We start from the raw sequence: 144,179 nt of genomic DNA, 5'->3' as shown, positions 1-144,179 counted from the left end.
TCAAGTCGTGGGTGGCCTGCGACGCCAAGTCCAGCTACGCTTGGAAGATGCAAGTGTACACCGGCAAGGCGGCCGGCGGAGGCCCCGAGAAGAACCAGGGCGCGCGCGTCGTCCTCGATCTGACCGAGGGACTGCCGGGCGGTCACAACGTCACGTGTGACAATTTCTTCACCTCCTACGAACTCGGGCAGCGGCTCCTCGAGAGGAACCTCACCATGGTGGGCACGGTGCGAAAGAACAAGCCCGAGCTCCCTCCCGCGCTGCTCCAGTCCAAGGACAGACAGGTCTCGTCCTCCAGGTTCGCCTTCACGCCCACCGCCACTCTAGTGTCCTACCTGGCAAAGAGAAATAAGAACGTGCTGCTTCTGAGCACGCGGCACGCGGAGCCCGACGTTAGCGATCGCCGAGACCGGAAGCCGGCCCTCATCCTAGACTACAACTGCAACAAGGGCGGCGTGGACAACCTAGACAAGGTGGTCGGCACCTACAGCTGCAGACGGATGACCGCCCGCTGGCCCCTGGTCATCTTCCACAACATCCTCGACGTGTCCTCCTACAACGCCTTTGTCATATGGCGAGAGATCAACCCCGACTGGATGCCCGGGAAGCGGAACAAGAGGAGGGTGTTCCTGGAGCAGCTCGGAAAGGCGCTCGTGAAGCCCTTGATCCAAAGAAGGCAGCGTCTCCCCCGCACCGAAGCCGCCTCAGCACTTGTCAAAGTCATACGGGGCCAGCGTGTATCCGCCGAGGCTCGTCCGCAAGCCCTTGAGCGAGCCGTCGGCCCGGCCGCCGCCTCCGACCCAGCCCCGGCCGCCCGGCTGGAGGCGAGTAAGAGGAAGAGGTGTCAGCTCTGCCCACCCAAGAAGGACGCCAAGACACACACCGCGTGCTGCAGGTGTAAGAAATACATCTGCAAAGGCTGTTCACACCCATACTGTCACACTTGTGCCCACTGGGCCTTTAGCCAAGACGGGACAGGGTGACCCGGGGGGGACACTGTGTGCTAGGCATAATAGGAGGACAACGGGAGGGTTAAGAAGGAAGGAACTAAACACAGAGAGAGAGCAGAGGCTGAGCTAAAGATAGGAATGTGGGCAATTGAGGAAACACGACGAGCACACCCATATAAAAAACCAGACATGATGTAGAACTATAAACCATAGATACCCGACATTGAATAACACAATGACTACATCCACTGTGCCCAAGCTTAAGTGTAATGAATTTTTAGACAAAAAATCATGGGTTGAGGCAGTACCAACGGCAGGGGAAGATGCTAAGTCGGTCATTAAGTGGCTACAAACAGAACTCATACCTAGGTATGGTGTCCCACGACAAATCCGATCTCAAGGTCTCGTGTAACGCGCCAATCAAACTTTGAAGGCTAAGATAGCCAAGGTATGTGCAGGTTCGAAGTTGACATGGGTTGAAGCCCTGCCTCTGGCGTTGATGGCCATGAGAGCCTCTCCAGGGGCAGGCACCCATCTCTCTCCTCATGAGATAATGACTGGAAGAGTCATACCTGGTCCACCAAGAGAGGGAGGTCATATGCCCGCTCTTGATGTAAATATGTGAAAAAACTGACGGAACTTTCTGCAGCTCTCTCCAAACAGATTCACAAGGTCCGAGAGGGGGAGCTGACGGGAGATCCGGCACCGCTGAATGTAAAATGGTGACTGGGTGAGGGTTAAAGTCCACAAGAGAAAGTGGCTGGAACCCAGGTGGACTGAACTGTACGAAGTGAAGGAGGTTACTTCACACTCAGTTCAGGTCAAAGGTAAAATCAGGCGCACCTTGGCACCACCTCACACATTGCACTCCAGCTCCAATTCCTTCCAGAACACTGACAGAAGTCAGAGCTGATTTGAGCGGCCTAAATTCGATTCCAAATGAAGATACTCCTGACTCAGGTGATGCGGCATCAAACTCCGACTCCCCTGAAAAAGGAACCTCGCCCAGTTAGAGGGACATTTCTCCCTCCCTGGGCAAGGCTAGGGATATCTGGCCCATTATTTGTGATATTCCTCCACACACTCATAACTCTTAGAATAGTCTGGGGGTGGAGAGCTGTACAGAGAATGGACAGAAGATGGCAGTATTGCAGCACTCAACGGTCTCCCAGCAAACGGGGAGCCTGTTTGAATGCTGGTGACAGAGAAAAAACTTAGAACCAATTCGGAGTAGAGAGAATACATTTAATAACTTATTTAGGTTAAATTTACAGACTAATGATATTATTGTTATGGATTGGCTGACATGCGATATAAATTTAGCGAAGTATATGGTAAGTTTACACTTTGGAATGGAGAAAGTTGAGAAGTTGATTTTACTTATACGATAGTTTTGCTGCTAAACTCAGTTGGAGTAACTAGATGTTTTGCCTAGAGGCATGAATAAGACAGTCATTTTTGGTATTATATTGGCTAGTTGCTGCGTTCTGAACACAGGTTGAGCGCTAGTAAATGCATATCTGTATTTGAACTATACTAATCTATTTGATAAAAGTACTAAACCTGTATATTTAACATTTGATAATGATTGGCAAATCCATATATTTAACCACAACTTTGAATTTAGCATTGGGTATTATAGGAGGAACGGGATACAATTTGTACTTTCCCCACCGGGTGTGGCCGTATTAAATTATGCTAGAGAAAATTGGTTGTGTCATTTAGAGGGAAAATGTGTACATTATAGCTTTGAGATACTTTTCAAAAGTTGCTGAAAGTTATTGGTTTTTGTTTAGGTAACACCAGAGAATTCGAACAATAAGTAAACGTATTCTAAACGTGATCTGTTTTCATTATGGGGAACAATGAACGACTCGCAACCTGGTATGGCTGGCAGGGAGTTTTTAAAGGGACAGTACACGTTTATCACAGTTGTGTTACATGAAACATCGGGGAAATTTAAAACGAATGATTTAAGGGTATTATCATAATTATTAGGTTTTGTTTTTGTGGTAAACGTTTGGGTTAAGGGGTTTTCCGTGTTCCCAGAGACAAGATATCTTAAAAGAATACACTCATATTGGAATAGGAGTTTTACTTTCTGAGTTTTATTTAGGCAAGGGACTTTGTTAAGATAAAGGGTTCTTTTGGTATGTCTAGATATGGTATGGAACACGAATGTAGGTGTAACCTTTTGACCTATTTTCATTGCATTTTCCTGTGACTTGATCACTCACGGGGGGATGTAGTGAGAATAATGAATTTGTGTCATTTGGGATGCTAGTTTTGAGGTAAATTGATTATAATAGAGTTTATGACTCTTGACCATAAGGTTAGCATTTGTTTTGGCCATTAGAAGATAGAGATAGGTTTATTAAGGTTATGTAAGGACTTTAGAGATTGACACTATAAGACATGTTGTTATTTTTAAATCCATGATTTCAGATAAAGTCAAAACAGTGAGACACTTAGTTAATATTGCAAAGGAACACATAGTTGTTATTGACTATTATTAGAAAAAGGCAGACAGATGGGTCTACCCCGCACTATTGAGACCTTGAAGGTTTGAGAGTAGAGTGGGGAGGGTGGACCAGGAAATGAGCAAGGTAGGCTGTGAAATAAGATAGGAGAGAAAGGGTTTAACATATATAAGCAGCACAGATACATTTTAAAGTAGATAAGTTACTTGACAGAGAATTGGAAAAGAATAGATATGAATGTACGCCCAAGGGAGAATTGGATATGCGGCGAATGAAAGGGACGTTCCTATATTATAATGTACTAAGTCATTATTTAGAGTAGGTAAGGTTGATACCTGGCCAGGGCCAGGTATCAAACGGGGGAGGGGTACATTGTGGTCTAGGATAGGATGGGGCCTATTGAATAATAAACTAATTTAAAATTAAAAAATTCTAGCTAAAAAATAGGCATAGAAGTTAAATATATAATCAGATAGAACAAATGAGAAACTGTTTGTTAACCAAACCTGTATGTCCAAGATTTTATGCATTACAGGTGAATTAAAGGAGAAGGTGATTCACCCGACCTGGGGGCATATCGCACTTGGAGGGTGAGACACACTGACACTGCCGAATGATCACAGAGTTAAGGAGAAGAACCGTTGCTAATAGAGTTCGGGGGTCAACTCCTTAATGAAAATTCCCTGCCCCCGACCTTTCCTCACTGTGTACGTTCATAGAAGTGAAAGTGTTGCTTGATCTCTGGCTGATGATGTGCTCTCTGGGAGAGGGTGGGGCTTTACAGGACTGCTTGTAGTCCTGAGCTGTCTGTTTGGGATACGATGGAGATGTTACCATCACAGTACTGCCAGAACCACCACCAGTTCCAACGGACCAGGGTTCAGCCGGCCTCCTCCACCACTTCAAGACCAAGTCCCACGCCATCACCTAAGCTCTACAATCTGGTATAGGTAATAAATGTAAAAGACATCTCAGATAGTGACCAATTGGGGACTGAAACTGGTTATGAGGGAAGGGAGAATATGTGGTTGGCCTACAAAACACTTAATAGAAAGGACTGTGTCGTATGTGGACATGCCAGACCTATTCTGGCTGCTCACCCATTTGCCCTAAGCAATGGGAAAGGTTGGATGTGCATATTGGAAAGTTTCTATTATAATAAGCCAAATTCAACCCTGTGTAAAACTCTGAGTCTTGTGTTCCCAGAAGTCCCTCCCCAGAAGACACCATGGGGGGTTAAGGCATATGGGGAAATTACAGCTGTATCACTGGTACAGGTAGAGGTATAGACTATGGGAGGCTCCCTACTACTGCCTGCATCACTAATGTCACTATGAACTAGAGGTGTTGCTGATGTATGGTGGATGTGTGGACCTGCCAGGCGGTTGACCCCCATTTTGAAAGGAGATTATCAGGGCACATGTGCTTTGGCCAGTCTGATAACACCATTGCCTATTATTGAGGTTACAGCTAACCACCTCCTGGGAGCTGCACATGACACAGAGGCTCGGGACCAACCCAGGAGACGGCAGAAACGTGACGCTCCTTGGTCCAAGGGTACAGATAACATCCACACCAACCTGTTGGGGTCCCAATAGGGGTTCCCCACGAATTCCAGACATTAAACAGGAATGATGGCCTGTGGCATTTATTGCCCATTATTGGCCCAGCTATTGTTGATGCTAAGCAGAATGCCTGGATCAATTATATCTACTATAATCAACAACGATTTGTTAACTACACCCACACTGCACTTACAGAGATGGCTGAACAATTGGATGCCATCTCTCGAACCGCTAGACAAAATAGACTAGCACTAGACATGATTCTGGCCAACCAGGGGGGTGTTTGTACAATGTTTGGAGAACAATGTTGCACGTTTGTCCCTAACAATACCAGTCTGGATGGGAGCATTTCAAAAGATCTGAGCGGGTTGGAAAAGTTATCTGTGGAGATGAAGGGTCTTGCAGGTGTGGAGGAGAGTGGACTGTTCTCCTGGCTGGGTGGTTGGTTTGGTGAGTACACTGTATTGATGGTTACTGGATTTCTGACCGTAATAATTGTATTTCTTATATTAATGTGCTGTGCTGCATGTATTATCCCGTGTTTGAGGAAATCTTTTACAGATGTTGCGCACGCTGCAGTTATGTTGCCACTGCTTGCTCACGGGGGGATGCTGAGACTGTCTTGACAGAGGATGATCCATGGTTTGCTATAAAAGAATAAAAATAAAAATGTGCTTATTTTTGGTTTTAATTCATTATTTTTTGCTTCACAATATATCTTTGTAATCTTTTACCCTGTATATTGTCCTACCTTATGTCAAGGTTTAAATTTCCTGGGTGGGAGGTAGCCAACCTGGTACCTGTTAGGGTTGGCAGGGTGGACTAGATGGTTTTTATTTTCTATACAATAAAGGTGTGTTTCTTTTAATCTTTGTATTCTGAGATCAAAAGGAGGAGTCGAAATGCAACTTAGCGTATATCATTTGTTGATTTTTTCTTTGTTGATAAAAAAAAGAAAAAGATTTTTAATTAATTAATAATAAACTTTTTATTATTTTCATGAAATGCTATTAACATATTACTATAATGAGTGACACCCTTGTGGGTGTCAAAAGGGGGAATCAAAATTTCTATGTAAAGAGATCTATGAATAACACTGTTCTCCCTAAGAAGGTTATAAGTTCCTGGGTGGTAACGAGCCCACCTAGAATATGGAAAAGGGATGAAATGTTTATTGTATGTGACACCTTTCAAACCACGCCCAGTCTCTACTCTGACAGGCCGGCTCGGAAGTGGGAACTAATCTCTGTCACGAGTATAATATACTATCTTTGTCAGAAACAAATCAGTTCTCTGTCTTATCCTGCGTGATGAAACATTGAACCCGTATATACGGAAATTGTATTTGCCATTTATTAACTTTTGAATTAAACAATTATTTTAACCAAGTTCAGGTGTACTATTGTTCCTATCTCAGTTGAACTTTCGCAACCCTAACACTACCCCAGAAAACACCTACCATGAGACACCCACTTTCTCATCAGGACATCCTCTTGGAGAAAATAGTCATGGGCGACATCTCCCAACTGTTCCACAGCCACAATTTGGTCACGCAACTCTTCTAATGTGGGGTCAGTCAGTTACGCATTGATTAGATCGGAGCGGGATACAAATAATGGGATAACAGGGAAAGCAGTGACAGACTTCTTGGTATTCTCGTTAGTCCGCGTAGTGACCAGTTCGCCACGGCTCATAGAATGCATCACTGCACACGCAGAGAACACCTCTGGGAAACTCTGCGCACTCTCATCAGGAATCCCTGCAAATGACGGCTTAGTGGAAACCCGACAGGCCACACATGCTCACCAGCCAAGTTATTCCCAAGGATAACGTCGATACCCTGATTCCCTGAATCAGTCTCCAACACAAACGATTCAGAGGCACCTGTGTCTCTCAGGATCTTCACTGGCACTAGGTCCTTACTTCCTAAAATAGACACAAAACCCTCCGTAATGAAAGGTAAATAGTCTGGGTCAATATGGACATGCCCCTGGGCCTGAGACAATGTGTCAGGAGTGAACTGATGTGGAACAGGTGCAGCTAACGCCGTAGGCTTAGATTTAACGTAAGCACACGTACTGAATTTACCCCTAGCCCTGAGAACCGGACATTCGTTTTTCCAATGACCTGAACCTTGACAGTAGTGACACTCTTGACCAAAGTCAGCTTTACCACGGGAGTCAGGCTCCAACCCTAGTTGAATGAAACTTTGTCCGTGAACCAAAGTATCTCGGTGAGCGAGGCCCAAATCTCTCCTAACGCCCCCACTCACTCCGAATACGGGGCTCTGCAAAGACACTTTTGTGAGTCAAAACATACTCGTCCGCCAAAACCGCAGCTTCAGCCACAGTCTTTACTTTTCGTTAGTTAATGTACGTGACTGTATGATCAGGGATTGTGTCCTTAAATTGCTCTAGCATAATCAGATCACACAGCCCTTGGAAAGTCATAACTGCAGAGGCGGAACACCAGCGATTAAACTGAAGATAACTCTCGCTCAAACTCAACACGAGTCAGTTTATTATCCCTTTTTAAAGTTCTAAATCGTTGGCGGTAAGCCTCAGGAACCAATTCATAAATCTGTAACAAAGCCATTTTAACCTTATCATAACTGACACTGTCGGCTACACTAAGAGCTGAATATGCTTCCTGCGCTTTACCAGTCAAAACACACTGCAACATTAACATTCGGTCAGAATCAGGCCAACTGCTAGCGTCAGCAAGACGCTCAAACAGCGCAAACAGCGCAAAGAAGAATGTATCAGGGTCTTTTTCATTAAATTGAGGCAACAACGTAAGTTCCCAACAATATCAAATGTGTCCGGGGCACGACCAAAAGAGGTAAATCTGGGTCACCTTCCCAGAGCAAACACGTCCCTGAAAGCTCTCCTTCCCTAACCAGCTCTAGGCGCTCTTGTTGCAGCTTGATTTTAGCAAGCTCCATATCCTGTGTAAATGCCAATTCTTTTTCATATTTTACACAATCATGCACTCGCTTCTCACGATCATGCTCTAGCTGTTTTTTAAAAATGTATTTCACCTTTATTTAACCAGGTAGGCTATTTGATAACAAGTTCTCATTTGCAACTGCGACCTGGCCAAGAAAAAAAGCATAGCAATTCGACACATAAAACAACAGAGTTACACATGGAATAAACAAAACATACAGTCAATAATACAGTAGAAAAAGAAAACAAAAAGTCTATATACAGTGAGTGCAAATGAGGTAAGATAAGGGAGATAAGGCAATAAATAGGCCATGGTGGCGAAGTAATTACAATATAGCAATTAAACACTGGAATGGTAGAAGTGCAGAAGATGAATGTGCAAGTAGAGATACTGGGGTGCAAAGGAGCAAGATAAATAAAGTAAATACAGTAAGAGGATGAGGTGGATAGATGGGCTGTTTACAGATGGGCTATATACAGGTGCAGTGATCTGAGCTGCTCTGACAGCTGGTGCTTAAAGCTAGTGAGGGAGATATGAGTCGCCAGCTTCAGTGATTTTTGCAGTTCGTTCCAGTCATTGGCAGCAGAGTACTGGAAGGATAGGCGACCAAGGTGGAATTGGCTTTGGGGGTGACCAGTGAGATATATCTGCTGGAACGCGTGCTACGAGTGGGTGCTGCTATGGTGACCAGTGAGCTGAGATAAGGCGGAGCTATACCTAGCAGAGACTTGTAGATAACCTGCAGCCAGTGGGTTTGGCGACGAGTATTGAGCGAGGGCCAACCAACGAGAGCGTACAGGTTGCAGTGGTGGGTAGTGTATGGGGCTTTGGTGACAAAACGGATGGCACTGTGATAGACTGCATCCAATTTGTTGAGTAGAGTGTTGGAGGCTATTTTACAGATGACTTCGAAGTCGAGGATCGGTAGGATGGTCAGTTTTACGAGGGTATGTTTGGCAGCATGAGTGAAGGATGCTTTGTTGCAATATCGGAAGCCGATTCTAGATTTAATTTTGGATTGGAGATGCTTAATGTGAGTCAGGAAAGAGAGTTTACAGTCTAACCAGACACCTAGGTATTTGTAGTTGTCCACGTATTCCAACTCAGAGCGGGCAGGTGCGGGCAGTGATCGATTGAATATCATGCATTTAGTTTTATTTACATTTAAGAGCAGTTGGAGGCCACGGAAGGAGAGTTGTATGGCATTGAAGCTCGTCTGGAGGTTAGTTAACAGTGTCCAAAAAGGGGCCAGAAGTATACAGAATGGTGTCGTCTGCTTAGAGGTGGATCAGAGAATCACCAGCAGCAAGAGCGACATCATTGATGTATACAGAGAAGAGAGTCGGCCCAAGAATTGAACCCTGTGGCACCCCCATAGAGACTGCCAGAGGTCCGGACAACAGGCCCTCCGATTTGACACACTGAACTCTGTCTGAGAAGTACTTGGTAAACCAGGCGAGGCAATTATTTGAGAAACCAAGGCTGTCGAGTCTGCCAATAAGAATGTGGTGATTGACAGTCGAAAGCCTTGGCCAGGTCGATGAATACGGCTGCACAGTAATGTCTCTTATCGATGGCGGTTATGATGTCGTTTAGGACCTTGAGCGTAGCTGAGGTGCACCCATGACCAGCTCTGAAACCAGATTGCATAGCGGAGAAGGTACGGTGAGATTCGAAATGGTCGGTGATCTGTTTGTTAACTTGGCTTTCGAAGACCTTAGAAAGACTGGATAGGATAGATATAGGTCTGTAGCAGTTTGGGTCTAGAGTATCTCCCCCTTTGAAGAGGGGGATGACCGCGGCAGCTTTCCAATCTTTGGGAATCTCAGACAATACGAAAGAGATATTGAACAGGCTAGTAATAGGGGTTGCAACAATTTCTGCAGATCATTTTCGACAGAGAGGGTCCAGATTGTCTAGCCCGGCTGATTTGTAGGGGTCCAGATTTTGCAGCTCTTTCAGAACATCAGCTATCTGGATTTGGGTGAAAGAGAAATGGTGGGGGCTTTGGCGGGTTGCTGTGGAGGGTGCCGGGGAAGGGGTAGCCAGGTGGAAAGCATGGCCAGCCGTAGAGAAATGCTTGTTGAAATTCTCGATTATCGTAGATTTATCGGTGGTAACAGTGTTTCCTAGCCTCAGAGCAGTGGGCAGCTGGGAGGAGCTCTTATTCTCCATGGACTTTACAGTGTCCCAGAACTTTGAGTTTGTACTACAGGATGCACATTTGTTTGAAAAAGCTTTCCTAACTGCCTGTGTATATTTGTTCCGAACTTCCCTGAAAAGTTGCATATCACGGGGGCTATTCGAATCTAATGCCCCACAGGATGTTTTTGTGCTAGTCAAGGTCTGGAGTGAACCAAGGACTATATCTATTCCTAGATCATTTTTTGTTGAATGGGGCATGCTTATTTAAGATGGTGAGTTAGGCACTTTTAAAGAATAACCAGGCATCCTCTATTGACGGGATGAGGTCAATGTCATTCCAGGATACCCCGGCCAGGTCGATTAGAAAGGTCTGCTCGCAGAAGTGTTTTAGGGCGCGTTTGACAGTGATGAGGGGTGGTCCTTTGGTCGCAGACCCATTACGGATGCAGGCAATGATCACTGAGGTCTTGATTGAAAACAGCAGAGGTGTATTTGGTGAGTTAGTTAGGATGATATCTATGAGGGTGCCCATGTTTATGGATTTGGGGTTGTACCTGGTAGGTTCATTGATAATTTGTGTGAGATTGAGGGCATCAAGCTTAGATTGTAGGATGGCCGGGGTGTTAACATGCGTGAAACCAAGGCTTTTACGGTTACAGAAGTCAACAAATGAGAGCACCTGGGGAGTGGGAGTAGAGCTAGGCACTGCAGGACCTGGATTAACCTCTACATCACCAGAGGAACAGAGGAGAAGTAGGATAAGGGTACGGCTAAAGGCTATACGAACTGGCCGTCTAGCACGTTCGGAACAGAGAGTAAAAGGAGCAGGTTTCTGGACACGATAGCATAGATTCAAGGCATAGTGTACAGACAAAGGTAAGGTAGGAAGTGAGTACATTGGAGGTAAACCTAGGCATTGAGTATTGATGAGAGCGATAGTCTCTAGAGACGTTTAAACCAGGTGATGTCATCGCATATGTAGGAGGTGGAACAACATGGTTGGTTAAGGCATATTGAGCAGGGCTAGAGGCTCTACAGTGAAATAAGACAGTAATCACTAACCAGGACAGTAATGGACGAGGCATATTGATATTAGAGAGAGGCATGTGTAGCCAAGTGAACATATGGGTCCAGTGAGTGGTTGGGCTGGCTGGGGACACGGCAAAAATCCCCTCTGCTGAGCACACCAAGACCGCAACCAGAGAAATGACAATCACACTGGGCACCACAGAAGAGAGATGATATATATGGAGCTTCCCCAAAACCTACAGTAACTCAACCCTAGTCTTCCCCTAAACCTACAGTAACTCAACCCTAGTCTTCCCCTAAACCTACAGTAACTCAACCCTAGTCTTCCCCTAAACCTACAGTAACTCAACCCTAGTCTTCCCCTAAACCTACAGTAACTCAACCCTAGTCTTCCCCTAAACCTGCAGTAACTCAACCCTAGTCTTCCCCTAAACCTGCAGTAACTCAACCCTAGTCTTCCCCTAAACCTACAGTAACTCAACCCTAGTCTTCCCCTAAACCTACAGTAACTCAACCCTAGTCTTCCCCTAAACCTACAGTAACTCAACCCTAGTCTCCGTGCGGATTTGCGGTGTGTAATTACGCACTGTATCCCGCTGGCAAGTAAATAAACCCCCCAGCAAGCTGGCAGATTCCCCCAAGCCATGGATGCGCCCCCGAGACAACTGCTCAGTCCACAGACACCACACAAAATAACAAAATAGCCATGCCCAACGTATTCCAAAGTGAAACACGTCGCTAAGCCTAACAGAGGGGGAAAAAACTATAGCTTCGGGTAGCTAGTGTCACTAACCTACCCAAATCTCCCAGTGAGGTACACAGCCGATTGTACTCACCTCCTCGGACCGATGTCCCAACAAATCAAATTACATTTATATAGCCCTTCTTACATCAGCTGATATCTCAAAGTGCTGTACAGAAACCCAGCCTAAAACCCCAAACAGCAAGCAATGCAGGTGTAGAAGCACAGTGGCTAGGAAAAACTCACTAGAAAGGCCAAATCCTAGGAAGAAACCTAGAGAGGAACCAGGCTATGAGGGGTGGCCAGTCCTCTTCTGGCTGTGCCGGGTGGAGATTATAACAGAACATGGCCAAGATGTTCAAATGTTCATAAATGACCAGCATGGTCAAATAATAATAATAACAGTACTTGTCGAGGGTGCAACAAGTCAGCACCTCAGGAGAAAACGTCAGTTGGCTTTTCATAGCCGATCATTAAGAGTATCTCTACCGCTCCTGCTGTCTCTAGAGAGTTGAAAACAGCAGGTCTGGGACAGGTAGCATGTCCGGTGAACAGGTCAGGGTTCCATAGCCGCAGGTAGAACAGTTGAAACTGGAGCAGCAGCACGGCCAGGTGGACTGGGGACAGCAAGGAGTCATCATGCCAGGTAGTCCTGAGGCATGGTCCTAGGGCTCATGTCCTCCAAGAGAGAGAAAGAAAGAATTAGAGAGAGCATACTTAAATTCACACAGGACAAGACAGGAGAAGTACTCCAAATATAACAGACTGACCCTAGCCCCCCAACACAAACTACTGCAGCATAAATACTGGAGGCTGAGAAAGGAGGGGTCAGGAGACACTGTGGCCCCATCCGATGATACCCCCGGACAGGGCCAAACAGGCAGGATATAACCCCACCCACTTTGCCAAAGCACAGCCCCCACACCACTAGAGGGATATCTTCAACCACCAACTTACCATCCTGAGACAAGGCCCGAGTATAGCCCACAAAGATCTCCGCCACGGCACAACCAGAGGGGGGCACCAACCCGGACAGGAAGATGACGTCAGTGACTCAACCCACTCAAGTGACGCACCCCTCCTAGGGACGGCATGGAAGAGCACCAGTAAGCCAGTGACTTAGCCCCTGTAATAGGGTTAGAGGCAGAGAATCCCAGTGGAGAGATAAGCGAGTAGAGCAAGAGTCTCCAGCCTGGGCAGGGGCCTGGAAACTAACCAATGTACTTTCTCCAACACAGCACACAACGAACTATCCACCGCAGTGGCAAGTTTACCAAAAACAAACAAAGGCAACCAATACTGGGCACCAAACTCAAGAACTGTACCAAAAGATGTAAACAAAGCACCTACAGAGTTTAACATTAACTCCACGTTTTCTCCCAAACAACACACATACTAGTAAGCCAAACGACACTAGTATTAGTCCTTCATAATGCAACAAAATGCTATACGCCAAAATGTCTAGGAACCAAACAGACAAGCCCCCACTTATCACCAATCGGCTCAAAGTTCGTAACAAAAGGGAGACAAGGAATAACAAAATATATTTATTTAAAAAAGTAAACTAAATACAATTAACAATGGTGTGTGTAATCAGTAGTGTAAGTGAGTGTTTTGCATGCATAAATGTGATAATGCAGGGTGTTGAAAGGTGCCAAAGCAAACAAACCACAAGGCCACAAAAATACCACAACCAAAATCTGTCTGTGTCTGCATGGAGAGAGTCTCCTCAATGAATGGGGAAGAGGTGCATTTATCCTGGGACACAGGTGTGTCCCATTTCTCTGACGACCCTCCCGGCTCCGCCCACCGACATCCTATTAAGGAAAACAAGAGCAAAGAGAAAGAATTCGTCAGGCAGAGTGGGAGGGTCGTCACAAGTAGTCCTACATACCACCTGTGGGTCATCATACCACCTGGGTGTGGGGGGGTGGGATCTTTATAAACAGCTAGATGGCACAGTAAGGACCATCAGCAGTTGGGTGATTAGAGAAGACAGATGGCAATCTCAAGAATATCCAGGTAAGACAAGAGCTTATTCTTCCACCTCTCTGTCACACTCTCTGAGGGCATCCATCTTACCTTTAATCTCTGTAGACTGTGGCTGGGATTCAGTTGATTGCAGACAGTGATTGGCTTTCCAAAAAGCGCTTTTAGACTTACACATATAGAAAATTAAGTGTCAGTTTGGTTGAGTACACTAGATGACTTCTCAGCCAGGTTTGCTGTCAGAACTGAATGTGTAACACCATGGGACTGACAGTTTCTATATCAAGTGTCATCTCCCTCCATCCAGGATACGCTGGTGGGTAAATCAAACACACTTCTGGAAAGCCACTATCTGCAATTGAATAAGAGCCTTTATTTATGCTGATTCAGGATTGTTCGTGTCTCTCTCTTCCACTGACTAATCTCTTAACACTGATAATATATCCTGATCTTTAACTGTATTTTTGACGACTCTCTGAATACAGTTTGAGGTGTTACTGTCAAGTTCTTATGGGCATGTTTATCTTCCCCTCCTGTCACCTCTCAGACAGTGTACCATGGCCTCTCTCTCTCTGTCCCTGGGACTGCTGGTGCTATGCACCCTGGTTCTTGTACACTGTGACCTGCATGACGGCCCCATCAGGGTGTGGGCTATTCGTGCCTCCAACCTGAAAGGACGCTTTTTCTCAAAACCAAACCCCTACGTCAAGGTGAATTAATTTATTTAACCAGAACAGTCAGTTAACAAATCATTGTTATATAAAATGAGGGACGGGCAGGTGGTGATAAAACAGAAGTACAGTAATGTCAGACAGGACAGACATCATAACACAAAAGGACAGAGCAATAATCAAACAGTAGGTAGTCTATTGTTTGGATATCAAGTCGCCTACAGTGACATGAACATGTCAGTGATTGGCTTGTTACTTGTTTGGTGAAGTAATAGTTTTTTTTAAATGAACAATCAAATTAATGAATTATAAAATATACTGGTTCCTCATTCAAGTGAATCAATTGTACATACGCAATTTAGTATTTAATGCACAATTATAATTTTAAAAAGTTGAATAAAGTCTACTGACAACATTATCTTCCTCAGGTGTGGTGCGGTTCATCCTTTCATGGCAAGAGCAACACTCTGGAGAAACAGGAAAACCCCATCTGGCCCGACGAGTTCAACTTTGCCAACATCATTAACAAGTCTGTCCTGACGGTGGAGGTGAGTTTCCCACCTTACTATGCAAAGTGTTTTGAGCACTGGAAAAGCACTATGTAAATCCCATATATTATGATGAAGATGAGAGATTATTGTTATTAGGTGTGGGATGATGTCATCGGCCTAGATCGCCACATGGGAACCTGCACCACAACCATCCTCCCAGGAACACACAGTGAGACCTGCCACCTGAAGAGAGGCACCGTCTACTACTCCTACAGCTATGGCTACAGTTGCTAGATGGAACAGTATGATGATTAGATTGTGACCTTGAGTCTGATTCTTTCACTCGTGTATTCACTTCCTTATAGTATTAAAAAACGTGCTTTGCAGCAAGATGTCTCAGTCTGTCTTCATCATGTTTCTGAATTGTTTAATGATTTCTCAGAAGATGCCTTAGATGGTACACAGCATATTAAAAGATCATCAATATTTCTACTAGATTTGAGATTGTCGACATTTACCTTTCACAGTGTCACGATGTGGCCCTTTTGAGTGTATATCATGCTCACTCTCTCTCCCACCCCACGTTTTACAACGGTTATAAAATCCTGGTAGAAACTCTTTCTCTTTGCTGCAATGGAGTATGGAGGGAGAGAGCCTGTGGAGCAAAGACAATATTCAGATTACAAAGTTCTAAGTTTGATAACTTTCAGCTATTTTAATATCTGATCAATTAGTCTTCCAATTAATGAATTCTTTACCTCACGTTAGTCTCAATCCAAACAAATTCCTAGCTGCAGACTAATTAGTATCAAAGATTTTTTTCTTATTCTGTCGGTTCAATAGTCAGTTTAACCACGTATGGTTACGAATTCAGCAATGGGCTTAAACTTTAGCCCTCTTGTCATTGAGAGAAGCTTGGTCTCTACTAGAACCTTAGCCCTCTCGTAATTGAGAGAAGCATGGTCTGAAGATAAATTCCCAAGATGGTGGTTATATTCGGAAGAGCAGAATGGGGCTGTCCCATGACACCAGATCAATGTCTGTGCTCATGGGGCGGGCCTATGATTTAGTTCAACTCCGAAGGGAATTAGTTTCCTTCAACAGTTTAAAAATCATATTACATTATTTTACAAATGGTTTCATCTTTACTCATTCATTTTATACAGCAATTAGATGCAAGCCTCACAACTGAGACTCTTGTATAAACAGGTTTATGGTAATCCCTCGTTGAAAAGGCTGGAACTCAGTAGTACTTTTTCTCTGTTGAAAGTTTCAATGTGCCAATGAGAGCCACGGTAAGCCAGACATATTGAATGGTTAAGAAGACCAGAAAAATGAAGCTGTTGCTACATGTTGAAATGGTTGGCAATTCAAAAACTAGAGTCAGAGAACGCCGGGACAGAGTCCCCACGTTGAGATGGCTACAACTCTATAAACTAAAGAACAATTATTCAGACTGCAGCTGTTTAAATACTTTAGTCTGGTAAACGCAGCCGATCTAAGAACAGTTCTGAATGGTACTCTGAAGTACCCATTATAACAACTACGACAGACTGTGACTCCTGGGGAACGCAACCAGAGACTTTTCTGTCGACTCTCCAGCAGATGGACCGGTGACCACAGAGAGAGACAAGACATATGCTAGTAAAAATGTAAATTGCAATTTATTTTCGAATGAGCAGTTGTTCATATTCAAAGTATTAACAATTTCTATGAGTGTAGTTATCAGCTATGAGTTTCCTGCTCTTGATCGGTCCCCATCCCCTTTCCTTTGTCTAGCCATCATATCGGTTTCGTCCGCTAGGGACTTTTCCTTTGTATCACGTAGTAACCTGTGTGAACTAATTGGGTGTGTGTTTATGTAATTCTGTGATTTGATTAGTTCGTTAGTAAATAAATAATTAAACCAGTTTGTATATCGCTGATTTGTGATCTATGCTAGGGTTGGTGCAGACATTCAAGGGTTTGCGACATTCAGAATATGACTGATGAGGTAATAATACATTAATAAGTGACTGTAATTGATAAGATATGAAAATATCTGAAGAGTTCATTCGGGAAATAGAACACTTCAAATATTTTCCCGTAATGCCCCGACTTCCTAGTTAATTAAAGTTACTTGATAAGTTTAATCGTGTAATAAAATTACACATAGAGAATTGATTTGATAATATACAGTCTTCACATTTAATGATAGTCAACGACACAACAGTATACAATTTTTGTGCTTAAACCTGAGTGTAATATACCTTTTTGTTATTCTAAGGTTTGGCCTTCTTTCATAATCAGCATTTCAGATAAATACAACATTTCCCCATGGTGATAATTAAGTCCTTATGTTATGTTATGTTGATCCAGCCTGGGATGACATGGTGGGAAGCTAAGCTGCAGCATCACCATGAACATGGGAACCCCCAATGTCAGGGAACCATCTGTTATACTTACAGTTACATATGAACCCCCCCCCCCCCCCCCCATGTGGAAATGAACTGAATGATAATTCATAATGGTATATTATCAACAACAACAAAAATATGACTTCATCACACCAGATGGGGGCGGTGTTGTATAGAGAACTGCTGGCTAGGATTCCTAAAGCTTCTCAGAGTAGGACTGCTAAGATATGTCGCCAGTGATGCCTTTCAGACGGTTGTGTAAAATACTATTCATATTTTTGAATTCACTTCACTACATTCCTAAAGAAAATAATGCATTTATTACGCCATACATTTTCCCTGACATCCCGAAGTACTGATTAAATGTTGAATGCTTAGCAGCACAGGGAAAAGGTCAAATTCACACACTTATCAAGAGAACATATCCCCACTGCCTCTGCTCTGGCGAACTCACTAAAGACAAATGCTTTATTTGTAAATGATGTCTGAGTTTTGGAGTGTGCCCCTGGCTATCCCAAAAATAAAAGTAAATATAAATTGTGAAGTCTGGTTGACTTGATATAAGGAATAAGAAATGATTTAAACTTTTGATACATAAGTATATTTTAAACCAAATACCTTTAGACTTTTACTCAAGTAGTATTTTACTGGGTGACTTTTACTGCAGTCATTTTATATTAAGGTATCTTTACTGTTGTTCAAGTATGACAATTGAGTACTTTTTCCACCACTGCTTTCAGATCAGCGGAGACCTGTCCCTTATAACGTGTCTCAGATTAGGAGTGCTGATCTAGGATCAGGTTTTCCCATTCCAGAACAATCTCCTTCAATATGATCTAATTAGCCAAACTGTTATGAACACGCTTCATGAATACAGACCTAGATCAGGAACCGTGTCCACAAAGCACCTCAGAGTAGAGACTGCTTTCCAACAACAGGTGGTTTCTGTTGACTATCTAATGGAGGTTCTTGAACAGGAAAACATCTGAGAGCAGAGCATTACATTTACAGTTTAGTCATTCAGCAGACGTTCTTATTCAGAACGACTTACAGAGCAGGACAGAGGAGTCGAGGAAATGACAGACTTTTGGCAAAATGAGAATCTCCCAGTGAATAAAATAGATCTCAGTGACGGGGAAACTAATGAGTGGTCGAGAGGTTGAGTAGAGTGTTAATTCATTAGTAGGTAAAGGAGGAGTCTGGTCTCCTCCACGGTTACCTACTTCAGCAGAGGATTCACAAGAGTATCCTTTCAGGTTCTAGGACGGAAGTGTTTTAAAATCCACCTCACCCCCTTTGAATCAGCTGTTGTTTTCTGGAAGGAGAAAAGCATGCTACTTCTACTTTTATCTATAAAATGTCTTCCTCCACGACTAGCTACATTTATTTGTGTGTTTGTGTGTGTGTGTGTTTGTCAATGGAGTGATAACCAGGTTGGGTCTCCCTTGCATATCCCTAACCCTCTCCAACCCCTGCTTGGACCACGACACCACAGAGACAGAATTTGACTTCATTCAAGCAAGGTAGTTATTGATGACCCATAGAGAATTGGTAAAAATTGGTGGCAAATTACTACAGTATCTCAAACTGACTAGGTGATGGAGCCTGGCCAATGGAGAGAAGATGATGTTTGACGACATTGAAAGCAGTAACAACAACACAACCCATTGGATAATCACAGTACTGTCATTAACAACATGAACGCCCATTGGATAATCACAGTACTGGTTGTTAATAACGTGACAGCCCATTGGATAATCACAATGTGGTCATTAATAATGTGACAACCCATTGGGTAATCACAATGTGGTCATGAATAACGTGACAGCCCATTGGATAATCACAATGTGGTCATTAATAACGTGACAGCCCATTGGATAATCACAATGTGGTCATTAATAATGTGACAACCCATTGGGTAATCACAATGTGGTCATGAATAACGTGACAGCCCATTGGATAATCACAATGTGGTCATTAATAACATGACAGCCCATTGGACAATCAGTGTGGTCATTAAAAACGTAATAATTCCTCATTGACTATAATACAAATAAATTGTTTCCATGTGTAGTCTCATATTCACAACATCAGAATAAACTGTCATCCATTTTAGTATTGAAATACATCAAATTAACCTGAAAAATTACTCAACGTCACACCCTTGTGGTTAAGAAATATAATACACCAAGAATGTACCACATATTTTCCTAAACTAACAAAACAAAACCATAAAACCCACATGGCAAACTGAGATTCGGCAATTAACATATAATCAGTGGCTTCTGCAGCGATACGCCATCCTATCTGGTTTGCGCTTAGTGGGACTATCATTTATTTTTCAACAGGACAATGACCCAAAACACATCTCCAGGCTGTGTAAGAGCTATTTGACCAAGAAGGAGAGTGATTGTGTGCTGCATCAGATGACCTGGCCTCCAGTGGTTCACCACCAGACCCTGTGAGTTGAGGTGTTGCTGGTTTGAGAACTGCACTGCCAAACCTATTCCTGAACCTGTTTGCTGGTATTATGTTCACCTGGGCACCTGTATCTAGTTTAAATCTAACTTTGTGTCTTTCTAGTCCAAGCAAATGATTGCTCACTGTTTGTTGCAACGTGCTCTCTTGTGTCAGAGTCTCTGTACAGTTGGATGAGCGTGCAATGTCAATGGCTTTTTCCAAAGTCAAATCTGATGAGCCATGACTCAATAGCTTTTCATGCACTTCATGTGAGTTTGTAGCAAAAACAATTCAATCTTTAACCATCTCGTCACTGTTTGGAAAGTTACAGTCTTTAACTATCAACTTTAGCTCGGTAACAAAATACTCGAAGGATTCGCTAACTCCTTATAGTTTTTCTTGAAACTTGTATGACATATTCCTCAAACTTGTCATAAAATGTTTTCACTATCTTTGCCTCTGTGTTTGTAAGTGTCCACGTATTAAATACATCTCGTCCTTTCTCCCCAATCCACAATAGGAGATAGCTGCACTTCTCGTTCTCATTCTTAGCACGTAGCAGTCCAGAGAACATTAGCTCGACATGCTGTCGAAACTTTCTCCACGAGTCAGGTAAATTTGATGAATCCCAATCCATCCTCGGTGTTGGAAAGCCCGATCATTCCCATTTTATTATGAGTTTGTTTCTTTCTATCTGACACCATGTTAAAATTTCCCCTTAACTGTCACTCTTAGTGTCTAATTAAAGGAAAGGGATTGACAACGAATATGGAATAAAACTTTTTTTATTTCGCACCATCTCAATCCAAAAGTCATGTACGTGCACTTGACATAAACTTACGAGACCTTTATGTCAATGATGCAGCATGTGATATTCTAGACGTAATCACACTGAACATAATATATCCTAGCAGGATATTACAGGGCTCTCTAAAGTGTTTTGTCTCCAAGTTGCAGGGATGTCACATGTCCGTCCTACTTATATCAGTACACTGGTAATAACCCAAGCATTAGAAACTTCTATTTGAACAAATAAGCCACACATAGCAAATAAGCTATTAAACTATTTGTTAACCAAATTCGACACTCTCTTATTGACCTCCATACAAAAACTCCTCGCTTGGTGAGTGAAAAAAACAAAAAGCCACCTGCTGGAGAACGCAGACTTTGGGCTCAGTTATCCCTCTCGTTTCGTTTCTTCCACTCTGGCTGCAGCTACCCATAGATACTCTATCAGCTCGATCAGTTAAGCAAACTGACTCCAACTAGCAGCCTAGAGCAAGCTTATTTGAATGGCCATTACAGTAGCTAGTTTGCCAGCTTGTTGATGAAGTTGTACAGCACCAAAGTTAATGGACAGTTCTCAGAAATCAGCTTGTATCTGACAGCTGGCACTGTGCCTCGCTCCTTTAGCTAGCTACGTTTGGCCAACGTGATAACGTCACAGCTAGAGCTGTCAGCGTGCTGCGGAACTAATCACAGCAGAACAGAAAGTGTCTTATCATGAAACTCTTTTTGCTATTAGCAAAACGTTCATTACACTAGGGTAGTATTCAGCATTGAATACTTTGGGGTGGCAGGTAGCCTAGTGGTTAGAGCAAGATAAAATCCCCGAGCTGACAAGGTAAAAGTCTGTTATGCCCCTGAACAAGGCAGTTAACCCACTGTTCCTAGGCTGTCATTGAAAATAACAATTTGTTCTTAACTGACTTGCCTAGTTAAATAAAGGTTTTTAAAAAATGAATGTGTGAGCTGGCTTTTTTAGCATCCATTTCGTTTCAAATTGATTGATTTTAGACGGATTGATTTTAGACGGATTCAGCCAGCAGGCAGACAAGCTAGCTAGATTGCTAATTTTCGTGCACATTTCGAATTTGATAAATACTGATTCTACAACCAGAAGATATCTGAATTAGATAGTAGAATTTGGTTGTGAAGACTTGGTCGATATTAGCTACAGATTTATAGTTTTTGTTAAGATGAACTCTTAACTCTTTTAAGGATGAATGGGGATTCAGCGGACGACGTTGCCTTGGGTAACGTTAGGCGAGGATAACTTATTGTAGCAAATCTTATTGTTAGCTATCCCATGAGAGTTTGCACAGATCAGTGTAGACAGCCGTCTGACCTGAGGAAATGCACATCATTTACTTCAATGGGGACGCCCGTTCTATTCATGATATTTCTATGGTCGTGACTTTGTGGTGAGTTGGAAAGGAAACCTGTTGTTGCTGACCTGCTGTCGTTGTTCTCTAGCCTGTATCATAGGATGTGTGCTCTGGTCTCTGATTGTAATACCTTCATCATCCCGATCTGAACCGTGCTATCTCAGATATTTTCTTTTCACATTGTCCTTTCTAACGCGGCTCCAGAAACGTTGATGGATGTGTAACCAGGTCAACCCTGTGCAGCTTGCTTTGGCTCAGTTCAGCTCAGTATGTGGGAAATTAACGTTGACAACATTGTTGGCCCTTGTTGTCACCCACCTGCTGGAGGAAAGCCTTTTCTCACAGGCGTACCCTAACTGTCATTATGTAATGAGACCATCTCTGTTAACCCGGTCTTCATCCCAAATTCCACGATATTCCCTATATAGTGCTCTACTTTCGACCAGGGCCCATACTGCTGTATAGGGAATAGGGTGCCTTTTGGGACGCAAAATAGGATTTCAGTTCAAACCCCTGTTTGCCACGTAGTATAGGGTGTTGCCGTCTTATAGCCAGCATCGTGGACGCTCATTGGCTGAGACGATGCTTGAGAACTGACCATATGTATGTTGCTATCACCTTTAGAGTGGAGGGGGCTGAGGGGAGTGTACAGTATGTTATGTTTACAGGGGAAGAATGTACAACATTCAGACGCTACAAGGCTGAGGTAAAGGACCGCCAATCCATCTTTCGATCTCTCACTCTCTCTGTAGTCTTTTCATTGTCTCTATTTGGTTTGTTTCTCTCAGAAATATCTTAGCTTTTCTCTCTCTCTTCCTCTCTGAATGTGACTTGTGCATTTTCTCCTTCTCTCTCCTAGCTGTAATTCCTAAATTGATTGAGACCTTGAAATGGATATACATTGTTGTGTGTATCTTTACTGTTTGCCCGACGATTTATGCTCTGTGACGAGCTCTTACGTTCTCTAAGGGACTGACAGTTTGTAAATCAAGTGTGATCTCCCTCCATCCAGGATACGCTGGCATGGAAATCAATCACATTTCTGCTGATTCAGGATTGTTTCTCTCTCTTTACTCCTGTCAGAATACAGTTTTTAGTGTTAGTTTCAAACTCTTATGGGCATGTTTATGTCTTCCCCTCCCGTCACCTCCTCTCCTCTGTCTCAGACAGTGTACCATGGCCTCTCTCTCTCTGTCCCTGGGACTGCTGGTGCTATGCACCCTGGCTCTTGTACACTGTGACCTGTATGACAGCCATGTCAGGGTGTGGGGCCTTAGTGCCTCCAACCTGAAAGGAGACTTCCTCTCCCAGCCAGACCCCTACGTCAAGGTGAATTGATTAATTTATTTTACCTTTAATTAACCAGAACAGTCAGTTAACGAAACATTCTTATTTACAATGAGGGAAAGGCAGGTGGGGTGATAAAACAGAAGAAGTACAGTAATGTTACAGACAGGACAGACATCATAACACAAAAGGACAGAGACACAGCACTAATTAAACAGTAAACAGTCAACAGTCATTTGTTTGGATATCAAGTAGGCTACAGTGACGTGTAACATTGAAAATTTCAGTGATTGGCTTGTTACTTGTTAGGTGAACTAATAAATAAACAAACAAACAAATGAAAAACAAACATATATTAATGCATTTTAAAATACATGTAGAGGTTCCTCATTCAAGTGAGGAACTGTACACACATTAAAAATCATTGATTATTAAAAACACATTGAGTAATTAAAAACGTTTAATTACATCTACAAACAACATTATCTTCCTTAGGTGTGGTGCGGCCCAGCCTTCGGTGGTATGAGCAGCATTCTGAAGAACCAGGCCAACCCCACCTGGCCCGGTGAATTCAACTTTGTAGACATCATTCACAACTCTGTCCTAAAGCTGGAGGTAAGTTTCCCCCTTTACTATGCAAAGTGCGTTGAGCACTGGAAAAGCAATCAATTATGATGATGAAGATGATAATGAGGAGGAGGAGGAAGATTATTACTATTATTATTATTATTAGGTGTGGGATGATAACGTCGGAGCAGATCACCGCCTGGGAACCTGCACCACCACCATCCGCCGAGGAACACACATCGAGACCTGCCACCTGAAGAAAGGCACCGTCTACTACACATACAGCTACGACTACAGTCACTAGAAGGAACAGAATGATGGTTAGATTGTAACCTATGACCTTGTGTCTGATTGGTTCTCTCACCCTGTCACTCATGTATTTACTTCCTTATAAAATCAATTAAAAAAGTGCTTCATGGCAAGATGGTCTCACTCTAGCTTTATCATGTTTCTGTATTCTTTTATGATTTCTCAGAAGATGTCTTAGAATGGTCCATAGCATATTAAAAGTGATAAATCAATATTTCGACTAGATTTGAGATTTTATGTGAAGGCTTTTTTACAGTATACCATTATTGTGCTTAAATCTACACTTTATTTAACTTTTTGTTATTCTAAGGTTTGGCCTTTTTTCATAATCAGCATATAAGATAAATACAATATTTCCCCATGGTGATAATTAAGCACTTATGATCTGTTATCTTAAGGATCCAACCTGGGATGACATGGTGGGAAGCTAAGCTGCAGCATCACCCTCAACATGGGTACCCACAACATATTATCAACAACAACAATATGACTTCATCACACCAGATGGGGGCGCTGTTGTATAGAGAACTGCTGGCTATGATTCCTAAAGCTTCTCAGAGTAGGACTGCTAAGATATGTCGCCAGTGATGCCTCTCAGACGGTGGTGTAAAATACTTTAGTAGAAAATACTTTAAAGTACTACATAAGTTGTTTTTTTGAGCATCTGTACTGTACTTTACTATTCATATTTTTTGACAACTTTCACTTCACTACAGTGAAATGGTCCACCCACACAGACAGCGTGGTGAAGAAGGCGCAACAGCGCCTCTTCAAAATCAGGAGGCTGAAGAAATTTGGCTTGTCACCAAAAACACTCACAAACTTTTACAGATGCACAATCGAGAGCATCCTGTCGGACTGTATCACCGCCTGGTACGGCAACTGCTCCTCCCACAACCGTAAGGCTCTCCAGAGGTTAGTGAGGTCTGCACAACACATCACCGGGGGCAAACTACCTGCCCTCCAGAACACCTACACCACCCGATGTCACAGGAAGGCCAAAAAGATCATCAAGGACAACAACCACCCGAGCCACTGCCTGTTCACCCCGCTATCATCCAGAAGGCAAGGTCAGTACAGGTCCATCAAAGCTGGGACCGAGAGACTGAAAAACAGCTTCTATCTCAAGGCCATCAGACTGTTAATAAGTCATCACTAACATTGAGTGGCTGCTGCCAACATACAGACTCAAATCTCTAGGCACTTTAATAATGAATAATTGGATGTAATAAATGTATCACTAGTCACTTAAACAATGCCAATTTATATGTTTACATACCATACATTACTCATCTCATATGTATATACTGTACTCTATACCATCTACTGCATCTTGCCTATGCCGTTCAGCCATCGCTCATTCATATATTTTTATGTACATATTCGTATTCATTCCTTTACACTTGTGTGTGTATAAGGTAGCTGTTGTGAAATTGTTAGGTTAGATTACTTGTTAGATATTACTGCACGGTCGGAACTAGAAGCACAAGCATTTTGCTACACTCGCATTAACATCTGCTAACCATGTGTATGTGACCAATAAAATTTGATTTGATTCCTAAAGAAAATGTTTTAAAATCCACCTCACCCCCTTTGAAACAGCTGTTGTTTTCTGGAAGGAGAAAAGCATTTTACTTCTACTTTTATCTATAAAATGTCTTCCTCCACTACTAGATACATTTATTTGTATCACTACACATTTATTTAGGGATTACAATGAGCCAATGAGGATGGTATGATGGTATGTCTCCACATGCCTGACTGAGCAGTGAGGTCATTCCTCAGGATCTTACTTAAAAAATGGTGTTTGATCAAATACAAAGTTATTTTACAAAGAAAAAAAATTAACAACAGACTTTCAGCATACTTGTAGAGATGGGCACTCAACAATCTCAGCACTGACACAAATGACTGATGATTGTGTCACACCCTGACCTGAGATATCTCTGTTTTCTTTATTATTTTGGTTAGGTCAGGGTGTGACTAGGGTGGGTACGTTAGTTTTTGTATTGTCTAGGGTTTTTTGTATGACTAGGTCTTTTGTAGGTCTAGGTGATTTGTATGTCTATGGTGTCTCTGATTGGGGATCATATTTAGGTAGCCATTTTCCCTTTGGTGTTTGTGGGTTCTTGTTCTATGTTTAGTTGCCTGTCTGCACTACCACACTGCACCTTGGTCTCCTCCTTACAACGGCCGTGACAGATTGGCTGAAAGAAATTGGCAGTAAGAAGATTGTGGGAGCTGTTTGTTAGACTTCAGTGCAGCTTTTGATGTCATTGATCATAATCTATTGCTGAAAAAACGTAGGTGTAATGGATTTGCATCCTCTCTCTTATTATGGATTGAGAGGTACCTATCTAATAGAACACAGAGGGTTTTCGTTAATGGAAGCTTCTCTCATGCAAATTCAGTTGAGTGTGGTGTACAGCAGGCTAGGGCCATTATTGTTTTCTGTTTTTACAAATGCCCTTCCAACGACCTTGAAAAAAGCCTGTGTGTCTATGTACGCTGATGACTCAACCGTATACACGTCTGCTGTCATCAAGGCAGAGGGTGGCTACTTTGAAGAATCTAAGAATCTAAAATCTATTTGTTTAACACTTTTTTGGTTACTACATGATTCCATATGTGTTATTTCATCGTGTTGATGTCTTCACTATTATTATACAATGTAGAAAATAGTAAAAATAAAGAAAAACCCTTGAATGAGTAGGTGTGAATGGCACTGTACATGGAGTGATAGTGTCAGTAACATTCATGTCAGCCTTTGACTGCATCACTATTGGTCTTTGTGCGAGTTATTGATGTGTTGAAGGTACTGAACTGTCTGTTCAAGCAGTTGACACACAGTTTGGACACTCATCGGTACCACACTGAGGGGCGCCTCTGGCAGCTCCGGACTGAGGGACGGCTCTGGCAGCTCCGGACTGACGGGCGGCTCTGGCAGCTCCGGACTGACGGGCGGCTCTGTCAGCTCAGGACAGACGGGCGGCTCTGTCAGCTCAGGACAGACGGGCGGCTCTGGCAGCTCAGGACAGACGGGCGGCTCTGGCAGCTCCTGACTGAAGGGAAAACCTGGAGGGAGGAGACGGAGAGACAGCCTGGTATGTGGGGCTGCCACAGGACCCACCAGGCTGGGGAGACCTACAGGAGGCCCGGTGTGTGGAGGAGGCACCGGATGGACCGGGCTGTGGGGGAACACTGGAGCGCAGCCTTGGCACCACTCCTCCAGGCTGGATGACCACTTTAGCCGGGACCCTCCAGAGTGCAGGCACAGATTGAACCGGGCTGTGGGGGAGCACTGGAGATCTGGTGCATACTACTCGCACCTCTCCCTTAGGCTCAATGCCCACATTCGCCCGGCAGGGGCAGAGCGCAGGCATAGGACGCACTGCACCCTCCCAGCGCCCCGGAGAGACAGCACGCAGAGCCGGCGCAGGATACCCTGGGCCAAAACGGCGTACTGGAGACCAGACACGCTGAGCCGGCACAACATGCCCTGGCTGGATGCCCACTCTCGCATGGCACTTGGGGGGGGCTGGCCTATAGCGCTCCGGGCAATGAGCGCGTACTGGCGACACCGTGAGCTTGACCGCATAACACGGTGCCTGACCAGTACTGCGCTTCTTCCGGTAAGCACAGGGAGTTGGCTCAGGTCTATCGCCTGACTCCGCCAATCTCCCCGTGTGCCCACACCTATAGCACCCGATGTCACAGGAAGGCCAAAAAGATCATCAAGGACATCAACCACCCGAGCCACTGCCTGTTCACGCCACTACCATCCAGAAGGCGAAGTCAGTACAGGTGCATCAAAGCTGGGACCGAGAGACTGAAAAACAGCTTCTATCTCAACGCCATCAGACTGCTAAACAGGAATCACTAACTCAGAGAGGCTGCTGCCTACATTGAGACACAATCACTGGCCACTTTAACTTCTAGTTCCTCCCAAACCCGGATCCGGGAGCACCCCCATCAGTAAAAAAGCTGACTAGCATAGCCTAGCATAGCGTCACAAGTAAATACTAGCATCTAAATATCATTAAATCACAAGTCCAAGACACCAGATGAAAGATACACATCTTGTGAATCCAGCCATCATTTCTGATTTTTAAAATGTTTTACAGGGAAGACACAATATGTAAATCTATTAGCTAACCACGTTAGCAAAAGACACCACTTTTTTTACTCCACCATTTTTTTCCTGCATAGGTAGCTATCACAAATTCGACCAAATAAAGATATAAATAGCCACTAACCAAGAAACAACTTCATCAGATGACAGTCTGATAACATATTTATTGTATAGCATATGTTTTGTTAGAAAAATGTGCATATTTCAGGTATAAATCATAGTTTACCATTGCAGCCACCATCACAACTCTCACCAAAGCGACTAGAATAACTACAGAGAGCAACGTGAATTACCTAAATACTCATCATAAAACATTTATGAAAAATACACAGCGTACAGCAAATGAAAGACAAAGATCTTGTGAATCCAGCCAATATTTCAGATTTTTTAAGTGTTTTACAGCGAAAACACAATATAGCATTATATTAGCTTACTACAATAGGCAACCACACAGCAGCATTGATTCATGCACGTTAGCGATAGCGAATAAACCAGCAAAAGATATTACATTTTTGACTAACCTTCTCAAAACTTCATCAGATGACAGTCCTATAACATCATATTACACAATACATATAGAGTTTGTTCGAAAATGTGCATATTTAGCGGCACAAATCGTGGTTATACAATGAGAAAAGTAGCCAAGCTGCCAACAATATGTCGGGAGAAATCTTGGGAGAGGCACCTAATCTAATCGATAACTAATCATAAACTTGACTAAAAAATACAGGTTGGACAGCAAATGAAAGATACATTAGTTCTTAATGCAATCGCTGTGTTAGATTTTTAAAATTAACGTTACTACGGCATACAGCGTGCGTTAAAGCGAGACCGCACCGAAATTAATGGCGGAATATGCATTTTACTTTTTTCAACAGAACAACGAATTAACATCTTAAATAGTTCTTACCTTTTGATGAGCTTCCATCAGAATCTTGGGCAAGGTGTCCTTAGTCCAAAAGAATCGTTGCTTGGTTGTAGATTGTCCTCTTCAACGTTCGATTTAGCAGTAAACATTAGCCATGTGGCAAAGACGTGTCCGACTCACTAAAACGCAGGACGATTAAATATCCGAAAATCGCAATATACCGATATAAACTGATATAACTCGGTTTAATATAACAACATTATGATGTCTTTAACACCTATAACGAATAAAAACATGACCGGATATATCTAAGGCCTATAACCGGAGCGTTCTAGAGCCACAGCCAGATGTCCTTCCTGCGTCAGAGCGAAGTGAACAAAGACCGGACCCTACGTTCCCAGGCTATTTATAACCTCTCAGTTCTGCCTAGCAACCCCATTTCAACTCTCACTATTCGCTGACACCCAGGGGAAGACGTATGCAGTGCATCTCAACCAATAGAAGACAGGCAAATTAATAAACTGACCTGGGAACAGCTTGCAGAATTCAGCATTCTCACATCCTCATAGGAAAAATCCTCCAACTCCAGTTCTGTTTCACTCACAGATATAATTCAAACGGTTTTAGAAACTAGAGAGTGTTTTCTATCAAATAGTAATAATAATATGCATATTGTACGAGCAAGAATTGAGTACGAGGCAGTTTAATTTGGGAACGAAATTATTACAAAGTCCAAACAGCACCCCCTATTGAAGAATTAAGAATTAATAAATGGATCACTAGTCACTTTATACAATGCACTCTAAATAATGTCGCTTTAATAATGTTAACACATCTTACATTACTCATTTCACATGTATATACTGTATTTTACACCATCTATTGCACCTTGCCTATGCCGCTTGTCCATTGCTCATCCATATACTTACATGTACAAATTCTCATTCACCCCTTTAGATTTGTGTGTATTAGGTAGTTGTTGGGGAATTGTTAGATTACTTGTTAGATCTTACTGCACTGTCGGAACTAGAAGCACAAGGATTTTGCGACACTCACATTAACATCTGCCAACCATGTGTACGTGACAAATAACATTTGATTTGATTTGATTACCAAGATAAATATGGAAGCCTATAATGTGTAAAAACAAATTCTGATGCTATCTGAAATGCTGATTGAACAAATTGTATTCCAGATAATGTCAAAAGGCCAGCCCAGTGAATAAACAGTTAATTGAGGGAGAGGGCATGACTAAGGGTGGACATGGTAAATAGTACTGCATAGAATCTGTGTTTCATCAGTAATACCATGAATCATTATATACAGTGCATTCAGACCCCTTGACTTTTTCTACATTTTGTTACTTTACGGCCTTATTCTTAAATGGATTAAAACTTTTTTTCTTCTCATTTTCTCATCAGTCTACACACATTACCCAATAATGACAAAGTGAAAAGAGATTTATAGACATTTTTGCAAATGTATTAAAAATATAAAACAGAAATACCTTATTTACATAAGTATTCAGACCCTTTGTTATGAGACTTGAAATTGAGCTCAAATTCATCTTGTTTCCATTGATCATCCTTGAGATGTTTCAACAACTTGATTAGAGTCCACCTGTGGTATATTCAATTGATTGGACATGATTTGGAAAGACACACCCCTGTCTATATGAAGTCCCACAGTTGACAGTGCATGTCAGAGCAAAAACCAAGCCAAAGGTTGAAGAAATTGTCAGTAGAGCTCTCAGACAAGATTGTGTTGAGGCACAGATCTGGGGAAGGGTACCCAAAAAATTATGCCGCATTGAAGATCCACAAGAACACAGTGGTCTCCATCATTCTTAAATGGAAGAAGTTTGGAACCACCAAGGCTCCTCCTAGAGCTGGCCGCCCAGCCAAACTGAGCAATCGGGGGAGAAGGGCCATGGTCAGGGAGCTAGCTGTACAGCGACGCTCACCATTAAACCTGACAGAGCTTGAGAGGATCTGCAGAAAATAATGGGAGAAACGCCCCAAATACAGGTGTGCCAAGCTTGTAGCTTTATGACCGATAAGACTCGAGGCTGTAATCGCTGCCAAAGGTACCTCAACAAAGTTGACCCCCCTGTTCGATTTGGGCTTGTGTAGCAAAATTAAAAATTGTGTTTTTTACATTGGATAAAAGTAAAGACTCATGGTATATCATACACTACAGTTGAGGAACAATGGGAAAGTAATTTTGCTTTGAAGGATGATAAACTTGCAACCTCTCTTTTTTTTAAATGGCCCTTGAGTGGTTTGGTACCTACTGGAGAGCTCTTCTTTGTCTACACCCATTCAGCATCATTCACACCCTCTTAAGCTTTAGCTCCACCCATCACTTTAACAATTCTCATGTTATTTTATTTATTTATTTAATTTAACCTTTTCTCAATAGGGGGTGCTGTTTTCACTTTGTAAAAATTCGTTCCCAAATTAAACTGCCTCGTACTCAATTCTTGCTCGTACAATATGCATATTATTATTACTATTGGATAGAAAACACTCTCTAGTTTCTAAAACCGTTTGAATTATATCTGTGAGTAAAACAGAACTCATTTTGCAGCAAACTTCCGGACAGGAAGTGGAAAATCTGAAATCGATGCTCTGTTCTAGGGCCTGCCTATAAATGTGCTTGATATGTATTAGTATACATGCACTTCATACGCCTTCCACTAGATGTCAACAGGCAGTGAGAGAAGAAATGGAGTGTATAACTTGATCTGAGGCCGAATAAGAGCTCTTGGCATGACGTGACACCAATTTCCTGTTTTCTGGAAGGCGCGAGAAGTACCCGGGGATTGCCTTCTGAAAAGCTGTCGTTATAGACGGCTAATATCTCCGGCTTTGATTTTATTTGATAAATGTGACAATATCATCGTAAAGTATGTTTTTTCAATATAGTTTAATCAGATTATTGAAATTTTTTCGGGAGTTTTGGCGTGTTCCGTTCTCTGAGTTTGTTGACGATGGAGAGCTTCGCGCCGCTTGGCTAGTGTGCTTGCTAATTCAAGAGGGAAAAATGCCATTCTAAAACCAAACAACGATTGTTCCCGACAAAGGACCCCTTGTACAACATTCTGATGGAAGATCATCAAAAGTAGGACCCATTTTATGATGTTATATCATATATCTGTCGAACATGTGTACTATTAGATTTTGGGCACTCTCTCGCCATAACGTAAGCTGGATGTCGTAATGAAGTTATTTTTAGAATTCTAACACGGCGATTGCATTAAGAACTAGTGTATCTATCATTTCCTATACAACATGTATTTTTTAGTAACGTTTATGAATAGTTATTTGGTCAGAATAGGTGAGTGTCATAAAAATATCCGCACATTCTGGGAAAAAGATGCTACGTTAGCACAATGTATAACCACTGATTTCAGCTCTAAATATGCACATTTTCGAACAAAACATAAGTGTATGTATAACCTGATGTTATAGGACTGTCATCTGATGAAGCTTATCAAGGTTAGTCAAAAATGATATATCTTTTGCTGGTTTGTTACGATCGCTAACTTTTGCTGCTGGTAAATGGCTTGTTTTTCTGGCTATTGTGGTAAGCTAATATAATGCTATATTGTGTTTTCGTAAAACACTTAAGAAATCGGAAATATTGGCTGGATTCACAAGATGCTTGTCTTTCATTTGCTGTACACCATGTATTTTTCAGAAATGTTTTATGATGAGTATTTAGGTATTTCACGTTGGTGTCTGTAATTACTCTGGCTGCTTCGGTGCTATTTGTGACGGTAGCTGTGATGGTAGCTGCAATGTAAAACTGATTTATACCTCAAATATGCACATTTTTCGAACAAAACATAGATTTATTGTATAACATGTTATAAGACTGTCATCTGATGAAGTTGTTTCTTGGTTAGTTTGGTTGGTTCTTGGTTAGTTAGGTTGGCTTTGTGCATGCTACCTGTGCTGTGAAAAATGTCTGTCCTTTTTTTTGCTCTGTAATTATTCTAGCTGCTTTGGTGATATTTGTGATTGTAGCTGCAATGTAAAACTATGATTTATACCTGAAATATGCACATTTTTCGAACAAAACATAGATTTATTGTATAACATGTCATCTGATGACGTTGTTTCTTGGTTAGTAATTCTATCTCTATTTGGGGGTTTTGTGCAAGCTACCTGTGCTGTGAAAGAAATGTCTGTGCTTTTTTGTATTTGGTGGTGAGCTAACATAAATATACGTGGTGTTTTCGCTGTAAAACATTTAAAAAATCAGACATGTTGGCTGGATTCACAAGATGTTTATCTTTCATTTGCTGTATTGGACTTGTTAATGTGTGAAATTTTTGAATTTTCGCCTTTTCAGTGGAATGTGGGGGTGGTTCCGCTAGCGGAACCCCGGGGCTAGACAGGTTAACAAACTATAGTTTTGGCAAGTCGGTTAGGACATCTACTTTGTGCGGGTGTAACGGCTTTCTTCCTGGGATGAAGGAGAGGACCAAAACGCAGCGCGGCATTGTGTTCAACATGTTCAGAGACAATGACAAACACCTGCCTCTGATTGAGAACCATATTAGGCCAAACAACAAACCCAACATAGAAACACAAAACATAGAATGCCCACCCAGCTCACGTCCTGACTGTTACGCACGCCTCTGAGAAGAGGGAACGCAACACCCTGCTACAACTCAACTCCCCGTGAAGCGAAAGAGGTATGGACTGTAGGTGCGAGTAAGGATGACAAAAGTCAGAATTTACCGTTTACTAGGATTTATTTCCTACACGGTAATATGGGGAAAAGGGGCTGGACGGAACCAAAGCAAAGAAAGTAAATATCAAAGCTCCCCCTCTCCTATCTAACCTGCCTACCCACTACTTACCTAACTTAGCACCACCTGGTGCCCTAACCAAAACACAGGGGGTGGTCCGCCCAGGTCTTACCTAGTGTGCCTAGACATTGAATATACTACGGGTATATGTATGCCCTCGGGCCTCTTGCCTAAGCACTCCCTAAGTGCCTTCCCCTTCCCCCCTGGGAACAAATGAAACAGAATAATTATTAACAATTTCACAAACACTTTACAACAAAACTGAGTAAACTAACTCAGGCCACTAAAGAAGCTTTGACAAAGCAACAAACACAGAACTCTTTCTAATGATTTCTCCAAAACATTCAATCTCCCTCTAATCTTTTCTCCAAAATATTCAATCTCCCTCTAATCTTTTCTCCAAAATATTCAATCTCCCTCTAACCTCCAATCATTTTCTCTCTCCTTCTGAACAGAACACTGGCTTTTATATCTTCTGGTGGCAATGGTGATTAGAGTCAGCTGCTTCTTGACGAGGGGGCGGAGTCAGCTCCAATCATCAATTAGCCTGGTGTCGACCAATCAGCTGGTTGGGGAGGCTTCCAGGAAGCCATCTCCTGAAACACACACACTCAAATACAACACAGAAACTGGGGAACGTAACACGCCACCACAAAAATTGCAAACATAGTTTGTAATAACAAAACCCAACGCTTCCCCAGTTAGTAAACCTGTGATAGAGCGTCAGCAACCACATTCGCCGAGCCCTTCACATAAGCTATCTGTACATTATATCTTTGTACAATCAGAGCTTCTGATTGTACATTTGCTTCAAGAACACTAAAGGATTATGGTCCGTGAAGACCATTACAGGCAAGGCACTGGATCCCACATATACTTCAAAGAACTGTAAGGCTAGCAATAAAGCTAGCGTCTCTTGTTCAATTGTGGAGTACCTTGACTGACACGAGTTGAACTTACGGGAGAAGAAACTGACGGGCCGATCCACTCCGTCTTCATCTTCCTGTAAGAGAACCGCACCCACCCTCACTATACTAGCGTCAACCTCCAACTTAAAAGGTTTGTCAAAGTTGGGGGCGGCAAGCACTGGGGCACTACAAAGTAGCGCTTTAGCGGACTCAAAAGCATGGTTACAGTCCTTGGACCACCTAAATGGTACCTTGGGACTAAGCAGAGATGAAAGGGGAGCTACTACCGTCGAGAAATTCTTACAGAATGTACGATAGTACCCTACCATCCCTAGGAATCTGCGCAACTGGCGTCGAGTCGTGGGAGCAGGAAAAGCAACAATTGCTTCCACTTTGCCAGTTACTGGGCGCACTTGACCTCGTCCCACTTGTTTCCCTAAGTAAGTCACCGTAGCCTTCCCAAACTCACACTTGGCCAAATTGAGGGTTAAAGAAGCATTCTCCAACCGCTGAAACACACTTTTCAAAGTGGAGAGATGATCAGACCAAGTAGACGAATGTATCACCACATCATCAAGGTATGCAGTACAATTTGGCACATCTGCAAACACAATGTTAACTAGACGCTGAAAAGTAGCAGGTGCATTACACATGCCAAAGGGCATCACAGTGTATTGTACAAAGTTATCAGGCGTAACAAAAGCCGATATGTCAGAAGCTCTAGAGGTCAGAGGCACCTGCCAATAACCTTTTAACAAATCAAACTTACTAACGTAAGCAGCAGAGCCAATTCTATCAATGCAGTCATCTAATCGAGGTAGAGGAAAAGAATCAGACTTTGTAACTGCATTTACTCGACGATAGTCCGTGCATAAGCGGGACGTACCGTCAGGCTTAGGAACAAGAATACATGGGGAACTCCAGGAGCTGTTACTGGGTTTTGCCATGTCATTCTGTAATAAATAAGCTACCTCACTTTTCATTACCTCCCTTTTCTTTGCATTAACCCGGTACGGATGCTGACGTATAGGAGCAGCGTTCCCTACATCCACGTCATGTTCCAAGATGGACGTGCGACTCGGAACGTCCTGAAACACACTGAGAAAACTGTTTATCAATAGGATAAGGTCCTTAGTTTGATCGTTATCCAAATGTTCCATTTGAGAGGGTAACTTCTTCAGCATCTCTGAATTACATAGGCGTTCACACTGCTGTAACGTATGGCGTAACTCCAACCCATCCTCCTTATCATCCTCTAGGTCCCAGCCAGGCTTCAGCACCACCGCAGCCACACTGGAGACGGCGGGCTGGACCGGCTTACTTGAGGAGCTGTCTGGAGAGTCACGTACATAATATGCTTTTAGCATGTTAACATGACACACACGGGAAGAACGCCTTCGATCTGGGGTCTTTATCACATAGTTGGTGTCACTGAGTTTCTTTTCCACCAGATATGGTCCAGAAAAACGTGCTGACAGAGATGAGCCAGGAATTGGCAACAAAACTAAAACTTGATCCCCTGGTGCAAAAGAACGGCCAACAGCCTTTTTGTCATAATGCACCTTCATGCGTTTTTGCGAAGAGGAAAGAGACTTTTGAGCTAACGCACATGCGGCGTGCAGTCTCTCCCGCATCTTACTGACATAATCCAAAACATTTTTAGGGGCGCTGCTGGGTGTAGGAGATAAGATATGCTCCTTCAAAACTTTCAGCGGACCCCGTGGGGTGTGTCCAAACACAAGGTCAGCAGGGCTGAACCCTAAGGACTCTTGTATCGTTTCCCTAATAGCAAATAGGACAAAGGGCACCCCCTCATCCCAATCGGTACTGGTATCCATACAATACTTGCGTAGCATTGCCTTCAGCGTCTGATGCCAACGTTCGAGAGCCCCTTGACTCTCTGGATGATACGGACTTGAGACCTGATGGGAAATACACAATGTCTTTAACACATTTGAAAACAGCTTTGACATGAAGTTGGATCCCTGATCAGTTTGGATTACTTTAGGGAGTCCAAACGTAGAGAAGAACTTCACTAGTGCCTTCACCACAGTCTTAGCCGTAATAGTACGGAGAGGAATAGCCTCTGGGTATCGAGTAGCACTGCACATTATTGTTAGTAAGAACTGGTTACCTGACCTGGTTTTCGGCAATGGACCTACACAATCAATTATCACTCTTTCAAACGGTTCCCCCACCACAGGAATCGGGCAGAGCGGTGCTCGAGGAACTGTTTGATTCGCTTTCCCAGTGAGTTGACATACGTGACATGTTTTACAAAATTGGACCACATCAGACTTCAAACCTGGCCAGAAAAAATGACGAAGGACCCGGTTATAAGTCTTTGTGATCCCCAAATGTCCAGACCACGCCTGGTCATGGGCGAGTGACAGCACCTGCTGTCGGAACGGTGTAGGAACAACCACTTGACACACTTCACTCCAGTCATTAACGGTGTCATGAGCTGCCCATTTACGCATCAAAACTCCTGCTTCCATAAAGTAGGCAGTCTCTCTAGTTGTAGCTTCTTCAATGGAAATTACTGAAGCAAAACACTTACGAAGACTGGTATCTCCTTTTTGACATTCAATCACCTTCTCAGGGGTGACAGACAAAAGAATGTCATGTAATTGGGGCGCGATTTCGCAGTCCCCTGCCTTAGTTTTTACTCCTGTAAAAACTGTCGGACTTGCAGAAGGAATACTCAATGCATTGTCTTCTACTTCAACATTCTCAAAAATGGAACTAGCCAAATCCACCACGTCGCCAAGCTTGCGAGATTGTGCCCTCGTTAACACACAAGCAGGAAAAACATGGGGAAATGCTTGAACCAATTTCTCATCTGCAATTCTGATTTCTGGGTTGTCTACTACCTCTAACACAGGAGTAACGTTACCACCAGCAATATCATTCCCTAGTAGCAATGTGACTCCTTTTACTGGCAGTGTAGACACTACACCAACACGGAAACGTCCTGATACCAAGTCTGACACTAAGTGGACCCAGTGTAATGGTACAGGTACTGTTTTTGTCTCTATCCCCTGTAATATGACATGCGAGCCACAATATGTTTCAGGAGACCAGGGTAAAGCATCAGTAATGATTACTGACTGCGCCGCCCCGGTGTCTCGTAAGATTTTAATGTGCTTTTGATCAGCTTGTTCTCCAGTTAAGGAAACACAACCGGTAGAGATAAACGGAGCATAAACAGGATCCGGTTTCTCAAATGCTGAATCAATACCTCGGACCAACGGACGAGCCAAAGACTTGACTAAACCCAAACTTTTTCTTTTTGGGGACGGTGACTGGGACTGTTTCGGTTTATTTTTCAAAACTGGGCAGTCCGCAATCACGTGACCCTTTTGGTGACAGTAAAAACATTCACGGATTTCATGAAAAGGCTTGTCAGAGGAAAAGCGACCTGAACGAGGCACTGATGACGTAATCAGTCTACCTTCAAAACGAGGTGCACCAAAGACAGTCTTGTGTGTCAAAGCGTACTCATCTGCCAACACTGCTGCCTGGGCCAATGTCACCACTTTCTGTTCATTTAAATGAACTACAATTCTATCAGGGAGGTTGCTTTTAAAATCCTCCAACAGCATCAACTCCCGAATATCAGAAAAGGTGTTAGCTTTGCTGGCTGAACACCATCGATTAAACAGAGACTCTTTGTCCCTAGCAAACTCAACAAAAGTACAGTGAGAGGGTTTCTTGTGGTTCCTGAAGCGCTGTCTATAAGCTTCAGGCACCAACTCATAAGCCCGCAACACGGTAGTTTTAACTGTTTCGTAATGTAAACTGTCTTCCAGCGAGAGAGCAGCTACTACTTCCTGGGCTTTCCCAGACAATTTACATTGTAACAGGAGCGGCCAAACCTCAAGTGGCCAATGCAGCGCAGCGGCCACACGCTCAAACGCAGAGAAATAGGAATCAACTTCCGACTCTCGGAATGGTGGGACTAAAGCGATATTTTTACTTACATCAAAGTGGGCTTGATGATGAGCAGCTTTTGGAGTCGTACCGGAGCCAGCATCTAGCTCCAGTTGTCGGATCCTCACCTCCTTGTCGGCTTCTATTTTCCTAATTTCAAGATCAAAATGCATCTGTCTCTCCTTATCTTGTTGCTCCATTTTTAACCGGGCCAGCCTCACCTTCAGCCTAGCGGTCCCGTCTGAACGACCTGAAGCAGAAGATAAAGGATCGAATCGAGGCAATGCAAAGGGGGTACGAGCAACCCCTTCCTTCGCCCTGTCCTCCGACTTGGCATCGGAAAGTCTACCCGTCTCCTCTCCTTGCAATGAGAGAATTCTTTCTCTCACTAATCCCTCCCTGACTAGCACCAAAAGCTCAGCCTTCAGGGCTTTCTCAGGGATAACAAATCCATAATGGTCAGCTATAGCTATAAGGTCTACTTTCCGAAACCTCACCAAACAATCAATAGAGGGCGCTTCAATGAACTTGGAGATGGCTGAGGCAGCCATCTTGTACACAACAATCTACTGAACACACAAACTAAATAAGTCATCCAAACTCACAACCTACCATTACACCTCAATCACTAACCACAGAGAGCTCAGTGCAGCAGGGTCCGGTGGGTTTAATGATATCCCGGATGAGCCCCCATTATGTTACGCACGCCTCTGAGAAGAGGGAACGCAACACCCTGCTACAACTCAACTCCCCGTGAAGCGAAAGAGGTATGGACTGTAGGTGCGAGTAAGGATGACAAAAGTCAGAATTTACCGTTTACTAGGATTTATTTCCTACACGGTAATATGGGGAAAAGGGGCTGGACGGAACCAAAGCAAAGAAAGTAAATATCAAAGCTCCCCCTCTCCTATCTAACCTGCCTACCCACTACTTACCTAACTTAGCACCACCTGGTGCCCTAACCAAAATACAGGGGGTGGTCCGCCCAGGTCTTACCTAGTGTGCCTAGACATTGAATATACTACGGGTATATGTATGCCCTCGGGCCTCTTGCCTAAGCACTCCCTAAGTGCCTTCCCCTTCCCCCCTGGGAACAAATGAAACAGAATAATTATTAACAATTTCACAAACACTTTACAACAAAACTGAGTAAACTAACTCAGGCCACTAAAGAAGCTTTGACAAAGCAACAAACACAGAACTCTTTCTAATGATTTCTCCAAAACATTCAATCTCCCTCTAATCTTTTCTCCAAAATATTCAATCTCCCTCTAATCTTTTCTCCAAAATATTCAATCTCCCTCTAACCTCCAATCATTTTCTCTCTCCTTCTGAACAGAACACTGGCTTTTATATCTTCTGGTGGCAATGGTGATTAGAGTCAGCTGCTTCTTGACGAGGGGGCGGAGTCAGCTCCAATCATCAATTAGCCTGGTGTCGACCAATCAGCTGGTTGGGGAGGCTTCCAGGAAGCCATCTCCTGAAACACACACACTCAAATACAACACAGAAACTGGGGAACGTAACACTGACCAACAAAACAAAGACTAAACAAAGGAAATAAGGTCAGGAACGTGACAGTACCCCCCACCCCCCAAGGTGCGGACTCCGGCCGCAAAACCTGAACCTATAGGGGAGGGTCTGGGAGGGCATCTGTCCACGGTGGCGGCTCTGGCGCTGGACGCGGCCCCCACTCCACCATAGTTAATCCCCGCTTCCGTGGCCTCCTCCTAATGACGACCCACCAAAATAACCCCACTGTACTGATGGGCAGCTCCGGACTGAGGGGCAGCTCCGGACTGAGGAGCAGCTCTGGACTGAGGAACAATTCCGGCGTGACAGGCAGCTCTGGCAGCTCCTGGCTGACTGATGACTCTGGCAGCTCCTGGCTGACTGACGACTCTGGCAGCTCCTGGCTGACTGACGACTCTGGCAGGTCCTGGCTGGCGGGCGGCTCTGGCTGCTCCCGTCTGGCGGGCGGCTCTGGCGGCTCCCGTCTGGCGGGCGGCTCTGGCGGCTCCCGTTTGGCGGGCGGCTCTGGCGGCTCCCGTCTGACGGATGGCTCTAGCGGCTCCCGACTGACGGACGGCTCTAGCGGCTCCTGACTGACGGACGGCTCTGAAGGCTCAGGACAGACGGGCGGCTTTGAAGGCTCAGGACAGACGGGCGGCTTTGAAGGCTCAGGACAGACGGGCGGCTCAGACGGCGCTGAGCAGACGGCGCTGGGCAGACGGGCAGTTCAGACGGCGCTGGGCAGACGGGCAGCTCAGACGGCGCTGGGCAGACGGGCAGCTCAGACGGCGCTGGACAGACGGGCAGCGCAGGCGGCGCTGGGCAGACGGGCAGCTCAGACGGCGCTGGGCAGACGGGCAGCTCAGACGGCGCTGGGCAGACGGGCAGCTCAGACGGCGCTGGGCAGACGGGCACACCTGTGGGGAGAGACAGCCTGGTGCGTGGGGCTGCCACAGGCTGGGACCTACAGGAGGCTTGGTGTTAGGAGGAGGCACCTGAAGGACCGGGCTGTGGGGGAGCACTGGAGCTCTGGTGCGCAGTCTTGGCACCACTCCCCCAGGCTGGATAGCTACTCTAGCCCGGACCCTCCAGAGTGCAGGCACAGGTTGAACCGGGCTGTGGGTGAGGACTGGAGATCTAGTGCCTACTACGCGCACCTCTCCCTTAGGCTCCACTCCCACATTTGCCCGGTACGAGCGGAGCGCAGGCATAGGACGCACTGCACCCTCCCAGAGCCCCGGAGACACAGTACGCAGAGCCGGCGCAGGATACTCTGGACCGAAACGGCGTACCGGAGACCAGACACGCTGAGCAGGCACAATACGCCCTGGCTGGATGCCCACACTCGCATGACACTTTCGGGGGGCTGCCCTATAGCGCACCGGCTATGGGCACGTACTGGCGACACCGTGCGCTTAACCGCATAACACGGTGCCTGAACAGTAACGCGCTGCTTATAATAAGCACGAGGAGTGAGCTCAGGTCTGCTACCTGGCTTAGCCACACTCCCCGTGTTCCCCCTCCCAAAAAAATGTTGGGGCTGCCTCTCGTACCTGTCGCGCTGCCGTGCTGCCTCCTCACATCGCTGGCTCCTCTCTCCGGCTGCCTCTGCTCTCCTAGCTGCCTCCACCTGTTCCCATGGGAGGCGATCCCTTCCAGCCAGGATCTCTTCCCATGTGTAGCAGCCCTTGCCTTCCAAAATGTCTTCCCATGTCCATTCCTCCTTCTTGCGCTGCACTTGCTGTCGCTGCCTGTTACCACGCTGCTTGGTCCTTTTGTGGTGGGTGATTCTGTAACGGCTTTCTTCCTGGGATGAAGGAGAGGACCAAAACGCAGCGCGGCATTGTGTTCAACATGTTTAATAAAGAATAAGAACGTGAACACTACAAGCTACAAAACAATAAATGTGAAAACCGAAAACAGTCCTATCTGGTGCAGAACACAAAGACAGAAAACAATCACCCACAAACCAACAGTGCAAACAGGCTACCTTAAAATGGTTCCCAATCAGAGACAATGACAAACACCTGCCTCTGATTGAGAACCATATTAGGCCAAACAACAAACCCAACATAGAAACACAAAACATAGAATGCATACCCAGCTCACGTCCTGACCAACTAAACAAAGACTAAACAAAGAAAATAAGGTCAGGAACGTGACAGCGGGACACAAGTCATTTTTCCAACAATTGTTTACAGACAGATTATTTCACTTAAAACTCACTGTATCACAATTCCAGTGGGTCAGAAGTTTACATACACTAAGTTGACTGTGCCTTTAAACTGCTTGGAAAATTCCAGAAAATTATGTCATGACTTTAGAAGCTTCTGATAGGCTAATTGACATCATTTGATTCAATTGAAGATGTACCTGTGGATGTATTTCAAGGCCTCCCTTCAAACTCAGTGCGTCTTTGCTTGACATCATGGGAAAATCAAAAGAAATCAGCCGAGACCTCAGAAAGAAAATGGTAGACCTCCACAATTCTGGTTCATCCTTGGGAGTCATTTCCAAATGCCTGAAGGTACCACGTTCATCTGTACAAACAACAGTACGCATGTATAAACACCATGGGACCACGCAGCCGTCATACCGCTCAGGAAGGAGACGCGTTCTGTCTCCTAGAGATGAACGTACTTTGGAGCGAAAAGTGCAAATCAATCACAGAATCACAGAAAATGAGCTTGTGAAGATGCTGGAGGAAACAGGTACAAAAGTATCTATATCCACAGTAAAACGAGTCCTATGTCAACATAACCTGAAAGGTCGCTCAGCAAGGAAGAAGCCACTGCTCCAAAACCTCCATAAAAAACCCAGACTACGGTTTGCACCTGCACATGGGGACAAAGATCGTACTTTTTGGAGGAATGTCCTCTGGTCTGATGAAACAAAAATAGAACTGTTTGGCCATAATGACCATCGTTATGTTTGGAGGAAAAAGGGGGGGGGGGCTTGCAAGCCGAATAACACCATCCCAACCGTGAAGCACGGGGGTGGCAGCATCATGTTGTTTGGGTGCTTTGCTGCAGGAGGGACTGGTGCACTTCACAAAATAGATGGCATCATGAGGAAGAAAAATTATGTGGATATATTAAAGCAGCATCTCAAGACATCAGTCAGGAAGTTAAAGCTTGTTCGTAAATGGGTCTTCCAAATGGACAAAGTTGTGGCAAAATGGCTTAAAGACAACAAAGTCAAGGTATTGGAGTGACCATTACAAAGCCCTGACTTCAATCCTATAGAACATTTGTGGGCAGAACTGAAAAAGCTTGTGTGAGCAAGGAGGCCTACAAACCTGACTCAGTTACACCAGCTCTGTCCGGAGGAATGGGTGAAAATTCACCCAACTTATTGTGGGAAGCAAGTGGAATGCTACCCGAAACGTTTGACCCAAGTTAAACAATTTAAAGGCAATGCTACCAAATACTAATTGAGTGTATGTAAACTTCTGACCCACTGGGAATGTGATGAAAGAAATGAAAGCTGAAATAAATCATTCTCTCTACTATTATTCTGACATTTCACATTCTTAAAATAAAGTGGTGATCCCAACTGACCTAAGACAGGGAATGTTTACTAGGAGTAAATGTCAGGAATTGTGAAAAACTGAGTTTAAATGTATTTGGCTAAGGTGTATGTAAACTTCCGACTTCCACTGTAAGTAGTGAGTCACAAACAAAACAGGTGTTGTGCAAATATAGAATGGCACTTTCAAATACAAATCACAGTCTGTAAATATGCCCATGTAGTTTGACAAACATCTGTCATGATCCAAAAGCCAATCATCATTAACACAAACAAATGATGATTAGCATATAAATGCAAGACAGGTTTTTTATGGTTAACATAGAACATTTTACAAACATATTTCTTACTCTGCAAACACAGTGGTCAAAAACGTTTTTGTAACTATGACAACATTTGTGACTCCACAGTTTACATTTGTGACCTGCATTTTACATATTTGCATATTTGTGACTTGCATTACATTTGTGAGTTGACTCACACTTGTGAATTGCTGCACTTATTTGTGAGTGACCTCACATATTTTTGAGTTGTGTTTTACAGATCACTTTGTACAGATTTTTTGTAGACGGAATCCGGTTCTCATAAAAATAAGATACAACTAAATATATCACAGTTACTTTTAGAAATGCATCTGTTTGGTATCCTAGCTTCCTTTCTTTCTTTCCTATCTTCATTTCCTACTTTCCTAGCTTGCGTTCCTCAATGCCTTTCCTCCCCTCCTTTCCTATGGTAGGTCTCTTTTCTCCTATACTTTTCTAACTCCCTTTCCCTTCCTTCTTTCCTAGCTTCTGTTCCTTGATCCTTTTCCTTCCTTTCCTAGATCCATTTCGTTCTTGCCTTGCTTCCTTTCCTCCTTTCCTTACCCACTTTCCTTCCCTAGATTCCTTTCCTCTCCTTTCCTAGATTAATTTCCCCGTATTCCAGCTTCTTTTCCTCCTACTACAGTAGTGACTTTGGGCCTTCTACATTACTACCACTGTTACGTTAATGTTCTGCCACCGGAGGTTACTCAGGAAAAAAAGCAAGTTTAGCTTTAAAAAACAAATAGAAAGCATATTGTGTCACAGTGGCTCTCCTCTTTCAAAAGCTCTAATTTAACTTTACTGTATATACGAATATGAATATGTATATATGAATAGTGTGTAAATATTATTTTTGTTGTCTTTTGGTGACTTTCCTTTGTATATAACAAGGATCATGGATGTACTGAACGTATTAACACTGCCCTCACTTCATGAGTGAAGACAACCCGTGCCTGGACTTTGCAGTGTCCCTGTTCAAGTCCCCCTTCAGAGACTGTTTACCTGCCTGCAAAGGACATGTGTCAGGCAGGTCACCTGTAGTACACACATACTGTCTATATTAACAGGCCAGAACTGAAAGATACAAAGTCACCCATGCCTTACTTTTGCCACTTCACTGTGTGTTTGAGTGTCCACTTAATCAACTATGTGTTTTACATGTATTTTATTGTCTGTTCAATTAAATAGCCATGTATGTATGAGGTTGTCACATTTTTCTCAGTCATCATGTGCCAATGAGTATAATGCAATATGCAATTATGTCCAAAGCATATTATAAAACACTCTAAAACACTCTAAAGCATATTAGAAAACACTCTAAAGTACTCCAAAACACTCTAAAGCATATTATACAAATATCTAAAACACTCTAAAGCATATTAGAAAACACTCTAAAACACTCCAAAACATTCTAAAACACTCTAAAGCATATTAGAAAACACTCTAAAACACTCCAAAACATTCTAAAGCATATTATAAAAATATCTAAAACACTCAAAAACATATTAGAAAACACTCCAAAACACTTTAAAAAATAATAGAAAACACTCCAAAACACTCTAAAACACTCAACAACACTCATTTACATTTACATTTAAGTCATTTAGCAGACGCTCTTATCCAGAGCGACTTACAAATTGGTGCATTCACCTTATGATATCCAGTGGAACAACCACTTTACAATAGTGCATCTAACTCTTTTAAGGGGGAGGGGGGGTTAGAAGGATTACTTTATCCTATCCTAGGTATTCCTTAAAGAGGTGGGGTTTCAGGTGTCTAACTCCACACCAACACCTATTACATCGGAATCCCACTGTGACATAAATGTTTGAATGATGCTGTTTACCAAAAGAATGTGCAGAGACATCATTCATAATGGGATTGTGATGTAATATGAGTTGTTTTGGAGAGTTTTTTAACATGCTTTAGACACGTTTTCATAATGCACTGTAGTCAATGGCAAGTGATCACTCATTAAAATGTGTCTGCCAGCTTTCTCTGTAATGATACAAATGCTTGCTGCTACTGTTATAGTGAATGTAATAGTAGCAGTACTAGTAGTGTAGAAGGCACAACGACACTACTGTAGTCGGAGGAAAGGAAGGAAAGAGAGCAAGGAAAGGAAGTTGGGAAAGGAAGCTAGGAAATTAGAAAAAGAGTAGAGGAAAGGAAGCTAGGGAAGGAGGAATGGAAGATGTGAAAGACCAAGGAATTAAGCTAGTAAAAGAGGAAAGGTAGCTAGGAAAATATAGGAAGAAAGGGAGCTAGGAAAGCAAAGGAGGGGAGGAAGGGAAGGAAAGAGAGCAAAGAAATTAAGCTAGGAAAGGAACGGAAACTAGGGAAGGAGAAGAGGAAAGGAAGTTAGGGAAAGAAAGGGAACAAGAAAATCAGTAAAGAAAGCTAGGAAATGAGGAACGGGATCCAGAAAAGAAGGAGAAAAAGCTAGGGAAGGAGGAATGGAAGATAGGAAAGACCAAGAAAAAGAAGCTAAGAAAGGAGGAATGGAAACCAGAAAGTAGACGAGTAAAGGAAATTAGGAAAGAAAGCTAGGAAATGCGGAACAAATCTAGAAACAGAGGAGAGGATTCTATAGAAGGAAAGGGAGCCAGAAAAAGAGGAGAGGAGGCTAGGAAAGGAGGAAAGGAACACTAATAAGAAAGGATAGGAGGAAAGAGAGCTAGGAAAGTAAATGAGCAGAGGAGAATAAGAAAAGTGATCCAGGAACTGAAGCTAGGAAAGAAGGAATGGAAGATAGGAAAGACCAAGGAAAGGAAGGTAGGAAAGGATAGAATGAAAGGGAGCTATGAAAGGAAGCTAAGGAAGGAGGAAAGGAAAGGGAAATAAGAAAGGAGAGGAATCCAGGGAAAGAAAGGAGAAAAGGAAGTAAAGGGTTCAAGGAAAGGAAGCTAGAAAACCAAACAGATGCATTTCTAAAAGTCATTGTGATATATTCATTTTGATCTTATTTTTTTATGAGAACTGAGGATGTTCTAATCTGAATTCAGTATCTTAAATCTGCACAAACCTATCTGTAAAAAAAACTACTTTCAAATATGTGAGGTCACTCACAAATGAAGTCAGCAGAGCAACAGGCACATTTGAATGACCTCACAAGACTAATGCAATTCAAGAAGACGGAATATACAGATTACAAATGTTGTCATATTTACAAAATCTGAAACTGTAAGTATATCGGAGGGTTCCTTGACGATGTTGTGGGTTCCCTTGCTGATGGTGTTGCTGCAGCTTCCCAGCAATGTCATCGCAGGTTGGATCCTTAACATAACATAAGGATTTAATTATCACCATGGGGAAATATTCCCCTTTATAAGGACCTTAGCCAGTCACCCTGTCATAATTATACCAACCCCTGACACCACATGGAGATTCACAGCTGGCCAGTTCTCAGTAATGTCTCTAAACCAAACTGTATAGGGTTATCAATGATGTCTCTAAACCAAACTGTATCGGGTTCTCAATGTCTCTAAACCAACTGTATAGGGTTCTCAATGATGTCTCTAAACCAACTGTATCGGGTTCTCAATGATGTCTCTAAACCAACTGTATAGGGTTATCAATGATGTCTCTAAACGAAACTGTATCGGGTTCTCAATGATGTCTCTAAACCAAACTGTATAGGGTTATCAATGATGTCTCTAAACCAACTGTATAGGGTTCTCAATGATGTCTCTAAACCAACTGTATAGGGTTCTCAATGATGTCTCTAAACCAAACTGTATCGGGTTCTCAATGATGTCTCTAAACCAAACTGTATAGGGTTATCAATGATGTCTCTAAACCAACTGTATAGGGTTCTCAATGATGTCTCTAAACCAAACTGTATCGGGTTCTCAATGATGTCTCTAAACCAAACTGTATCGGGTTCTCAATGATGTCTCTAAACCAACTGTATAAGGTTTTGTGTAACATACGGTCAAAAGTTCTGTATTTATCTGAGATGCTGATTATGAATGAAGGCCAAACCATAGAATAACAAAAAGGTATATTAAGCTCAGGTTTAAGCACGGTAATGGTCTCATGTGAAAGGTAAATGTTGAATGGTAAAAATCTTTGACATAAAATCTAAAATCTAGTAGAAATTTACATTTATCACTTTTAATATTCTATGGACCAATCTAAGACATCTTCTGAGAAATCATAAAACAATACAGAAACATGATGAAGCCAGACTGAGAACATCTTGCCGTAAAGCACCATTTTTTAAATTGATGCTATAAGGAAGTGAATACATGAGTGAAAGGGTGAGAGAACCTATTAGACACGAGGTCACAAAGGTCATAGGTTACAGTCTAATGATCATTCTGTTGCTCCTGTTCCTTCTTGTAGCTGTAGGTGTAGTAGACGGTGCCTCTCTTCAGGTGGCAGGTCTCACTGTGTGTTCCTGGATAGACAGTGGTGGTGCAGGTTCCCAGGTGGTGATCTGGTCCGGCGTCCTGATCCCACACCTAATAATAATAATACAAATAATTAAAAAAAAATATATACAGAAATATATGTATTTACTTTTGAACAATAACAATAAAAATAACAAGAATAATAACAAGAATACAAAATAAAGAATAATAATTCATAATACTCATAATCCTCCTCCTTCTCCTCCTCCTCACTATCATAATAATAATAATAATTGATTGGATTTACAAAGTGATTTTCCAGTGCTAAAAAGCGCTTTGCATAGTAAGGGGGGAAACTCACCTCCAGCTTCACGACAGACTTGTGGATGATGTCTAGGAAGTTGAATTCGCCGGGCCAGGTGGGGTTGGCCTGGTTCTTCAGAATGCTGCTCATGCCACCGAAGGCTGGGCCGCTCCACACCTAAGGAAGATAATGTTGTCAGTAGACTTTTTTTATTATTAAACATTATTTATTATTATTGTGCTCATAATTCTCAATAATTTTTATGTATTGTTGGCTCATTTGGCTGCATTTAAAAAAGTATTAATTAATTAATTAAAACATTTGTTCATTAATTTGTTTGTTTGTTCATTTGTTTTTTTGTTCGTTCACCTAACAAGTAACAAGCCAATCACTGATATTTTCATGGTCACACGTCACTGTAGGCTACTTGATATCCAAACAAATGACTGCTGACTGTCCACTGTTTACTGTTTGATTAGTGCTGTGTCTCTGTCCTTTTGTGTTATGATGTCTGTCCTGTCTGTAACATCAAATCAAATCAAGTCAAATCTGATTTGTCACATGCGCCGAGTACAACAGGTGTGTTCACCTTACAGTGAAATGCTTACTTACAAGCCCCTAACCAACAATGCAGGTTAAAAAAATACAGAGCAGAATAAGAAATAAAAGTAACAAGTAATTAAACAGCAGCAGTAAAATAACAATAGCGAGACAATATACGGTGGGGTACTGGTACAGAGTCAACGTGCGGGGGCACCGGTTAGTTGAGGTAAAATGTACACGTAGGTAGAGTTATTAAAGTGATTATACATAGATGATAACAACAGAGTAGCAGCAGTCTAAAAGAGGGGGAGACGGGGGCGTGGGCAATGCAAATAGTCTGGGTAGCCATTTGATTAGATGTTCAGGAGTCTTATGGCTTGGAGGTAGAGCTGTTCAGAAGCCTCTTGGACTTAGACTTGGAGCTCCGGTACCACTTGCCGTGCGGTAGCATATAGAACAGTCTATGACTAGGGTGGCTGGAGTCTTTGACAATTCTTAGGGCCTTCCTCGGACACCGCCTGGTACAGAGGTCCTAGATGGCAGGAAGCATGGCCCCATAGATGTACTGGGCCATTCGCACTACCCTCTGTAGTGCCTTGTGGTCGGACGCCGAGCAGTATCCATACCAGGCGGTGATGCAACCAGTCAGGATGCTCTCGATGGTGCAGCTGTAGAACCTTTTGAGGATCTGAGGACCCATGCCAAATCTTTTCAGTCTCCTTGGGGGGAAAAGGTTTTGCCGAGCCCTCCTCATGACTGTTTTGGTGTGCTTGGGCCATTTTAGCTTGTTGGTGATGTGGACACTAAGGAACTTGAAGCTCTCAACGTGCGCCACTGCAGCCCCGTCGATGAGAATGGGGGCGTGCTCGGTCCTCCTTTTCTGTAGTCTACAATCTCCTCCTTTGTCTTGATCACGTTGAGGAAGAAGTTGTTGTCCTGGCACCACATGACCAGGTATCTGACCTCCTCCCTATAGGTTGTCTTGTCGTTGTCGGTGTTCAGGCCTACCACTGTTGTGTCATCTGCAAACTTAATGATGGTGTTGGAGTCGTGCCTGACCATACAGTCAAGTCATGAGTGGACAGGGAGTACAGGAGGGGACTGAGCATGCACCCCTGAGGGGCCCCTGTGTTGAGGATAAGAGTGGCTGATGTGTTGTTACCTACCCTTACCACCTGGGGGCGGGATCCAGTTGCAGAGGAGGTGTTTAGTCCCAGGGTCCTTAGCTTAGTGATGAGCTTTGAGGGCACTATGGTGTTGAACGCTGATCTGTAGTCAATGAATAGAATTCTCACATACTGTAGGTGTTCCTTTTGTCCAGGTGGGAAAGGACAGTGTGGAGTGCAATAAAGATTGCATCATCTGTGGATCTGATGGGACGGTATGCAAATTGGAGTGGGTCTAGGGTTTCTGGGATAATGGTGTTGATGTGAGTGGCAGTTTACCTTAGTCTTCTTGGGCACAGGCACTATAGTGGTCTGCTTAAACATTTTGGTATTACAGACAGGGAAATGTTGAAAATGTCAGTGAAGAAACTTGCCAGTTGGTCAGCTGGTGCTGTCATGCATGTTTCAGTGTTATTTGCCATTCGAAGCGAACATAGAAGTAGTTTAGCTCGTCTGGTAGGCTCGTGTCACTTGGCATCTGTCGGCAGTGCTTCCCTTTGTAGTCTGTAATGGTTTGCAAGCCCTGCCACATCTGATGAGCGTCAGAGCCGTGTTGTATGATTCGTCCTGTATTGATGCTTTGCCTGTTTGATGATTCGTCAGAGTATTTAGCGGGATTTCTTATAAGCTTCCGGGGTTAGAGTCCCGCTCCTTGAATGTGGCAGCTCTAGCCTTTAGCTCAGCGCGCATGTTGCCTGTAATCCATGGCTTCTGGTTGTGGTATGTACTGTATGTACGGTCACTGTGGGGACGACGTCATCAATGCACTTATTGATGAAGCCAATAACTGATGTGGTGTAATCCTCAATGCCGTTAGAAAAGTCCCAGAACATATTAAAATGTCTGTGCTAGCAAAACAATCCTGTAGCTTTTAACTTTTTATTGAAGTAGTCACTGGTGCTTCCTGCTTAAATCTTTGCTTGTAAGCAGGAATCAGGAGGATATAATTATGGTCAGATTTGCCAAATGGGGGGCGAGTGAGAGATTTGTATGCATCTCTGTGTGTGGAGTAAAGGTGGTCCAGTGTTTTTTCCCCTCTGGTTGCACATTTAACATGCTGATTGAAATTTGGTAGAACAGATTTAAGTTTCCCTGCATTAAAGTCCCCGGCTACTAGGAGCGCCGCCTCTGGGTGAGCGTTTTCTTGTTTGTTTATGGTGGAATACAGCTCATTCAATGCTGTCATAGTGCCAGCCTCTGACTGTGGTGGTATGTAAACAGCTACGAAAAATACAGATGAAAACTCTAGGTAGATAGTGTGGTCTACAGCTTATCATAAGATAGTCTACCTCAGGTGAGCAATAGCTCGAGACTTCCTTAGAAATCGTGCACCACCTGTTATTTACAAAAATACATAGTCCACCGCCCCTTGTCTTACCAGACGCCGCTGTTCTATCCTGCTGGTATAGTGTATAATCAATCAATCAATCAAATTGTATTTGTCACATACACATGGTTAGCAGATGTTAATGTGAGTGTAGCGAAATGCTTGTGCTTCTAGTTCCAACAGTGCAGTAATATCTAACAGTAATATCTAAAGGGTAATCTAACAATTCCCCAACAACTACCTAATACACACAAATCTAAAGGGGTGAATGAGAATATGTACATGTAAGTATATGGATGAGCGATGGCGAAGGCACAATAGATGGTATAAAATACAGTATATACATGTGATATGAGTAATGTAAGATATGTAAACATTATTCGTTCTTAGGGCAACGCCCCTTTTCCCCTCAAATACCGCCTGAATGACGTGCCCAAAGTAAACTGCCTGTAGCTCAGTCCCTAAAGCCAGGGTATGCATATAAATGGTACCATTGGAAAGAAAACACGTTGAAGTTTGTAGAAATGTAAAAATAATGTAGGAGAATATAACACAATAGATATGGTAGGAGAAAATCCAAAGAAAAACCATCCTCTTAGAAATTCAAGACAAAGGTTATATTGTAAAATAGCTCCCTGGATGCAATTCCTATGGCTTCCACAGGGTGTCAGCAGTCTATGTTCAAGGTTTCAAGCTTGCAACTTCAAAAACGAATACGAAATAACAGTTTTCGTATGAGGACAGTTTTAGAAATCTTTTTTTGTGCACCATGACCAAGTTGCGCACCTGCTAAAATTCGTTTCCTATTGAACATACTTCTTTCCGAAATAAATATTATAGTTTGATTACATTTTAGGGTGTCTGAGGAGTAAATAGAAATGTATTTTGACTTGTTGAAACAGATTTTAGGGGTAGATTTTCGGATTCCTTTCTCAGCAAGTTGAACGAGTGGATTACTAAAATCAATGGCGCCAACTAAACTGACTTTTTGGGATATAAAAAATGATTTTATCGGACAAAACGGTACTACATGTTATAGCTGGGACCCTTTGGATGACAAATCAGAGGAAGATCTTCATCTTTACATGTGAATGTATTAAACCTGTGCTGGTGGAAAAATATTTTGATGTGGGGCGCCGTCCTCAAACAATTGCATGGCATGTTTTCGCTGTAATAGATACTGTAAATAGGACAGTGCAGTTAGATTAACAAGAATTAAAGCGTTCAGCCAATTTCAGACACTTACAGTTGAAGTCGGAAGTTTACATACACTTAGGTTGGAGTCATTATAACTCATTTTTCAACCACTCCACAAATTTCTTGTTAACAAACTATAATTTTGGCAAGTCGGTTAGGACATCTACTTTGTGCATGACACAAGTAATTTTTCCAACAATTGTTTACAGACAGATTATTTCACTTATAATTCACTTTATCACAATTCCTGTGGGTCAGAAGTTTACATACACTAAGTTGACTGTGCCTTGAAGCAGCTTGGAAAATTCCAGAAAATGACATCATGGCTTTAGAAGCTTCTGATAGGCTAATTGACATTATTTGAGTCAATTGGAGGTGTACCTGTGGATGGATGTCAAGGCCCACCTTCAAACTCAGTGTCTCTTTGCTTGATATCATGGGAAAATCAAAAGAAATCAGCCAAGTCCTTAGAAAAAAAAACGTCCACAAGTCTGTTTCATCCTTGGGAGCAATTTCCAAACGCCTGAAGGTACCACGTTCATTTGAACAAACAATTGTACGCAAGTGTAAACACCATGAGACCACGCAGCCGTCATACCGCTCAGGAATGAGACGCGTTCTGTCTTCTAGAGATGAACGTACTTTTGTGTGAAAAGTGCAAATCAATCCCAGAACAACAGCAAAGGACCTTGTGAAGATGCTGGAGGAAACAGGTACAAAAGAGGTACAAAAGTATCTATATCCACAGTAAAACGTGTCCTATGTCGACATAACCTGAAAGGCCGCTACATAGGTATTCCTTTAGTCCAGATGGGATAGGGCAGTGCCCAGTGTGATGGCAGTAGTGGGCTTGTTGGGGAGGTATGCAAACGAAGTGGGTCTATGGCGGCCCACTTCAGTTTGCATGTATGCTGATAGTGTCGTCGTTCAGCCAAAGACGCCGAGAAGCACAAGATATTACAGCCAGTCCGTGGCTGTCATCCACCAGCGTATCCTGGATGGAGGGAGATGACACTTGATATAGAAACTGTCAGTCCCATGGTGTTACACATTCAGTTCTGACAGCAAACCTTTCCTGAGAAGTCATCCAGTGTACTCAACCAAACTGACACTTCATTTCTGTATCTGCTATTGTACAAATCTTAAAGTGCTTTAAGGATCGCCCCTCACTGTCTACAGTCGACTGAATCCCAACCACAGTCTACAGAGATAACAGAGGTAAGAGTGATGCCGACACACAGAGATTTTGAGAGTGAAAGAGAGAGGTGGAAGAACAGAATAACAGCACCAGAACAACAGATCATGTCTTACCTGGATATTCTTGAGATGGACGTCTGTCTTCTTCTAGTTACCCAACTGCTGATGGTCCTTACTGAGCCATCTAGCTGTTTATAAAGATCTCAGCCCCCACCCCCCCACCACCCTTCAGGTGGTATGATGACCCACAGGTGGTATGATGACCCACAGGTGGTATGTAGGACTACTTATGATGACATAACAGTTGACAGTGCATGTCAGAGTAAAAATCGAAGGTTTGCATTGAAGGTCCACAAGAACACAGTGGCCTCCATTATTTTTAAATGGAAGAATTTAATAAACAGTTAGATAAGGGAGAGGGCATTGCTAAGGGTGGACATGGTAAATAGTACTGCATAGAATATGTAATTCATCAGTAATACCATTGATCACTATCTTTAGGAAGACAACAGGCGCCACACAGCCCACTGCTTCAGTAGGAGTGGTATTATAAGGACCACTCCTACAGTGACAATGTTTGAATCCCAAATGGCACCCTATTCCCTATATAGTGCACTAGTGGTCAAAAGTAGTTCACTATAAAGTGAAAAGGGTGTAATGTGGGACAAAATCTTTACACACTACAGTTGTACACTCACTCTGTGGCGCCACATACAAACACTGTCTCTGGCTTCAATAGAAGCTTCATCCAATGCTGTAGAGAGTGCTGAAACCCATCAGTAAAGCTACAAATGTATAATCACTGACAAATATTAAGGCAGTTTACTGTTCCTGCACCAGGAAGCATTCAATACTATGGGCTCCATCTGTAACTGTGGTAGAACAGTTCCCCAGGAAGTCGTCAGCTGATCTGTAACTGTGGTAGAACAGTTCCCCAGGAAGTCGTCAGCTGATCTGTAACTGTGGTAGAACAGTTCCCCAGGAAGTCGTCAGCTGATCTGTAACTGTGGTAGAACAGTTCCCCAGGAAGTCGTCAGCTGATCTGTAACTATGGTGGAACGGGTCCCCAGGAAGTCGTCAGCTGATCTGTAACTGTGGTAGAACAGGTCCCCAGGAAGTCATCAGCTGATCTGTAACTGTGGTGGAACGAGTCCCCAGGAAGACGTCAGCTGATCTGTAACTGTGGTGGAACAGGTCCCCAGGAAGTCGTCAGCTGATCTGTAACTGTGGTGGAACAGGTCCCCAGGAAGTCGTCAGCTGATCTGTAACTGTGGTGGAACAGTTCCCCAGGAAGTCGTCAGCTGATCTGTAACTATGGTGGAACGGGTCCCCAGGAAGTCGTCAGCTGATCTGTAACTGTGGTGGAACAGGTCCCCAGGAAGTCGTCAGCTGATCTGTAACTATGGTGGAACGGGTCCCCAGGAAGTCATCAGCTGATCTGTAACTATGGTGGAACGGGTCCCCAGGAAGTCGTCAGCTGATCTGTAACTGTGGTGGAACAGGTCCCCAGGAAGTCGTCAGCTGATCTGTAACTGTGGTGGAACAGGTCCCCAGGAAGTCGTCAGCTGATCTGTAACTGTGGTGGAACAGGTCCCAGGAAGTCGTCAGCTGATCTATAACTGTGGTGGAACAGGTACATAGGCAGTTATCAGCTGATCTGTAACTGTGGTGGAACAGGTCACCAGGTGGTCGTCAGCTGACACATCGTTGTCCCACTCCTCCAGCTTCAGGTTGCCATTGACCTCCACATCATTGCAGATGAACTTGTTGCTCCAGGCAGGATCAGAATAGTTGTTAATGATTTCAGAAACAAAACAGGTGTTGTGCAAATATAAAATGCAACTTCAAAATCAATATCAGTCTGTAAATATTCCCATGTAGTTTCACTAACATGTCATGATCCAAAAGCAAATGAGTCATCATTAACAGAAACAAGTCTGTTTTTTTCTGGTTAACACTGTACATGTTTTATTCTCTAGAAAGTAACGATATAATTAGCCAATGAAGATACATGGACACTGAAAGGACAATACAAAATAGGAAATATAGCATTTCAGTCAATAAATTGTCAATATCTGTTCTATGGATGTGTGTGTGGACTTGTTTAACTATACTTGTGGGGACCAGAAGTCCCCACATGAATAGTAAACCAACAACAATTTGACCAACTGGGGACATTTTGTTAGTCCCCACAAGGTCAAATGCTATTTCTAGGGGGTTTAGGGTTAAAACTTCTTATGGATAGGGGGCAGCATTTTCGCGTTTGGATGAAAAGCGTGCCCAGAGTAAACGGCCTGCTACTCAGTCCCAGGTGCTAATATATGCATATTATTAGTAGATTAGGATAGAAAACACTCTGAAGTTTCTAAAACTGTTTGAATTATGTCTATGAGTATAACAGAACTCATATGGCAGGCGAAAACCTGAGAAAAATCCAACCAGGAAGTGGGAAATCTGAGGTTTGTAGTTTTTCAAAGCTTGGCCTATCAAATACACAGTGTCTATGGGGTCATTTTGCACTTCCTAAGGCTTCCACTAGATGTCAACCGTCTTTAGAAACTTGTTTGAGGCTTCTACTGTAAAGGAGGGGCTCATAAGTGCTCTTTGAGTCAGTGGTCTGGCAGAGTGCCACAAACTCTGACGCTCGTTCATGTGATAAGTAGCTCTCGTTCCATGGCTTTTCTACAGGCAAAGGAATTCTCCGGTTGGGACATTATTGAACATTTATGATAAAAACATCCTAAAGATTGATTCCATACATTGTTTGATATGTTTCTACGACCAGTAATATAACCTTTTGGAATTTTCGTCCGACATTTCCGCTGGACTTGCCCGCGCCTCGTGAGTTTCGATTTGTTTACTAAACGCCCTAACAAAAGGAGGTGTTTGGACATATATTATGAACTTTATCGAACAAATCAAACATTTATTGTGTAACTGGGATTCCTGGGAGTGCATTCTGATGAAGATCATCAAAGATAAGTGAATATTTATAATGCTATTTCTGACTAATGTTGACTGCACAATATGGCGGATATTTCTTTGGCTGTTTTGGGCTCTGAGCGCCGTACTCAGATTATGCTTTTTCCGTAAAGTTTTTTTTAAATCTGACACAGCGGTTGCATTAAGGAGAAGTTTATCTAAAGTTCCATGTTTAATACTTGTATCTTTTATCAATGTTTATTATGAGTATTTCTGTGAATTGATGTGGCTCTGCAAAATCACTGCATGTTTTGGAACTACTGAACATAACACGCCAATGTAAATTGAGATTTTTGGATATAAATATTCATTTTATCGAACCAAACATACATGTATTGTGTAACATGAAGTCCTATGAGTGTCATCTGATGAAGAACATCAATGGTTAGTGATTAATTTAACCTATATTTCCACTTTTTGTGACAACTCTCTTTAGCTGGAAAAATTGCTGTTTTTAGTGACTTGGTGGTGACCTAACATAATCGTTTGTGGAGCTTTTGCTATAAAGCCTTTTTGAAATCAGACACTGTGGCAGGATTCACGAGAATTTTATCTTTAAAATGGTGCCTAATACTTGTATGTTTGAGAAATTTGATTTATGAGATTTCTGTTGATTGAATTTGGCGCCCTGCAATTTCATTGGCTGTTGGGGAGGGGTTCCGCTATAGCCTGTCTTTTTACTGTTGTTTTATTTCTTTACTTACCTATTGTTAACCTAACAACTTTTTTGCACTATTGGTTAGAGCCTGTAAGTAAGCATTTCACTGTAAGGTCTACACCTCTTGTATTCGGCGCACGTGAGAAATAAACTTTGATTTGATTTGATCTTGTTTCTCATGGTCTGAGAGTCTTTAGTTGCCTTTTGGCAAACTCCAAGTAGGCTGTCATGTGCATTTTACTGAGGAGTGGCTTCCGTCTGGCCACTCTACCAGAAAGGCCTGATTGGTGGAGTGCTGCAGAGATGGTTGTCCTTCTGGAAGGTTCTCCCATCTCCACAGAAGAACTCTAGAGCTCTGTCAGAGTGACCCTTGGGTTCTTGGTCACCTCCCTGACCAAGGTCCTTCTCCCCCGATTGCTACATAAAGAGAGACCTAAGACAACAGCTCTAGGAAGAGTCTTGGTGGTTCCAAACTTCTTGATGCAGTCCCCTGTGTTCTTGTAGACCGTCAATGCTGTATAATTTTTTTGGTACCCTTCCCCAGATCTGTGCCTCGACACAATCCTGTCTCAGAGCTCTATGGACAATTCCAATTTCGAGTCCCATAGCAAAGGGTTGTGGCTGCTTTGTGTGATGTATTATTGTCTCTACCTTCTTGCCCTTCGTGCTGTTGTCCGTGCCCAATAATGTTTGTACCCTGTTTTGTGCTGCTACCATGTTGTGTTGCTGCCATGTTGTCTTGCTACCATGCTTTGTTGTCATGTGTTTCTGCCATGCTATGTTGTTGTCTTAGGTCTCTCTTTATGTAGTGCTGTCTTGTCTCTCTTGCCGTGATGTGTGTTTTGTCCAATTTTTTTATTTAATTTATTTATATTTTTAATCCCAGCCCCCATCCCCGCAGGAGGCCTTTTGCCTTTTGGTAGGCCGTCATTGTAAATAAAACATTTAACGGGTATTAATACTTATGTAAATAAGGAATTTCTGTTTGCAAAAATTTCTAAAAAACAGTTTTTGTTTTTTCATTATCATTATGGGGTATTGTTTGTAGATTGCTGAGGAATTTGTTTTTTTTAGAATAAGGCTGTGACGTAACAAAATGTGGAAAAAGTCAAGGGGTCTGACTACTTTCTGAAAGGACTCTATCGTTATAAAACAGGCAGATTTATTTGCAGATATTTAACATGTAGTCTCTGCAAATAATTTGTAGGACACCTGGAGATTATTATTCCCAACTGCAAAAGACTATTCCTTTTTTTTTCTTAAAGTAAGAAAAGCTATCCAAGAATTTACTTCATTTTTTTATTCCAAAAAATGCACTCAACAAATTACTGAATAAAAAAAATCTCTATATAGAGATATCAGATCATTCTCTGGTATCGTGCTTAATTACTCCAGAAAATCCATTTATCGACAAAATGTGGAGAATGAACAGAGTGTATCTTCTATAACTGAATTTTATTAAATACTTAAACAATATATATTTTTAACCTTTACCATTGTCACGCCCTGACCGTAGAGAGCTTTTTATGTCTCTATTTTGGTTTGGTCAGGGTGTGATTTGGATGGGCATTCTATTTTAATTTTCTATGTTTTGTATTTCTTTGTGTTTGGCCGGGTGTGGTTCTCAGAGGCAGCTGTCTATCGTTGTCTCTGATAGAGAACCATACTTAGGTAGCTTTTCCCCACCGATGCTTTGTGGGTAGTTATATTCTGTTTTGTGTTTCTGCACCTGACAGGACTGTTTCGGTTTTCGTTCATTTCTCTTTGTTATTTTTGTTATTAGTGTTCAGTTGAAATAAAAGCATGAACACTTACCACGCTGCGCTTTGGTCCACACCTTCTTCAACAGACGATCGTTACAACCATTGTAACGGCGTTCCTCCTCCTCTTCATACGAAGAGGAGGAGTAGTGATTCGACCAAGGCGCAGCGTTGTGATATGACATGATATTTATTTAAACAAGACGAAAACAAACTATACTTGACTAACTAACAAAACAATAAACGATGTAGACTGACCTGAACGTAAGAACTTACATGTAACACGAAGAACGCACGAACCGGGAAAACAGACTACACAAAAACCAAACGAACAAACATACCGAAACAGTCCCGTGTGGCAACATACACAGACAAGGAAGACAATCACCCACAAACTAACAGTGTAAAACAGCCTACCTATATATGATTCTCAATCAGAGGAAATGAATAACACCTGTCCCTGATTGAGAACCATATAAGGCTAATTAACCAACACACTCCCACATAGAACAAACAACACAGACTGCCCATCCCAACTCACGCCCTGACCAACTAAACACATACAAAACAAGAGAAAACAGGTCAGGAACGTGACAACCATTACAAATGTAGACACAGAGGATAGAAAAAGCAGCCCCCTGATACAGAGAAAAATAAATCACTGTGTTAGAAAAAGACCAGAAAAAATATGTTTACAAGGTAAAGAAGAACATACAATTTTTGAACTTTAACTTCTGAAGAGAGCCAACTATTACAAGTTAAACTCAAATAAAGCATAGTGTTTAATGGCAACTTAACCTGGTAAATATGTTGCCTCTCTCAGAAAACACATACATTCTAAACCAGTTATAATTTTAAAAGATTAGTAATTAGAAACAACAATGCTATCAATCCCAATTTTAAAAGTTTCTATGAAACTGTATATAAATCAGACTTTAAAAACAGTGGGACGGATCCTAAAGCCTTTTTACATAGAACAACTCTGAAGCAACTATCAGAAGACAAAATATGATCATTAAAAACAGAGAACCAGTAAAATCTTAGAAATGGTTGCATGTTGCGTTTATTTTTGTTCGGTATATTTAAGACATTGATAGAAATCTCCCTCTCACTCGCTCTCTCCTAGTTGTCACTCTTCAATCCTGATATTGCTGTGAGCCATGTCTTCCTCTCTCTCTCCTAGTTGTCACTCTTCAATCCTGATATTGTTGTGAGCCATGTCTTCCTCTCTCTCTCCTAGTTGTCACTCTTCAATCCTGATATTGCTGTGAGCCATGTCTTCCTCTCTCTCTCCTAGTTGTCCTTCATCAATCCTTTCCTTGCTGTGAGCCATGTCCTCCCCTCTCTCTCTCTCTCTTTGTCCTTGTGCCTGCTGCTGTTGTGTGTCCTGGTAAGTCAAGGTGTATGGTCTCACTGCTAGGAATCTTAAATGATGGTCAACACAATCCTGTCTCAGATCTACTCAGATCTAATTTCTTCCATCTTATGGCTTGATTTCTGCTCTGACATTCACTGTCAACTTTATATAGACAGGTGTGTGCCTTTCCAAATCATGTCCAGTCAATTGAATTTACCAAAGGTGGACTCCAATCAAGTTGTAGAAACATCTCAAGGATGATCAATGGAAACAGGATGCACCTGAGCTCAATTTCGAGTCTCAAAGCAAAGAGTCTGAATACTTATGTAAATAAGGTTTTTCTGTATTGTATTTCTAATACATTTGCAAACATTTATAAAAACCTGTTTTCGCTTTGTCATTATGGGGTAATGTGTGTAGATTGATGAGAAAAAAAGTTTTAATGAGTTTAAGAGTAAGGCCGTAAAGAATCAAAATGTAGAAAAAGTCAAGGGGTCTGAATACTTTCTGAATGCACTGTATATAATGATTAATGATATTACTGATTAATTACAGATTGTATGCAGTACTATTTACCATCTCCACCCTTAGCAATGCCCTCTCCCTTATCTAACTGTTTATTCACTGGGCTGGCCTTTTGACATTATCTGGAATACAACTTGTTAAATCAGCATTTCAGATAGTATCAGAATTTGTTGTTACACCTTATAGACTTCCATATGTCTCTTGGTAATATAGGGGTGTGTTCTCATTGGTTAAGTAGTCCTACATACCACCTGTGGGTCATCATACCACTTGGGGGGGGGGGGGGGGGGGGGGGCTGAGATCTTTATAAACAGCTAGATGGCTCAGTAAGGACCATCAGCAGTTGGGTGACTAGAGAAGACAGACGTCCATCTCAAGAATATCCTGGTAAGACATGATCTGTTGTTATGGTGCTGTTCTTCTGTTCTTCTACCTCTCTCTCTCTTTGTTATGGCATCCATCTTACGTTTCTTATCTCTCTCACACTGCTATGCTTTATCTTGGCCAGGTCGCAGTTGTAAATGAGAACTTGTTCTCAACTAGCCTACCCGGTTAAATAAAGGTAAAAATAAAAAATACAAATAAAATACTGTGGCTGGTATTCAGTCGATTGCAGACAGTGAGTGGCTTTCCAAAAAGCGCTTTTAGATTGGCAGAATAGAAGATATAGAAATTGATTGTCAGTTTGGTTGAGTACACAGGATGACTTCTGAGCCAAGCTTGCTGTCAGACCTGAATGTGTAACACCATGACAGATTATGTATCAAGTGTCATCTCCCTCCATCCAGGATACACTAGTTTGTAATCAAACACATTTCTGAAAAGCCACTATCTGCAATTGAATAAGAGCCTGTATTTAAGCTGATTCAGGATTGTTCTTATGCGTCTCTCTCTCTCTCTCTCTCTCTCTCTCTCTCTCTCTCTCTCTCTCTCTCTCTCTCTCTCTCTCTCTCTCTCTCTCTCTCTCTCTCTCTCTCTCTCTCTCTCTCTCTCTCTCTCTCTCTCTCTCTCTCTCTCTCTCTCTCTCTCTCTCTCTCTCTCTCTCTCTCTCTCTCTCTCTCTCTCTCTCTCTCTCTCTCTCTCTCTCTCTCTCTCTCTCTCTCTCTCTCTCTCTCAGAATACAGTTTGAGGTGTTAGTTTCAAGCTCTTATGGACATGTTTATATCTTACTCTCCTCTCCTCTCCTCTCCTCTCCTCTCCTCTCCTCTCCTCTCCTCTCCTCTCCTCTCCTCTCCTCTCCTCTCCTCTCCTCTCCTCTCCTCTCCTCTCCTCTCCTCTCTCTCAGACAGTGTACCATGGCCTCTCTCTCTCTGTCCCTGGGACTGCTGGTGCTATGCACCCTGGCTCTTGTACACTGTGACCTGCATGACGGCCCCATCAGGGTGTGGGGCCTTAGTGCCTCCAACCTGAAAGGACGCTTTTTCTCAAAACCAGACCCCTACGTCAGGGTGAATTTATTCATTTATTTCACCTTTATTTAACCAGAACAGTCAGTTAACAAAACATTCTTATTTACAATGATGGAAAGGCAGGTGGGGTGATAAAACAGAAGAAGTACAGTAATGTTACAGACAGGACAGTCATCATAACACAAAAGGACAGAGACACAGCACTAATTAAACAGTAAACAGTCAGCTGTCATTTGTTTTGGATATCAAGTCGCCTACAGTGACGTGTGACCATGAAAATGTCAGTGATTGGCTTGTTACTTGTTAGGTGAAGTAATAGTAAAAAAAAAATGAACAAACAAACAAATGAATGAATGAATGAATTATAAAATACATATACTGGTTCCTCATTCAAGTGAGCCAACTGTACATACATTAACAATAATTTACTATTTATTGCACAATAATATATATTTTTTAAGTTGAATAAAGTCTACTGACAACATTATCTTCCTCAGGTGTGGTGCGGTTCATCCTTTCATGGCAAGAGCAGCATTCTGAAAAAACAGGAAAACCCCACCTGGCCCGACGAGTTCAACTTCGCAAACATCCTTCCCAACTCTGTCCTGACGGTGGAGGTGAGTTTCCCCCCCTTACTATGCAAAGCGCTTTGAGCACTGGAAAAGCACTATGTAAATCCCATCAATTATTATGAGGAGGAGAGATTATTTTTTACTATTATTGTTATTATGATGAAAATTATTAGGTGTGGGATGATGTCATCGGACCAGATCGCCACATGGGAACCTGCACCACCACCATCCGCCCAGGAACACACAGTGAGACCTGCTACCTGAAGAAAGGCACCGTCTACTACTCCTACAGCTACGGCTACAGTCACTAGAATGAACAGACTGATGGTTAGATTGTAACCTATGACCTTTGTGACCTTGTGTCTGATTGGTTCTCTCACCCTTTCGCTCGTGTATTCACTTCCTTATAAAATAAAAAAAACATGCTTTACGGCAAGATGGTCTCAGTCTGGCTTCATCATGTTTCTGAATTGTTTCAATACTTTAATCAGTGACTGTAATCGATAAGATATTCACTTTTAATGATAGTCAATGACACAACAGTATACAATTTTTGTGCTTAAACCTGAGTGTAATATACCTTTTTGTTATTCTAAGGTTTGGCCTTCTTTCATAATCAGCATTTCAGATAAATACAAAATTTCCCCATGGTGATAATTAAGTCCTTATGTTATGTTATGTTGATCCAGCCTGGGATGACATGGTGGGAAGCTAATCTGCAGCATCACCATCAACATGGGAACCCACAACGTCAGGGAACCATCTGTTATACTTAGTTACATATGAACCCCCCCCCCCATGTGGAAATGAACTGAATGATCATTCATAATGGTATATTATCAACAACAACAACAACAATATGACTTCATCACACCAGATGGGGGCGCTGTTGTATAGAGAACTGCTGGCTAGGATTCCTAAAGCTTCTCAGAGTAGAGACTGCTGAGCTATGTCGTCAGTGATGCCTTACAGACAGTTGTGTAAAATACTATTCATATTTTTGAATTCACTTCACTACATTCCTAAAGAAAATAATTTATTTATTACACCATACATTTTCCCTGACATCCCGAAGTACTGATTAAATGTTGAATGCTTAGCAGCACAGGGAAAAGGTCAAATTCACACACTTATCAAGAGAACATATCCCCACTGCCTCTGCTCTGGAAAACTCACTAAAGACAAATGCTTTATTTGTAAATGATGTCTGAGTTTTGGAGTGTGCCCCTGGCTATCCCAAAAATAAAAGTAAATATAAATTGTGCCGTCCGTCTGGTTGGCTTGATATAAGGAATAAGAAATGATTTATACTTTTGATACTTAAGTATATTTCAGAAATTACATTTACTTTTGATACAGAAGTATATTTTAAACCAAATACCTTTAGACTTTTACTCAAGTAGTATTTTACTGGGTGACTTTTACTGCAGTCATTTTATATTAAGGTATCTTTACTTTTGTTCAAGTATGACATTGAGTACTTTTTCCACCACTGCTTTCAGATCAGGGGAGACCTGTCCCTTATTCACAAAGAATCTCAGATTAGGAGTGCTGATCTAGGATCAGGTTTTCCCAGTCCAGAACAATCTCCTTCAATATGATCTAATTAGCCAAACTGTTATGAACGCTTCATGAATACGGACCTAGATCAGGTCCTGTGTCCACAAAGCACCTCAGAGTAGAGACTGCTTTCCAACAACAGGTCCTGTGTCCACAAAGCGCCTCAGAGTAGAGACTGCTTTCCAACAACAGGTCCCGTGTCCACAAAGCGCCTCAGAGTAGAGACTGCTTTCCAACAACAGGTCCCGTGTCCACAAAGCGCCTCAGAGTAGAGACTGCTTTCCAACAACAGGTCCCGTGTCCACAAAGCGCCTCAGAGTAGAGACTGCTTTCCAACAACAGGTCCCGTGTCCACAAAGCGCCTCAGAGTAGAGACTGCTTTCCAACAACAGGTCCCGTGTCCACAAAGCGCCTCAGAGTAGAGACTGCTTTCCAACAACAGGTGGTTTCTGTTGACTATCTAACGGAGGTTATTGAGCAGGAAAACAGCTGAAAGCAGAGCATTACATTTACATTTTAGTCATTGACTTACAGAGGAGGACAGAGGAGTCGAGGAAAGGACAGACTTTTGCCCAAATGAGAATCTCCCAGTGAATAAAATAGATCTCAGTGACCGGGAAACTGATGAGTGGTTGAGATGTTGAGTAGAGTGTTAATTCATTAGTAGGTGAAAGGAGGAGTCTGCTCTCCTCCTTGATTACCTACTTCAGCAGAGGATTCACAAGAGTATCCTTTCAGGTTCAAGCACGGAAGTGTTTTAAAATCCACCTGACCACCTTTGTAACAGCTGTTGTTTTCTGGAAGGAGAAAAGCATTTTACTTCTACTTTTATCTATAAAATGTCTTCCTCCACGACTAGATACATTTGTGTGTGTGTGTGTGTGTGTGTGTGTGTGTGTGTGTGTGTGTGTGTGTGTGTGTGTGTGTGTGTGTGTGTGTGTGTGTGTGTGTGTGTGTGTGTGTGTGTGTGTGTGTGTGTGTGTTTGTCAATGGAGTGATAACCAGGTTGGGTCTCCCTTGCGTATCCCTAACCCTCTCCAACCCCTGCTTGGACCACGACACCACAGAGATAGAATTTGACTTCATTCAAGCAAGGTAGTTAGTGACGGACGATAGAGAATTGGTAAAAATTGGTGGCAAATTACTACAGTATCTCAAACTGACTAGGTGATGGAGCTTGGCCAATGGAGAGAAGATGATGTTTGACGACATTGATATCAGTAACAACAACACAACCCATTGGATAATCACAGTACTGTCATTAACAACATGAACGCCCATTGGATAATCACAGTACCGGTTGTTAATAACATGACAGCCCATTGGATAATCACAATGTGGTCATTAATAATGTGACAACCCATTGGATAATTACAGTGTGGTCATTAACAAGGCAACAGCCCATTGGATAATCACAATGTGGTCATTAATAACATGACAGACCATTGGGTAATCACAGTGTGGTCATTAATAACGTGACAGCCCATTGGATAATCAGTGTGGTCATTAAAAACGTGACAGCCCTTGGGCCATGAAACGTGGGCAATGGACAATAGACCGGTGGAAACCTGTCCTTTGGTCTGATGAGTCCAAATTTGAGATTTTTGGTTCTAACCGCCGTGTCTTTGTGAGATGCAGAGTAGGTGAATGGATGATCTTTGCATGTGTGGTTCCCACCGTGAAGCATGGAGGAGGAGGTGTGATGGTGTTGGGGTGCTTGCTGGTGACACTGTCTGTGATGTATTTAGAATTCAAGGCACACTTAACCAGCATGAATCACCACAGTGTGACTTTCCTGGTCCCGTCCCTCAGGTCAGTTAGTCAACACAGGAAGGAGTAATGGATGGATAGTTCATTTATTTCCAAAGCTGCAATCATGGGACACACACAGTATGGATGAATGATGAGTAGTCGGGATATAATAACGGGATATAATTAGCACTCCCACAGCAATTCTCTATAAATCTGCTGTATAATATACTAAGAAAAGAACAATTGAAAAGTCTATCAAAGTCATTGTGATCGTAAAGTGGATTTAACAATTTCTAATAATTCCTCATTGACTATAATACAAATAAATTGTTTCCATGTGTAGTCTCATATTCACAACATCAGAATAAACTGTCATCCATTTTAGTATTGAAATACATCAAATTAACTTGAAAAATGACTCAACGTCACACCCTTGTGGTTAAGAAATATAATACACCAAGAATGTACCACATATTTTCCTAAGCTAACAAAACAAAACCATAAAACCCACATGGCAAACTGAGATTCGGCAATTAACATATAATGAGTGGCTTCTGCAGTGATACGCCATCCTATCTGGTTTGCGCTTAGTGGGACTATCATTTATTTTTCAACAGGACAATGACCCAAAACACATCTCCAGGCTGTGTAAGAGCTATTTGACCAAGAAGGAGAGTGATTGTGTGCTGCATCAGATGACCTGGCCTCCACAATCACCAGACCTCAACCCAATTGAGATAGTATGGGATTTGTTGGATCGCAGAGTGAAGGAAACGCAGCCAACAAGTGCCCAGCATATGTGGGAACTTCTTCAAGACTGTTGGAAAAGCATTCCAGGTGAAGCTGGTTGAGAGAATGCCAAGAGTGTGCAAAGCTGTCATCAAGGCAAAGGGTGGCTACTTTGAAGAATATCAAATATTTTTTTTATTTGTTTAACACTTTTTTGGTTACTACATGATTCCATATGTGTTATTTCATAGTTTTGATGTCTTCACTATTATTCTACGATGTAGGAAATACTAAAAATAAAGATAAACCCTTGAATGAGTAGGTGTGTCCAAACTTTTGACTGGTACTGTATATCTTTCTGAACTAACTCCAACACGCCTAATTGATCATTTATAGATTTAAGCAGTTCGGTTTCCACGCTTACCGTACAGGGTGGTAAATATAGGCAATACGTGTCAGTCGAAGAGTCTCTTAGTTTTCTTTTAGAGTTTGGATCTCCATTGTTTCCGTGGTTACTCTCCGCCATATTTTTGTTTTGACTGCGTTGATAGTGTTTGTCTATCAAAATGGCCTTACAAGTTGTTTTGAGTTATTATCCAGTTTGGATGTTGTTGCCCAGGAGTGAGCAGATCAGCGTAAAAGTACTATTATTTGGTCAGTTTTAGGGATTTTTTATTTATTTTTTTATTCACGAGGCATTCTGCACCGTCATCTTCAGTCCTCCATAATCTTTTAGGCTTAGTTTCCCATGACAGACATTTGATTCTGGGTAACGAGATTACCTCAGCCTTGACTTGAATTCCTTGTGGGGGTCAAAATAGGTGAGCACAGGTTCTGGCTCTTTTGTGATAAGCTCTTTCATCTGCTGGAACGCAGCGTCATGAATTGTGTCCCACACAAACTCACTGCTCTGTTTCAGGAGCTGACGTAGTGGTGCGTTAACTTCTGACAGTCTGGGAGCAAACCTGGCGATCCAGTCTGTAGGCTCAGTCTCCTTTACAACGATTTTGCCTTTCTCTATGACGTCCAGCTGAGCTTTCAGGCATGCTGCGTTCTCCTATACTTTGGAACATGTCAGATAACTCCTCCATAATGTTAGTTACATTCTGTGTTTCATTCAATGTTGCATTTGCATTGACAGACAACACCAGTTTGATTAAATCCATGTCTAGGCAAGCCCTTCTGTGCTGACAATGTATAACTCTAACATGACTGCAGTGTCCTTCTGTGAGGTCCCTTTTAACATCCAGTGGTTCACCACCATACCCTGTGAGTTGACGTGTTGCTGGTTTGAGAACTGCACTGCCAAACCTATTCCTGAATCTGTTTGCTGGTATTATGTTCACCTGGGCACCTGTATCCAGTTTAAATCTAACGTTGTGCCTTTCTAGTCCAAGCAAATGATTGCTCACTGTTTGTTGCAACGTGCTCTCTTGTGTCAGAGTCTCTGTACAGTTGGATGAGCGTGCAATGTCAATGGCTTTTTCCAAAGTCAAATCTGATGAGCCATGACTCAATAGCTTTTCATGCACTTCATGTGAGTTTGTAGCAAAAACAATCTGATCTTTAACCATCTCGTCACTGTTTGGAAAGTTACAGTCTTTAACTATCACCTTTAGCTTGGTAACAAAATACTCGAAGGACTCGCTAACTCCTTATAGTTTTTCTTGAAACTTGTATGACATATTCCTCAAACTTGTCGTAAAATGTTTTCACTATCTTTGCCTCTGTGTTTGTAAGTGTCCACGTATTAAATACATCTCGTCCTTTCTCCCCAATCCACAATAGGAGATAGCTGCACTTCTCGTTCTCATTCTTAGCACGTAGCAGTCCAGAGAACATTAGCTCGACATGCTGTCGAAACTTTCTCCACGAGTCAGGTAAATTTGATGAATCCCAATCCATCCTCGGTGTTGGAAAGCCCGATCATTCCCATTTTATTATTTTATTATGAGTTTGTTTCTTTCTATCTGACACCATGTTAACATTTCCCCTTAACTGTCACTCTTAGTGTCTAATTAAAGGAAAGGGATTGACAACGAATATGGAATTGACTTGTTTATTTCGCACCATCTCAATCCAAAAGTCATGTACGTGCACTTGACATAAATTTACGAGACCTTTATGTCAATGATGCAGCATGTGATATTCTAGACGTAATCACACTGAACATAATATATCCTAGCAGGATATTACAGAGCTCTCTAAAGTGTTTCGTCTCCAAGTTGCAGGGATGTCACATGTCCGTCCTACTTATATCAGTACACTGGTAATAACCTAAGCATTAGAAACTTCTATTTGAACAAATAAGCCACACGTAGCAAATAAGCTATTAAACTATTTGTTAACCAAATTCGACACTCTCTTATTGACCTCCATACAAAAACTCCTCGCTTGGTGAGTGAAAAAAACAAAAAGCCACCTGCTGGAGAACGCAGACTTTGGGCTCAGTTATCCCTCTCGTTTCGTTTCTTCCACTCTGGCTGCAGCTACCCATAGATACTCTATCAGCTCGATCAGTTAAGCAAACTGACTCCAACTAGCAGCCTAGAGCAAGCTTATTTGAATGGCCATTACAGTAGCTAGTTTGCCAGCTTGTTGATGAAGTTGTACAGCACCAAAGTTAATGGACAGTTCTCAGAAATCAGCTTGTATCTGACAGCACTGTGCCTCGCTCCTTTAGCTAGCTACGTTTGGCCAACGTGATAACGTCACAGCTAGAGCTGTCAGCGTGCTGCGAAACTAATCACAGCAGAACAGAAAGTGTCTTATCATGAAACTCTTTTTGCTATTAGCAAAACGTTCATTACACTAGGGTAGTATTCAGCATTGAATACTTTGGGGTGGCAGGTAGCCTAGTGGTTAGAGCAAGATAAAATCCCCGAGCTGACAAGGTAAAAGTCTGTTATGCCCCTGAACAAGGCAGTTAACCCACTGTTCCTAGGCTGTCATTGAAAATAACAATTTGTTCTTAAAACCTTTTCTCAATAGGGGGTGCTGTTTTCACTTTGTAAAAATTTCGTTCCCAAATTAAACTGCCTCGTACTCAATTCTTGCTCGTACAATATGCATATTATTATTACTATTGGATAGAAAACACTCTCTAGTTTCTAAAACCCGTTTGAATTATATCTGTGAGTAAAACAGAACTCAAGTTGGAGCAAACTTCCTGTGAGGAAGTGAGAAATCTGAAATCAGGCAGGCTGTTCTGGGGTCAGTTTATTAATTTGCATGTCTTCTATTGGTCGAGATGCACTGCATACGCCTTCCCCTAGATGTCAGCAAATAGTGAGAATTGGAATGGAGTTGCTAGGCAGATCTGAGGCCATATAAATGGGCTTGGAACGTGGGGTGCACTCTTTTCAACATTCGCCATGACGCAAGACAGACCTCAGGATGGCGTTCTGGAAAGCTCCGGTTATAGGCCTTAGATATATCCGGCTCTGATTTTATTCGATATAGGTGTTACATCAAAATAATGTTGTTATTTTAAACCGAGTTATATCAGTTTATATCAGTATATTGCGATTTTCGGATATTTCTTTGTGCTGCGTTATAGTGAGTTGGGCACGTCTGGGCCACATGGCTAATGTTTACTGCTAATTCCAAAGTTGCCATCATTTCTGATTTTTAAAATGTTTTACAGGGAAGACACAATATGTATTTCTATTAGCTAACCACGATAGCAAAAGACACAACTTTTTTTTTCCACAATTTTTTTCCTGCATAGGTAGCTATCACAATTTCGACCAAATAAAGATATAAATAGTCACTAACCAAGAAACAACTTCATCAGATGACAGTCTGATAACATATTTATTGTATAGCATATGTTTTGTTAGAAAAATGTGCATATTTCAGGTATAAATCATAGTTTTACATTGCAGCCACCATCACAACTCTCACCAAAGCAACTAGAATAACTACAGAGAGCAACGTGAATTACCTAAATACTCATCATAAAACATTTATGAAAAATACACAGCGTACAGCAAATGAAAGACAAAGATCTTGTGAATCCAGCCAATATTTCAGATTTTTTAAGTGTTTTACAGTGAAAACACAATATAGCATTATATTAGCTTACTACAATAGCCAACCACACAACAGCATTGATTCAACCCAACAATAGCGATAACGAATAAACCAGCAAAATATATTAATTTTTTCACTAACCTTCTCAAACTTCTTCAGATGACAGTCCTATAACATCATATTACACAATACATATAGAGTTTGTTCGAAAATGTGCATATTTAGCGGCACAAATCGTGGTTATACAATGAGAATAGTAGCCAAGCTGCCAACAAAATGTCGGGAGAAATCTTGGGAGAGGCACCTAATCTAATCAATAACTAATCATAAACTTGACTAAAAAATACAGGTTGGACAGCAAATGAAAGATACATTAGTTCTTAATGCAACCGCTGTGTTAGATTTTTAAAATTAACGTTACTACGACATACAGCGTGCGTTAAAGCGAGACCGCACCGAAATGAATGGCGGAATAGGAGTTTTACATTTTTCAACAGAACAACGAATTAACATCATAAATAGTTCTTACTTTTTGATGAGCTCCCATCAGAATCTTGGGCAAGTTGTCCTTTGTCCAGAGGAATCGTTGCTCGGTTGTAGATTGTCGCCTTCAACTTTGGAATTAGCAGTAAACATTAGCCATGTGGCGAAGACGTGTCCAACTCACTATAACGCAGCACAAAGAAATATCCGAAAATCGCAATATACTGATATAAACTGATATAACTCGGTTTAAAATAACAACATTATGATGTCTTTAACACCTATATCGAATAAAATCAGAGCCGGATATATCTAAGGCCTGTAACGGGAGCTTTCCAGAACGCAATCCTGAGGTCTGTCTTGCGTCATGGCGAATGTTGAAAAGACTGCACCCCACGTTCCAAGACCATTTATATGGCCTCAGATCTGCCTAGCAACTCCATTCCAATTCTCACTATTTGCTGACATCTAGGGGAAGGCGTATGCAGTGCATCTCGACCAATAGAAGACATGCAAATTAATAAACTGACCCCAGAACAGCCTGCCTGATTTCAGATTTCTCACTTCCTCACAGGAAAATTGCTCCAACTTGAGTTCTGTTTTACTCACAGATATAATTCAAACGGTTTTAGAAACTAGAGAGTGTTTTCTGTCCAATAGTAATAATAATATGCATGTTGTACGAGCAAGAATTGAGTACGAGGCAGTTTAATTTGGGAACGAAATTTTTACAAAGTGAAAACAGCACCCCCTATTGAGAAAAGGTTAACTGACTTGCCTAGTTAAATAAAGGTTTTTAAAAAATGAATGTGTGAGCTGGCTTTTTTAGCATCCATTTCGTTTCAAATTGATTGATTTTAGACGGATTCAGCCAGCAGGCAGACAAGCTAGCTAGATTGCTAATTTTCGTGCACATTTCGAATTTGATAAATACTGATTCTACAACCAGAAGATATCTGAATTAGATAGTAGAATTAGGTTGTGAAGACTTGGTCGATATTAGCTACAGATTTATAGTTTTTGTTAAGATTAACTCTTAACTCTTTTAAGGATGAATGGGGATTCAGCGGACGACGTTGCCTTGGGTAACGTTAGGCGAGGATAACTTATTGTAGCAAATCTTATTGTTAGCTATCCCATGAGAGTTTGCACAGATCAGTGTAGACAGCCGTCTGACCTGAGGAAATGCACATCATTTACTTCAATGGGGACGCCCATTCTATTCATGATATTTCTATGGTCGTGACTTTGTGGTGAGTTGGAAAGGAAACCTGTTGTTGCTGACCTGCTGTCGTTGTTCTCTAGCCTGTATCATAGGATGTGTGCTCTGGTCTCTGATTGTAAACCTTCCTCATCCCGATCTGAACCGTGCTATCTCAGATATTTTCTTTTCACATTGTCCTTTCTAACGCGGCTCCAGAAACGTTGATGGACGTGTAACCAGGTCAACCTTGTGCAGCTTGCTTTGGCTCAGTTCAGCTCAGTATGTGGGAAATTGACGTTGACAACATTGTTGGCCCTTGTTGTCACCCACCTGTTGGAGGAAAACCTTTTCTCACAGGCGTACCCTAACCTACCTTTCATTATGTAATGAGACCATCTCTGTTAACCCGGGCTTCATCCCAAATTCCACCATATTCCCTATATAGTGCTCTACTTTTCACCAGGGCCCATACTGCTGTATAGCGAATAGGGTGCCTTTTGGGACGCACGATAGGATTTCAGTTCAAACCCCTGTTTGCCACGTAGTATAGGTTTTTCCCATCTCATAGCAAGCACCGTGGACGTCAAGGTGAATTGATTAATTTATTTTACCTTTATTTAACCAGAACAGTCAGTTAACGAAACAGTCTTATTTACAATGAGGGAAAGGCAGGTGGGGTGATAAAACAGAAGAAGTACAGTAATGTTACAGACAGGACAGACATCATAACACAAAAGGACAGAGACACAGCACTAATTAAACAGGAAACAGTAGACAGTCAACAGTCATTTGTTTGGATATCAAGTAGGCTACAGTGACGTGTCACATTGAAAATGTCAGTGATTGGCTTGTTACTTGTTAGGTGAACTAATAAACAAACAAACAAATGAAAAACAAACATATGTTAATGCATTTTAAAATACATGTAGAGGTTCCTCATTCAAGTGAGGAACTGTACACACATTAAAAATCATTGATTATTAAAAACACATTGAGTAATTAAAAACGTTTAATTACATCTACAAACAACATTATCTTCCTTAGGTGTGGTGCGGTCCAGCCTTCGGTGGTATGAGCAGCATTCTGAAGAACCAGGCCAACCCCACCTGGCCCGGTGAATTCAACTTTGTAGACATCATTCACAACTCTGTCCTGAAGCTGGAGGTAAGTTTCCCCCTTTACTATGCAAAGTGCGTTGAGCACTGGAAAAGAAATCAATTATGATGATGAAGATGATAATGAGGAGGAGGAGGAAGATTATTACAATTATTATTATTATTATTAGGTGTGGGATGATGACGTTGGACCAGATCACCGCCTGGGAACCTGCACTACCACCATCCGCCGAGGAACACACACTGAGACCTGCCACCTGAAGAAAGGCACCGTCTACTACACCTACAGCTACAACTACAGTCACTAGAAGGAACAGACTGATGGTTAGATTGTAACCTATGACCTTGTGTCTGATTGGTTCTCTCATCCAGTCACTCATGTATTTACTTCCTTATAAAATCAATTAAAAAAGTGCTTCATGGCAAGATGGTCTCACTCTAGCTTTATCATGTTTCTGTATTCTTTTATGATTTCTCAGAAGATGTCTTAGAATGGTCCATAGCATATTAAAAGTGATAAATCAATATTTCGACTAGATTTGAGATTTTATGTGAAGGCTTTTTTACAGTATACCATTATTGTGCTTAAATCTACACTTTATTTAACTTTTTGTTATTCTAAGGTTTGGCCTTTTTTCATAATCAGCATATAAGATAAATACAACATTTCCCCATGGTGATAATTAAGCACTTATGATCTGTTATCTTAAGGATCCAACCTGGGATGACATGGTGGGAAGCTAAGCTGCAGCATCACCATCAACATGGGAAGCCACAACGTCAGGGAACCATCTGTTATACTTACAGATACATATGACCCCCCCCCCCCCCCCAGGAGGAAATGAACTGAATGATAATTCATAACAACAACAAAAATATGACTTCATCACACCAGATGGGGGCATTGTTGTATAGAGAACTGCTAGCTAGGATTCCTAAAGCTTCTCAGAGTAGGACTGCTGAGCTATGTGGTCAGTGTTGCCTTTCAGATCAGCGGAGACCTGTTCCTTATTCATAAAGTGTCTCAGATTAGGAGTGCTGATCTAGGATCAGGTTTTCCCAGTCCAGAACAATCTCCTTCAATATGATCTAATAAGCCAAGCTGTTATGAACACTTTATGAATACTGGCCTAGATCAGGTCCTGTGTCCACAAAGCCCCTCAGAACTAGAGACTGCTTTTCAACAACAGGAACCGTGTCCACAAAGCACCTCAGAGTAGAGACTGCTTTCCAACAACAGGTCCAGTGTCCACAAAGCGCCTCAGAGTAGAGACTGCTTTCCAACAACAGGTCCCGTGTCCACAAAGCACCTCAGAGTAGAGACTGCTTTCCAACAACAGGTCCTGTGTCCACAAAGCACCTCAGAGTAGAGACTGCTTTCCAACAACAGGTGGTTTCTGTTGACTATCTAACGGAGGTTCTTGAACAGGAAAACAGCTGAGAGCAGAGCATTACATTGAAATTTTAGTCATTCAGCAGACGTTCTTATTCAGAACGACTTACAGAGGAGGACAGAGGAGTCGAGGAAATGACAGACTTTTGCCCAAATGAGAATCTCCCAGTGAATAAAATAGATCTCAGTGACGGGGAAACTAATGACTGGTTGAGAGGTTGAGTAGAGTGTTAATTCATTAGTAGGTGAAAGGAGGAGTCTGCTCTCCTCCACGGTTACCAACTTCAGCAGAGGATTCACAAGAGTATCCTTTCAGGTTCAAGCACGGAAGTGTTTTAAAATCCACCTCACCCCCCTTGAAACAGCTGTTGTTTTCTGGAAGGAGAAAAGCATTTTACTTCTACTTTTATCTATAAAATTTCTTCCTCCACGACTAGATACATTTATTTGTATCACTACACATTTATTTAGGGATTACAATGAGCCAATGAGGATGGTATGATGGTATGTCTCCACATGCCTGACTGAGCAGTGAGGTCATTCCTCAGGATCTTACTTAAAAAATGGTGTTTGATCAAATACAAAAGTTATTTTACAAAGAAAATAAATTAACAACAGACTTTCAGCATACTTGTAGAGATGGGCACTCAACAATCTCAGCACTGACACAAATGACTGATGATTGTGTCACACCCTGACCTGAGATATCTCTGTTTTCTTTATTATTTTGGTTAGGTCAGGGTGTGACTAGGGTGGGTACGTTAGTTTTTGTATTGTCTAGGGTTTTTTGTCTGACTAGGTCTTTTGTAGGCCTCGGTGATTTGTATGTCTATGGTGTCTCTGATTGGGGATCATATTTAGGTAGCCATTTTCCCTTTGGTGTTTGTGGGTTCTTGTTCTATGTTTAGTTGCCTGTCTGCACTACCACACTGCACCTTGGTCTCCTCCTTACAACGGCCGTGACAGATTGGCTGAAAGAAATTGGCAGTAAGAAGATTGTGGGAGCTGTTTGTTAGACTTCAGTGCAGCTTTTGATGTCATTGATCATAATCTATTGCTGAAAAAACGTAGGTGTAATGGATTTGCATCCTCTGCCTTATTATGGATTGAGAGGTACCTATCTAATAGAACACAGAGGGTTTTCGTTAATGGAAGCTTCTCTCATGCAAATTCAGTTGAGTGTGGTGTACCGCAGGCTAGGGCCATTATTGTTTTCTGTTTTTACAAATGCCCTTCCAACGACCTTGAAAAAAGCCTGTGTGTCTATGTACGCTGATGACTCAACCGTATACACGTCTGCTGTCATCAAGGCAAAGGGTGGCTACTTTGAAGAATCTAAGAATCTAAAATCTATTTGTTTAACACTTTTTTGGTTACTACATGATTCCATATGTGTTATTTCATCGTTTTCATGTCTTCACTATTATTATACAATGTAGAAAATAGTAAAAATAAAGAAAAACCCTTGAATGAGTAGGTGTGAATGGCACTGTACATGGAGTGATAGTGTCAGTAACATTCATGTCAGCCTTTGACTGCATCACTATTGGTCTTTGTGCGAGTTATTGATGTGTTGAAGGTACTGAACTGTCTGTTCAAGCAGTTGACACACAGTTTGGACACTCATCGGTACCACACTGAGGGGCGCCTCTGGCAGCTCCGGACTGAGGGACGGCTCTGGCAGCTCCGGACTGACGGGCGACTCTGGCAGCTCCGGACTGACGGGCGACTGGCAGCTCCGGACTGACGGGCGACTCTGGCAGCTCAGGACAGACGGGCGGCTCTGGCAGCTCCTGACTGAAGGGAAAACCTGGAGGGAGGAGACGGAGAGACAGCCTGGTATGTGGGGCTGCCACAGGACCCACCAGGCTGGGGAGACCTACAGGAGGCCCGGAGTGTGGAGGAGGCACCGGATGGACCGGGCTGTGGGGGAACACTGGAGCTCTGGTGCGCAGCCTTGGCACCACTCCTCCAGGCTGGATGACCACTTTAGCCGGGACCCTCCAGAGTGCAGGCACAGATTGAACCGGGCTGTGGGGGAGCACTGGAGATCTGGTGCATACTACTCGCACCTCTCCCTTAGGCTCAATGCCCACATTCGCCCGGCACGGGGGGGGATAGGACGCACTGCACCCTCCCAGCGCCCCGGAGAGACAGCACGCAGAGCCGGCGCAGGATACCCTGGGCCAAAACGGCGTACTGGAGACCAGACACGCTGAGCCGGCACAACACGCCCTGGCTGGATGCCCACTCTCGCATGGCACTTGCGGGGGGCTGGCCTATAGCGCTCCGGCAATGAGCGCGTACTGGCGACACCGTGCGCTTGACCGCATAACACGGTGCCTGACCAGTACTGCGCTTCTTCCGGTAAGCACAGGGAGTTGGCTCAGGTCTATCGCCTGACTCCGCCAATCTCCCCGTGTGCCCACACCTACAGCACCCGATGTAACAGGAAGGCCAAAAAGATCATCAAGGACATCAACCACCCGAGCCACTGCCTGTTCACGCCACTACCATCCAGAAGGCGAAGTCAGTACAGGTGCATCAAAGCTGGGACCGAGAGACTGAAAAACAGCTTCTATCTCAACGCCATCAGACTGCTAAACAGGAATCACTAACTCAGAGAGGCTGCTGCCTACATTGAGACACAATCACTGGCCACTTTAATAAATGGATCACTAGTCACTTTATACAATGCACTCTAAATAATGTCGCTTTAATAATGTTAACACATCTTACATTACTCATTTCACATGTATATACTGTATTTTACACCATCTATTGCACCTTGCCTATGCCGCTTGTCCATTGCTCATCCATATACTTACATGTACAAATTCTCATTCACCCCTTTAGATTTGTGTGTATTAGGTAGTTGTTGGGGAATTGTTAGATTACTTGTTAGATCTTAGTGCACTGTCGGAACTAGAAGCACAAGGATTTTGCGACACTCACATTAACATCTGCCAACCATGTGTACGTGACAAATAACATTTGATTTGATTTGATTACCAAGATAAATATGGAAGCCTATAATGTGTAAAAACAAATTCTGATGCTATCTGAAATGCTGATTGAACAAATTGTATTCCAGATAATGTCAAAAGGCCAGCCCAGTGAATAAACAGTTAGTTGAGGGAGAGGGCATGACTAAGGGTGGACATGGTAAATAGTACTGCATAGAATCTGTGTTTCATCAGTAATACCATGAATCATTATATACAGTGCATTCAGACCCCTTGACTTTTTCTACATTTTGTTACTTTACGGCCTTATTCTTAAATGCATTAAAACTTTTTTTCTTCTCATTTTCTCATCAGTCTACACACATTACCCAATAATGACAAAGTGAAAAGTGATTTATAGACATTTTTGAAAATGTATTAAAAATATAAAACAGAAATACCTTATTTACATAAGTATTCAGACCCTTTGTTATGAGACTTGAAATTTAGCTCAAATTCATCTTGTTTCCATTGATCATCCTTGAGATGTTTCAACAACTTGATTAGAGTCCACCTGTGGTATATTCAATTGATTGGACATGATTTGGAAAGACACACCCCTGTCTACATGAAGTCCCACAGTTGACAGTGCATGTCAGAGCAAAAACCAAGCCAAAGGTTGAAGAAATTGTCAGTAGAGCTCTCAGACAAGATTGTGTTGAGGCACAGATCTGGGGAAGGGTACCCAAAAAATTATGCCGCATTGAAGATCCACAAGAACACAGGGGTCTCCATCATTCTTAAATGGAAGAAGTTTGGAACCACCAAGGCTCCTCCTAGAGCTGGCCGCCCAGCCAAACTGAGCAATCGGGGAAGAAGGGCCATGGTCAGGGAGCTAGCTGTACAGCGACACTCACCATTAAACCTGACAGAGCTTGAGAGGATCTGCAGAAAATAATGGGAGAAACGCCCCAAATACAGGTGTGCCAAGCTTGTAGCTTTATGACCGATAAGACTCAAGGCTGTAATCGCTGCCAAAGGTACCTCAACAAAGTTGACCGACCTGTTCGATTTGGGCTTGTGTAGCAAAATTAAAAATGGTGTTTTTTACATTGGATAAAAGTAAAGTCTCATGGTATATCATACACTACAGTTGAGGAACAATGGGAAAGTAATTTTGCTTTGAAGGATGATAAACTTGCAACCTCTCTTTTTTTTAAATGGCCCTTGAGTGGTTCGGTACCTAATGGAGAGCTCTTCTTTGTCTACACCCATTCAGCATCATTCACACCCTCTTAAGCTTTAGCTCCACCCATCACTTTAACAATTCTCATGTTATTTTATTTAATTTAACTCGGCAAGTCCGTTATTAAGAACAAATTCTTATTTTCAATGACTCCTAGGAGCAGTGGGTTAACTGCCTTGTTCAGGGACAGAACAACAGATTTTTACCTTGTCAGCTCAGGGATTTGATCTGACAACCTTTTGGTTACTGGCCCAATGCGGTAACCACTAGGCTACCTGCCGCCCCCAAAAGAATGTGTCTAAATGTTTCTCAAATTTGTCAATAAAGCTACAAATTCATAATCACTGACAAATACTAAGACAAAAACAGATGTGAAGCCTTTACTAACACTACGGTGATGACACAAAGAACCAGACTGAGAACATAATGCTGAGATGCAGGTGTCTTTATCGATGCCATACTGAAGTGAGGATTGTCGTATCAGATGAGTGAGACAATGACACACTAATATGGCAGTAGGGTCAAAGGCTGAATGTCAAGGTTCAACCTCTTGGGACACAGCTGCTGTGTAACTGTACTGTAGCTATAGTTGATGGTTCCCTGCCCCAGGAAACTTTCCATACTACGGGCTCCATCTGTAACTGTGGTGGAACAGGCCACCAGGTGGTCGTCAGCTGACACATCGTTGTTCCACACCTCCAGATCCAGGTTGTCATCGGCCTCCACATCATTGCACATGAGCTCGTTACTCCAGGTGGGGTCTGAATTGTTGTTAATGATTTCGGTATTGCCAGGAGAGATGGTTCCACACCAAACCTTTACGAAGCCATGGGCTTTGGACCAGAAATCAACAGCACACATACTTTTTGTAGGTGACTGATGTCAGAGATCAAGAGGAGGTAACTGATGGTGGAAAACAGGAGGGGGTGACTTATTGTGGAGAACAAGAGGGGGTGACTGATGGTGGAAAACAGGATGGCGTGACTGATGGTGGAGAACAAGAAGAGGTGACTGATGGTGGAGAGCAAGAGAAGGTGACTAATGGTGAAGAACAAGAGGAGGTGACTGATGGTGCAGAACAAAAACACCTGATTAACTTCTACTTGGTACTCATCCCGGATCCGGTAGCACCCTCATCAGTAAAAAAGCTGACTAGCATAGCCTAGCATAGCGCCACAAGTAAATACTAGCATCTAAATATCATGAAATCACAAGTCCAAGACACCAGATGAACGATACACATCTTGTGAATCGAGCCATCATTTCCGATTTTTAAAATGTTTTACAGGGAAAACAATATGTATTTCTATTAGCTAACCACGATAGCAAAAGACCCAACCGCATATTTTCACCATTTTTTTACTGCATAGGTAGCTATCACAAATTCGACCAAATAAAGATATAAATAGTCACTAACCAAGAAACAACTTCATCAGATGACAGTCTGATAACATATTTATTGTATAGCATATGTTTTGTTAGAAAAATGTGCATATTTCAGGTATAAATCATAGTTTTACATTGCAGCCACCATCACAAGTCTCACTAAAGCAGCTAGAATAACTACAGAAACCAACGTGAAATACCTAAATACTCATCATAAAACATTTATGAAAAATACACGGTGTACAGCAAATGAAAGACAAACATCTTGTGAATCCAGCCAATATTTCAGATTTTTTAAGTGTCTTACAGCGAAAACACAATAAATCGTTATATTAGCATACCACATATGCAAACGTTACCCGAGCATTGATTCAAGCCAAAGAGAGCGATATCGTTATCATCGCCAAAATATATTAATTTTTTCACTAACCTTCTCAGAATTCTTCCGATGACACTCCTGTAACATCATATTACAACATACATATAGAGTTTGTTCGAAAATGTGCATATTTAGCCACAAAAATCGTGGTTATACAATGAGAATAGTAGCAAAACTGGTCTGAAAATGTCGGGCGCCATCTTTGAGAGTGATCTAGCCTAATCGATAACTAATCATAAACTTGACTAAAAAATACAGGGTTGACAGGAATCGAAAGACAAATTAGTTCTTAATGCAATCGCTGAATTACATTTCTAAAATTATCCTTACTGTGCAATACCGGGTCCGCCAAAGCGAAGCTACACAAAACAAAATGGCGATATATGCGTTTAACATTTTTCAACAGAACAGCGATTTATCATCATAAATAGTTCTTACTATGAGCTGTCTTCCATCAGAATCTTGGGCAATGTATCCTTTCTTGGGTCTAATCGTCTTTTGGTCGAAAGATGTCCTCTTGTCCCGTCGAAATGGACACTAACGTTCGACCGGTACTGGAAACGTGCCCAGCGCTTCAAAGTGCATCACAAAGAACTGCCTCAAAATCGCACTAAACGGATATAAATTGCTATAAAACGGTTTAAATTAACTACCTTATGATGTTTTTAACACCTATAACGAGTAAAAACATGACCGGCGATATAGAAGTGCCTAAACTATAGCTTGGAAGGAGGCCAGTCCCGACGTACATCGTGCGTCAGGCGCATGAAGAAAAGAAAGCTACTTCCGCCTTGTGGTCTTTTATACAGGCCCTGATTGCGCAATCGACTCCATTCAAATTGTCACCTCTTCCTGACATCTAGAGGAAGGCGTGGGCAGTGTTTGTATCCTCATAGCATTTACAGGGACTTTAAAACTGACCTGGGACCAGAGGCCAAGATTTCTGAAATCTCACTCCCTGTCAGGAAAAGTGCTGTAGAATGAGTTCTGTTCCACTCAGAGACATAATTCAAACGGCTATAGAAACTAGAGAGTGTTTTCTATCCAACAATAACAATAATATGCATATTGTACAAGCAAGAATTGAGTACTAGGCAGTTTAATTGGAGACCAATTTTCGCTAAGTCGAAACAGCACCCCCTATATCCCCAAGAAGTTAATAAAGAATAAGAACGTGAACACTACAAGCTACAAAACAATAAATGTGAAAACCGAAAACAGTCCTATCTGGTGCAGAACACAAAGACAGAAAACAATCACCCACAAATCAACAGTGCAAACAGGCTACCTTAAAATGGTTCCCAATCAGAGACAATGACAAACACCTGCCTCTGATTGAGAACCATATTAGGCCAAACAACAAACCCAACATAGAAACACAATACATAGAATGCATACCCAGCTCACGTCCTGACCAACTAAACAAAGAATAAACAAAGGAAATAAGGTCAGGAACGTGACAGGGGGACACAAGTCATTTTTCCAACAATTGTTTACAGACAGATTATTTCACTTAAAACTCACTGTATCACAATTCCAGTGGGTCAGAAGTTTACATACACTAAGTTGACTGTGCCTTTAAACTGCTTGGAAAATTCCAGAAAATTATGTCATGACTTTAGAAGCTTCTGATAGGCTAATTGACATAATTTGATTCAATTGAAGATGTACCTGTGGATGTATTTCAAGGCCTCCCTTCAAACTCAGTGCGTCTTTGCTTGACATCATGGGAAAATCAAAAGAAATCAGCCAAGACCTCAGAAAGAAAATGGTAGACCTCCACAATTCTGGTTCATCCTTGGGAGTCATTTCCAAATGCCTGAAGGTACCACGTTCATCTGTACAAACAACAGTACGCAAGTATAAACACCATGGGACCACGCAGCCGTCATACCGCTCAGAAAGGAGACGCGTTCTGTCTCCTAGAGATGAACGTACTTTGGAGCGAAAAGTGCAAATCAATCACAGAATCACAGAAAATGAGCGTGTGAAGATGCTGGAGGAAACAGGTACAAAAGTATCTATATCCACAGTAAAACGAGTCCCATGTCAACATAACCTGAAAGGTCGCTCAGCAAGGAAGAAGCCACTGCTCCAAAACCTCCATAAAAAACCCAGACTACGGTTTGCACCTGCACATGGGGACAAAGCTCGTACTTTTTGGAGGAATGTCCTCTGGTCTGATGAAACAAAAATAGAACTGTTTGGCCATAATGACCATCGTTATGTTTGGAGGAAAAAGGGGGGGGCTTGCAAGCCGAATAACACCATCCCAACCGTGAAGCACGGGGGTGGCAGCATCATGTTGTTTGGGTGCTTTGCTGCAGGAGGGACTGGTGCACTTCACAAAATAGATGGCATCATGAGGCAGAAAAATTATGTGGATATATTAAAGCAGCATCTCAAGACATCAGTCAGGAAGTTAAAGCTTGTTCGTAAATGGGTCTTCCAAATGAACAAAGTTGTGGCAAAATGGCTTAAGGACAACAAAGTCAAGGAGTGGAGTGACCATTACAAAGCCCTGACTTCAATCCTATAGAACATTTGTGGGCAGAACTGAAAAAGCTTGTGTGAGCAAGGAGGCCTACAAACCTGACTCAGTTACACCAGCTCTGTCCGGAGGAATGTTTGAAAATTCACCCAACTTATTGTGGGAAGCAAGTGGAATGCTACCCGAAACGTTTGACCCAAGTTAAACAATTTAAAGGCAATGCTACCAAATACTAATTGAGTGTATGTAAACTTCTGACCCACTGGGAATGTGATGAAAGAAATGAAAGCTGAAATAAATCATTCTCTCTACTATTATTCTGACATTTCACATTCTTAAAATAAAGTGGTGATCCCAACTGACCTAAGACAGGGAATGTTTACTAGGAGTAAATGTCAGGAATTGTGAAAAACAGAGTTTAAATGTATTTGGCTAAGGTGTATGTAAACTTCCGACTTCCACTGTAAGTAGTGAGTCACAAACAAAACAGGTGTTGTGCAAATATAGAATGGCACTTTCAAATACAAATCACAGTCTGTAAATATGCCCATGTAGTTTGACAAACATCTGTCATGATCCAAAAGCCAATCATCATTAACACAAACAAATGATGATTAGCATATAAATGCAAGACAGGTTTTTTATGGTTAACATAGAACATTTTACAAACATATTTCTTACTCTGCAAACACAGTGGTCAAAAACGTTTTTGTAACTATGACAACATTTGTGACTCCACAGTTTACATTTGTGACCTGCATTTTACATATTTGCATATTTGTGACTTGCATTACATTTGTGAGTTGACTCACACTTGTGAATTGCTCCACTTATTTGTGAGTGACCTCACATATTTTTGAGTTGTGTTTTACAGATCACTTTGTACAGATTTTTTTGTAGACGGAATCCGGTTCTCATAAAAATAAGATACAACTAAATATATCACAGTTACTTTTAGAAATGCATCTGTTTGGTATCCTAGCTTCCTTTCTTTCTTTCCTATCTTCATTTCCTACTTTCCTAGCTTGCGTTCCTCAATGCCTTTCCTCCCCTCCTTTCCTATGGTAGGTCTCTTTTCTCCTATACTTCTCTAACTCCCTTTCCCTTCCTTCTTTCCTAGCTTCTGTTCCTTGATCCTTTTCCTTCCTTTCCTAGATCCATTTCGTTCTTGCCTTGCTTCCTTTCCTCCTTTCCTTACCCACTTTCCTTCCCTAGATTCCTTTCCTCTCCTTTCCTAGATTCATTTCCCCGTATTCCAGCTTCTTTTCCTCCTACTACAGTAGTGACTTTGGGCCTTCTACATTACTACCACTGTTACGTTAATGTTCTGCCACCGGAGGTTACTCAGGAAAAAATCAAGTTTAGCTTTAAAAAACAAATAGAAAGCATATTGTGTCAGTGGCTCTCCTCTTTCAAAAGCTCTAATTTAACTTTACTGTATATACGAATATGAATATGTATATATGAATAGTGTGTAAATATTATTTTTGTTGTCTTTTGGTGACTTTCCTTTGTATATAACAAGGATCATGGATGTACTGAACGTATTAACACTGCCCTCACTTCATGAGTGAAGACAACCCGTGCCTGGACTTTGCAGTGTCCCTGTTCAAGTCCCCCTTCAGAGACTGTTTACCTGCCTGCAAAGGACATGTGTCAGGCAGGTCACCTGTAGTACACACATACTGTCTATATTAACAGGCCAGAACTGAAAGATACAAAGTCACCCATTCCTTACTTTTGCCACTTCACTGTGTGTTTGAGTGTCCACTTAATCAACTCTATGTGTTTTACATGTATTTTATTGTCTGTTCAATTAAATAGCCATGTATGTATGAGGTTGTCACATTTTTCTCAGTCATCATGTGCCAATGAGTATAATGCAATATGCAATTATGTCCAAAGGATATTATAAAACACTCTAAAACACTCTAAAGCATATTAGAAAACACTCTAAAGTACTCCAAAACACTCTAAAGCATATTATACAAATATCTAAAACACTCTAAAGCATATTAGAAAACACTCTAAAACACTCCAAAACATTCTAAAACACTCTAAAGCATATTAGAAAACACTCTAAAACACTCCAAACCAATCTAAAGCATATTATAAAAATATCTAAAACACTCAAAAACATATTAGAAAACACTCCAAAACACTCTAAAGCATATTAGTAAACACTCCAAAACATATGAGAAAACACTCCAAAACACTCTAAAGCATATTAGTAAACACTCAAAAACATATTAGAAAACACTCCAAAACACTCTAAAGCATATTAGTAAACACTCAAAAACATATTAGAAAACACTCCAAAACACTCTAAAGCATATTAGTAAACACTCAAAAACATATTAGAAAACACTCCAAAACACTCTAAAGCATATTAGTAAACACTCAAAAACATATTAGAAAACACTCCAAAACACTCTAAAGCATATTAGTAAACACTCAAAAACATATTAGAAAACACTCCAAAACACTCTAAAGCATATTAGTAAACACTCAAAAACATATTAGAAAACACTCCAAAACACTCTAAAACATATTAGTAAACACTCAAAAACATATTAGAAAACACTCCAAAACACTCTAAAACATATTAGTAAACACTCAAAAACATATTAGAAAACACTCCAAAACACTCTAAAGCATATTAGTAAACACTCAAAAACATATTAGAAAACACTCCAAAATACTTTAAAAAATAATAGAAAACACTCCAAAACACTCTAAAACACTCAACAACACTCCACACCAACACCTATTACACCGGAATCCCACTGTGACATAAATGTTTGAATGATGCTGTTTACCAAAAGAATGTGCAGAGACATCATTCATAATGGGATTGTGATGTAATATGAGTTTTTTTGGAGAGTTTTTTAACATGCTTTAGACACGTTTTCATAATGCACTGTAGTCAATGGCAAGTGATCACTCATTAAAATGTGTCTGCCAGCTTTCTCTGTAATGATACAAATGCTTGCTGCTACTGTTATAGTGAATGTAATAGTAGCAGTACTAGTAGTGTAGAAGGCACAACGACACTACTGTAGTCGGAGGAAGGGAAGGAAAGAGAGCAAGGAAAGGAAGTTGGGAAAGGAAGCTAGGAAATTAGAAAAAGAGTAGAGGAAAGGAAGCTAGGGAAGGAGGAATGGAAGATGTGAAAGACCAAGGAATTAAGCTAGTAAAAGAGGAAAGGTAGCTAGGAAAATATAGGAAGAAAGGGAGCTAGGAAAGCAAAGGAGGGGAGGAAGGGAAGGAAAGAGAGCAAAGAAATTAAGCTAGGAAAGGAACAGAAACTAGGGAAGGAGAAGAGGAAAGGAAGTTAGGGAAAGAAAGGGAACAAGAAAATTCGTAAACAAAGCTAGGAAATGAGGAACGGGATCCAGAAAAGAAGGAGAAAAAGCTAGGGAAGGAGGAATGGAAGATAGGAAAGACCAAGAAAAAGAAGCTAAGAAAGGAGGAAATTAGGAAATTAGGAAAGAAAGCTAGGAAATGCGGAACAAATCTAGAAACAGAGGAGAGGATTCTATAGAAGGAAAGGGAGCCAGAAAAAGAGGAGAGGAGGCTAGGAAAGGAGGAAAGGAACACAAATAAGAAAGGATAGGAGGAAAGAGAGCTAGGAAAGTAAATGAGCAGAGGAGAATAAGAAAAGTGATCCAGGAACTGAAGCTAGGAAAAAAGGAATGGAAGATAGGAAAGACCAAGGAAAGGAAGGTAGGAAAGGATAGAATGAAAGGGAGCTATGAAAGGAAGCTAAGGAAGGAGGAAAGGAAAGGGAAATAAGAAAGGAGAGGAATCCAGGGAAAGAAAGGAGAAAAGGAAGTAAAGGGTTCAAGGAAAGGAAGCTAGAAAACCAAACAGATGCATTTCTAAAAGTCATTGTGATATATTCATTTTGATCTTATTTTTTTATGAGAACTGAGGATGTTCTAATCTGAATTCAGTATCTTAAATCTGCACAAACCTATCTGTAAAAAAAACTACTTTCAAATATGTGAGGTCACTCACAAATGAAGTCAGCATAGCAACAGGCACATTTGAATGACCTCACAAGACTAATGCAATTCAAGAAGACGGAATATACAGATTACAAATGTTGTCATATTTACAAAATCTGAAACTGTAAGTATATCGGAGGGTTCCCTGACGATGTTGTGGGTTCCCTTGCTGATGGTGTTGCTGCAGCTTCCCACCATGTCATCCCAGGTTGGATCCTTAACATAACATAAGGATTTAATTATCACCATGGGGAAATATTCCCCTTTATAAGGACCTTAGCCAGTCACCCTGTCATAATTATACCAACCCCTGACACCACATGGAGATTCACAGCTGGCCAGTTCTCAGTAATGTCTCTAAACCAAACTGTATAGGGTTCTCAATGATGTCTCTAAACCAACTGTATCGGGTTCTCAATGATGTCTCTAAACCAACTGTATCGGGTTCTCAATGATGTCTCTAAACCAACTGTATCGGGTTCTCAATGATGTCTCTAAACCAACTGTATAGGGTTATCAATGATGTCTCTAAACCAACTGTATAGGGTTATCAATGATGTCTCTAAACCAACTGTATAGGGTTATCAATGATGTCTCTAAACCAACTGTATAGGGTTCTCAATGATGTCTCTAAACCAAACTGTATCGGGTTCTCAATGATGTCTCTAAACCAACTGTATAGGGTTCTCAATGATGTCTCTAAACCAACTGTATAGGGTTCTCAATGATGTCTCTAAACCAACTGTATAGGGTTCTCAATGATGTCTCTAAACCAACTGTATAGGGTTCTCAATGATGTCTCTAAACCAACTGTATAGGGTTCTCAATGATGTCTCTAAACCAACTGTATAGGGTTCTCAATGATGTCTCTAAACCAACTGTATAGGGTTCTCAATGATGTCTCTAAACCAACTGTATAGGGTTCTCAATGATGTCTCTAAACCAACTGTATAGGGTTCTCAATGATGTCTCTAAACCAACTGTATCGGGTTCTCAATGATGTCTCTAAACCAAACTGTATAGGGTTATCAATGATGTCTCTAAACCAACTGTATAGGGTTCTCGATGATGTCTCTAAACCAAACTGTATCGGGTTCTCAATGATGTCTCTAAACCAAACTGTATCGGGTTCTCAATGATGTCTCTAAACCAACTGTATAGGGTTCTCAATGATGTCTCTAAACCAACTGTATAAGGTTTTGTGTAACATACGGTCAAAAGTTCTGTATTTATCTGAGATGCTGATTATGAATGAAGTCCAAATCATAGAATAACAAAAAGGTATATTAAGCTCAGGTTTAAGCACGGTAATGGTCTCATGTGAAAGGTAAATGTTGAATGGTAAAAATCTGTGACATAAAATCTAAAATCTAGTAGAAATGTACATTTATCACTTTTAATGTTCTATGGACCAATCTAAGACATCTTCTGAGAAATCATAAAACAATACAGAAACATGATGAAGCCAGACTGAGAACATCTTGCTGTAAAGCACCATTTTTTAAATTGATGCTATAAGGAAGTGAATACATGAGTGAAAGGGTGAGAGAACCTATTAGACACGAGGTCACAAAGGTCATAGGTTACAGTCTAATGATCATTATGTTGCTCCTGTTCCTTCTTGTAGCTGTAGGTGTAGTAGACGGTGCCTCTCTTCAGGTGGCAGGTCTCACTGTGTTTTCCTGGATAGACAGTGGTGGTGCAGGTTCCCAAGTGGTGATCTGGTCCGGCGTCCTGATCCCACACCTAATAATAATAATACAAATAATTGAAAAAAATATATATACAGAAATATATGTATTTACTTTTGAACAATAACAATAAAAATAACAAGAATAATAACAAGAATACAAAATAAAGAATAATAATTCATAATACTCATAATCCTCCTCCTTCTCCTCCTCCTCACTATCATAATAATAATAATAATTGATTGGATTTACAAAGTGATTTTCCAGTGCTTAAAAGCGTTTTGCATAGTAAGAGGGGAAACTCACCTCCAGCTTCACGACAGACTTGTGGATGATGTCTAGGAAGTTGAATTCGCCGGACCAGGTGGGGTTGGCCTGGTTCTTCAGAATGCTGCTCATGCCACCGAAGGCTGGGCCGCACCACACCTAAGGAAGATAATGTTGTCAGTAGACTTTTTTTATTATTAAACATTATTTATTATTATTGTGCTCATAATTCTCAATAATGTTTATGTATTGTTGGCTCATTTGGCTGCATTTAAAAAAGTATTAATTAATTAATTAATTAATACATTTGTTCATTAATTTGTTTGTTTGTTCATTTGTTTTTTTGTTCGTTCACCTAACAAGTAACAAGCCAATCATGGATATTTTCATGGTCACACGTCACTGTAGGCTACTTGATATCCAAAACAAATGACTGTTGACTGTCTACTGTTTACTGTTTAATTAGTGCTGTGTCTCTGTCCTTTTGTGTTATGATGTCTGTCCTGTCTGTCACATCAAATCAAATCAAGTCAAATCTAATTTGTCACATGCGCCGAGTACAACAGGTCTAAAAGTAGCAGCAGTCTAAAAGAGGGGGAGACGGGGGCGTGGGCAATGCAAATAGTCTGGGTAGCCATTTGATTAGATGTTCAGGAGTCTTATGGCTTGGAGGTAGAAGCTGTTCAGAAGCCTCTTGGACTTAGACTTGGAGCTCCGGTACCACTTGCCGTGCGGTAGCATATAGAACAGTCTATGACTAGGGTGGCTGGAGTCTTTGACAATTCTTAGGGCCTTCCTCGGACACCGCCTGGTACAGAGGTCCTAGATGGCAGAATGCATGGCCCCATAGATGTACTGGGCCATTCGCACTACCCTCTGTAGTGCCTTGTGGTCGGACGCCGAGCAGTATCCATACCAGGCGGTGATGCAACCAGTCAGGATGCTCTCGATGGTGCAGCTGTAAAACCTTTTGAGGAGCTGAGGACCCATGCCAAATCTTTTCAGTCTCCTTGGGGGGGGAAAGGTGTTGCCGAGCCCTCCTCACGACTGTTTTGGTGTGCTTGGACCATTTTAGCTTGTTGGTGATGTGGACACTAAGGAACTTGAAGCTCTCAACGCGCTCCACTGCAGCCCCGTCGATGAGAATGGGGGCGTGCTCGGTCCTCATTTTCTGAAGTCTACAATCATCTCCTTTGTCTTGATCACATTGAGGGAGAGGTTGTTGTCCTGGCACCACATGACCAGGTATCTGACCTCCTCCCTATAGGTTGTCTTGTCGTTGTCGGTGTTCAGGCCTACCACTGTTGTGTCATCTGCAAACTTAATGATGGTGTTGGAGTCGTGCCTGACCATACAGTCAAGTCATGAGTGGACAGGGAGTACAGAGCAGTGTTGTATGATTCGTCCTGTATTGATGCTTTGCCTGTTTGATGATTCGTCAGAGTATTTAGCGGGATTTCTTATAAGCTTCCGGGGTTAGAGTCCCGCTCCTTGAATGTGGCAGCTCTAGCCTTTAGCTCAGCGTGCATGTTGCCTGTAATCCATGGCTTCTGGTTGTGGTATGTACTGTATGTACGGTCACTGTGGGGACGACGTCATCAATGCACTTATTGATGAAGCCAATAACTGATGTGGTGTAATCCTCAATGCCGTCAGAAGAGTCCCAGAACATATTAAAATGTCTGTGCTAGCAAAACAATCCTGTAGCTTTTAACTTTTTTATTGAAGTAGTCACTGGTGCTTCCTGCTTAAATCTTTGCTTGTAAGCAGGAATCAGGAGGATATAATTATGGTCAGATTTGCCAAATGGGGGGCGAGTGAGAGCTTTGTATGCATCTCTGTGTGTGGAGTAAAGGTGGTCCCGTGTTTTTTCCCCTCTGGTTGCACATTTAACATGCTGATTGAAATTTGGTAGAACAGATTTAAGTTTCCCTGCATTAAAGTCCCCGGCTACTAGGAGCGCTGCCTCTGGGTGAGCGTTTTCTTCTTTGCTTATGGCGGAATACAGCTCATTCAATGCTGTCATAGTGCCAGCTTCTGACTGTGGTGGTATGTAAACAGCTACGAAAAATACAGATGAAAACTCTCTAGGTAGATAGTGTGGTCTACAGCTTATCATACCTCAGGTGAGCAATAGCTCGAGACTTCCTTAGAAATTGTGCACCACCTGTTATTTACAAAAATACATAGTCCACCGCCCCTTCTCTTACCAGACGCCGCTGTTCTATCCTGCTGGTATAGTGTATAATCAATCAATCAATCAAATTGTATTTGTCACATACACATGGTTAGCAGATGTTAATGTGAGTGTAGCGAAATGCTTGTGCTTCTAGTTCCAACAGTGCAGTAATATCTAACAGTAATATCTAAAGGGTAATCTAACAATTCCCCAACAACTACCTAATACACACAAATCTAAAGGGGTGAATGAGAATATGTACATGTAAGTATATGGATGAGCGATGGCGAAGGCACAATAGATGGTATAAAATACAGTATATACATGTGATATGAGTAATGTAAGATATGTAAACATTATTCGTTCTTAGGGCAACGCCCCTTTTTTCTCAAATACCGCCTGAATGACGTGCCCAAAGTAAACTGCCTGTAGCTCAGTCCCTAAAGCCAGGGTATGCATATAAATGGTACCATTGGAAAGAAAACACGTTGAAGTTTGTAGAAATGTTAAAATAATGTAGGAGAATATAACACAATAGATATGGTAGGAGAAAATCCAAAGAAAAACCATCCTCTTAGAAATTCAAGACAAAGGTTATATTGTAAAATAGCTCCTTGGATGCAATTCCTATGGCTTCCACAGGGTGTCAGCAGTCTATGTTCAAGGTTTCAAGCTTGCAACTTCAAAAACGAATACGAAATAACAGTTTTCGTATGAGGACAGTTTTAGAAATCTTTTTTTGTGCGCCATGACCAAGTTGCGCACCTGCTAAAATTCGTTTCCTATTGAACATACTTCTTTCCGAAATAAATATTATAGTTTGATTACATTTTAGGGTGTCTGAGGAGTAAATAGAAATGTATTTTGACTTGTTGAAACAAAGTTTAGGGGTAGATTTTCGGATTCCTTTCTGAGCAAGTTGAACGAGTGGATTACTAAAATCAATGGTGCCAACAACTGACTTTTTGGGATATAAAAAATGATTTTATCGGACAAAACGGTACTACATGTTATAGCTGGGACCCTTTGGATGACAAATCAGAGGAAGATTTTCAAAAAGTAAGTGAATATTTCATCTTTACATTTGAATGTATTAAACCTGTGCTGGTGGAAAAATATTTTGATGTGGGGCGCCGTCCTCAAACAATTGCATGGCATGTTTTCGCTGTAATAGATACTGTAAATAGGACAGTGCAGTTAGATTAACAAGAATTAAAGCGTTCAGCCAATTTCAGACACTTACAGTTGAAGTCGGAAGTTTACATACACTTAGGTTGGAGTCATTATAACTCATTTTTCAACCACTCCACAAATTTTTGGTTAACAAACTATAATTTTGGCAAGTCGGTTAGGACATCTACTTTGTGCATGACACAAGTAATTTTTCCAACAATTGTTTACAGACAGATTATTTCACTTATAATTCACTTTATCACAATTCCTGTGGGTCAGAAGTTTACATACACTAAGTTGACTGTGCCTTGAAGCAGCTTGGAAAATTCCAGAAAATGACATCATGGCTTTAGAAGCTTCTGATAGGCTAATTGACATTATTTGAGTCAATTGGAGGTGTACCTGTGGATGGATGTCAAGGCCCACCTTCAAACTCAGTGTCTCTTTGCTTGATATCATGGGGAAATCAAAAGAAATCAGCCAAGTCCTTAGAAAAAAAAACGTCCACAAGTCTGTTTCATCCTTGGGAGCAATTTCCAAACGCCTAAAGGTACCACGTTCATTTGAACAAACAATTGTACGCAAGTGTAAACACCATGGGACCACGCAGCCGTCACACCGCTCAGGAATGAGACGCGTTCTGTCTCCTAGAGATGAACGTACTTTTGTGTGAAAAGTGCAAATCAATCCCAGAACAACAGCAAAGGACCTTGTGAAGATGCTGGAGGAAACAGGTACAAAAGAGGTACAAAAGTATCTATATCCACAGTAAAACGTGTCCTATGTCGACATAACCTGAAAGGCCGCTACATAGGTATTCCTTTAGTCCAGATGGGATAGGGCAGTGCCCAGTGTGATGGCAGTAGTGGGCTTGTTGGGAGGTATGCAAAACGAAATGGGTCTATGGCGGCCCACTTCAGTTTGCATGTATGCTGATAGTGTCGTCGTTCAGCCAAAGACGCCGAGAGCACAAGATATTACAGCCAGTCCGTGGCTGTCATCCACCAGCGTATCCTGGATGGAGGGAGATGACACTTGATATAGAAACTGTCAGTCCCATGGTGTTACACATTCAGTTCTGACAGCAAACCTTTCCTGAGAAGTCATCCAGTGTACTCAACCAAACTGACACTTCATTTCTGTATCTGCTATTGTACAAATCTTAAAGTGCTTTAAGGATCGCCCCTCACTGTCTGCAGTCGACTGAATCCCAACCACAGTCTACAGAGATAACAGAGGTAAGAGTGATGCTGAGAGTGATTTTGAGAGTGAAAGACAGAGGTGGAAGAACAGAATAACAGCACCAGAACAACAGATCATGTCTTACCTGGATATTCTTGAGATGGACGTCTGTCTTCTTCTAGTCACCCAACTGCTGATGGTCCTTACTGTGCCATCTAGCTGTTTATAAAGATCTCAGACCCCCCCCCCCCCCCCCCCCCAGGTGGTGTGATGACCCACAGGTGGTATGTAGGACTACTTATGATGACATAACAGTTGACAGTGCATGTCAGAGTAAAAATCGAAGGTTTGCATTGAAGGTCCACAAGAACACAGTGGCCTCCATTATTTTTAAATGGAAGAATTTAATAAACAGTTAGATAAGGGAGAGGACATTGCTAAGGGTGGACATGGTAAATAGTACTGCATAGAATATGTAATTCATCAGTAATACCATTGATCACTATCTTTAGGAGACAACAGGCGCCACACAGCCCACTGCTTCAGTAGGAGTGGTATTATAAGGACCACTCCTACAGTGACCGTGTTTGAGTCCCAAAATGGCACCCTATTCCCTATATAGTGCACTAGTGGTCAAAAGTAGTTCACTATAAAGTGAATAGGGTGTAATGTGGGACAAACACCTTACACACTACAGTTATATCACTCACTCTGTGGCGCCACATACAAACACTGTCTCTGGCTTCAATAGAAGCTTCATCCAATGCTGTAGAGAGTGCGGAAACCCATCAGTAAAGCTACAAATGTATAATCACTGACAAATATTAAGGCAGTTTACTGTTCCTGCACCAGGAAGCATTCAATACTATGGGCTCCATCTATAACTGTGGTGGAACGAGTCCCCAGGAAGTCGTCAGCTGATCTGTAACTGTGGTAGAACAGTTCACCAGGAAGTCGTCAGCTGATCTGTAACTGTGGTGGAACAGGTCCCCAGGAAGTCGTCAGCTGATCTGTAACTGTGGTAGAACAGGTCCCCAGGAAGTCGTCAGCTGATCTGTAACTGTGGTGGAACAGGTCCCCAGGAAGTCGTCAGCTGATCTGTAACTGTGGTGGAACAGGTCCCCAGGAAGTCGTCAGCTGATCTGTAACTATGGTGGAACGGGTCCCCAGGAAGTCGTCAGCTGATCTGTAACTGTGGTAGAACAGTTCACCAGGAAGCAGTCAGCTGATCTGTAACTGTGGTAGAACAGTTCACCAGGAAGTCGTCAGCTGATCTGTAACTGTGGTGGAACAGGTCCCCAGGAAGTCGTCAGCTGATCTGTAACTGTGGTAGAACAGGTCCCCAGGAAGTCGTCAGCTGATCTGTAACTGTGGTGGAACAGGTCCCCAGGAAGTCGTCAGCTGATCTGTAACTGTGGTGGAACAGGTCCCCAGGAAGTCGTCAGCTGATCTGTAACTGTGGTGGAACAGGTCCCCAGGAAGTCGTCAGCTGATCTGTAACTATGGTGGAACGGGTCCCCAGGAAGTCGTCAGCTGATCTGTAACTGTGGTAGAACAGTTCACCAGGAAGCAGTCAGCTGATCTGTAACTGTGGTAGAACAGTTCACCAGGAAGTCGTCAGCTGATCTGTAACTGTGGTGGAACAGGTCCCCAGGAAGTCGTCAGCTGATCTGTAACTGTGGTGGAACAGGTCCCCAGGAAGTCGTCAGCTGATCTGTAACTGTGGTGGAACAGGTCCCCAGGAAGTCGTCAGCTGATCTGTAACTGTGGTGGAACAGGTCCCCAGGAAGTCGTCAGCTGATCTGTAACTGTGGTGGAACAGGTCCCCAGGAAGTCGTCAGCTGATCTGTAACTGTGGTGGAACAGGTCCCCAGGAAGTCGTCAGCTGATCTGTAATTGTGGTGGAACAGGTCCCCAGGAAGTCGTCAGCTGATCTGTAACTGTGGTGGAACAGGTCCCCAGGAAGTCGTCAGCTGATCTGTAACTATGGTGGAACGGGTCCCCAGGAAGTCGTCAGCTGATCTGTAACTATGGTGGAACGGGTCCCCAGGAAGTCGTCAGCTGATCTGTAACTATGGTGGAACGGGTCCCCAGGATGTCGTCAGCTGATCTGTAACTATGGTGGAACGGGTCCCCAGGAAGTCGTCAGCTGATCTGTAACTGTGGTGGAACAGGTTCCCAGGAAGTCTTCAGCTGATCTGTAACTGTGGTGGAACGAGTCCCCAGGAAGTCGTCAGCTGATCTGTAACTGTGGTGGAACAGGTCCCCAGGAAGTCGTCAGCTGATCTGTAACTGTGGTGGAACAGGTCCCAGGAAGTCGTCAGCTGATCTGTAACTGTGGTGGAACAGGTCCATAGGCAGTCATCAGCTGATCTGTAACTGTGGTGGAACAGGTCCATAGGCAGTTATCAGCTGATCTGTAACTGTGGTGGAACAGGTCACCAGGTGGTCGTCAGCTGACACATCATTGTCCCACTCCTCCAGCTTCAGGTTGCCATTGACCTCCACATCATTGCAGATGAACTTGTTGCTCCAGGCAGGATCAGAATAGTTGTTAATGATTTCAGAAACAAAACAGGTGTTGTGCAAATATAAAATGCAACTTCAAAATCAATATCAGTCTGTAAATATTCCCATGTAGTTTCACTAACATGTCATGATCCAAAAGCAAATGAGTCATCATTAACAGAAACAAGTCTGTTTTTTTCTGGTTAACACTGTACATGTTTTATTCTCTAGAACGTAACGATATAATTAGCCAATGAAGATACATGGACACTGAAAGGACAATACAAAATAGGAAATATAGCATTTCAGTCAATAATTGTCAATATCTGTTCTATGGATGTGTGTGTGGACTTGTTTAACTATACTTGTGGGGACCAGAAGTCCCCACAACAATAGTAAACAAACAACAATTTGACCAACTGGGGACATTTTGTTAGTCCCCACAAGGTCAAATGCTATTTCTAGGGGGTTTAGGGTTAAAACTTCTTATGGATAGGTGGCAGCATTTTCACGTTTGGATGAAAAGCGTGCCCAGAGTAAACGGCCTGCTACTCAGTCCCAGGTGCTAATATATGCATATTATTAGTGGATTAGGATAGAAAACACTCTGAAGTTTCTAAAACTGTTTGAATTATGTCTATGAGTATAACACAACTCATATGGCAGGCGAAAACCTGAGAAAAATCCAACCAGTAAGTGGGAAAACTGAGGTTTGTAGTTTTTCAAAGCTTGGCCTATCGAATACACAGTGTCTGTGGGGTCATTTTGCACTTCATAAGGCTTCCACTAGATATCAACCGTCTTTAGAAACTTGTTTGAGGCTTCTACTGTAAAGGAGGGGCTCATAAGTGCTCTTTGAGTCAGTGGTCTGGCAGAGTGCCACAAACTCTGACGCTCGTTCATGTGAGAAGTAGCTCTCGTTTCATGGCTTTTCTACAGGCAAAGGAATTCTCCGGTTGGGACATTATTGAACATTTATGATAAAAACATCCTAAAGATTGATTCCATACATCGTTTGATATGTTTCTACAACCAGTAATATAACCTTTTGGAATTTTCGTCCGACATTTCCGCTGGATTTGCCCACGCCTCGTGAGTTTCGATTTGTTTACTAAACGCCCTAACAAAAGGAGGTGTTTGGACATATATTATGAACTTTATCGAACAAATCAAACATTTATTGTGTAACTGGGATTCCTGGGAGTGCATTCTGATGAAGATCATCAAAGATAAGTGAATATTTATAATGCTATTTCTGACTAATGTTGACTGCACAATATGGCGGATATTTCTTTGGCTGTTTTGGGCTCTGAGCGCCGTACTCAGATTATGCTTTTTCCGTAAAGTTTTTTTTAAATCTGACACAGCGGTTGCATTAAGGAGAAGTTTATCTAAAGTTCCATGTTTAATACCTGTATCTTTTATCAATGTTTATTATGAGTATTTCTGTGAATTGATGTGGCTCTCTGCAAAATCACCGCATGTTTTGGAACTACTGAACATAACACGCCAATGTAAATTGAGATTTTTGGATATAAATATTCATTTTATCGAACCAAACATACATGTATTGTGTAACATGAAGTCCTATGAGTGTCATCTGATGAAGAACATCAATGGTTAGTGATTAATTTTACCTATATTTCCACTTTTTGTGACAACTCTCTTTAGTTGGAAAAATTGCTGTTTTTAGTGACTTGGTGGTGACCTAACATAATCGTTTGTGGAGCTTTTGCTGTAAAGCATTTTTGAAATCAGACACTGTGGCAGGATTCACGAGAATTTTATCTTTAAAATGGTGCCTAATACTTGTATGTCTGAGAAATTTGATTTATGAGATTTCTGTTGATTGAATTTGGCACCCTGCAATTTCATTGGCTGTTGGGGAGGGGTTCCGCTATAGCCTGTATTTTTACTGTTGTTTTATTTCTTTACTTACCTATTGTTAACCTAACAACTTTTTTGCACTATTGGTTAGAGCCTGTAAGTAAGCATTTCACTGTAAGGTCTACACCTGTTGTATTCGGCGCACGTGAGAAAAACTTTGATTTGATTTGATCTTGTTTCTCATGGTCTGAGAGTCTTTAGTTGCCTTTTGGCAAACTCCAAGTAGGCTGTCATGTGCATTTTACTGAGGAGTGGCTTCCGTCTGGCCACTCTACCAGAAAGGCCTGATTGGTGGAGTGCTGCAGAGATGGTTGTCCTTCTGGAAGGTTCTCCCATCTCCACAGAAGAACTCTAGAGCTCTGTCAGAGTGACCCTTGGGTTCTTGGTCACCTCCCTGACCAAGGTCCTTCTCCCCCGATTGCTACATAAAGAGAGACCTAAGACAACAGCTCTAGGAAGAGTCTTGGTGGTTCCAAACTTCTTGATGCAGTCCCCTGTGTTCTTGTAGACCGTCAATGCTGTATAATTTTTTTGGTACCCTTCCCCAGATCTGTGCCTCGACACAATCCTGTCTCAGAGCTCTATGGACAATTCCAATTTCGAGTCTCATAGCAAAGGGTTGTGGCTGCTTTGTGTGATGTATTATTGTCTCTACCTTCTTGCCCTTTGTGCTGTTGTCCGTGCCCAATAATGTTTGTACCCTGTTTTGTGCTGCTACCATGTTGTGTTGCTGCCATGTTGTCTTGCTACCATGGTTTGTTGTCATGTGTTGCTGCCATGCTGTGTTGTTGTCTTAGGTCTCTCTTTATGTAGTGCTGTCTTTTCTCTCTTGCCGTGATGTGTGTTTTGTCCAATTTTTTTATTTAATTTATTTATATTTTTAATCCCAGCCCCCATCCCCGCAGGAGGCCTTTTGCCTTTTGGTAGGCCGTCATTGTAAATAAAACATTTAACGGGTCTTAATACTTATGTAAATAAGGAATTTCTGTTTGCAAAAATGTCTAAAAAACAGTTTTGGTTTTTTCATTATCATTATGGGGTATTGTTTGTAGATTGCTGAGGAATTTGTTTTTTTAATCCAAATTAGAATACGGCTGTAACGTAACAAAATGTGGAAAAAGTCAAGGGGTCTGACTACTTTCTGAAAGGACTCTATCGTTATAAAACAGGCAGATTTATTTGCAGATATTTAACATGTAGTCTCTGCAAATATTTTGTAGGACACCTGGAGATTATTATTCCCAATTGCAAAAGACTAAGAATTTACTTCATTTTTTTATTCCAAAAAATGCACTCAACAAATTACTGAATAAAAAAAATCTCTATATAGAGATATCAGATCATTCTCTGGTATCGTGCTTAATTACTCCAGAAAATCCATTTATCGACAAAATGTGGAGAATGAACAGAGTGTATCTTCTATAACTGAATTGTATTAAATACTTAAACAATATATTTTTTTAACCTTTACCATTGTCACGCCCTGACCATAGAGAGCTTTTTATGTCTCTATTTTGGTTTGGTCAGGGTGTGATTTGGATGGGCATTCTATTTTAATTTTATATGTTTTGTATTTCTTTGTGTTTGGCCGGGTGTGGTTCTCAATCAGAGGCAGCTGTCTATCGTTGTCTCTGATAGAGAACCATACTTAGGTAGCTTTTCCCCACCGATGCTTTGTGGGTAGTTATATTCTGTTTTGTGTTTCTGCACCTGACAGGACTGTTTTGGTTTTCGTTCATTTCTCTTTGTTATTTTTGTTATTAGTGTTCAGTTGAAATAAAAGCATGAACACTTACCACGCTGCGCTTTGGTCCACACCTTCTTCAACAGACGATCGTTACAACCATTACAAATGTAGACACAGAGGATAGAAAAAGCAGCCCCCTGATACAGAGAAAAATAAATCACTCTGTTAGAAAAAGACCAGAAAAAATATGTTTACAAGGTAAAGAAGAACATACAATTTTTGAACTTTAACTTCTGAAGAGAGCCAACTATTACAAGTTAAACTCAAATAAAGCATAGTGTTTAATGGCAACTTAACCTGGTAAATATGTTGCCTCTCTCAGACAACACATACATTCTAAACCAGTTACAGTGGGGAGAACAAGCATTTGATACACTGCCGATTTTGCTGGTTTTCCTACTTACAAAGCATGTAGAGGTCTGTAATTTTTATCATAGGTACACTTCAACTGTGAGAGACGGAATCTAAAACAAAAATCCAGAAAATCACATTGTATGATTTTTAAGTAATTAATTTGCATTTTATTGCATGACATAAGTATTTGATCACCTACAAACAGGTAAGAATTCCGGCTCTCACAGACCTGTTAGTTTTTCTTTAAGAAGCCCTCCTGTTCTCCACTCATTACCTGTATTAACTGCACCTGTTCTCCACTCATTACCTGTATAAAAGACACCTGTCCACACACTCAATCAAACAGACTCCAACCTCTCCACAATGGCCAAGACCAGAGAGCTGTGTAAGGACATCAGGGATAAAATTGTAGACCTGCATAAGGCTGGGATGGGCTACAGGACAATAGGCAAGCAGCTTGGTGAGAAGGCAACAACTGTTGGCGCAATTATTAGAAAATGGAAGAAGTTCAAGATGACGGTCAATCACCCTCGGTCTGGGGCTCCATGCAAGATCTCACCTCGTGGGGCATCAATGATCATGAGGAAGGTGAGGGATCAGCCCAGAACTACACGTCAGGACCTGGTCAATGACCTGAAGAGAGCTGGGACCACAGTCTCAAAGAAAACCATTAGTAACACACTACGCCGTCATGGATTAAAATCCTGCAGCGTGCGCAAGGTCCCCCTGCTCAAGCCAGCGCATGTCCAGGCCCGTCTGAAGTTTGCCAATGACCATCTGGATGATCCAGAGGAGGAATGGGAGAAGGTAATGTGGTCTGATGAGACAAAAATAGAGCTTTTTGGTCTAAACTCCACTCGCCGTGTTTGGAGGAAGAAGAAGGATGAGTACAACCCCAAGAACACCATCCCAACCGTGAAGCATGGAGGTGGAAACATCATTATTTGGGGATGCTTTTCTGCAAAGGGGACAGGACGACTGCACCGTATTGAGGGGAGGATGGATGGGGCCATGTATCGCGAGATCTTGGCCAACAACCTCCTTCCCTCAGTAATATCATTGAAGATGGGTCGTGGCTGGGTCTTCCAGCATGACAACGACCCAAAACACACAGCCAGGGCAACTAAGGAGTGTCTCCGTAAGAAGCATCTCAAGGTCCTGGAGTGGCCTAGCCAGTCTCAACACCTGAACCCAATAGATAATCTTTGGAGGGAGCTGAAAGTCCGTATTGCCCAGCGACAGCCCTGAAACCTGAAGGATCTGGAGAAGGTCTGTATGGAGGAGTGGGCCAAAATCCCTGCTGCAGTGTGTGCAAACCTGGTCAAGAACTACAGGAAACGTATGATCTCTGTAATTGCAAACAAAGGTTTCTGTACCAAATATTAAGTTCTGCTTTTCTGATGTATCAAATACTTATGTCATGCAATAAAATGCAAATTAATTACTTAAAAATCATACAATGTGATTTTCTGGATTTTTGTTTTAGATTCCGTCTCTCACAGTTGAAGTGTACCTATGATAAAAATTAAAGACCTCTACATGCTTTGTAAGTAGGAAAACCTGCAAAATTGGCAGTGTATCAAATACTTGTTCTCCCCACTGTATAATTTTAAAAGATTAGTAATTAGAAACAACAATGCTATCAATCCCAATTTTAAAAGTTTCTATGAAACTGTATATAAATCAGACTTTAAAAGCAGTGGGACGGATCCTAAAGCCTTTTTACATAGAACAACTCTGAAGCAACTATCAGAAGACAAAATATGATCATTAAAAACAGAGATACCAGTAAAATCTTAGAAATGGTTGCATGTTGCGTTTATTTTTGTTCGGTATATTTAAGACATTGATAGAAATCTCCCTCTCACTCGCTCTCTCTCCTAGTTGTCACTCTTCAATCCTGATATTGCTGTGAGCCATGTCTTCCTCTCTCTCTCCTAGTTGTCCTTCATCAATCCTCTCCTTGCTGTGAGCCATGTCCTCCCCCCTCTCTCTCTCTTTGTCCTTGTGCCTGCTGCTGTTGTGTGTCCTGGTAAGTCAAGGTGTATGGTCTTACTGCTAGGAATCTTAAATGATGGTCAACACAATCCTGTCTCAGATCTACTCAGATCTAATTTCTTCCATCTTATGGCTTTATTTCTGCTCTGACATTCACTGTCAACTTTATATAGACAGGTGTGTGCCTTTCCAAATCATGTCCAGTCATTTGAATTTACCACAGGTGGACTCCAATCAAGTTGTAGAAACATCTCAAGGATGATCAATGGAAACAGGATGCACCTGAGCTCAATTTCGAGTCTCAAAGCAAAGAGTCTGAATACTTATGTAAATAAGGTTTTTCTGTATTGTATTTCTAATACATTTGCAAACATTTATAAAAACCTGTTTTCGCTTTGTCATTATGGGGTAATGTGTGTAGATTGATGAGAAAAAAAGTTTTAATGAGTTTAAGAGTAAAGCCGTAAAGAATCAAAATGTAGAAAAAGTCAAGGGGTCTGAATACTTTCTGAATGCACTGATGATTAATGGTATTACTGATTAATTACAGATTGTATGCAGTACTATTTACCATGTCCACCCTTAGTCATGTCCTCTCCCTCAACTAACTGTTTATTCACTGGGCTGGCCTTTTGACATTATCTGGAATACAATTTGTTCAATCAGCATTTCAGATAGTATCAGAATTTGTTGTTACACCTTATAGGCTTCCATACGTCTCTTGGTTATACAGGGTGTGTTCTCATTGGTTAAGTAGTCCTACATACCACCTGTGGGTCATCATACCACCTGGGGGGGGGGGGGGGGGGGGGGGGGGGGCTGAGATCTTTATAAACAGCTAGATGGCTCAGTAAGGACCATCAGCAGTTGGGTGACTAGAGAAGACAGACGTCCATCTCAAGAATATCCTGGTAAGACATGATCTGTTGTTATGGTGCTGTTCTTCTGTTCTTCTACCTCTCTCTCTCTTTGTTATGGCATCCATCTTACGTTTCTTATCTCTCTCACACTGCTATGCTTTATCTTGGCCAGGTCGCAGTTGTAAATGAGAACTTGTTCTCAACTAGCTTACCCGGTTAAATAAAGGTAAAAATAAAAAATACAAATAAAATACTGTGGCTGGTATTCAGTCGATTGCAGACAGTGAGTGGCTTTCCAAAAAGCGCTTTTAGATTGGCAGAATAGAAGATATAGAAATTGATTGTCAGTTTGGTTGAGTACACAGGATGACTTCTGAGCCAAGCTTGCTGTCAGACTTGAATGTGTAACACCATGACAGATTATGTATCAAGTGTCATCTCCCTCCATCCAGGATACACTAGTTTGTAATCAAACACATTTCTGAAAAGCCACTATCTGCAATTGAATAAGAGCCTGTATTTAAGCTGATTCAGGATTGTTCTTATGCGTCTTCTCTCTCTCTCTCTCTCTCTCTCTCTCTCTCTCTCTCTCTCTCTCTCTCTCTCTCTCTCTCTCTCTCTCTCTCTCTCTCAACTCCTGTCAGAATACAGTTTGAGGTGTTAGTTTCAAGCTCTTATGGACATGTTTATATCTTACTCCTCCTCTCCTCTCCTCTCCTCTCCTCTCCTCTCCTCTCCTCTCCTCTCCTCTCCTCTCCGCTCCGCTCCTCTCCTCTCCTCTCCTCTCCTCTCCTCTCCTCTCCTCTCCTCTCCTCTCCTCTCCTCTCCTCTCTCTCAGACAGTGTACCATGGCCTCTCTCTCTCTGTCCCTGGGACTGCTGGTGCTATGCACCCTGGCTCTTGTACACTGTGACCTGCATGACGGCCCCATCAGGGTGTGGGGCCTTAGTGCCTCCAACCTGAAAGGACGCTTTTTCTCAAAACCAGACCCCTACGTCATGGTGAATTTATTCATTTATTTCACCTTTATTTAACCAGAACAGTCAGTTAACAAAACATTCTTATTTACAATGAGGGAAAGGCAGGTGGGGTGATAAAACAGAAGAAGTACAGTAATGTTACAGAGAGGACAGTCATCATAACACAAAAGGACAGAGACACAGCACTAATTAAACAGTAAACAGTCAGCTGTCATTTGTTTTGGATATCAAGTCGCCTACAGTGACGTGTGACCATGAAAATGTCAGTGATTGGCTTGTTACTTGTTAGGTGAAGTAATAGTAAAAAAAAAATGAACAAACAAACAAATGAATGAATGAATGAATTATAAAATACATATACTGGTTCCTCATTCAAGTGAGCCAACTGTACATACATTAACAATAATTTACTATTTATTGCACAATAATATATATTTTTTAAGTTGAATAAAGTCTACTGACAACATTGTCTTCCTCAGGTGTGGTGCGGTTCATCCTTTCATGGCAAGAGCAGCACTCTGAAAAAACAGGAAAACCCCACCTGGCCCGACGAGTTCAACTTCGCAAACATCCTTCCCAACTCTGTCCTGACGGTGGAGGTGAGTTTCCCCCCCTTACTATGCAAAGCGCTTTGAGCACTGGAAAAGCACTATGTAAATCCCATCAATTATTATGAGGAGGAGAGATTATTTTTTACTATTATTGTTATTATGATGAAAATTATTAGGTGTGGGATGATGTCATCGGACCAGATCACCACATGGGAACCTGCACCACCACCATCCGCCCAGGAACACACAGTGAGACCTGCTACCTGAAGAAAGGCACCGTCTACTACTCCTACAGCTACGGCTACAGTCACTAGAATGAACAGACTGATGGTTAGATTGTAACCTATGACCTTTGTGACCTTGTGTCTGATTGGTTCTCTCACCCTTTCGCTCGTGTATTCACTTCCTTATAAAATAAAAAAAAACATGCTTTACGGCAAGATGGTCTCAGTCTGGCTTCATCATGTTTCTGAATTGTTTCAATACTTTAATCAGTGACTGTAATCGATAAGATATTCACTTTTAATGATAGTCAATGACACAACAGTATACAATTTTTGTGCTTAAACCTGAGTGTAATATACCTTTTTGTTATTCTAAGGTTTGGCCTTCTTTCATAATCAGCATTTCAGATAAATACAAAATTTCCCCATGGTGATAATTAAGTCCTTATGTTATGTTATGTTGATCCAGCCTGGGATGACATGGTGGGAAGCTAATCTGCAGCATCACCATCAACATGGGAACCCACAACGTCAGGGAACCATCTGTTATACTTAGTTACATATGAACCCCCCCCCCCATGTGGAAATGAACTGAATGATCATTCATAATGGTATATTATCAACAACAACAACAACAATATGACTTCATCACACCAGATGGGGGCGCTGTTGTATAGAGAACTGCTGGCTAGGATTCCTAAAGCTTCTCAGAGTAGAGACTGCTGAGCTATGTCGTCAGTGATGCCTTACAGACAGTTGTGTAAAATACTATTCATATTTTTGAATTCACTTCACTACATTCCTAAAGAAAATAATTTATTTATTACACCATACATTTTCCCTGACATCCCGAAGTACTGATTAAATGTTGAATGCTTAGCAGCACAGGGAAAAGGTCAAATTCACACACTTATCAAGAGAACATATCCCCACTGCCTCTGCTCTGGAAAACTCACTAAAGACAAATGCTTTATTTGTAAATGATGTCTGAGTTTTGGAGTGTGCCCCTGGCTATCCCAAAAATAAAAGTAAATATAAATTGTGCCGTCCGTCTGGTTGGCTTGATATAAGGAATAAGAAATGATTTATACTTTTGATACTTAAGTATATTTCAGAAATTACATTTACTTTTGATACAGAAGTATATTTTAAACCAAATACCTTTAGACTTTTACTCAAGTAGTATTTTACTGGGTGACTTTTACTGCAGTCATTTTATATTAAGGTATCTTTACTTTTGTTCAAGTATGACAATTGAGTACTTTTTCCACCACTGCTTTCAGATCAGGGGAGACCTGTCCCTTATTCACAAAGAATCTCAGATTAGGAGTGCTGATCTAGGATCAGGTTTTCCCAGTCCAGAACAATCTCCTTCAATATGATCTAATTAGCCAAACTGTTATGAACGCTTCATGAATACGGACCTAGATCAGGTCCTGTGTCCACAAAGCACCTCAGAGTAGAGACTGCTTTCCAACAACAGGTCCTGTGTCCACAAAGCGCCTCAGAGTAGAGACTGCTTTCCAACAACAGGTCCCGTGTCCACAAAGCGCCTCAGAGTAGAGACTGCTTTCCAACAACAGGTCCCGTGTCCACAAAGCGCCTCAGAGTAGAGACTGCTTTCCAACAACAGGTCCCGTGTCCACAAAGCGCCTCAGAGTAGAGACTGCTTTCCAACAACAGGTCCCGTGTCCACAAAGCGCCTCAGAGTAGAGACTGCTTTCCAACAACAGGTCCCGTGTCCACAAAGCGCCTCAGAGTAGAGACTGCTTTCCAACAACAGGTGGTTTCTGTTGACTATCTAACGGAGGTTATTGAGCAGGAAAACAGCTGAAAGCAGAGCATTACATTTACATTTTAGTCATTGACTTACAGAGGAGGACAGAGGAGTCGAGGAAAGGACAGACTTTTGCCCAAATGAGAATCTCCCAGTGAATAAAATAGATCTCAGTGACCGGGAAACTGATGAGTGGTTGAGATGTTGAGTAGAGTGTTAATTCATTAGTAGGTGAAAGGAGGAGTCTGCTCTCCTCCTTGATTACCTACTTCAGCAGAGGATTCACAAGAGTATCCTTTCAGGTTCAAGCACGGAAGTGTTTTAAAATCCACCTGACCACCTTTGTAACAGCTGTTGTTTTCTGGAAGGAGAAAAGCATTTTACTTCTACTTTTATCTATAAAATGTCTTCCTCCACGACTAGATACATTTGTGTGTGTGTGTGTGTGTGTGTGTGTGTGTGTGTGTGTGTGTGTGTGTGTGTGTGTGTGTGTGTGTGTGTGTGTGTGTGTGTGTGTGTGTGTGTGTGTTTGTCAATGGAGTGATAACCAGGTTGGGTCTCCCTTGCGTATCCCTAACCCTCTCCAACCCCTGCTTGGACCACGACACCACAGAGATAGAATTTGACTTCATTCAAGCAAGGTAGTTAGTGACGGACGATAGAGAATTGGTAAAAATTGGTGGCAAATTACTACAGTATCTCAAACTGACTAGGTGATGGAGCTTGGCCAATGGAGAGAAGATGATGTTTGACGACATTGATATCAGTAACAACAACACAACCCATTGGATAATCACAGTACTGTCATTAACAACATGAACGCCCATTGGATAATCACAGTACCGGTTGTTAATAACATGACAGCCCATTGGATAATCACAATGTGGTCATTAATAATGTGACAACCCATTGGATAATTACAGTGTGGTCATTAACAAGGCAACAGCCCATTGGATAATCACAATGTGGTCATTAATAACATGACAGACCATTGGGTAATCACAGTGTGGTCATTAATAACGTGACAGCCCATTGGATAATCAGTGTGGTCATTAAAAACGTGACAGCCCTTGGGCCATGAAACGTGGGCAATGGACAATAGACCGGTGGAAACCTGTCCTTTGGTCTGATGAGTCCAAATTTGAGATTTTTGGTTCTAACCGCCGTGTCTTTGTGAGATGCAGAGTAGGTGAATGGATGATCTTTGCATGTGTGGTTCCCACCGTGAAGCATGGAGGAGGAGGTGTGATGGTGTTGGGGTGCTTGCTGGTGACACTGTCTGTGATGTATTTAGAATTCAAGGCACACTTAACCAGCATGAATCACCACAGTGTGACTTTCCTGGTCCCGTCCCTCAGGTCAGTTAGTCAACACAGGAAGGAGTAATGGATGGATAGTTCATTTATTTCCAAAGCTGCAATCATGGGACACACACAGTATGGATGAATGATGAGTAGTCGGGATATAATAACGGGATATAATTAGCACTCCCACAGCAATTCTCTATAAATCTGCTGTATAATATACTAAGAAAAGAACAATTGAAAAGTCTATCAAAGTCATTGTGATCGTAAAGTGGATTTAACAATTTCTAATAATTCCTCATTGACTATAATACAAATAAATTGTTTCCATGTGTAGTCTCATATTCACAACATCAGAATAAACTGTCATCCATTTTAGTATTGAAATACATCAAATTAACTTGAAAAATGACTCAACGTCACACCCTTGTGGTTAAGAAATATAATACACCAAGAATGTACCACATATTTTCCTAAGCTAACAAAACAAAACCATAAAACCCACATGGCAAACTGAGATTCGGCAATTAACATATAATGAGTGGCTTCTGCAGTGATACGCCATCCTATCTGGTTTGCGCTTAGTGGGACTATCATTTATTTTTCAACAGGACAATGACCCAAAACACATCTCCAGGCTGTGTAAGAGCTATTTGACCAAGAAGGAGAGTGATTGTGTGCTGCATCAGATGACCTGGCCTCCACAATCACCAGACCTCAACCCAATTGAGATAGTATGGGATTTGTTGGATCGCAGAGTGAAGGAAACGCAGCCAACAAGTGCCCAGCATATGTGGGAACTTCTTCAAGACTGTTGGAAAAGCATTCCAGGTGAAGCTGGTTGAGAGAATGCCAAGAGTGTGCAAAGCTGTCATCAAGGCAAAGGGTGGCTACTTTGAAGAATATCAAATATTTTTTTTATTTGTTTAACACTTTTTTGGTTACTACATGATTCCATATGTGTTATTTCATAGTTTTGATGTCTTCACTATTATTCTACGATGTAGGAAATACTAAAAATAAAGATAAACCCTTGAATGAGTAGGTGTGTCCAAACTTTTGACTGGTACTGTATATCTTTCTGAACTAACTCCAACACGCCTAATTGATCATTTATAGATTTAAGCAGTTCGGTTTCCACGCTTACCGTACAGGGTGGTAAATATAGGCAATACGTGTCAGTCGAAGAGTCTCTTAGTTTTCTTTTAGAGTTTGGATCTCCATTGTTTCCGTGGTTACTCTCCGCCATATTTTTGTTTTGACTGCGTTGATAGTGTTTGTCTATCAAAATGGCCTTACAAGTTGTTTTGAGTTATTATCCAGTTTGGATGTTGTTGCCCAGGAGTGAGCAGATCAGCGTAAAAGTACTATTATTTGGTCAGTTTTAGGGATTTTTTATTTATTTTTTTATTCACGAGGCATTCTGCACCGTCATCTTCAGTCCTCCATAATCTTTTAGGCTTAGTTTCCCATGACAGACATTTGATTCTGGGTAACGAGATTACCTCAGCCTTGACTTGAATTCCTTGTGGGGGTCAAAATAGGTGAGCACAGGTTCTGGCTCTTTTGTGATAAGCTCTTTCATCTGCTGGAACGCAGCGTCATGAATTGTGTCCCACACAAACTCACTGCTCTGTTTCAGGAGCTGACGTAGTGGTGCGTTAACTTCTGACAGTCTGGGAGCAAACCTGGCGATCCAGTCTGTAGGCTCAGTCTCCTTTACAACGATTTTGCCTTTCTCTATGACGTCCAGCTGAGCTTTCAGGCATGCTGCGTTCTCCTATACTTTGGAACATGTCAGATAACTCCTCCATAATGTTAGTTACATTCTGTGTTTCATTCAATGTTGCATTTGCATTGACAGACAACACCAGTTTGATTAAATCCATGTCTAGGCAAGCCCTTCTGTGCTGACAATGTATAACTCTAACATGACTGCAGTGTCCTTCTGTGAGGTCCCTTTTAACATCCAGTGGTTCACCACCATACCCTGTGAGTTGACGTGTTGCTGGTTTGAGAACTGCACTGCCAAACCTATTCCTGAATCTGTTTGCTGGTATTATGTTCACCTGGGCACCTGTATCCAGTTTAAATCTAACGTTGTGCCTTTCTAGTCCAAGCAAATGATTGCTCACTGTTTGTTGCAACGTGCTCTCTTGTGTCAGAGTCTCTGTACAGTTGGATGAGCGTGCAATGTCAATGGCTTTTTCCAAAGTCAAATCTGATGAGCCATGACTCAATAGCTTTTCATGCACTTCATGTGAGTTTGTAGCAAAAACAATCTGATCTTTAACCATCTCGTCACTGTTTGGAAAGTTACAGTCTTTAACTATCACCTTTAGCTTGGTAACAAAATACTCGAAGGACTCGCTAACTCCTTATAGTTTTTCTTGAAACTTGTATGACATATTCCTCAAACTTGTCGTAAAATGTTTTCACTATCTTTGCCTCTGTGTTTGTAAGTGTCCACGTATTAAATACATCTCGTCCTTTCTCCCCAATCCACAATAGGAGATAGCTGCACTTCTCGTTCTCATTCTTAGCACGTAGCAGTCCAGAGAACATTAGCTCGACATGCTGTCGAAACTTTCTCCACGAGTCAGGTAAATTTGATGAATCCCAATCCATCCTCGGTGTTGGAAAGCCCGATCATTCCCATTTTATTATTTTATTATGAGTTTGTTTCTTTCTATCTGACACCATGTTAACATTTCCCCTTAACTGTCACTCTTAGTGTCTAATTAAAGGAAAGGGATTGACAACGAATATGGAATTGACTTGTTTATTTCGCACCATCTCAATCCAAAAGTCATGTACGTGCACTTGACATAAATTTACGAGACCTTTATGTCAATGATGCAGCATGTGATATTCTAGACGTAATCACACTGAACATAATATATCCTAGCAGGATATTACAGAGCTCTCTAAAGTGTTTCGTCTCCAAGTTGCAGGGATGTCACATGTCCGTCCTACTTATATCAGTACACTGGTAATAACCTAAGCATTAGAAACTTCTATTTGAACAAATAAGCCACACGTAGCAAATAAGCTATTAAACTATTTGTTAACCAAATTCGACACTCTCTTATTGACCTCCATACAAAAACTCCTCGCTTGGTGAGTGAAAAAAACAAAAAGCCACCTGCTGGAGAACGCAGACTTTGGGCTCAGTTATCCCTCTCGTTTCGTTTCTTCCACTCTGGCTGCAGCTACCCATAGATACTCTATCAGCTCGATCAGTTAAGCAAACTGACTCCAACTAGCAGCCTAGAGCAAGCTTATTTGAATGGCCATTACAGTAGCTAGTTTGCCAGCTTGTTGATGAAGTTGTACAGCACCAAAGTTAATGGACAGTTCTCAGAAATCAGCTTGTATCTGACAGCTGGCACTGTGCCTCGCTCCTTTAGCTAGCTACGTTTGGCCAACGTGATAACGTCACAGCTAGAGCTGTCAGCGTGCTGCGAAACTAATCACAGCAGAACAGAAAGTGTCTTATCATGAAACTCTTTTTGCTATTAGCAAAACGTTCATTACACTAGGGTAGTATTCAGCATTGAATACTTTGGGGTGGCAGGTAGCCTAGTGGTTAGAGCAAGATAAAATCCCCGAGCTGACAAGGTAAAAGTCTGTTATGCCCCTGAACAAGGCAGTTAACCCACTGTTCCTAGGCTGTCATTGAAAATAACAATTTGTTCTTAAAACCTTTTCTCAATAGGGGGTGCTGTTTTCACTTTGTAAAAATTTCGTTCCCAAATTAAACTGCCTCGTACTCAATTCTTGCTCGTACAATATGCATATTATTATTACTATTGGATAGAAAACACTCTCTAGTTTCTAAAACCCGTTTGAATTATATCTGTGAGTAAAACAGAACTCAAGTTGGAGCAAACTTCCTGTGAGGAAGTGAGAAATCTGAAATCAGGCAGGCTGTTCTGGGGTCAGTTTATTAATTTGCATGTCTTCTATTGGTCGAGATGCACTGCATACGCCTTCCCCTAGATGTCAGCAAATAGTGAGAATTGGAATGGAGTTGCTAGGCAGATCTGAGGCCATATAAATGGGCTTGGAACGTGGGGTGCACTCTTTTCAACATTCGCCATGACGCAAGACAGACCTCAGGATGGCGTTCTGGAAAGCTCCGGTTATAGGCCTTAGATATATCCGGCTCTGATTTTATTCGATATAGGTGTTACATCAAAATAATGTTGTTATTTTAAACCGAGTTATATCAGTTTATATCAGTATATTGCGATTTTCGGATATTTCTTTGTGCTGCGTTATAGTGAGTTGGGCACGTCTGGGCCACATGGCTAATGTTTACTGCTAATTCCAAAGTTGCCATCATTTCTGATTTTTAAAATGTTTTACAGGGAAGACACAATATGTATTTCTATTAGCTAACCACGATAGCAAAAGACACAACTTTTTTTTTCCACAATTTTTTTCCTGCATAGGTAGCTATCACAATTTCGACCAAATAAAGATATAAATAGTCACTAACCAAGAAACAACTTCATCAGATGACAGTCTGATAACATATTTATTGTATAGCATATGTTTTGTTAGAAAAATGTGCATATTTCAGGTATAAATCATAGTTTTACATTGCAGCCACCATCACAACTCTCACCAAAGCAACTAGAATAACTACAGAGAGCAACGTGAATTACCTAAATACTCATCATAAAACATTTATGAAAAATACACAGCGTACAGCAAATGAAAGACAAAGATCTTGTGAATCCAGCCAATATTTCAGATTTTTTAAGTGTTTTACAGTGAAAACACAATATAGCATTATATTAGCTTACTACAATAGCCAACCACACAACAGCATTGATTCAACCCAACAATAGCGATAACGAATAAACCAGCAAAATATATTAATTTTTTCACTAACCTTCTCAAACTTCTTCAGATGACAGTCCTATAACATCATATTACACAATACATATAGAGTTTGTTCGAAAATGTGCATATTTAGCGGCACAAATCGTGGTTATACAATGAGAATAGTAGCCAAGCTGCCAACAAAATGTCGGGAGAAATCTTGGGAGAGGCACCTAATCTAATCAATAACTAATCATAAACTTGACTAAAAAATACAGGTTGGACAGCAAATGAAAGATACATTAGTTCTTAATGCAACCGCTGTGTTAGATTTTTAAAATTAACGTTACTACGACATACAGCGTGCGTTAAAGCGAGACCGCACCGAAATGAATGGCGGAATAGGAGTTTTACATTTTTCAACAGAACAACGAATTAACATCATAAATAGTTCTTACTTTTTGATGAGCTCCCATCAGAATCTTGGGCAAGTTGTCCTTTGTCCAGAGGAATCGTTGCTCGGTTGTAGATTGTCGCCTTCAACTTTGGAATTAGCAGTAAACATTAGCCATGTGGCGAAGACGTGTCCAACTCACTATAACGCAGCACAAAGAAATATCCGAAAATCGCAATATACTGATATAAACTGATATAACTCGGTTTAAAATAACAACATTATGATGTCTTTAACACCTATATCGAATAAAATCAGAGCCGGATATATCTAAGGCCTGTAACGGGAGCTTTCCAGAACGCAATCCTGAGGTCTGTCTTGCGTCATGGCGAATGTTGAAAAGACTGCACCCCACGTTCCAAGACCATTTATATGGCCTCAGATCTGCCTAGCAACTCCATTCCAATTCTCACTATTTGCTGACATCTAGGGGAAGGCGTATGCAGTGCATCTCGACCAATAGAAGACATGCAAATTAATAAACTGACCCCAGAACAGCCTGCCTGATTTCAGATTTCTCACTTCCTCACAGGAAAATTGCTCCAACTTGAGTTCTGTTTTACTCACAGATATAATTCAAACGGTTTTAGAAACTAGAGAGTGTTTTCTGTCCAATAGTAATAATAATATGCATGTTGTACGAGCAAGAATTGAGTACGAGGCAGTTTAATTTGGGAACGAAATTTTTACAAAGTGAAAACAGCACCCCCTATTGAGAAAAGGTTAACTGACTTGCCTAGTTAAATAAAGGTTTTTAAAAAATGAATGTGTGAGCTGGCTTTTTTAGCATCCATTTCGTTTCAAATTGATTGATTTTAGACGGATTCAGCCAGCAGGCAGACAAGCTAGCTAGATTGCTAATTTTCGTGCACATTTCGAATTTGATAAATACTGATTCTACAACCAGAAGATATCTGAATTAGATAGTAGAATTAGGTTGTGAAGACTTGGTCGATATTAGCTACAGATTTATAGTTTTTGTTAAGATTAACTCTTAACTCTTTTAAGGATGAATGGGGATTCAGCGGGCGACGTTGCCTTGGGTAACGTTAGGCGAGGATAACTTATTGTAGCAAATCTTATTGTTAGCTATCCCATGAGAGTTTGCACAGATCAGTGTAGACAGCCGTCTGACCTGAGGAAATGCACATCATTTACTTCAATGGGGACGCCCATTCTATTCATGATATTTCTATGGTCGTGACTTTGTGGTGAGTTGGAAAGGAAACCTGTTGTTGCTGACCTGCTGTCGTTGTTCTCTAGCCTGTATCATAGGATGTGTGCTCTGGTCTCTGATTGTAAACCTTCCTCATCCCGATCTGAACCGTGCTATCTCAGATATTTTCTTTTCACATTGTCCTTTCTAACGCGGCTCCAGAAACGTTGATGGACGTGTAACCAGGTCAACCTTGTGCAGCTTGCTTTGGCTCAGTTCAGCTCAGTATGTGGGAAATTGACGTTGACAACATTGTTGGCCCTTGTTGTCACCCACCTGCTGGAGGAAAGCCTTTTCTCACAGGCGTACCCTAACTTTCATTATGTAATGAGACCATCTCTGTTAACCCGGTCTTCATCCCAAATTCCACGATATTCCCTATATAGTGCTCTACTTTCGACCAGGGCCCATACTGCTGTATAGGGAATATGGTGCCTTTTGGAACGCAAAATAGGATTTCAGTTCAAACCCCTGTTTGCCACGTAGTATAGGGCGTTGCCGTCTTATAGCCAGCATCGTGGACGCTCATTGGCTGAGACGATGCTTGAGAACTGACCATATGTATGTTGCTATCACCTTTAGAGTGGAGGGGGCTGAGGGGAGTGTACAGTATGTTATGTTTACAGGGGTAGAATGTACAACATTCAGACGCTACAAGGCTGAGGTAAAGGACCGCCAATCCATCTTTCGATCTCTCACTCTCTCTGTAGTCTTTTCATTGTCTCTATTTGGTTTGTTTCTCTCAGAAATATCTTAGCTTTTCTCTCTCTCTTCCTCTCTGAATGTGACTTGTGTATTTTCTCCTTCTCTCTCCTAGCTGTAATTCCTAAATTGATTGAGACCTTGAAATGGATTTACATATGTTGTGTGTATCTTTACTGTTTGCCGACAATTTATGCTCTGTGACGAGCTCTTACGTTCTCTAAGGGACTGACAGTTTGTAAATCAAGTATGATCTCCCTCCATCCAGGATACGCTGGCATGGAAATCAATCACATTTCTGCCTATTCAGGATTGTTTCTCTCTCTCTTTACTCCTGTCAGAATACAGTTTTTTAGTGTTAGTTTCAAACTCTTATGGACATGTTTATATCCTCCCCTCCCCTCCCCTCCCCTCCCCTCCCCTCCCCTCCCCTCCCCTCCCCTCCTCTCCTCTGTCTCAGACAGTGTACCATGGCCTCTCTCTCTCTGTCCCTGGGACTGCTGGTGCTATGCACCCTGTCTCTTGTACACTGTGACCTGTATGACAGCCATGTCAGGGTGTGGGGCCTTAGTGCCTCCAACCTGAAAGGAGACCTCCTCTCCCAGCCAGACCCCTACGTCAAGGTGAATTTATTCATTTATTTTACCTTTAATTAACCAGAACAGTCAGTTAACAAAACATTCTTATTTACAATGAGGGAAAGGCAGGTGGGGTGATAAAACTGGAGAAGTACAGTAATGTTACAGACAGGACAGACATCATAAGACAAAAGGACAGAGACACAGCACTAATTAAACAGTGGGCAGTCAGCAGTCATTTGTTTGGATATCAAGTAGGCTACAATGACGTGTCACATTGAAAATGTCAGTCCTTTTGTTGGCTTGTTACTTGTTAGGTGAACTAATAAACAAACAAACAAATGAAAAGCAAACATATATGAATGCATTTTAAAATACATATAGAGGTTCCTCATTCAAGTGAGCCAACTGTACACACATTAAAAATCATTGAGTATTAAAAACACATTGAGTAATTAAAAACGTTTAATAACGTCTACAAACAACATTATCTTCCTCAGGTGTGGTGCGGCCCAGCCTTCGGTGGTATGAGCAGCATTCTGAAGAACCAGGCCAACCCCACCTGGCCCGGTGAATTCAACTTTGTAGACATCATTCACAACTCTGTCCTAAAGCTGGAGGTAAGTTACTATGCAAAGTGCTTTGAGCACTGGAAAAGCAATCAATTATGATGATGAAGATGATAATGAGGAGGAGGAAGATTATTACTATTACAATTATTATTACTATTATTAGGTGTGGGATGATAACGTCGGAGCAGATCACCGCCTGGGAACCTGCACCACCACCATCCGCCGAGGAACACACATCGAGACCTGCCACCTGAAGAGTGGCACCGTCTACTACACATACAGCTACGACTACAGTCACTAGAAGGAACAGAATGATGGTTAGATTGTAACCTATGACCTTGTGTCTGATTGGTTCTCTCATCCTGTCACTCATGTATTTACTTCCTTATAAAATCAATTAAAAATGTGCTTCATTGCAAGATGGTCTCACTCTAGCTTTATCATGTTTCTGTATTCTTTTATGATTTCTCAGAAGATGTCTTATAATGGTCCATAGCATATTAAAAGTGATAAATCAATATTTCGACTAGATTTGAGATTTTATGTCAAAGCTTTATACAGTATACCATTATTGTGCTTAAATCTACACTTTATTTAACTTTTTGTTATTCTAAGGTTTGGCCTTTTTTCATAATCAGCATATAAGATATATACAACATTTCCCCATGGTGATAATTAAGCACTTATGATCTGTTATCTTAAGGATCCAACCTGGGATGACATGGTGGGAAGCTAAGCTGCAGCATCACCATCAACATGGGAACCCACAACGTCAGGGAACCATTTGTTATACTTACAGTTACATATGAACCCCCCCCCCCCCCCCCCCCCCATGTGGAAATGAACTGAATGATAATTCATAATGGTATATTATCAACAACAACAAAAATATGACTTCATCACACCAGATGGGGGCACTGTTGTATAGAGAACTGCTAGCTAGGATTCCTAAAGCTTCTCAGAGTAGGACTGCTGAGCTATGTGGTCAGTGTTGCCTTTCAGATCAGCGGAGACCTGTTCCTTATTCATAAAGTGTCTCAGATTAGGAGTGCTGATCTAGGATCAGGTTTTCCCATTCCAGAACAATCTCCTTCAATATGATCGAATAAGCCAAACTTTTATGAACGCTCATGAATACGGGCCTAGATCAGGTCCTGTGTCCACAAAGCGCCTCAGAGTAGAGACTGCTTTCCAACAACAGGTTCCTGGACAGTGACCTGGAAACTGATAAGTGGTTGAGAGGTTGAGTAGAGTGTTAATTCATTAGTAGGTAAAGGAGGAGTCTGCTCTCCTCCACGGTTACCAACTTCAGCAGAGGATTCTCAAGAGTAACCTTTCAGGTTCAAGGACAGAAGTGTTTTAAAATCCACCTCACCCCCTTTGAATCAGCTGTTGTTTTCTGGAAGGAGAAAAGCATTTTACTTCTACTTTTATCTGTAAAATATCTTCCTCCACTACTAGATACATTTATGGTATGATGGTATGATATGATGGTATGTCTCCAAATGCCTGACTGAGCAGTGAGGTCATTCCTCAGGATCTTCCATGTGTATGTGTGTGTGTGTGTGTGTGTGTGTGTGTGTGTGTGTATGTGTGTGTGTGTGTGTGTGTGTGTGTGTGTGTGTGTGTGTGTGTGTGTGTGTGTGTGTGTGTGTGCATGCATGTTTGTCAATTTTCTGATATCCAGGTTTCCTCTCCCTTGCGTATCCCTAACCCTCTCCCACCCCTGCTTGGACCACGACACCAAAGAGGCAGAAATTTACTTTATTCAAGCAAGGTAGTTATTGATGACCCATAGAGAATTGGTAAAAATTGGTGGGAAATTACTACAGTATCTCAAACTGATTAGCTGACGGAGCCTGGCCAATGGGGCGAAGATAATGTTTCACGGGATTGGTATCAGTAACAACAAGACAACAAGACAACAAGACAAGAATGCTTCCTGAGGCAGGGAACCCTCAACTGTCTTAATATTTGTCAGTGATTATACATTTGTAGCTTTACTAATGAATTTCAGAGATTTTGAGAGACATTACACACACTCTCCACAGGATTACCATTTTTTAGCAAATATCTTTCTCCTGTTTCATCGCTTTTAAGAAAGTGACTAATTAATAACAGCCTGTTTTATAACTGCATCTCAAACCCCTCTCTGATAAGAGGACAGAAAGCTGTAGTCTAGATCCACATGGGTGTACTTCAGCTGTGGGATGACATCAACAACAAAAAATTATAAGGTGAATATTAACTTAATTGAAACATTCAAAAAATCCCATGGCAGATATGGCTAAGATCCTGTAGCACAGACAGACAGACAGACAGACAGACAGACAGACAGACAGACAGACAGACAGACAGACAGACAGACAGACAGACAGACAGACAGACAGACAGACAGACAGACAGACAGACAGACAGACAGACAGACAGACAGACAGACAGACAGACATATATGGCTAAGATCCTGTAGCACGGACGGACAGTCGGACGGACGGACGGACGGACAGCTGATGCTAAAAGATAAGAGTTCAGCCTGTGTTTGTGTGTGGCGCCACAGAGAGAAGAGAGAGAGGGGTATGTTCTGTAGTGAGTGTATATTGACACTGTGAGAGTGGGGCGTATTATAATAACTTAATTAGCTCTGTAGTCTTTTGTACTTCTTTAATGCAAAAAGTTTAGTAATTAGATCTTGGATTAAGGATAAAACCAAGAGATTTTACAACTCATCTGGTTGATAGGGCCCTGGGATGAAGCTTCTATTGAAGCCAGAGACAGTGTTTGTATGTGGCGCCACAGAGTGAGTGATATAACTGTAGTGTGTAAAGGGTTTGTTCCACATTACACCCTATTCACTTTATAGTGAACTACTTTTGACCACTAGTGCACTATATAGGGAATAGGGTGCCATTTTGGGACTCAAACACGGTCACTGTAGGAGTGGTCCTTATAATACCACTCCTACTGAAGCAGTGGGCTGTGTGGCGCCTGTTGTCTCCTAAAGATAGTGATCAATGGTATTACTGATGAATTACAGATTCTATGCAATACTAATTACCATGTCCACCCTTAGTAATGTCCTCTCCCTTACCTAACTGTTTATTCACTGGGCTGGCCTTTTGACATTATCTGGAATACAATTTGTTCAATCAGCATTTCAGATAGTATCAGAATTTGTTGTCACACCTTATAGGCTTCCATATGTCTCTTGGTAGTATAGGGTGTGCTCTCATTGGTTATGTCATCACTAAGTAGTCCTACATACCATCTGTGGGTCATCATACCTCCTGGGGGGGGGGGGGGGGGGGGGGCTGAGATATTTATAAACAGCTAGATGGCACAGTAAGGACCATCAGCAGTTGGGTGACTAGAGAAAGACAGACGTCCAGCTCAAGAATATCCAGGTAAGACATGATCTGTTGTTATGGTGCTGTTATATTCTTTTTTTTTCTTCTCTCTCTCTCTCTCTCTCTCTCTCTCTCTCTCTCTCTCTCTCTCTCTCTCTCTCTCTCTCTCTCTCTCTCTCTCTCTCTCTCTCTCTCTCTCTCTCTCTCTCTCTCTCTCTCTCTCATCGACTGGGATTCAGTCCATTGCAAACAGTGAGTGGCTTTCCAAAAGGCGCTTTTAGATTTGCACAATAGCAGATATAGAAAATTAAGTGTCAGTTTGGTTGAGTACACCGGATGACTTCTCAGCCAGGTTTGCTGTCAGAACTGAATGTGTAACACCATGGGACTGATTGTTTCTATGTCAAGTGTCATCTCCCTCCATCCAGGATATGCTGGTGTGTAAATCAAACACACTTCTGAAAAGCCCCTCTCTGTATTTCTGCTGATTCAGAATTGTTATGGTATCTTCCATTTATTTTTTTCTCTCTCTCTGTCCATCTATCTCTCTCTCTCTTCTTCCACTGACTAAACTCTTAATACTGATAACATGTCCTGATCTTTCAACTCTATTTTTACTCCACCTCTCTGAATACAGTTTGAGGTGTTACTGTCAAGCTCTTATGGACATGTTTATATCTTCCCCTCCTCTCCCCTCCCTTCCTCTGTCTCAGACAGTGTACCATGGCCTATCTCTCTCTGTCCCTGGGACTGCTGGTGCTATGCACCCTCTCTCTTGTACACTGTGACCTGTATGATGGCCACGTCAGGGTGTGGGGCCTTAGTGCCTCCAACCTGAAAGGAGACTTCCTCTCCCAGCCAGACCCCTACATCAAGGTGAATTTATTCATTTATTTTACCTTTAACCTCTACTTCCTCAGAAACCCGGGTCCGGGAGCACCCCCACCAGTAAAAAAGCTGACTAGCATAGCCTAGCATAGCGTCACAAGTAAATAGTAGCATCTAAATATCATTAAATCACAAGTCCAAGACACCAGATGAAAGATACACATCTTGGTAATCAAGCCATCATTTCTGATTTTTAAAATGTTTTACAGGGAAGACACAATATGTAAATCTATTAGCTAACCACGTTAGCAAAAGACACCATTTTTCTTACTCCACCATTTTTAACTCCATCAGTAGCTATCACCAATTCGACCAAATAAATATATAAATAGCCACTAACCAAGAAAAAACTTCATCAGATGACAGTCTGATAACATATTTATTGTATAGCATATGTTTTGTTAGAAAAATGTGCATATTTCAGGTATAAATCATAGTTTACCATTGCAGCCACCATTACAACTCTCCCCAAAGTGACTAGAATAACTACAGAGAGCAACGTGTATTACCTAATTACTCATCATAAAACATTTCTTAAAAATACACAGCGTACAGCAATTGAAAGACACAGATCTTGTGAATCCAGACCATATTTCAGATACAGCGAAAACACAATATAGCGTTATATTAGCTTAGCACAGTAGCAAACCAAACAACAGCATTGATTCCAGCCAAACATAGCGATAACGTATTCACCACCAAAATATATTAATTTTCACTAACCTTCTCAGAATTCTTCAGATGACAGTCCTGTAACATCATATTACACAATGCATATAGAGTTTGTTCGAAAATGTGCATATTTAGCGGCACAAATCGTGCTTATACAATGAGAAAAGTTGCCAAGCTGCCCAGAAAATGTCGGGCGCCATCTTGGAGAGTCACCTAGTCTAATCAATAAATAATCATAAACTTGACTAAAAAATACAGGGTGGACAGCAATTGAAAGACAAATTAGTTCTTAATGCAATCGCTGAATTACGTTTTTAAAATTAACCTTACTGCGCAATACAGGGTGCAATACAGGGTGCGATAACGCAATGCTACACGGCAAATAATGGCGTCTTATGCGTTTTACTTTTTCAACAGAACAACGAATTATCAGCATAAATAGTTCTTACTATTAGCTGAACTCCCATCAGAATCTTGGGAAAGGTGTCCTTTGTCAAAAAGAATCGTTGATAGGTTGGAGAACGTCGTCTTCAGAGTTGCAATTAGCAGTAAACATTAGCACGAAAGAGAGAAATACCCAAGTTCCTACAGCGCCAAGGAAATAAATACCCGAAAATCGCAATATACTGACATAAACTGATATAATTCGGTTCAAAATAACAAGATTATGATGTCTTTAAAGCCTATATCGAATAAAAACAGAGCCGGATATATAGGAGCTAAAACCAGAGCTTCTAAAACGACTTGCCAAGACCCTCTCTGCGTCAGCGCGAGGATCCAAAAGGGTGGACACCTCGATTCCAATCAATTTATAGACTTTCTGAACTGCGTAGAAACTCCATTTCAAGTCTCCCTATTCGCTAACAACCAGGGGAAGGCGTATGCAGTGCATCTCAACCAATAGAGGACAGGCAAATTAATACACAGGTCTGAGAACAGTTTTGGAAAAATCTGCATTCTGAACTCCACATAGGGAAATTGCTCTAAGTCCAGTTCTGTTTCACTTACAGACATAATTCAAACGGTTTTAGAAACTAGAGAGTGTTTTCTATCCAATAGTAATAATAATATGCATATTGTACGAGCAAGAATTGAGTACGAGGCAGTTTAATTTGGGTAGACCAAGAAAAAAATAGTGCTAACAGCTCCCCCTATTGACAAGAAGTTTTAATTAACCAGAACAGTCAGTTAACGAAACAGTCTTATTTACAATGAGGGAAAGGCAGGTGGGGTGATAAAACAGAAGAAGTACGGTAATGTTACAGACAGGACAGACATCATAACACAAAAGGACAGAGACACAGCACTAATCAAACAGGAAACAGTAGACAGTCAACAGTCATTTGTTTGGATATCAAGTCGCCTACAGTGACGTGTGAACATGAAAATGTCAGTGCTTGACTTGTTATTTGTTCGTTGAACTTATAAAAAAAATGAATGAACAAACAAACAAATGAATTAATTAATTAATTTTTAAATACGTGTAGAGGTTCCTCATTCAAGTGAGCCAACTGTACATACATTAAAAATAATTTACTATTAAAAGCACAATAATTTTAAAAAAAGTTTAATAAATTCTACTGATAACATTATCTTCCTCAGGTGTGGTGCGGCCCAGCCTTCGGTGGTATGAGCAGCATTCTGAAGAACCAGGCCAACCCCACCTGGCCCGGTGAATTCAACTTCCTAGACATCATCCACAAGTCTGTCCTGAAGCTGGAGGTGAGTTTCCCCCCTTACTATGCAAAGCGCTTTGAGCACTGGAAAAGCACTATGTAAATCCCATCAATTATTATTATGATGATGAAGATGATAATGAGGAGGAGTTACAGGAAGATTATTATGATTATTTGTTACTATTATGATAATTATTATTATTAGGTGTGGGATGATAACGTCGGAGCAGATCACCGCCTGGGAACCTGCACCACCACCATCCGCCGAGGAACACACACTGAGACCTGCCACCTGAAGAAAGGCACCGTCTACTACACCTACAGCTACGACTACAGCCACTAGAAGGAACAGACTGATGGTTAGATTGTAACCTATGACCTTTGTGACCTTGTGTCTGATTGGTTCTCTCACCCTGTCACTCATGTATTCACTTCCTTATAGCATCAATTAAAACAACGTGCTTTACGGCAAGATGGTCTCAGTCTGGCTTCATCATGTTTCTGAATTGTTTAATGATTTCTCAGATGATGCCTTAGAAGATGGTCCGTAGCATATTAAAAGAGTAAATCAATATTTCTACTAAATTTGAGACCATTCGACATTTACCTTTTGCAGTGTCACGACATGGCCCTTTTGGGTGTATATCATGCCCCCCCCTCTTACTATCTCTCCCACCCCAGGTTTTACAACGGTCATAAATTCCTGGTAGAAACTCTTTCTCTTTGCTGCCATGGAGTATGGAGGGAGAGATCCTATGGAGAACAAAGACATTCTTCTTCCCAAAACTCTTGATCTCCAAAATTGGAGAATGAAACAATATTTATATTTTTGAGAATGTGGTAATGGTCTGTGGACACTTAAGGGACAGTCATGTTGAGTTTGTTTCATTTGGTGATCTCATGAAGGACAGAAAACACACATTCCTGTCTTTGGTTGTGTCCACTAATCAATGATGGGGTTTACATCTAAATGTTGTGAAACATATGTGATTACATATGAAACTATTTGTGAAAAGATGAAATGTGATGTTATCCTTCTAAATGAGAGCATGGATTTTCATATAAAGTTTAACTAGTCAGTGGCCACGCGCCCGTCAGCCAGACATTACATCAGGCATCATGGTACCGCTCTTTTCTACTCCAGAATAAAATGACTCGTGAAAAAATGTACATTTAGTCAAGATAACACCGGGACAGGGAGTTCCCACGTTGAAATGGCTGGAACTCTGAAACTTTCAACAGAGAAGAAGTACTACTCGGTGCCAAAGAGACCCACGGTAAGCCAGACATCTCAAATGGTTAAGAAGACCAGAAAATATGGAGCTGTTGCTACATGTTGAAATGGTTGGCAATTCAAAAACTAGAGTCAGAGAACGCCGGGACAGAGTACCCACGTTGAAATGGCTACAACTCTATAAACTAAAGAATAAATATTCAGACTGCAGATGTATAAATACTTTAGTCTGGTAAATGTATCTCTTCTAAGAACAGTTCTGAATGGTACTCTGGAGTACCCATTATAACAACTAAGACAGACTGTGACTCCTGGGGAACACAACCAGAGACTTTTCTGTCGACTCTCCAGCAGATGGACAGGCGACCACAGAGAGAGACAACAAGACATATGCTAGTAAATATGTAAATTGCAATTTATTTTTGAATGAGCGGTTGTTCAGATAGAAACTATTAGCAATTTCTATGAGTGTAGTTATCAGCAAGAGTTACCCGCTCTTGATCGGTCCCCATCCATTTTCCTTTGTCTACCAAGCCATCATATCGGTTTCGTCCGCTTGGGACTTTTCCTTTGTATCACGTAGTAACCCATGTGTGAACTAATTGTGTGTGTGTTTATGTAATTCTGTGATTTGATTAGTTAGTTAGTAAATAAATGATTAAACCAATTTGTATTTTGCTGATTCGTGATCTATGCTAGGGTTGGTGCAGAAATCCAAGGGTTTGCGACATTCAGAATATGACTGATGAGGTAATAATACATTAATAAGTGACTGTAATCAATAACATATGAAAATATCTGAAGAGTTAATTCGGGAAATAGAAACTCTTTAAACATTTTCCTGTTGTGCCCCGACTTCCTAGTTAATTAAAGTAACATGATTAGTTTAATCGCGTAATAAAATTACACGTATTGCACAAATTGATTTGATAATATACAGTCTTCACATTTAATGATAGTCAACGACACAACAGTACACCATTTTTGTGCTTAAACCTGAGCGTAATATACCTTTCTGTTATTCTAAGGTTTGGCCATCTTTCATAATCAGCTCTGGACCATTACACCGGATCTTCGCAGCTAGCTAGTTGCTACCGAGTGGCTACTGGGGCTAACGCCTTTGTCCTGAAGTATGCACCAGCTAGCCTCGAGCTAGCCCCATTTCCTGGCTAGCAAATGAAGTAATCCAGCTACAATACTTCTCTTGCCAATTAGCCTGGACCCGTTGTCGACACGGAGCCCCGCCGATCCATCACGACTGGTCTGCTGGTCTGCTGACGTAATTCGCCCGATTTACTCTTAACCAGCCTCTGCGTCATGGATGTTGGTGTTGATCCATCTGCTAGCCCCGGCCTGCTAGCTTCCTGAACGCCGTGTCCCCCGCTCGCCTTGCGTAGTAATCGACTACCGAACGGCTCCCTGTTTCATCTTTGCTGCTCATTGGACCCTATGATCACTCGGCTACACAGCTGATGCCTGGTGGACTGTTCATTAACACGGTAATTCATTTTGCTTATCTGTCAGCCCCAGCCTCGAACTCAGGCCCTGTGTGTAGCTAACTGACCCTCTTTTACCATTCATCGCCATTTACCCATTGTTGTTGTCCTAGCTGTTTACCCGTTGTTGTCTCACCCGTTGTTGTCTTAGCTCTCCCAATCAACACCTGTGATTGCTTTATGCCTTTCTCTAATGTCAATATGCCTTGTATACTGTTGTTTAGGGCAGCTCTCATTGTTTTACTTTACTGCAGAGCTCCTAATCCTGCTCAACATACCTCAGATAGCCCCCTTGTCCCACCCTCCGCATGTGTGGAGGGCTGTTATTGATTGATCACTTTCCTAAAAGCGTGACAAGAGAAAGACAGACTCAAGAATATCCAGTTAAGACATGATCTGTTGTTTGAGTTTAAGTTAATTTTATTTTTACAGGGACAGTGCACATTAATCAATGTTTCAGTAAAAGTGCCGGTTTTAGCCAGCCGGCTAATTTTCAACCGCAGTCCCTGGGCAGGTTATTAAAAACAATGACAATATAGACAATCATTGAGCAGTGAGCACACGCAGAGCAACATAGGACAAGCAAGACATAGCATACAGACAGAGCAACATAGGACAAGCAAGACGTAGCATACAGACAGAGCAACATAGAACAAAAAGCAGCAAGACAGAATTCATAAAAGCAACAAAGTGTTTCCACACCTCACAAGCTACAGACAACAGACAACATGGAAAGCGGCAATACACAGCTAGGGATTATGTTCACAAATCTGATTGACCTTTAGCCATGTCTTCATGCATTTTGTGAACGTGTGATATGTGGTGCAGTTATGTGTGTCTGATGGCAGTGTATTCCAGACATGGGAAGCTCTCACAGAGAAAGCGGATTTACTAAAGGTGCTTTTCCTTAAGGGAACTATACAGTCACCTCTCATGGCAGACCTTGTGGATCTGCTGCCATATGTTTGGGTTTTCTGTTTAACAAAAATACTGAGTGGAGGGGGAGCCAGGCCATTTAGGATCTTGAATACAAGACATGCGTATTGCACAAGAATTTCCCAACTCAGGAGCTCATGTAACAGTGATGATGGCTATTGGTCTTCCAATCAAGCACTTTGAGAGCCTGTTTGTAGACAGACTGAATAGGTTTTAATGATGTACAGCAAGCTTGGGCCCAACTAGTCAAGCAGTATGTTAAGTGGGGGAGTATCATAGATTTGAAGTACAGTTTTGCTACCTCTGTAGTCAAACAATTTCGTATAAATCGGAAATTAGCTAGGTTGAATTTGGTTATCTGAATTACCTTTTTCACATGCTTTTTAAAAGAGAGGTTGGAATCAAGTATGATGCCAAGGTACTTAAAATCAGATACCACCTGGAGCTTCTCCGCTGACACATAGACATCTGGCTCAGTAGCATCTGTTGCCCTCTTTGTGAAGAACACGCAAACAGTTTTTTTCACATTGATATGCAAACACGAGTCACTGAGCCACTTTGTAACCTGGACCATCACAGTAGTGAGTTCTTGAGCAGCTTGTTGTTTGCTCTTTGCATGCACATATATCACTGTATCATCTGCATACATTTGAACTTCAGACCCAGTACAGACAGAAGGCAGATCATTAATGTACAGGCTGAACAGGAGGGGCCCCAGTATTGACCCTTGGGGCACGCCCACATCATAGCTAAGAGTGGGCGACAGCTCATTGCTCACTCTGACACTGCGTTCTGCCTTCAAGGTATGATTTCATCCATCTCAAGGCATCTGGGGAAAAGTTGAACTTGGACAATTTTGTGATGAGAATCTCATGGTTAACAGTATCAAAAGCCTTCCCTAGGTCCAGAAACACATCCCCAACAACGCCCCCTTTGTCCATCTTGGACTTCACATTTTCCAGAAGAAAACAGTTGGCCGTTTCTGTGGAGTGTTTCGCTCTGAAGCCAAACTGCATGGAGTGTAATGTGAAGGGGTTGTTGTTGAGGTGGGCAATCAGTTGTTCTGCTACACACTTTTCAACAACCTTTGACACCACAGGTAGTATACTAATGGGCCAGTAGTTACTCACGTCAGCAGGGTCGACTCCCTTATGATGAAGACAGGTTGAGTGTCATTTACTAGCACTGAGCCCAAGAAACCAGTGGAGGGGTTCTGTGTCAGTACCCTGACAGAGTCAATAAAGTAGGAATTGAAGGCTATTGCTATTTCGACTGCATCCTGTGTTAGATTGTTATTCACCATGATTTCTAGTCTTTTTGCAGTGTTACTATGGTCTTTCCCTGTTAAGTTTTTTAGATTCTCCCAGATCAATTTAGAATTTCCCTTTGCTTCACCAATTATGTTAATAAAAAAGTTTGCCTTGGCCTGTCTGATTTCTTTCATCACCTTATTTCTCAACATGGTAAACCTACGTCTGTCATGCTCTAATTTGGATCTTAGGGCTATTTTTAGAGCATAATCTCGTTATTTCATCAATTTCCAGATTTCTCCATTTAGCCAAGGAAGAGTGCACTTTTGGCCAGGTTTGGATTTGATTTTCTTTAGGAAACCATTTATTGTAGTCTGGATTGTGGATAGAAAAACCTGACTATCAGCTTCCACGTCTGTATAGGACAAGAGATCATTCGAGTTAATTCCCTTAATTGCATTTTCAAAATAGTTTAATTCACTCTTAGGTATTCTTAGTTTATCCGCCTTTCTAACAGTAGAGAGGTTAAACCTGCTCTTAGACAGCTTTCTGGCTATAAGTGTCAGATTATGATCAGATAGCCCAGTAACCATATAGAATTATTTAGTCACTCTCTCTGGTTTATTACTGAACACCAAATCAATCTGTGTTTTAGAGTAACAAGTCACCCTGGTTGGCCCTTTAACTAGCTGTGTAAGGTCAAAGGTATTAGTGATCCGTTTAAGGGTTTTCCTACAAGACTTGTCTTCATAATTAATATTAAAATCTCCCATTAAGATGACCTCTTTCCCAAAATCACATTCCCTAAGCATGTTATTAAACTGATCAAAAAACACACTTTTGGTGGAAGGTGGTCTATACATTGCAATAAGGGTAAAAGACATTTGGGGAGACAGTGTAACGTTCAGGCCAATACATTCTAGTTCATTATCACATGACCACTCAATTTGTTATCATCGGATATGTTCTTTAATGTAAATCATCACACCCCCTCCTCTTCCTTCAATCCTGTCTCTACTGAAAACATTGTAGCCAGGCACAATCAAAGCACCATAATCAGCAGTTAAAACACGTCAAAACTGTGTAATGTACATTACTGTATGCCACAAAACCCTATACAGTTTGCTTTAGAGACATTACTGAGAACGGACCAGCTGTGGGTCTCCATTGCCTCTTGTTGAATGTGTACGGCGGGTTTGTACGGTATTTATACAGGGGGTTGGTACAGTATTTATACAGGGGGTTGGTACGGTATTTATACAGGGGGTTGGTACAGTATTTATACAGGGGGTTGGTACAGTATTTATACAGGGGGTTGGTACAGTATTTATACAGGGGGTTGGTACGGTATTTATACAGGGGGTTGGTACAGTATTTATACAGGGGGTTGGTACAGTATTTATACAGGGGGTTGGTACAGTATTTATACAGGGGGTTGGTACGGTATTTATACAGGGGGTTGGTACAGTATTTATATGGGGGGTTGGTACAGTATTTATACAGGGGGTTGGTACGGTATTTATACAGGGGGTTGGTACAGTATTTATACAGGGGGTTGGTACAGTATTTATACAGGGGGTTGGTACGGTATTTATACAGGGGGTTGGTACGGTATTTATACAGGGGGTTGGTACAGTATTTATACAGGGGGTTGGTACGGTATTTATACAGGGGGTTGGTACAGTATTTATACGGGGGGTTGGTACAGTATTTATACAGGGGGTTGGTACGGTATTTATACAGGGGGTTGGTACAGTATTTATACAGGGGGTTGGTACGGTATTTATACAGGGGGTTGGTACAGTATTTATACAGGGGGTTGGTACGGTATTTATACAGGGGGTTGGTACAGTATTTATACAGGGGGTTGGTACAGTATTTATACAGGGGGTTGGTACGGTATTTATACAGGGGGTTGGTACGGTATTTATACAGGGGGTTGGTACAGTATTTATACAGGGGGTTGGTACGGTATTTATACAGGGGGTTGGTACAGTATTTATACGGGGGGTTGGTACAGTATTTATACAGGGGGTTGGTACGGTATTTATACAGGGGGTTGGTACAGTATTTATACAGGGGGTTGGTACGGTATTTATACAGGGGGTTGGTACAGTATTTATATGGGGGGTTGGTACAGTATTTATACAGGGGGTTGGTACGGTATTTATACAGGGGGTTGGTACAGTATTTATACAGGGGGTTGGTACAGTATTTATACAGGGGGTTGGTACAGTATTTATACAGGGGGTTGGTACGGTATTTATACAGGGGGTTGGTACGGTATTTATACGGGGGGTTGGTACAGTATTTATACAGGGGGTTGGTACGGTATTTATACAGGGGGTTGGTACAGTATTTATACGGGGGGTTGGTACAGTATTTATACAGGGGGTTGGTACGGTATTTATACAGGGGGTTGGTACAGTATTTATACAGGGGGTTGGTACAGTATTTATACAGGGGGTTGGTACAGTATTTATACAGGGGGTTGGTACAGTATTTATACAGGGGGTTGGTACAGTATTTATACAGGGGGTTGGTACAGTATTTATACAGGGGGTTGGTACAGTATTTATACAGGGGGTTTGTACAGTATTTATACTGGGGGTTGGTACGGTATTTATACAGGGGGTTGGTACAGTATTTATACAGGGGGTTGGTACAGTATTTATACAGGGGGTTGGTACAGTATTTATACAGGGAGTTGGTACAGTATTTATACAGGGGGTTGGTACAGTATTTATACAGGGGGTTGGTACAGTATTTATACAGGGGGTTGGTACAGTATTTATACAGGGGGTTGGTACAGTATTTATACAGGGGGTTGGTACGGTATTTATACAGGGGGTTGGTACAGTATTTATACAGGGGGTTGGTACAGTATTTATACAGGGGGTTGGTACAGTATTTATACGGGGGGTTGGTACGGTATTTATACAGGGGGTTGGTACGGTATTTATACAGGGGGTTGGTACAGTATTTATACGGGGGGTTGGTACGGTATTTATACAGGGGGTTGGTACAGTATTTATACAGGGGGTTGGTACAGTATTTATACAGGGGGTTGGTACGGTATTTATACAGGGGGTTGGTACAGTATTTATACAGGGGGTTGGTACAGTATTTATACAGGGGGTTGGTATAGTATTTATACAGGGGGTTGGTACAGTATTTATACAGGGGGTTGGTACAGTATTTATACAGGGGGTTGGTACAGTATTTATACAGGGGGTTGGTACAGTATTTATACAGGGGGTTTGTACAGTATTTATACAGGGGGTTGGTACGGTATTTATACAGGGGGTTGGTACAGTATTTATACAGGGGGTTGGTACAGTATTTATACAGGGAGTTGGTACAGTATTTATACAGGGGGTTGGTACAGTATTTATACAGGGGGTTGGTACAGTATTTATACAGGGGGTTGGTACAGTATTTATACAGGGGGTTGGTACAGTATTTATACAGGGGGTTGGTACGGTATTTATACAGGGGGTTGGTACAGTATTTATACAGGGGGTTGGTACAGTATTTATACAGGGGGTTGGTACAGTATTTATACGGGGGGTTGGTACGGTATTTATACAGGGGGTTGGTACGGTATTTATACAGGGGGTTGGTACAGTATTTATACGGGGGGTTGGTACGGTATTTATACAGGGGGTTGGTACAGTATTTATACAGGGGGTTGGTACGGTATTTATACAGGGGGTTGGTACAGTATTTGTACAGGGGGTTGGTACGGTATTTATACAGGGGGTTGGTACAGTATTTATACAGGGGGTTGGTACAGTATTTATACAGGGGGTTGGTACAGTATTTATACAGGGGGTTGGTACAGTATTTATACAGGGGGTTGGTACAGTATTTATACAGGGGGTTGGTACAGTATTTATACAGGGGGTTGGTACAGTATTTATACGGGGGGTTGGTACAGTATTTATACAGGGGGTTGGTACGGTATTTGTACAGGGGGTTGGTACAGTATTTATACAGGGGGTTGGTACAGTATTTATACAGGGGGTTGGTACAGTATTTATACGGGGGGTTGGTACAGTATTTATACGGGGGGTTGGTACGGTATTTATACAGGGGGTTGGTACAGTATTTATACAGGGGGTTGGTACGGTATTTATACAGGGGGTTGGTACAGTATTTATACAGGGGGTTGGTACAGTATTTATACAGGGGGTTGGTACGGTATTTATACAGGGGGTTGGTACAGTATTTATACAGGGGGTTGGTACAGTATTTATACAGGGGGTTGGTACGGTATTTATACAGGGGGTTGGTACAGTATTTATACAGGGGGTTGGTACAGTATTTATACAGGGGGTTGGTACGGTATTTATACAGGGGGTTGGTACAGTATTTATACAGGGGGTTGGTACGGTATTTATACAGGGGGTTGGTACAGTATTTATACAGGGGGTTGGTACAGTATTTATACAGGGGGTTGGTACGGTATTTATACAGGGGGTTGGTACAGTATTTATACAGGGGGTTGGTACGGTATTTATACAGGGGGTTGGTACAGTATTTATACAGGGGGTTGGTACAGTATTTATACAGGGGGTTGGTACGGTATTTATACAGGGGGTTGGTACAGTATTTATACAGGGGGTTGGTACTGTATTTATACAGGGGGTTGGTACCGTATTTATACAGGGGGTTGGTACAGTATTTATACAGGGGGTTGGTACAGTATTTATACGGGGGGTTGGTACGGTATTTATACAGGGGGTTGGTACAGTATTTATACAGGGGGTTGGTACAGTATTTATACGGGGGGTTGGTACGGTATTTATACAGGGGGTTGGTACAGTATTTATACAGGGGGTTGGTACAGTATTTATACAGGGGGTTGGTACGGTATTTATACAGGGGGTTGGTACAGTATTTATACAGGGGGTTGGTACAGTATTTATACAGGGGGTTGGTACGGTATTTATACAGGGGGTTGGTACGGTATTTGTACAGGGGGTTGGTACGGTATTTATACAGGGGGTTGGTACAGTATTTATACGGGGGGTTGGTACGGTATTTATACAGGGGGTTGGTACAGTATTTATACAGGGGGTTGGTACGGTATTTGTACAGGGGGTTGGTACAGTATTTATACAGGGGGTTGGTACAGTATTTATACAGGGGGTTGGTACGGTATTTGTACAGGGGGTTGGTACGGTATTTGTACAGGGGGTTGGTACAGTATTTATACGGGGGGTTGGTATGTTTATGACAGGGTGCCGGGTAAGGTCCTTACAAAGGGGAACATTTCCCATTGGTGATAACAAAGTCCAAATGTTATCTTATCTTAAAGTAAAGATTCACCCATTTTAAATGTTATATTGTTTTTGTACATCTCTGAGCGCAGTTCTATGTGTATCTGAGCTACTGCCATTCAAGCAGGCAGAAATTCAGCCATACCGGCTGAATTGCAATAAAGCCGCTCTCATCAGTGGCGGTTGGTCATGTTTAAGATGAGGGAGGAGGATTATTTTTTTTATGAACATGGCCTTATTTCTATTACAGCATATGGGATGACTGTCATTCATATTCCATTCACCCAGTTCAGTTTAACAGTGACAGGTTTAGGCTACTACATGATACTAACATTTTCCCTATACACACCACTAAATTGCTACAACCTAGCATGTGAATGAAAGTTTATAACGTACAGGTCGAAATAAACATTTTTTGTGAGGTGACAGACAGTGACACATTCAATACCACCTTGCACACTCTTTCCTGCACCTAACTTATCTAGAGTGTAATCATTAGTCCAACAGTTACAAAGGAGAGTTTCTTTTGGACAAATTCAGGTATGTTTATCCCCATTTTCTTCCGTTTGCTTCAGTTTAAGAAATGTTTTCAAAGAAAAGTTTTTCAACAGAATCGCCAGAATGAATACACCCTTGGTCATATGCAAACACAGTTCACTTTCATAGCAGCCGCATACAACCAGCATGAACATTCTACTCGCTCTCCTCTCACCTTTTCCCAGTGATGCTAACCACTACACACAGCCTACATCATTGTCACAATATTAGCTAATGCCATAGTCAACATAGCTACTAGAAGTAACGCGTTAGTAAACCAGCTACAATCATGCAGTACAGTGTACAGTCAGCAAGCAGTTTAGCATTTGGGCCTCGGTGGCAATAACTGAATAAAACCAAAAGCTCACCTTGACTTGGAAGAGTTCCAGTTTTGGATAGCCATAGCCAGCTAGCTAACATAGCATCCCTCTCTGTTTGAGCCGTGTATTTGTGTAGGGTAAACTAGCTAGCTGCATTCGCAAGCTAAATGAAAGTGAAAAAGTGCAAAAAAATACAATGAAATATAGCTAGCTGTCTTTCTCTCTCTCTCTTGCTTCTCCTTCATTGTTAAAGAAATTAATTTGTATTTTTTTGTTGTTGACTATTGTCTTTCTCTCACTTTGAGTCAACTACTCACCACATTTTATGCACCTCAGTGCTTGCTAGCTGTAGCTTATGCTTTTAGTGCTAGATTCATTCTCTGATCCTTTGGTGGATAACATGTCAGTTCATGCTGCAAGGGCTCTGCTAGTTTGGAGGACGTCATAATTACTGTGTAAGTCTATGGAAGGTTTTGTATTGAAGTCAATGTGCCCAGAGGAGGATGGAAACTAGCTGTCCTCCAGGTACACCATTGTGCTAACCTAGAGTGCTGTTGAGGCTAATGTAGACGTTCATTGCAAAATAGTGTGTTTTAATTAATTATTTGGTGACGTGAATATATTTAGTACTGTTTTTTAAATGTTTCACTATTTGTATTTGTATGATATTCACTGAGAAGGATGTTCCTCCCCTTCCTTCTCTGAGGAGCCTCCACTGTTTTAGAAACGTATCTGTTTGGTATCCCAGCTTCCTTTCCTTTCTACCTTTCATATCTTCATTTCCTCCTTTCCTAGCTTGCTTTCCTTGATCCCTTTCCTTCCTTTCCTCCTACTACAGTAGTGACTTTGGGCCCTCTACATTACTACTACTGTTACATTAATGTTGTGCCCCCGGAGGTTACTCTCTTTATCTTTAAAAAACAAATAAAAAATATATTGTATCACAGTGCCTCTCCTCTTTCTAAAGATCTAATGTAACTTTACTGTATATAAGAATATGAATATGTATATATGAATAGTGTGTAAATAGTATTTTTGTTCTCAAAAAAAATTTACATTTTAAAATTAAAAAGTTGGTGGCCAGCTTGAGAGCATCCAGAAACGTCCTTGCCAAATTATCTTCGGCACGGCATACCCAGGATACAAGGATCATGGATGTACTAAACATATTAACACTGCTCCCACTTCATGAGTGAAGACAACCCGTGCATAGACTTTGCAGTGTCCCTGTTCAAGTCCCCCTTCAGAGACTGTTTACCTGCCTGGCAAGGACATGTGTCAGGCAGGTCACCTGTAGTACACACATACTGTCTATATTAACAGGCCAGAACTGCAAGATATAAAGTCGCCCAAGCCTTACTTTTGCCACTTCACTGTGTGTTTGAGTGTCCACTTAATCAACTCTTTAAGTATCTTTATAAGTAAATGTCAAATGCGTTTTATGTGTATTTTAACTTGAATGTTTTGTCTATTCAATGCAATATCCATTTACATATGAGGTTGTCACATTTTGCAGAGTCATCACTTGCCATTGACTATAATGCAATATGCAAATATGTATAAAACATATTAGAAACCACTCTAAAACACTCCACACCAGTAAATGGAGTAAGGAAAAGAGGAAAGGAAGCTAGGAAAAGAGGGAGTATAGGGAGCGAGGAAAGCAAAAGAGTGGAAGATAAAATAAAAAAAGAGATCAAGGAAATGAAGCTAGGAAAGGAGGAAAGGAAATGAAACAAGGAAAGGAAAAGTGTAAAGTTAGTTAGAGATATAAAGGGAACAAGCAAATTAGGAAAGAAAGCTAGGAAATGAGGAACAGGATCTAGAAAAGGAGGAGAGAATTAATCTAGGGAAGGAAAGAGAGCAAGAAAAGGAGGAGAGGAAATTAATCTAGGGAAGGAAAGAGAGCAAGAAAAGGAGGAGAGGAAATTAATCTAGGGAAGGAAAGGGAGCAAGAAAAGGAGGAGAGGAAATTGATCTAGGGAAGGAAAGGGAGCAAGAAAAGGAGGAGAGGAAATTAATCTAGTGAAGGAAAGGGAGCAAGAAAAGGAGGAGAGTGTCACACTCGTCGAAAGGAATGGACCAAGGCGCAGCGTGGTGAGCGTTCATTTTAGTTTATTTAATAATGTCGCCAACAAAACAAGAAATAACAAACGAACGTAAAGCTACGTAGTGCTCGCAGGCCACTACACATAGACAACTACCCACAATCACAGGTGGGAAAAAGGGCTGCCTAAGTATGATTCCCAATCAGAGACAACGATAGACAGCTGTCCCTGATTAAGAACCATACTCGGCCAAAACATAGAAATAAAAAACATAGAATGCCCACCCGACATCACACCCTGACCTAACCAAATAGAGAAATAAAACGTCTCTCTAAGGTCAGGGCGTGACAGAGAGAGGCTAGAAAAGGAGAAAAGGATAGAAAATGAGGAAAAGATAGGAGGAAAGAGAGCGAGGAAAGAAAAGGAGTGGAGGGGGGGAAAGACAGGGGTCAAGAAACAGAAGATAAGAAGGAATGGAAGAGAGGGATGACCAAGGAAAGGAAGCCAGGAAAGGATAGAATGAAAGGGAGCTAGGAAAGAAAAGGGAACTAAGAAAGGGGGAGATGAAGCCAGTGAAGGAAAGTGAGCAAGGAAAGGAGGATATGAGAGGAAGCCAGGGAAGGAAGGGGAGCAAGAAAAATGGAGGAAAGGAAGCAACGAAAAGAGGAAAGGAAAAGTTGTTAAGATGGAAAGAGATCAAGGAAAGCAAGTAAGGAAGGAAGAAATTGAAGCTAGAAAAGGCAGAAAGGATGCTAGGATATCAAACATGCATTTCAAAAAGCAATTGTGATATATACATTTGTACCTAATTTTTTTGAGAACTGAGGATGTCCTAATCTGGATTCCGTATTATTCAGTGAATTTGGATTGTATTAACTTAACTTTTTCCACATTTTATTACATTACAGCCTTATTTTAAAATTGATTAAATCGTTTTTTCCCCTTATCAATCTACACACAATACCCCATAATTACAAAGCAAAAACAGGTTTAGACATTTTTTCAAATTTATGAAGAAAAAAAAAACTGAAATATCATATTTACATAATTATTCAGACCGTTTACTCAGTACTTTGTTGAAGCACGTTTGGCAGCGATTACAGCCTCAAGTCTTCTTAGGTATGACGCGACAAGCTTGGCAAGCTTTCTTCTCTGCAGATCCTATCTAGCGCTGTCAGGTTGGATGGGGAGCTTCACTGCATAGCTATTTTCAGGTCTCTCCAGAGATGTACCATCGGGTTCAAGTCCAGGCTCTGTCTGGGCCACTCAAAGATATTCTCAGACTTGTCCCAAAGCCACTCCTGCGTTCTCTTGGCTGTGTGCTGAGGGTCGTTTTCCTGTTGGAAGGTGAACCTTCACCCCAGTCTGAGGTCCTGAGAGTTCTGGAGCAGGTTTCATCAAGAATCTCTATACTTTGCTCCGTTCATCTTTCCCTCGATCCTGACTAGTCTCCCAGTCCATGCCGCTGAAACAAATCCCCACAGCATGATGCTGCCACCACTATGCTTCACCGTAGGGATGGTGCCAGGTTTCCTCCAGACGTGCCGCTTGGCATTCAGGCCAAAGAGTTCAATCTTGGTTTCATTAGACCAGAGGATCTTGTTTCTCATGGTCTGAGAGTCCTTGAGGTGACTTTTGGCAAACTCCAAGCAAGCTGTCATGTGATTTTTACTGAGGAGTGGCTTCTGTCTGGCCACTCTACCATAAACGCCTGATTGGTGAAGTGCTGCAGAGTTGGTTGTCCTTCTGGAAGGTTCCTCAGCAGGTCAGAGTCGGCCGTCTGCCCAACGCCGCCTGCACTGCTCGTCTGCTCAACGCCGCCTGCACTGCTCGTCTGCCCAGCGCCGTCTGAGCTGCCTGCTTGCCCAGCGCCGTCTGAGCTATCCGTCTGCCCAGTGCCGTCTGAGCCATCTGTCTGCCCAGTGCCGTCTGAGCGATCCGTCTGCCCAGTGCCGTCTGAGCCATCAGTCTGCCCAGCGCCGTCTGAACAATCCGTCTGTCCCGAGCCATTTGAGACCTGCCCGTCTGTCCCGAGCCGTTAGAGCCGTCCGTCAGTCAGGAGCCGCTAGAGCCGTCCGTCAGTCAGGAGCTGCCAGAGCCGCCAGCCAGTCAGGAGCTGCCAGAGCCGCCAGCCAGTCAGGAGCTGCCAGAGCCGCCAGCCAGTCAGGAGCTGCCAGAGCCGCCAGCCAGTCAGGAGCTGCCAGAGCCGCCAGCTAGTCAGGAGCTGCCAGAGCCGCCAGCCAGTCATGAGCCGCCAGCCAGTCATGAGCTGCCCTCCAGTCATGAGCTGCACTCCAGTCATGAGCTGCCCTCCAGTCATGAGCTGCCTTCCAGTCATGAGCTGTCCTCCAGTCATGAGCTGTCCTCCAGTCATGAGCTGCCCTCCAGTCATGAGCTGCCTTCCAGTCATGAGCTGCCTTCCAGTCATGAGCTGCCTTCCAGTCATGAGCTGCCCTCCAGTCATGAGCTGCCTTCCAGTTATGAGCTGTCCTCCAGTCATGAGCTGCCCTCCAGTCATGAGCTGCCCTCCAGTCATGAGCTGCCCTCCAGTCATGAGCTGCCACTCAGTCCGGAGCTGCCACTCAGTCCGGAGCTGCCACTCAGTCCGGAGCTGCCACTCAGTTCGGAGCTGCCATTCAGTCCGGAGCTGCCATTACTCCGGAGCTGCCCTTCTGTCCGGAGCTGCTTTTCAGTCCGGAGTTGCCCCTCTGTCGTGAGCTACCTCTCTGTCTTGAGCTACCTCTCTGTCCTGAGCTACCTCTCTGTCCTGAGCTACCTCTCTGTCCTGAGCTATCTCCTCTATCTAGGGGGGGGCCTTGGTGAAGGTTCCTAGACCAAGGTCGGGGGCGAGGGTCGCCACTCAAAGGACGCTAAGGAGGGGGACAAAGACAGTGGTAGAGTGGTGTCCTCGTCCTGCGCCGGAGCCGCCACCGCGGACAGATGCCCACCCAGACCCTCCTCTTGAGTTTTAGGGGTGCGTTCGGAGTCCGCACCTCAGGAGGGGGGTACTGTAACGTCCTGACCAGAGTTCTTATGTGTTTTGCTTGTTTAGTGTTGGTCAGGACGTGAGCTGGGTGGGAATTCTATGTTGTGTGTCTAGTTTGTCTGTTTCTGTGTCCAGCCTAATATGGTTCTCAATCAGAGGCAGCTGTCAATCGTTGTCCCTGATTGAGAATCATATATAGGAGGCTTGTTTTGTGTTGGGATTTTGTGGGTGATTGTTTCCTGTCTTCTGTCTTTGTGTTCTGCACCAGATAGGACTGTAGTCGGTTTTCACATTTATTGTTTTGTTGTTTGTAGTGTTCACATATTCTTTATTAAATTATGTTGAACACTAGCCGCGCTGCGTTTTGGTCCTCTCCTTCATCCCAGGAAGAAAACCGTGACACTCCCCTTCCTCCTCTGAGGAGCCTCCACTGTTTTAGAAACGTATCTGTTTGGTATCCCAGCTTCCTTTCCTTTCTACCTTTCATATCTTCATTTCCTCCTTTCCTAGCTTGCTTTCCTTGATCCCTTTCCTTCCTTTCCTCCTACTACAGTAGTGACTTTGGGCCTTCTACATTACTACTACTGTTACGTTAATGTTCTGCCCCCGGAGGTTACTCTCTTTATCTTTAAAAAACAAATAAAAAATATATTGTATCACAGTGCCTCTCCTCTTTCTAAAGATCTAATGTAACTTTACTGTATATAAGAATATGAATATGTATATATGAATAGTGTGTAAATAGTATTTTTGTTCTCAAAAAAATGTAACATTTTAAAATTAAAAAAGTTGGTGGCCAGCTTGAGAGCATCCAGAAACGTGCTTGCCAAATTATCTTCGGCACGGCATACCCAGGATACAAGGATCATGGATGTACTAAACATATTAACACTGCTCTCACTTCATGAGTGAAGACAACCCGTGCCTGGACTTTGCAGTGTCCCTGTTCAAGTCCCCCTTCAGAGACTGTTTACCTGCCTGGCAAGGACATGTGTCAGGCAGGTCACCTGTAGTACACACATACTGTCTATATTAACAGGCCAGAACTGCAAGATATAAAGTCGCCCAAGCCTTACTTTTGCCACTTCACTGTGTGTTTGAGTGTCCACTTAATCAACTCTTTAAGTATCTTTATAAGTAAATGTCAAATGTGTTTTATGTGTATTCTAACTTGAATGTTTTGTCTATTCAATGCAATATCCATTTACGTATGAGGTTGTCACATTTTGCAGAGTCATCACTTGCCATTAACTATAATGCAATATGCAAATATGTATAAAACATATTAGAAACCACTCTAAAACACTCCACACCAGTAAATGGAGTAAGGAAAAGAGGAAAGGAAGCTAGGAAAAGAGGGAGGAAAGGGAGCGAGGAAAGCAAAAGAGTGGAAGATAAAATAAAAAAAGGGATCAAGGAAATGAAGCTAGGAAAGGAGGAAAGGAAATTAAACAAGGAAAGGAAAAGTGTAAAGTTAGTTAGAGATATAAAGGGAACAAGCAAATTAGGAAAGAAAGCTAGGAAATGAGGAACAGGATCTAGAAAAGGAGGAGAGAATTAATCTAGGGAAGGAAAGGGAGCAAGAAAAGGAGGAGAGGAAATTAATCTAGGGAAGGAAAGGGAGCAAGAAAAGGAGGAGAGGAAATTAATCTAGGGAAGGAAAGGGAGCAAGAAAAGGAGGAGAGGAAATTGATCTAGGGAAGGAAAGGGAGCAAGAAAAGGAGGAGAGGAAATTGATCTAGGGAAGGAAAGGGAGAAGAAAAGGAGGAGAGGAAATTAATCTAGTGAAGGAAAGGGAGCAAGAAAAGGAGGAGAGTGTCACACTCGTCGAAAGGAATGGACCAAGGCGCAGCGTGGTGAGCGTTCATTTTAGTTTATTTAATAATGTCGCCAACAAAACAAGAAATAACAAACGAACGTAAAGCTACGTAGTGCTCGCAGGCCACTACACATAGACAACTACCCACAATCACAGGTGGGAAAAAGGGCTGCCTAAGTATGATTCCCAATCAGAGACAACAATAGACAGCTGTCCCTGATTGAGAACCATACCCGGCCAAAAGATAGAAATAAAAAACATAGAATGCCAACCCCACATCACACCCTGACCTAATCAAATAGAGAAATAAAACGTCTCTCTAAGGTCAGGGCGTGACAGAGAGAGGCTAGAAAAGGAGGAAAGGATAGAAAATGAGGAAAAGATAGGAGGAAAGAGAGCGAGGAAAGCAAAGGAGTGAAGGAAGGGAAAGACAGGGGTCAAGAAACAGAAGATAAGAAAGAAGGAATGGAAGAGAGGAATGACCAAGGAAAGGAAGCCAGGAAAGGAAATAATGAAAGGGAGCAAGGAAAGAAAAGGGAACTAAGAAAGGAGATGAAGCCAGTGAAGGAAAGTGAGCAAGGAAAGGAGGATATGAGAGGAAGCCAGGGAAGGAAAAGGAGGAAAGGAAGCAACGAAAAGAGGAAAGGACTCCCGGGTGGCGCAGCGGTCTAGGGCACTGCATCGCAGCGCTAGCTGTGCCACCAGAGTCTCTGGGTTCGCGCCCAGGCTCTGTCGCAGCCGGCCGCGACCGGGAGGTCCGTGGGGCGACGCACAATTGGGCTAGCGTCGTCCGGGTTAGGGAGGGTTTGGCCGGTAGGGATATCCTTGTCTCATCGCGCTCCAGCGACTCCTGTGGCAGGCCGGGCGCAGTGCGTGCTAACCAAGGGGGGCGGGTGCACGGTGTTTCCTCCGACACATTGGTGCGGCTGGCATCCGGGTTGGAGGCGCGCTGTGTTAAGAAGCAGTGCGGCTTGGTTGGGTTGTGCTTCGGAGGACGCATGACTTTCGACCTTCGTCTCTCCCGAGCCCGTACGGGAGTTGTAGCGATGAGACAAGATAGTAATTACTAGCGATTGGATACCACGAAAAATTGGGGAGAAAAGGGGGCAAAATTTTAAAGAAAATTAAAAAAAGAGGAAAGGAAAAGTGGTTAAGAAGGAAAGAGATCAAGGAATGCAAGCATGGAAGGAATAAATTGAAGCTAGAAAAGGCAGAAAGGGTGCTAGGATATCAAACATGCATTTCAAAATGCAATTGTGATATATACATTTGTACCTAATTTTTTTGAGAACTGAGGATGTCCTAATCTGGATTCCGTGTTTTTCAGTGAATTTGGATTGTATTAACTTAACTTTTTCCACATTTTTATTACATTACAGCCTTATTTTAAAATTGATTAAATCGTTTTTTCCCCTTATCAATCTACACACAATACCCCATAATTACAAAGCAAAAACAGGTTTAGACATTTTTTCAAATTTATAAAATTAAAAAAACTGAAATATCATATTTACATAATTATTCAGACCGTTTACTCAGTACTTTGTTGAAGCACGTTTGGCAGCGATTACAGCCTCAAGTCTTCTTAGGTATGACGCGACAAGCTTGGCAAGCTTTCTTCTCTGCAGATCCTATCTAGCGCTGTCAGGTTGGATGGGGAGCTTCACTGCATAGCTATTTTCAGGTCTCTCCAGAGATGTACCATCGGGTTCAAGTCCAGGCTCTGTCTGGGCCACTCAAAGATATTCTCAGACTTGTCCCAAAGCCACTCCTGCGTTCTCTTGGCTGTGTGCTGAGGGTCGTTTTCCTGTTGGAAGGTGAACCTTCACCCCAGTCTGAGGTCCTGAGCGTTCTGGAGCAGGTTTCATCAAGAATCTCTATACTTTGCTCCGTTCATCTTTCCCTCGATCCTGACTAGTCTCCCAGTCCATGCCGCTGAAACAAATCCCCACAGCATGATGCTGCCACCACTATGCTTCACCGTAGGGATGGTGCCAGGTTTCCTCCAGACGTGCCGCTTGGCATTCAGGCCAAAGAGTTCAATCTTGGTTTCATTAGACCAGAGGATCTTGTTTCTCATGGTCTGAGAGTCCTTTAGGTGCCTTTTGGCAAACTCCAAGCAAGCTGTCATGTGATTTTTACTGAGGAGTGGCTTCTGTCTGGCCATTCTACCATAAACGCCTGATTGGTGAAGTGCTGCAGAGTTGGTTGTCCTTCTGGAAGGTTCTCCCACCTCCAAAGAGGAACTCTAGAGCTCTGTTAGAGTCACCATCGGGTTCTTGGTCACCTCCCTGACCAAGGCCCTTCTCCCCCGATTGCTCAGTTTGGCCGGGCGGCCAGCACTAGGCAGAGTCTTGGTGGTACC

This window comes from Salvelinus namaycush, unplaced genomic scaffold (assembly GCF_016432855.1).
Source record: "Salvelinus namaycush isolate Seneca unplaced genomic scaffold, SaNama_1.0 Scaffold224, whole genome shotgun sequence".
NCBI classification, from domain to species: domain Eukaryota; kingdom Metazoa; phylum Chordata; class Actinopteri; order Salmoniformes; family Salmonidae; genus Salvelinus; species Salvelinus namaycush.
This window is presented reverse-complemented; position numbering follows the sequence as displayed.